This window comes from Gadus macrocephalus, chromosome 14 (assembly GCF_031168955.1).
Source record: "Gadus macrocephalus chromosome 14, ASM3116895v1".
Taxonomy (NCBI): domain Eukaryota; kingdom Metazoa; phylum Chordata; class Actinopteri; order Gadiformes; family Gadidae; genus Gadus; species Gadus macrocephalus.
Genome location: NC_082395.1, coordinates 24,038,773 through 24,181,616, shown reverse-complemented (window position 1 = coordinate 24,181,616; position 142,844 = coordinate 24,038,773). Strand labels below are relative to the sequence as shown.

The 142,844-nt window shown below is 48.0% G+C and overlaps 4 protein-coding genes and 3 long non-coding RNA genes across 15 annotated transcripts; 5 read left to right on the top strand and 2 right to left on the bottom strand.

Moving 5' to 3' along the window:
• Nucleotides 1-31,919: 31,919 nt before the first annotated feature.
• On the bottom strand, nt 31,920-33,749 carry phospho2 (phosphatase, orphan 2). The gene is made up of 4 exons (XM_060072298.1): nt 33,590-33,749; nt 33,404-33,482; nt 33,130-33,224; nt 31,920-32,793 (listed from the first exon to the last, which is right to left on the bottom strand). The coding sequence occupies exons 1-4, from the start codon at nt 33,591-33,593 to the stop codon at nt 32,225-32,227; spliced, it is 747 nt and encodes a 248-aa protein (XP_059928281.1). The 5' UTR covers nt 33,594-33,749; the 3' UTR covers nt 31,920-32,224.
• Nucleotides 33,750-35,589: 1,840 nt separating this feature from the next.
• Nucleotides 35,590-42,160, top strand: syap1 (synapse associated protein 1). The gene is made up of 9 exons (XM_060071056.1): nt 35,590-35,947; nt 36,124-36,242; nt 36,362-36,428; nt 36,727-36,800; nt 37,126-37,265; nt 37,521-37,666; nt 38,161-38,210; nt 39,275-39,458; nt 41,289-42,160. The coding sequence occupies exons 1-9, from the start codon at nt 35,692-35,694 to the stop codon at nt 41,411-41,413; spliced, it is 1,161 nt and encodes a 386-aa protein (XP_059927039.1). The 5' UTR covers nt 35,590-35,691; the 3' UTR covers nt 41,414-42,160.
• Nucleotides 39,470-41,083, top strand: LOC132471785 (uncharacterized). The gene is made up of 2 exons (XR_009528917.1): nt 39,470-39,505; nt 40,967-41,083. It is a non-coding gene; the product is annotated as an uncharacterized LOC132471785 (long non-coding RNA).
• Nucleotides 39,631-40,981, bottom strand: LOC132471784 (uncharacterized). The gene is made up of 3 exons (XR_009528916.1): nt 40,496-40,981; nt 40,058-40,289; nt 39,631-40,022 (listed from the first exon to the last, which is right to left on the bottom strand). It is a non-coding gene; the product is annotated as an uncharacterized LOC132471784 (long non-coding RNA).
• A 392-nt stretch (nt 42,161-42,552) lies between the features above and the next one.
• Nucleotides 42,553-74,110, top strand: zgc:123258 (uncharacterized protein LOC641502 homolog). 3 transcript variants are annotated; one of them, XM_060072283.1, is made up of 18 exons: nt 42,570-42,794; nt 62,184-62,235; nt 63,547-63,657; nt 63,954-64,148; nt 65,304-65,393; nt 66,054-66,190; nt 66,702-66,859; nt 67,340-67,436; nt 67,677-67,778; nt 67,901-67,982; nt 68,104-68,178; nt 69,235-69,291; nt 70,520-70,573; nt 70,836-70,935; nt 71,452-71,532; nt 71,760-71,920; nt 72,277-72,310; nt 73,624-74,110. In XM_060072283.1, exons 3-18 carry the CDS (start codon nt 63,547-63,549, stop codon nt 73,659-73,661), a joined length of 1,572 nt encoding a protein of 523 aa, XP_059928266.1. In that variant the 5' UTR covers nt 42,570-42,794; nt 62,184-62,235; the 3' UTR covers nt 73,662-74,110. The 3 variants fall into 3 exon arrangements, with proteins under 3 accessions (XP_059928265.1, XP_059928266.1, XP_059928264.1); XM_060072281.1 differs by lacking the exon at nt 62,184-62,235; XM_060072282.1 differs by lacking the exons at nt 62,184-62,235; nt 72,277-72,310 and having other exon boundaries at nt 42,553-42,794.
• Nucleotides 74,111-78,374: 4,264 nt separating this feature from the next.
• On the top strand, nt 78,375-117,134 carry trpm7 (transient receptor potential cation channel, subfamily M, member 7). Of its 7 annotated transcripts, none has more exons than XM_060072136.1 (40): nt 78,375-78,548; nt 84,335-84,414; nt 85,297-85,335; nt 85,691-85,898; nt 86,546-86,759; nt 87,720-87,844; nt 87,946-88,117; nt 90,160-90,334; nt 90,649-90,772; nt 91,164-91,236; nt 93,000-93,100; nt 93,398-93,532; nt 93,699-93,752; nt 93,843-93,983; nt 94,518-94,652; nt 94,832-95,109; nt 95,701-95,929; nt 96,317-96,472; nt 96,598-96,741; nt 98,901-99,029; nt 99,307-99,558; nt 99,854-100,028; nt 100,568-100,700; nt 101,248-101,429; nt 101,729-101,861; nt 102,194-103,404; nt 104,444-104,541; nt 105,208-105,304; nt 105,692-105,768; nt 107,496-107,542; nt 107,710-107,738; nt 110,799-110,852; nt 111,308-111,352; nt 111,685-111,750; nt 113,115-113,398; nt 113,744-113,826; nt 114,018-114,223; nt 115,125-115,176; nt 115,833-115,939; nt 116,164-117,134. In XM_060072136.1, exons 1-40 carry the CDS (start codon nt 78,546-78,548, stop codon nt 116,274-116,276), a joined length of 6,159 nt encoding a protein of 2,052 aa, XP_059928119.1. In that variant the 5' UTR covers nt 78,375-78,545; the 3' UTR covers nt 116,277-117,134. The 7 variants fall into 7 exon arrangements, 4 of the variants coding, with proteins under 4 accessions (XP_059928119.1, XP_059928118.1, XP_059928121.1 ...); XM_060072135.1 differs by lacking the exon at nt 78,375-78,548 and adding an exon at nt 82,046-83,826; XM_060072138.1 differs by lacking the exon at nt 78,375-78,548 and adding an exon at nt 82,055-83,826 and having other exon boundaries at nt 102,194-102,957; nt 105,692-105,762.
• Nucleotides 117,135-119,832: 2,698 nt separating this feature from the next.
• Nucleotides 119,833-123,181, top strand: LOC132472502 (uncharacterized). The gene is made up of 4 exons (XR_009529092.1): nt 119,833-119,994; nt 120,074-120,171; nt 120,309-120,385; nt 122,308-123,181. It is a non-coding gene; the product is annotated as an uncharacterized LOC132472502 (long non-coding RNA).
• The last annotated feature ends 19,663 nt before the right edge of the window (nt 123,182-142,844 follow it).

Sequence of the window (142,844 nt, the reverse complement as noted above, 5' to 3'; positions counted from 1 at the left end):
ACAAAAACGCTCACAACTACACACTATTTGATTGGTGATAGTGGATGTTTCTCTGTTTTTTCTCTAAATTACCCATGGTAATTAACCATTCATATATCATAAGTTATTCACACGTTTTTTATTAATGGTTAAACATGAACCTTCCTGTAAAAAGAGGGAGTATGTAACTAGACTAAATTTAAAACTATTTACAATTGACTGCTCTACTGTATAGGCATTGAATAATAATAAACTCATCTCATCTCATCTTCGTCCGCTTATCCGGGGTCGGGTCGCGGAGGGAGCAGCTCAAGCAGGGGGCCCCAGACTTCCCTTTCCCGGGCCACATTGACCAGCTCTGACGGGGGGATCCCGAGGCGTTCCAAGGCCAGTGTTGAGATATAATCTCTCCACCTAGTCCTGGGTCTTCCCCGAGGTCTCCTCCCCACTGGACGTGCCTGAAACACCTCCCAAGGGAGGCGCCCAGTGGGCATCCTTACCAGATGCCCGAACCACCTCAGCTGACTCCTTTCTAAGTAAAGGAGCAGCGGCTCTAATCCGAGTTCCTCAAGGATTGCTGAGCTTCTCACCCTATCCCTAAGGGAGAGGCCAGCCACCCTTCTGAGAAAACTCATCTCGGCCGCTTGTACCCGCGATCTCGTCCTTTCGGTCATCACCCAACCCTCATGACCATAGGTGAGGATAGGAACGAAGATCGACCGGTAGATCGAGAGCTTTGCCTTGCGGCTCAGCTCTCTTTTCGTTACAACGGTGCGGTAAAGCGAACGCAATACCGCCCCCGCTGCTCCGATTCTCCGGCCAATCTCACGCTCCATAGTACCCTCACTCGCGAACAAGACCCTGAGGTACTTGAACTCCTTCACTTGGGCTAAGGACTCATTTCCTACCCGGAGTAAGCAATCCACCGGTTTCCTGCTAAGAGTCATGGCCTCAGATTTAGCGGTGTTGATCCTCTTCCCAGCCGCTTCACACTCGGCCGCCAGCCGATCCAGTGAGTGCTGAAGGTCACAGGCCGATGATCCAATGAGGACCACATCATCTGCAAAAAGCAGTGACAAGTTCCTCAGACCACCGATCTGCAACCCCTCCCCACCACGACTACGCCTCGATATCCTGTCCATGTATATCACAAACAGGATTGGTGACAAGGCGCAGCCCTGGCGGAGACCAGCACCCACTGAGAACGTAACCGACTGGCTGCCGAGGACGCAAACACAGCTCTCGCTTTGGGAGTACAGAGATTGGATGGTCCTGAGGAGAGACCCCCCCGGTCATACGCCTTCTCCAGATCCACAAAACACATGTAGACCGGATGGGCATACTCCCAGGCCCCCTCCAGGATCCTTGCGAGAGTGAAGAGCTGGTCCGTTGTTCCACGTATGGGGCGAAAACCGCATTGTTCCTATTCAATCTGAGGTTTGACGATCGGCCGAACCCTCCTTTCCAGCACCTTGGAGTAGACTTTACCAGGGAGGCTGAGAAGTGTGATACCCCGGTAATTGGCACACACTCCCTGGTCCCCCTTTTTGAACAGGAGAACCACCACCCCGGTTTGCTGCTCCTTTGGCACTGTACCCGACTCCCAAGCGATGTTGAATAGGTCAACCATGACAGCCCCTCAACACCCAGAGCCTTTAGCATTTCTGTCTGGATCTCATCAATCCATGGGGCTTTGCCACTGCGGAGATGTTTGACTACCTCAGTGACCTCCACCAGGGAAATTGACGACGAAACACCATCAACCTTGAGCTCTGCCTCCAACATAGAGGGCGTGTTATTCGGATTCAGGAGTTCCTCAAAGTGTTCCTTCCAACGTCCGACGACCTCCTCAGTTGAGGTCAACAGAGTCCCATCCTTACTGTACACAGCTTGGATGGTTCCCTGTTTCCCCCTCCTGAGGTGCCGGATAGTCTTCCAGAAACACTTTGGTGCCGACCGAAAGTCCTTCTCCATGGCCTCTCCGAACTTCTTCCACACCCGCTGCTGAGCCTCCGACACGGCAGCAGCTGGTACCCTGCAACCGAGTCAGGAGTCCTCCAGGATATCATATCCCGGAAGGCCTCCTTCTTCAATCGGACGGCTTCCCTGACCACCGGTGCCCACCACGGTGTCCGAGGGTTACCGCCCCTTGAGGAGCCTAAGACCCTGAGGCCACAGCTAGCCACCGCAGCTTCAGCAATGGAGGCTTTGAACACCGCCCACTCCGGCTCAATGCCCCCAACCTCCACAGGAATGCCAGAAAAACTCAGCCGGAGGTGTGAGTTGAAGATACCTAGGGCGGGGGCCTCCTCCAGACGTTCCCAATTCACCCGCACTACTCGTTTGGGCTTACCAGGTCTATCCGGAAATTTCCCCCATTCCCTGATCCAACTCACCACCAGATGGTGGTCGGTTGACAGTTCCGCCCCTCTCTTAACCCGAGTGTCCAAAACATGCGGCCTCAGATCAGATGACACGATCACGAAATCGATCATCGATCTTCGGCCTAGGGTACTCTGGTACCAGGTACACTTATGAGCACCCTTATGTTCGAACATGATGTTCGTTATGGATAATCCATGACTAGCACAGAAGTCCAATAACAAACGACCGCTCGGGTTTAGATCAGGGAGGCCGTTCCTCCCAACCACGCCTCTCCAGGTGTCTCCATCGTTGCCCACGTGGGCGTTGAAGTCTCCCAGCAGAACTACGGAGTCCCCTACTGGAGCCCCATACAGGACTCCATTCAGGGTCTCCAAGAAGGCTGAGTACTCTGAACTGCTGTTTGGTGCATACGCACAAACAACAGTCAGAGTTTTCCCGCCTACAACCCTTAGGCGCAGGGAGGCGACCCTCTCGTCTACCGGGGTAAACTCCAACACCAAGGCGCTCAGCCGGGGATTTATGAGTATCCCCACACCCGCCCGGCGCCTCATGCCCTCGGCAACTCCGGAGAAGAATAGAGTCCAACCCCTATCCAGGAGTACGGTTCCAGAGCTGAGACTGTGCGTGGAGGTAAGCCCCACCAGATCTAACTGTTAGCGCTCCACCTCCCTCACAAGCTCCGGTTCCTTTCCCCAGAGCGAGGTGACGTTCCACGTCCCCAGAGCCAGCTTCTGCCGCCCGGGTCTGGTCCGTCGAGACCCCGGAACTTCGCTGCCACCCATGTGGCTGCGCACCCGACCCCAACGGGTCTTCCCACAGGTGGTGGGCCCATGGGATGAAGAGAGGGGGGGTGCCAGGTAGTTTGTTCGGGCTGAGCCCGACCGGGCTCCGTGGCAAACCCGGCAACCAGGCGCTCGCCATCGAGCCCTCCGTCTGGGCCTGGCTCCAGACGGGGGCCCCGGGCTTCCTCCGGGCCGGGTCACATCTCCTCTTCTTATGTTATTCATTGGAGTTTTTGAACCATTCTTAGTCTGGCCCCTCACCTGAGACCACTCTGCCATGAGAGACCCTACCAGGAGCACAAGGCTCCAGACAACACAGCCCTCAGGTTCACAGAGACACGCAAACCTCTCCACCACGGTAAGGTGACGGTTCCAGGAGAGGTATCGGTATAATAATAAACGATATTTTAAATAACCGAACAAACTTTTGGCTCTGTAGCCTCATGGTATAACTATTTTGAGACTATTTAAAACTGTTACAGGATAAACCAAGTTGATCATCTGGAATAGAAAGTGGAGGGCAGGATCACCGAAGCAGACCAAAGAGGACATTACCAGAGAGCAGAAAGCTGGAGCAACACATCCCTAGCTGCTGTTTGGATTCTTCACTGACGAATAATCGTCTTTTCTTGAGAGTTTCTCGTTTGGAGGCAGAAGACAGACTAATAGATTAGCATATTAGACTGACATTTAAAATGATTAACAAAATCTAGAAAGATAACATTGTCAAATACTCAGCCATGTGTGATTCAAGGTGAATCATTTCTTGTATGAATATTATTTCTACGCCGATAGTTCCATCAATACGCTGCTACGATACACTACTTTTGAGAAACACATCGGCCAGCCAAACATTTGATTTAATATTCTAGCATGATCATGGGAAAGTACAGGCAGAAAAGTTACCAAGGATGCATTCATTGAGACAATGGGTGAACAAGATTCTTATAGGGAAACGTTTGCATTGTGGGTAGGGCAATGCGCAGGTAACAAAGGTAAGTGGGAGTGACCATAGTGGAGAGTTTAGGATTGGCGGGAGAGGCCAAATTAACTGCAATACACTGCAAGTCTGCAAGCAAGGCTGCAAGAAGGTTAAAGGAATCTACAGAACATAGACGTCATTCGATTGGCCTGGCCTTAGTATAAGACATAGTGGCTCCAGTGGGAACGCAAATATGAACTATCTTAACCTCTCAGTTAGAGAGAGGAAGGGATGTATCTTAAGATACAGGGATAATTTATGCAGTTCCTTTTATTGTGAATAGTAATTATATAAACAAGGTTAATGTAATTTGTATATAACTATTATAGTTATGATTGATATTTCCACGACACTCAGACAGAGTCCCACAATTCATCCCATTGGCTGGGCACACAGGAGAGGAAAAACCATCATCAGTTTTCCCATCCATCCACAGCCACCGGCCAGCCAGCAAACGTAGAACGATCCACATCTCATCTGTCTGGGCCTCACAGACGATGCTCTGAGCAAAAGATGGCTCTTCTTTGGTGTGAAAACTAAGAATATCAAACATATGTCCATTTGTACCCCTTTGCCATTTGCGGGCTTGTAGAACCCTGCAGTGGTCAAGAGCTTCCTCCCATATCTAGCTCTCTCACTCAAATCAGGTTGTCCATCTGATAAACATATCTATGGGATCATGATGCACATTGCTCACCATACAACTTCTCCCATGATGCGGACAAATCTGTGTACTGTGTCAGGTTCTGGAGATGCCCAGTTCATTGTATCATATGTCTGGTTGTTCACCCACTTCCACACATTCAGGTCTGTGTCCTCCTTGTGCAGACCGATCCAGCAGGTAGGCTGGGTTGTATGGAAAGCCAAGAAGGCCACAATCCGGACCTAGATTGGCGCGGTAAAAGTGCAAAACCGTACGGTTTGGCAAGAATTCCGTACGGAATCCATACGGATTCCGTACGGTTTTGAATGACTAATAGCCGCGGCTATTAGTCATTCACTCCGGCTATTAGTTATTCACTCCGGCTATTAGGTATGCAGAACGAGCCCCTCCCCTTCTTTGCTTGACCACTAAGTTTGAAGGCTGTCTAACCAATCAGTGAAGAGAAAGACCAGACTAAAGTAACGCATTGTCGAAACTAGAGCTGCAGTGCCTCCATGTTTCGCCGTAACATAAGGCTGTGTTATCTTTACTAGTTTCACTACAATGTAATGACCACCACTAGCTAGTGGAAAATATATTTGTGTCTAGTACAGTGATATATTTGTATATGTTACGCTATATATTGAGATGGCAGTGTGCGAAATACCCGACAATATTCGGGGATGTCCTCATCCCCAGATTGTTCTCGATATGCAGTAGCCAGCTAGGCCATAACATTACATAACATGAACATGAACTGAATAAATGCCAGGTAGGCCTATATAGCATATCGGAGACGGGCACACAGTCAGTGCATTTGCAAATGAGAGCCTGCAGTATGACCGATCTTGTGACATGTGGTCGGAGAGAGTCGTGTGTGTGTGTGTGTGTGTGTGTGTGTGTGTGTGTGTGTGTGTGTGTGTGTGTGTGTGTGTGTGTGTGTGTGTGTGTGTGTGTGTGTGTGTGTGTGTGTGTGTGTGTGTGTGTGTGTGTGGAGCAAGTTGTTGAAGGAAGTGTTTCTACTTGACGTTACAATATTTCATGGATGCAAGCAAGCCAAGACAATCAATCTATATCTATAGCCAGCATGACAACACACACACACACACACACACACACACACACACACACACACACACACACACACACACACACGCACACACTTTAAACACACTGGTAAAGCAATAGGAGCCTGCATTGGCTAAAGTTGTTGCGATGCGCGTTATTTTATAACAGGGAGGGGCAAAGTTGTGCATTACATTGATCCTGAAAGCCTATGTCCTAGAATAATTTATTTGTATTCCGTTTTAGGCCATCTCACTAAAGGTCACTTAAATGTAGCATAATTAAGCTCACCAAGTCCAGTATTCAGAATGAAAAGCATTTATTCACAAATAGCCTACGTTCTATTTTTTTGAAAAGCAGAGCCGACAGTCATGAGCAAGTATGCAAATTAGCCATGTGCGCAAAACAGAAGATAGACGCAATGAACTGATTGTTGTGATAGGCTGTTTAGTTGTGGTTGTTTGTGGTCTTAGTTAAACAGTCTTGCCTTGGAGTTGGAGAAGTTGGAGTGATTGTGTGAATGTGCGAGAGAGAGAGCGCACCTGCCGTGGTGATGTTGGGCTTGTAATGGGCTTATATGTGATCAATGATGTATCTGTCTGATCGTATTAGCTGTAGATGGATGGTTAAATAATGTCACAAGATCGGTCATACTGCAGGCTCTCATTTGCAAATGCACTGATTGTGTGCCCGTTTCCGACATGCTATATACCTGGCATTTATTCAGTTCATGTTCATGTTATGTAGCCTAATCGAGAACAATCTGGGGATGAGGACATCCCCGAATATTGTCGGGTATTTCGCACACTGCCATCTCAATATATAGCCTAACATATACAAATATATCACTGTACTAGACACAAATATATTTTCCACTAGCTAGTGGTGGTCATTACATTGTAGTGAAACTAGTAAAGACAACACAGCCTTATGTTACGGCGAAACATGGAGGCACTGCAGCTCTAGTTTCGACAATGTGTTACTTTAGTCTGGTCTTTCTCTTCACTGATTGGTTAGACTGCCTTCAAACTTAGTGGTCAAGCAAAGAAGGGGAGGGGCTCGTTCTGCATACCTAATAGCCGGAGTGAATAACTAATAGCCGGAGTGAATGACTAATAGCCGCGGCTATTAGTCATTCAAAACCGTACGGAATCCGTACGGATTCCGTACGGAATTCTTGCCAAACCGTACGGAAACCGTACGGAATCCGTACGGTTTTGCACTTTTACCGCGCCAATCTAGGTCCGGATTGTGGCCTTCTTGGCTTTCCATAGGGTTGCATCGGGATTAGTTAATTCAGCACAAAGGTGTTGTACCATTTCAAGGTCATCTTGATTTCTCATGATGGCTGAGTCCCAATGGTTTGTAAACATTATCTACAGATCTGCAACTTCGCGAGGCTTCCTCCCAGGTCAACTGGTCAACTGACCTCCATTGACCCCATTTATAATGTTTATCTAGCAGAGAGGCGTCCATATGAGGCGGTTAGCTGATGGGAAGTGAGAGAATGAAGAGAATTGGGTAATAGGTAAATGGATTCTTTGTGATTTCTCTCTGGATTCAAAGGTGGAATGGTCTAATCTCCTCTGATGACGGCTTCTTCTCCTGACAAGGTCCACTGAAATGTTCACTATTAACTCCTATATTTAAATATAGTCTGAGAAGATTGAGGGAGGGAGGGGGAGAGAGAGGTTGTTAAAGTCATTGAATTTGAATGTATTTACCAGCAGGTAAAAATCACACACATTGAAACTTCTTTCACTTCTTTTCCAATCTATCCAAGCTATATGAAACAATTGTATGGACTTAATCCTAATATGACAATGACGTGTCATCAGGAATCCACTGAGATGATACTGATTCTTCCAGATCTAAAAGGCCTTGCCCTCTCTATAACACCGGCTCTGTGACCACGGCCACGCTGAAACACTAGTTCATCCTAGAGTTGCCATTTGAAAGACGGACAAAGGATGCCCCATGAGCTGATTTATAATTTGCAAACAGTAAATTAAATGCAAATTAAGAAATTAGCTGAAGACCTTATTTTAGGACTAGTGGTTGCATGCTGAAGTACACAATTTGACGCTGTCAAAATAGAATAATTGCGCTCGTCTCAAATATGTTGTGTGCTTGGCTCGTCGTGCGCTCTTGTGTTTCAGTGTCAACCTGACAGCCCGGAGGAGCAGTGGGTCTGAGGAGGACTTAATATTGGTGTCAATTAATTCATTATTATTCATATTGTACTGTTAATCGTGGGTATATTATGATATGTATGTTTTAAAGTTAGCAAGATATCAAATAGGACAGTATTCTCGCTCTTATATGATTGCTGTATTTAATATGATTTAGTTCTTAATAGTTTTCAACAGAGTACAGCTCGTATGAGGTCTTGGATTATGGCCGCACAGCGAAAGCCTCAGATGAGGTAACATCAGGTTTTAATCCAAGGCAATCATGGAATCATTAATCACATGATCTGTCAATCAGGTTCAATAAGGTATTCTTGGAATAGGGAAGTGGAATATTGATTGTGCTGTTTCCCAAATAACTAAAACAATTCCAATGATGTGTCTATTAATATCAAACAAAAGCTTTTGACCTTGAGAGTGACACCCACACACACAGATTATATAAAATGCAATATAAAACAAACGCACATCATTGTTTGACATTATTAGAATATCTCCATTTGGATACAAGGGCAGATTGAGAGAAACTAACAAACACAAGCTAAACCAACGTATGTAGTAAGATAGATAGAAAGCATGAGCCAACAGTGGTTCAACTCCAATAAATGGGTAAAAAGTAATGGTGCTGAAGATACTGGTTCACAATGTAAATGAGGTTATGTTTTGCTCTTCCTGAATTGTACAGAAAAAGGATGTGTGGATGAGGTGATGAGTCCCCCCCAGACTGCTGCCACCCTCTTCCTCTGCTGGATGGAGCCGAAGATGTTGTTGAAATGCTAAAAATGGTGTCAGATGTAATGGTGTAGAAGATAGTGGTTCTTAATGTCAATGTTCAGATGTTTATATATGTATTTGTCACACATTCAAAATAGAAAAGCTGGTAATCACCGAAATCATATCTCATTCTGCAAAACAAATTATATTAATTCCCATTCAAGTGTTAACACAGTGAAAATAACAAAGAAAAGACCACTAGGGGGGAGTTTGAAAGGAAAGTCTGGAATTCAATGCAAGCAACACTGACACTCAGAAGATCATTTTTATTAACATTACCAAACATAGGCAATCATAGGACACATGAATAGGACAAATATATGCATTACAAAAGAGAAAAATCCGAAACAAACAAAAAATGATTTTCTCATATGAATTAGAGGCTGTTTAGTCTTGACGTGTTGCTTTGATGACCACAGCCCTGGTTGGAGAGCAGTACTCTAAATGGTTTCCCCCATTCTGTTACAACATCTGTGAAGCTTTATTAGTCTATTTAGATAAACATCCTTTAACAGGCTACGTCAATATTTAAAACAAGCCAAAGTATATTTATAATGATTCAAATTTACCAACCGAACAAATATATAATAGTATCAAATAGATTTGCATGTTAAATCTAGAAAGATAACATTGTCAAAATACTCAGCTATGTTCAAGGTGGATCATTTCTTGTATGAATATTATTTCTACACTGATAGTCGGTTCCATCAATAAGCTGTTATTCAAAGCTCAGGTGCTGGCCTTTGGAAGCAGAAAAAGTTCCTCCTCTCAACACAGCTTCTAGCTTGCGAGCCTTTCTCAGACAGAGTCCCACAGTTCATCCCATTGGCTGGGCACACAGGAGAGGTGACACCATCATCGGTTTTCCCATCCATCCACAGCCACCGGCCAGCCAGCAAACGTAGACCGATCCACACCTCATCTGTCTTGGCCTCACGTACGATGCTCTGAGCATAGGATGACTCTACTTCGGTGTGAAAACTAAGGAGATCAAACATGTATCCATTTTCCCACCTTCTCCATTTGTACACTTGGAGAGCCCTGCAGTGGTCAAGAGCTTCCTCCCATGTCTTGTTCTCCTTCACTAATATCAGGTTGTCCAACTGACAAACATACCTAAAGGAACATGATGCACAATGCTCACCATACAACTTGTCTCCCATGATGCGGACAAACCTGTCGTCTGTGTCAGGTTCTTCAGAGGCCCAGTTCATCGTATCGTATGTCTGGTGGTTCACCCACTTCCACACATTCAGGTCCGTGTCCAGCTTATGCAGACCGATCCAGCAGGTCGCATTGGGATAAATTAATTCAGCACAAAGTTTTTCTACTCTTTTAAAGTCCTCTTGATTTCTCATGATGGCTAAGTTCCAATGGTAAGGTTTGTAATCATGATCTATAGATCTGCAACTTTGCCAGGCTTCCTCCCAGGTCAACTGTTTATTTGAAGTCCATTGACCCAAAGTATAATGTTGAACTAGCAGAGAGGCGTCCACAAGAGGCGGTTGGCTGATGGGAAGTGATAGAATGAAGAAGAGGATCAGGTCGTTTGTGAATGTATTCCTCATGATTCTTGTCCAGATTCAGAGGTGCAGTTGTTTGATGTTCTCAGATAAAGACAGACAAGACAAGGTCCACTGAATTAGTGGTTCACCATTCGTTCCTTTAAATAGTTTGAGAGAGGGAGGGAGATAGGACCATCCCTTATTCCACCTTGGTGACCTATTGGCATTTTGAGTTGTTAGACAGCATTTGCTTAACATTTAACACTATTTACAACTTTGGTTATTCATTTAGATGCCATACAAGTTAATTGTTGTTAGAATGTAAATGCAATCAAGCAAAAGTCAGCGTGACAGAGGGTCAAGAAGTATTTGATTATTGTTACTGGCTAGCAAGTTTATCAATGGTTCATTTGGACATTTTCTTCGTAAGCAACGAAGAAAGCAGCCGGTCAACAGGCTTAAGTTATAGAGTTTTACATCCTAATTTATGTTGTCAACGGATACATTGATGAGTAAAGACATTTACCATTATGTTCTTTGTATATGACAGTATTTCCTTCATTCATTTCAACATTATCATACATTAGGTTATGTAATCCAGGTATTTTCTTACTTAGTAGCTGGTGCATTAGGATATTCAATATCTAAACGTAGCAAGATGACCAATAGGCCAATCTATTCTGTATTACTGCTGTCTTTTATGATCACTGTGTTGATTAAGTTATTAAAGGTTTGCAGCTTGTGTAATGTCCGGGATTAAGACAGCATAGTTGGCAGTAGGCTTCCGATTCAGGGGACCAATAAGAGGGGACGTTGCAGAGTTGGGGTCCATTATCAACAATTTATCGCATGTTATTGTTCCTAGATAAAAGGGGGATACGTTACATTGTTCTATCATTGTTTCTATTACGACCGTGCTAAATTTAATGGTTTTCTTTGCTGTGTCTGATAGACACAAGACATATTACCAACTGTGGCTAATAGGGTATTGTCATTCTTGCAATAGGGAATTGGAAAATGAATATTGCTAATCTCCATCTAATAATCAAAATTCCTTTGATTTTAAGAATAACACACACACACACACACACACACACACACACACACACACACACACACACACACACACACATACACACACACACACACACACACATGCAAAATGAATGCTAAACTAAATAAACACACATCAATAGTTTAACATAATGACTGATTCAAATCACAGCATTTGGATTAAGGAGACAAACAAACAAACACAAACTAAAGAAATTAGCAGGAAGCAGCTCTGTTCCCCTATCACGAGCAATCCATGGATCATCATAACCAAGAACGTACCTCTGTACTCTTTAGTACAGAGGTACTATCTAACCATGACTCTGTTTGTTGCTGGGATTGGGACCGGGGGTCTGGAATACTCTTTCCTATATTGGTTTACAAATGTTTGTTTGTATTACTACTTTGTATATAAATGACGGCACCCATTGCACTCCTTACCATCCCTGGAAGGAGGGATCCCCAATATGGGGTCCTACTCAAGGTTTCTTCCTTGTTGTGAAAGAGTTTTGCCTTGCCCTTTGAGGGGCTAGGGTTAAGGGGGGTCATGTATGTAGGCCTGTGTGGCGGTGTGTGTCCTTTAGGCTACACAGCAGATGGTACCCTGGTGGTTCGGCACTATGGTGTTAGCAGTAACCACAGCGTTTCAGAATAAAAATACAACACTGCACCACACTAGCCTGAAGCGGTTAAGGCCAGTCTGAATTGTTCTACGACACGGGTCAAGTGGTCCTTGAAGCCTCAATCTGCCTGTAAAGGGCTCAGTAGCAGGCTGGTTATGAGGAACCAGCCTGTAAAGGGCTCAGTACCCTGCTGGTTATGAGGAACCAGCCTGTAAAGGGGTCAGTACCCTGCTGGTTACGAGGAACCGGCCTGCTGGTGGACTGGCTGACAGAGTGGGCTGGCTGGCCTTTCTGCCAATAACATTGCACTGAACTCAAAAAAAACTCTGCTTCAAGGTCATTCTGGCATTCACTTCATTTTGTTCATTCTTGAAGCTAGAATGGTATTGAGGATGGCGTTCTTCCTCTGTCAGCAGGAAGGGATCTCGGACAGCACCCCACAGCCGGCACAATGCTGGGGTCCACAGGGAGAGCCTCCTCTACATCAGTGGTCCCAGACTGACCACAGCTGGACCACTACATGGTCATCCTTCATGCCTTTAGAGGACCACAAGAATAGAAATGAACACAACTCAATGGAAACCTGATATTATGCAACGCATTCAAATCAGGTCCAAAGTAATCACATAGTTATCCCTTCGTGAGGTGACTTCACACCCATGCACCTCCGTTCCAACTTAAACCTACAAATATATTATGCAAATTGTTGATTTGCATTCTGACTGATTCAAATATAGAAAATTTGGGTACAGTGTCATATCAGATAAGGCAGAGTAAGGACCAACAAACTAACAACACTGAAACAAAACTAATAAACATAACAAACTCAAAGTATTGAAGAGGACACAAGCATGATACAATAGCATTTATATTGAAGTGAAGTGGGGGTGTACCACCATAGCCTCCGGCCAGTTAGTCAATATAAGCCACCCTAACATTCTTGGCATAAGCTTGATATTTTCAGTGCCAATTTAGGAGATTAAATGCTGGTGTGTCATACAAGGCCTTCCGTTGTTCCCCTGCTGATTCATACAAGACCAATCCAGGGTTAAAGTTCAACCTCGGCTGTGTTCCTTGCGAAGGCTAACTCTTATTTACTCCTATAGTTAAATAGTCGGATAGAGAGCAAGGGAGGAGGGAGAGAGGAACCTCTCCGGGAACCATCACCTTATTGTGGTGGAGAGGTTTGTGTGCCCCTATGAACCTAAGGGCTGTGTTGTCTGCAGCCTAGTGCTCCTGGTAAGGTCTCCCAAGGCCAAGTGGTCTTAGGTGAGGGGTCCGACTAAGAGTGGTTCATTGTACTTTAACAGCAAGTACAGTTTAGCTGTGAGGAGTTGTGCCCCACAGCCCTATATTATGGACATTGTAAAGTTCAACAGTGTAGAGAATCCAATCATCGCAAATCCTATACTTCTATAGCTACGGCATGGGGAGTCATGGAGGGTCATAAATGAGATGAGTGGGCGCAAGAGGTCGAAGGATGGACAGGCAGCAGGCTGCAGCCCAGACGACAGAGTGACAACCTGGTTCACCCACTTCCGTGATCTCCTCGACACCCACCCGAGAGTGGATGGAGCTGAGGAAGAAATATCGGCAGTCCTAAGAGATCTCAAAATTGACGATGGCCCCTTTACAATTAGCGAGCTTGCAGCAGTAAAATCCACCCTGAAGCAAGGGAAAAGTGCCAGACGGCATTCCCTCAGAGGTCCTTAAAAACTGCAAGCTCAACGACATCATCCTGGAGTTCTGCAACCTAGCACCGATGGAAAACATGAAGCCCGAGATGTGGTCTCTTTCAAACATCATCCCGGTGCCTAAATCTGGAGATCTCTTAAAGCCAGACAACTACAGAGGCATCAGTCTGACTTATATCATCGCAAAGATGTACAATCGTATGATACTGAATCGGATAGGGGGTGCCATCGACCCTCACCTGAGAGAGAACCAAAATTACTTTAGAGAGGCGAGAGCCACCGTATCCCAGATCCTAGCCTTAAGGAGGATCATCGAAGAGGTAGAAAAGAACAACCGGACAGCAGTCCTGTGTTTTATTGATTTCAAAAAAGCTTTTGACTCAATACACAGAGGAATGATGATGACCATTCTTAAGGCTTACGGTGTCCCTCCAAACCTACTTCGGGCAATAGGTACCATGTATGAGGGCAGAAGAGCAAGAGTGGTAACCCCAGATGGCAACAGTGAGGAGATGGACATACTAGCAGGGGTGTTACAAGGAGACACCCTCGCCCCCTTCCTCTTTATTATAGTGCTGGACTACGCACTGCTGGACTATCCACTGATGGCAAGCCATCAGTGGATGAGAGCTGGAACTCGGCTTCACCATTACACCGAGGAGGTATAGGAGATTCCCTGCCGTAGTCCTAACAGACCTGGGCTATACAGATGACATCAGCCTGATATCTGACCGTGTAGAGCACGTACAGGAGCTCTTGACCAGAGTGGAGACGGAATTTGCCAAGGTTGGTCTTAGGCTAAATGCCAAGAAAACCGAGGTAATCACCTACAACATCCTCCCGGACCATCCACCCCTAATTTCAACAGGGGGCATTGCTCTGAAGGTAGTCAATGACTTCAAGTACCTGGGCTCATGAGTGAACTCATCAGAGCAAGACCTGAAAGTGAGGAAGGCGCTCACTTGGAGGGCCCTGAATTGCATGGCCTGTGTATGGAAATCCAACCTCCCCAGAAACATCAAGCTTAGCTTCTTTTACGCGACCGCGGAGTCTGTTCCACTGTATGGCTGTGAAACCTTGACTCTGATGCCCACACTACAGAAGTCTCTGGATGGGTGCTACACCAGAATGCTCCGCACAGTACTTAACAACAGAACGTGCATGTTACCAACAAGCATCTGTATGGTGGGCTACCAGGGCTGAGCGAGAAGGTAGCAGCCAGGAGAATGAGACTGGCCGGTCATTGCCAGAGACACCGCAAGCTTCCAGCAAGCAGGCTGGTGCTATGGGAACCAACACACGGGCATCGATCAAGAGGACGTCCCACAACAACATACGTGGACATACTTCTGAAAGATGTTGGAGCAGAAAGCACTGGCGAAATAGCCAGATGCATGGAGGATCGAGAGGATTGGAAGCACCACTGGAGGACTCGTCCGAGGACGACCTAGAGAGAGGAGGGAGAAGGAGGGACACGATTCCACCAGGTCAGACATGGGCAGCATGTGAGAGACAGATAAAGAGAGACAGGTGGAGGGAGACAGGTGGAGAGGGAGACAGGTTGAGGAAGAGCCATAGAGGGAGAGACAGGTAGAGATAGACAGGTAAAGGGAGAGACAGGTAGAGGGAGAGACAGGTAGAGGGAGAGACATGTGGAATGAGGGACAGGTAGCGGGGAGAGACAGGTAGAGTGCGGGACAAGTAGAAAGAGACAGGTTGAAGGAGACAGGTTGACGACCGAACCGGGGTTACGGTCGTCACCTTAAGTTCTCTTTCTAGCAATCGTGAGGTATCTCACATATGGGATATGTTTACTCCTGTATTGCTGGACAAGCCAACCTCAACGATATGTGACCATTCCAATCAAGACAGAGCGTCCTGCACTCTCTATGAGTTCACACTCAAAACAGAATGAGCCAAGCGTTGCGCAGTAGCGTCAAAGTCTGTAAAACCTCATGAACGTAGTGGGTAGGGGTGTATGTATTTGTATTGAACCGTTTCGGTACGGGGTGCTCGGTTCGGTACGGAGGCGTGCCGAACGAGTTTCCATACGGACATATTAAAGGCCCACTATGCAACTTCGGGCATTTCTTCGCTGTTTTCTTGGTTTTGGCACGCACATTTCTCTACACAACGCCCCCTACAGCTTCGTAGTAGATATTTCACAACACTGTCGTAGCAACTCGTTGACGACCCTTCCCCATGCACTTCTACGCGAGCCATGTGCATTTGTTTTCAAAGAAGCCGGCGAATGCGTGGAGCCATGTCCGAAGTGGATGTTCATAAAGTGTAGGCAAGGTTATACATTTTTAAAAGGGTGTATTTGTATTGCAATAAACATAAATCCATCCTTTTTTATAGTTGATGGGGAGAATTTATATCCTAGATTATAATTGTTTTATCTTAGGTTGAACAGAACAATCAGTGTAAGAGGTTTGGCCAACATAATAATCTAAATAAACAAGAACCTGGATTCGGGGATTCAGTCTGTATCTGGGGGACGAGACAGACGAACAGCAAAACACCCATGGAAACAAAGGTGTTTATATGGTTGCAACCAAGCAAGCTCGAAACATACAGGGCTCACAACAAAACGGTCGAGAAAACAATTTTTACAGGGCTCACAACAAAATGGTTGAGCAAACACATTTGTACAGAGACTATCAACATCAAGAATACCACGAAGACAAAGGCCACCCAAGGGTACTTTCAATTTCAAAAGCAAAACGGCCGAGTCGGCGTCTGATTTGCAGTCTTCTTTTTCTTTCAGTTCACGCTATTCCTGAAAAGCTTGCCCAACGTTTACTCGTGTCTGGCCTCTCTGCCGGTCAGTCTCCCTTTTCTCTTCTTCTGTTCCTCCGACATTGGGTTTCTCTGTCTCTTTTTAGTCGGCTGATCTATGATGAATATAACAATCCCTTAGTGACTTGTGTTTATATCGAGCCGGTTCCGTGTTTGGGGGTCTGTGCCGTAAAGCAATTCGTTACTTTGCGAGACCCGAGACTCCCGCGAGAGTGGGCGGCGGGTCGCCGGCAGAAACATATTCCTTTTCTCCGCCAAGATGCGCAAGGGTGAGTCGAAACAACGAACAATCGAACAAAAATGTATAATAGAACCATCGCAATGACTCTTAGCCTGTTATATTAAGGTAAATCAAGCCAAAAAAGTTGCATAGTTCCCCTTTCACTCGTGTCTGATCTCTTTTCTGGTCCATTCTTCTTTTGTTCCACCGACGGTCGCCTCTTGGGTCCCTTATCAGTCGATTTATCCATGATGAATGCAACAATTGCCTCGCAACTGGCTGTTTATATCTAGCCGGTGCCATGTTTGGGTGTGTGTCTGTGCCGTAAAGCATTTTCGAAACTACAATCTGACTACATTTTCGAGGATATCCGCTGCGTCACATCCGGATTGTGTCGGTCCGAACAGAGCAAGTTGCATATGCGCTTTTTCACTGGAGAGGCGACATGGGTAAATGACACACCCACCAATCGACCCAGAAATGGACTCAGAACCATCAGCATAACTCTCAACCTGCATACTTAATGTAATTTTGGCTAAAAAAGTTGCATCGTGGGCCTTTAAGTAGAGGACCGCGTGTGGAACATGCTGCAGCCGCACATGCACAGTTGCGCACACCGTAGCTGTGTTCGAAATCGTTCCCTATTCACTCACTCACTATTCCCTATATAGTGTTCATGATATAGTGCACTATTTAGGGAATGAACAAATGAGAATTCAGACACTACGCTGAACATTTCTAAACGTCATTTGCGTCAGTAAATTCGCCGGGTATTTGTCTGAAGCAGACAGATGCGCCCACATCATGTAAACAAACCGGGCACTCACGAGGAAAGCTGGAGGTTGTATTGAGGTTGAATGTTACATTTCCTTGTTCAAGTTTTTTAAAATTAATTTTGAATGTTAAATATTCTATGTTAAATCCCAAATAAATTGTTGACATTTCTAAACGAAAGCCGGAGACTCTTCTTCTCCTCCGGAAAAACACGACCGCATTGCATTGTGGTATACGGGAGTAACATGTAGGGTACGTCGTATGTACACTTTGGGTATTTTAAGTGCACTATATAGTGCATGAGTAAAAGTTAATCTGAGCAACAACTTGAAACTGTTTAGTGTTGCAATTGTTCAATTTTGCCCATGGAGAAAATATATTTTTTAAAGAAACAGTCTAAGCCAATGTTATTTATTTTTATTTCTACATTTCAGAATCTTGTATTCATATTTTTTCGAGCAGAATTCTAGCTTTGTATTATCTAATGTTCCTATTGTTAAAAGCACAAAAGTGTAGCACATTTATATTTTGCATTTTGTTTTCTTACTGTACCGAAAATGAACCGAACCGTGACCTCAAAACCGAAGTACGTACCAAACCGAGATTTTTGGGTACCGTTGCACCCCTAGTAGTGGGTGAATCCCAAGAAGCGGATTCGCACACCTCCTGCAACAAAACCCCTTTAAACAAGGCCCACGACGTGGCAATGCCCCTTGTTGAATGCGCATGCAAACCAACAGGCGCCTCCAGCCCTTTTAGTGAATAAGCCAAAGTTATAGCCTCAACAACCCAGTGTGATAAACGCTGCTTTGTGATAGGCTTACCCTTGTAAGCAACGCCGTCTTAAGGGAAAGCGTTTTCGCGTCCACTTCTGACAATGGGAGGCCCCGATAAAGCCCCCAACACCAGTGGCAAATCCCACCCAGGTGATAGAGGTTTTGACACAGGGCGCCAACGACGTGCTCCCCGCACGAAACGACAGACCAAGGGATGCTGTCCCACTGTCTTACCGTTAATACCCATGTGACACGCTGATATGGCAGCGAGATACACTTTAAAAGTAGAAAAAGCTCTCCCCTTGTCAAGGAGAGACTGTAGAAATATCAACACAGTATCAACAGAACACTGGAAGGGGACTTCATCAGTAGAAGTACACCAATCCTCAAAGACACGCCACTTAGCCTCATACACAGTACGCGTCGAAGGCGCCCTCGCGCTTTGGATGGTCATTATAACATTCTGTGGCATGCCACATGACGTTAGAATCACCCTTTCACGGGCCAAGCCCAGAGAGCCAGACGTTCTGGGTGGGGATGACATTTTTTCCCCCGAGCCTGGGATAACAGATCCCTGCGCAGTGGGAGTCGCAGCGGCTGTGAATACAGCATTTGCGTTATCTCCGCCAACCACTGCTTCTGAGGCCAATTCGGCGCTAACAGAATAGCAATTAGACCCTTGTTCCTCACTCTGTCTAATGTGGGGGTTATCAGAGCCAACGGGGGAAATGCTGGCTTGCCTCCATGCTGATTCACTGGTGCAGCTGGTTTGTTGGCCCACGCAGCCCCAGCCTCAGTCTTAGGTTGAGCTGGAGGTCTGGGGTGCGAGCCAGGACGTCTTTGAATCCTGTAGTTCGGCGGAGGCGCGGTACTGCCTGTGCAAAGGATGGCCGGGAAGTCGGAGCGGGAGGAGGCTGTGTCTTCCTGGGCATGCAGGTCTGCAGAGCCTCACCCTCCCGTTTCTTTTCCTCACTGCGGCGTTGCATGGTGGTCATAGCGTGGCCGAACAAGCCCTTTGGATCCACCGCAACGTCGAGGAGCTGGACTTTCTTTGCGGTGAGAGAGGCTGGATAAATTGAGCCAATGTGCTCTCTCCTGCGTCACCATGGTGCCCATAGCCCTTCCTGAAGCCTGCACGGTGCACCGGTGAAGACGAAGGCATAAGTCGGTCACGACACACATCTCGTCCCAGAGTTTGCGGTCTATGTCTCCAAATCCTGACATCTCGTCCTGTAGCTCAGCCTGATACGCCATCAACATGGACGATGCATTGACAGCTCACACACAAAGAGCCACAGACTTTGCTTTGCTTTGTCGGTCATAGAAGCCTGGAAACCGTCCGTCTTCGGCGGGAAGCTCGGTGCGGACGATGTGGATAGGGCTTTCTGATCCGGGTGGAGATGTTGAGCAACCAGCGGCTTCACAAGTGGCAGCTTGAACAGTCCTCTTTCCTCCATGTCTACGCATTCCAGCGTGGCTCCCCCCTGGATCGGGCTCTTCGATGAGAACGGCTGCGACCAGGTGCGGGTAGCCTCTTCCACACACACAGGGAATAAGGGGAGAAGTTGTCTCTCCGCATTTTTCACCCGGGGTAAACGCTTGCCTTCGTACCGGGAACCAGTCTTTTCGGGCGGAGGGCTGGGCCATGGGATTTCCAGCATGGTGGCAGCGCGCCTGCACACATCATGTAGGCTTGTACCGATAGCCGGGGAACCGTCATCTTCGCCTCATGCACCCTCTGTGCTTAGGTCGAGCGGGGTTCTTCGCAATCCAGCCTCTTCGTCAGGTTGGAACGGGTCGGCGCTGTCCTCTTCAAACAGGACTGCTTCATCCGAGCCATTGATCGAGTCAAGCTCATCGCGGGTATCCCAGCCCTCCAGGCATTTGGACTCGGGCATCTGGCCCAGATGGCGGAACGGCAGGGCCAGCTCCAGCAGACCCAGAGCGAGGTGCTCACAGAGCTGGCCCAGTCCTTGGCGGCCGATCGGGCCGTCCTGTGGGAGCTCCTCGCCTCCGGGGGACGCGGCGAGGGACCCAGGGGAGCGGGACCCGTGGCCAACATCCACGTCCCAAAGATGGGGGAGGCGGACGATGCGGAGGCCTTCCTGGAGACTTTTCAGGGGGTGGCTGAGGTCTCCGGGTGGCCTCGTCAGGAGTGGGCTCACCGTCTCCTGCCGCTCCTGACGGGGGAGGCCCAGCCTGCGGCCCACAGTCTGCCGGCCGGGGCCCAGCGGGACTATGGGACCATCGCCAGGGCCATCCAGGACCGGCTTGGCCTCTACCCGGAAGAACATCGTCGCCGGTTCCAGACGCTGGCGTTCACCGAGGGGGACCGTCCCTTTGCCTTTGCCCAGCAGCTGTGGGACCAGGCGAGGAGGTGGCTGGTTCCGGACCAGAACTCGGCGGAGGACGTGGTGGAGCAGGTGGCCCTGGAGAGGTTCATTGAGGGGCTTCCGGCCAGGACCTCCGCCTGGGTCCGGTAACACCGGCCCGAGAGCCTCTCCGCTGCGGTCGACCTGGCGGAGAGCCACCTGCAGCCCCCACCGACGGCCCAGCAACCACCAACACCGGTCCCGCACACCGGTGCAGCTGCCCTACGGCGGGACAGGCCAAGCCCGGCGCCGAGGGAGAGAGTGGGGGTCCCCGTTCCGGAGCGGGCACATGAATCACCTCCCACCCCCACTCCGCAGACGGCAGGGGAGGGGTATTGGCGGTGCGGGCGGCCTGGTCACTTCCGGTGGGATTGCCCTCTGATGGAGGTGGGCCAGGTAGTCTGCGTCACCGGTGCCCCGTCTCCTCCCCACGGTCCCGGCGAGGTGTACTGTATCCCGTAGAGGATACAGCGGGGTACGTACCAGGCGCTTTTGGACTCGGGCTGCATGCAGACCATGATCCATCAGCGCCTGGTGCGGTCCGAGGCATTGGTGGAGGCGTCGAGCGTTTCGGTGAGGTGTATACACGGGGATGTGCACGAGTATCCTTTGGTCCCTATCGAAATTCGTTATGGGCGTAGAAAATATAGTGTCAAGGCGGCGGTTAGCTCAAGCCTCACGCATCCCCTGATTCTTGGGTTGGATTGGGCGGGGTTTCCACAGGCTGTTAGGGGGACTACGGGGATGCGGACACGACAGGTAGGGACATGTAAGTCGTGTGCTGTGTTCTGTGCTGAGGCGGGGGCGACCGACGCTGCTCAGCGACCGGGGGAGACGGGGGGTCCTCAACCCGAGGTCCCCCTCGAGCAGTCTCGTGACGCTACCCTAAGCTCAGCCTACGACCAGATGATAGTAATTGATGGGAGTCGGGTCCGGCCAGACGCAGAGCTGACTTCCCCACACTTTATAGTGGTTAGGGATAGGCTTTATCGGGTGAGTCGTGACACCCAGAGTGAGGAGGTTGTCACCCAGTTGCTGGTGCCCAGGAGCCGCCGGGAAATGGTTTTCCAGGCGGCGCATTATAACCCAATGGCGGGCCATTTGGGGTACGATAAACACTTAACCGGATAATGGCCCGGTTCTATTGGCCGGGGATTCGGGCGGAGGTGCGCAGGTGGTGCGCATCCTGCCCCGAGTGCCAGCTGGTGAATCCCCCGGCTGTCCCCAGGGCTCCCTTGCGGCCCCTTCCCCTTGTGGAAGCCCCCTTCGACCGCATTGGCATGGACATTATCGGGCCATTAGAACGTTCCGCACACGGGTATCGATTTGTGTTAGTCCTGATCGACTACGTAACCGGTACCTGGTGTTTTTTAATAAACACTGCTACTAGTATACAATCAATAATCAATATATGGGCTAGACTACCAGAAGATTCTAGGGTTCGTTAAGGAGAGATATGGTAACTGTCTGCACCAGAAATGACACACGGAAACAAGAGATATATATTTCAAAGGTAAGAGAATGTCTTTTTTTTTTCTTTTTTTTCAAAGCTGTTTTTCTCTCTTACCCTTTGGTTTTATTTATTTAAGTACTTATTTGCCATACTTTCCTCTTAAATGTCTATCACTTTTTTTGTCACTATTTAAAACGACAATATACAAGCCATGTATTTCTTTCTGATAAGTGACAACTATTCTACTGGGTTTTGATTAAATTCTGATTAAATTAAAAGGTGTTATGTAACCCTGGGTTACAAGGGCACCAATTTCATGTCACGCACGATTAACTTCCCGGGTTGTTGAAGGTCAAGGCCATCCGCACAAGCGTCTATCACCCAGCCACGGACGGCTTGTGTGAGAGGTTTAACCGGACGTTAAAGTCCATGATCCGTAAGTTCGCAAACGAGGATGCTCGAAATCGGCATCAATGGCTAGACCTTCTGTTGTTTGCAGTGCGGGAAGTGCCTCAGGCTTCCACGGGGTTTTCCCCATTTGAGTTACTCTATGGGCGCAAGCCCAGGGGGGTCCTGGACCTCATTAAAGAAAACTGGGAGGAGGGGTCCAGTGACATCAAAAAACGAAATCCAGTACGTCATGGACTTGCGTGCAAAGCTTCACTCACTAGGGGTATTGTCGCGTGAGCACTTGCACCGAGCCCAGGAGCCTGTACGACAGAGGGACTAGATTACACGATCTCACCCGGGGGATAAGGTCCTTGTACTGTTGCCCACCTGTGGCAAGGGCCCTTTGTGGTCACGCGGCGAGTCGGGGACGTGGATTACGAGGTAGCGCGGTCGGACAGGGGCGAAAACAAGCAGGTCTACCACATCAACCTCCTTAAGAGGTGGAACGATGCGGTCCCTGTCGCGTTTGCGTCAACGCTACCAGAGAGAGAGGAGTACGGACCGGAAGTCCCTGCTTCCGGTCCTGCCCTTCAACTTCCGGGTCGTGCACAGGCCTGGGGCGCAGATGGCCGTGGCGCACTTCCTCTCCCGTTCCGGGGGGGGGGAGTGAGTTGGCGGCCGGATGTGCCCCTGGCCTGTGTCGGGCGGTGGGGGTGTGTGGGGGGACGTGCGGCATCTTGCCTGCAGGGGGAGTATGGGCAGGTTGGGAGCGCACCGGATCGGCTGGGGGGATTGGGCCTGATTGCGGGCACCTGCTCGCAATCAGGCCAATCAGGGAGTGTGTATTTATGTGCCTGCTTTGTTTTGTGGTAAAAGGACCGGGAACAGAGAGAGGGAGGGAGAGATCCAACGCGATCCCCACAAGAGATCGCCGGTGGCGGAGCGCTGAACGCGAGGACTCTCCCGGACGTTGTTGATTTATAGTTTGAAGCCTCTGTTTTGTTTGGCTTTGGATTTAAATAAACAAGCTCCCAGTGAGGGACGACGCACTGTGGTCTTTGCGCGCTCTCTGACCTGCTACAGTATCTTTCTCAGATATATGGTTCCCGCAAACGCACACCTGTCCAAGCTTTCCGTCCTTCGTGTTATGTGGCAACCCGTCCCCAACCCCTCGGGCTGGAGGGCCCAGGGGAGAGGTGGTGGAGGGCGGTGATAAGGCTCACCCAACAAGCGGTGCGCGAGACTCCGACAGCCGCGCCGACCAGCCGCCTTACCAAGCTCGGGCCGGACGACGACGTGGAGGCGTACTTGGAGGTGTTCGAGAGGACGGCCCGACGGGAGAGTTGGCCGGAGGACCAGTGGGCGCACATCCTGTCTCCCTTCCTAACCGGACCAGCCCAACAGGCCAGCCAGGACATGACGCCGGAGCACGCCAGCCAATACCCGACCCTGAAGCAGGCCATCCTGGCCTATTATGGCCATAGCCTAGCTGCCAGAGCCCAGCGCTTCCACGACTGGCGATTCGACATGCGAGGCGCGGTGCGCGCACAGATCTCCCAGCACGGACGGCTGATCCGGAGGTGGCACACAACGGGAGAAGGACCCAGCATCCGGGGGACGACCAGGACCGTGTCTGCTAACCACCTGCTGGGCCCACCAGACATCCGGAGCCCCAACTATCCCGGTGAGGGTGGGGAATAAGGACACGGAGGCCCTGCTGGATACCGGCAGTGTGGTGACCCTCCTACGCCCAGACCTTGAGGGGGGACGGCGGGGCGAGCCCATAGAAGTCGCGTGCGTCCACGGGGACACCCGCACCTACGACACGTGCCACGTGGTCGTGAGGACCCCCCGAGGGGTGTATGTGACGCGGGCCGGGATCGTGCCCAACCTGCCCGTACCCCTGCTCATCGGCAGGGACTGCCCCATGCTCACCCGCCTGCTGAACCCCGTCCCGAGTTCCCGGCTCCGGCGAGATCCATCGCGTCGGGCCGGGCGGGCGGTCCGACCCGCTTACGGGGCTCGGCTGGTCCCCGCAACCCCAGCGGAGACGTCGGAGGAGGACGGCGGGACCGAGGGGGACGGACCCACCCCGCCAGGCACCCCAGCCCACTCGACGGGAGGACCCCACCGAGTGGAGACGGCGGGACCACCCTTGGACACGCCGGACACCCTGACGGCAACCGAGCAGTCCGGTCCACCGGGAGGCTCCGAGAGCTCCCTGCTCACCGAGTTCTCTGATTTTTTCCCGACCGGGGGGGGGGGGGGAGAACGCATCGACCCGGACAGTTCGCCAGCGCCCAGCTACAGGACGACGCCCTGAAGCACGCCTGGAGCCACGTCCTCGCCCATGAGGGACAAGCGAGGGATTCGGTGAGTCGCCTCCCACACCCTCACTTCAGCACCAGGGGGGGTTTGCTATATCGGGTCGTAGAGAAGGGGGGAGAAGTGGTAGAGCAGTTACTAGTTCCCCGGCCCTACATTAGTAAGGTGCTATTCATGGATAAAACCAGGGAAAGGGTTCTAGCTCGGCTTTACTGGCCCGGGGTGAAAGGGGATGTGGTCCGTTATTGTCAGTCCTGCCCGGAATGCCAGCGTACGGCCCCGAGACCCACAGTGCGAAACCCCCTGATTCCCATGCCAATCATTGAGGTCCCCTTTGAGCGGATAGCGCTGGATATTGTCGGCCCACTCCCGAAGACCAGCAGGGGACATAGATACAGTCATTGTGGATTACGCCACCAGATACCCCGAAGCCCTCCCCCTCCGCGCCGCCACCATTAAGGCAGTAGCCAGGGAGCTAATGCTGCTGTTTAGCAGGGTGGGGATAGCTAGTGAGGTATTAACGGACCAGGGGTCCTGCTTCATGTCCCGGGTCATGAAGCAACTGCTCAGTCTCCTCCAGGTCACCCAGCTCCGGACCTCGGTGTACCACCCCCAGACCGACGGGTTGGTAGAGCGCTTCAACAAGACGCTAAAGCAGATGCTGAAGAAGGTCATGGACGTTGACGGAAAAAACTGGGACCAGCTCCTGCCCCATGTACTCTTCGCAGTCCGCGAAGTACCCCAAGCCTCGACAGGGTTTTCCCCCTTCGAGCTGTTGTACGGGAGAAGACCCCGGGGGCTCCTCGACCTCGCCAAGGAGGCGTGGGAGAGTCGACCATCCCCCCATCGCACCCTGGTCGACCATGTGGAGCCGGTGAGGGACCGCATGGCCCAGGTCTGGCCCATCGTCCGGGACCACCTTCGGCAGGCCCAGCAGGCCCAGGCCCGGGTCTACAACAGAGGGGCCCAGCTACGCCTGTTCCGGCCCGGAGACCTGGTCATGGTGCTGATCCCGACGTCGGAATGCAAATTCTTGGCCAAGTGGCAGGGCCCGTACGAGGTCGTGGAACAGGTGGGGGCGGTGAACTACCGGGTGCGGCAGCCCGGGAGACGAAAACCCACCCAACTGTACCACGTCAATCTACTGAAGCAGTGGAGGGCGGACCCGGCCCCGCCGGCGCCGGCTTCCCTCGCCCTGGCCGCCCGGCGCGACATACCAGCAGTCCCCATGGGGGAAGATCTCAGTCCCGCCCAGAAGCAGGACCTTGAAGAGGTCATCCTCCAGCACCAGGATGTCTTCTCCGAGCTGCCCGGGAGAACCACAATAACACAACACGACATCAAAACGGCGCCCGGCATCACGGTGCGCGTTCCCCCCTACCGGGTCCCAGAAGCCCGGCGGAACGCCATCCGGGAGGAAGTCACCCGAATGCTCAGACTCCGCGTCATCGAGGAGTCTCGCAGCGCCTGGTCCAGTCCGGTCGTCCTGGTCCCCAAACCCGACGGCACTTTCCGGTTCTGCAACGACTTCCGGAAACTCAACGAGGTGTCCGAATCCGACACCTACCCCATGCCCAGGGTGGATGAGCTGATCGAGCGGCTTGGACCGGCCCGCTACCTCACCACCCTGGACCTCACTAAAGGGTACTGGCAGGTGCCACTCACCCGGACCGCCAGGGAAAAAACGGCGTTTGCAACCCCGGGGGGATTGTATCAGTACACGGTCCTGCCGTTCGGTGTCCATGGCGCCCCGGCGACCTTCCAGCGGTTGATGGACCAGATCCTTCGGCCTCATCAGGCGTATGCGGCCGCATACATCGATGACATTATCATTCACAGCGCAAGCTGGGACACACACATCCGACAGCTGAGGGCGGTCCTGGCGGAGCTGAGGAGGGCCGGACTCACCGCCAACCCCACCAAGTGCCGCCTGGGGCTGGAGGAAACGGCGTACCTAGGTTACCGGGTGGGACGGGGGAACGTCCGGCCTCAGGAAAGCAAAGTCGCCGCCATCCGGGACTGGCCCCGGCCCACCACCAAGAAGCAGGTGAAGTCGTTCCTGGGTCTGGTACGGTACTACCAGAGGTTTATCCCCGGCTTCGCCACTATGGCGAGCCCCCTGAACGAGCTGACCCGGAAGGCTTTACCTGACCGGGTGAAATGGTCGGAGGCAGCAGAGGGTGCCTTCGAAACCCTGAGGAGCGCCCTCTGCTCCGAACCCGTCCTAATAACCCCTGACTTCTCTCTACCCCTTATAGTCCACACAGACGCGTCCGAGGTGGGGCTAGGAGCGGTACTCTCCCAGGTACGGGCGAGAGAAGAACACCCGGTGACGTACATCAGCCGGAAGCTCCTCCCCAACGAGAGGAACTACTCCACCGTGGAGAAGGAGGCCCTGGCCATCAAGTGGGCCCTGGACAAACTGCGTTATTACCTCCTGGGACGGGAGTTCACGCTGGTGACCGACCACGCACCACTGAAGTGGATGGCCGGCGCGAAGGACACGAACGCACGGGTGACGAGGTGGTTCCTGGCACTCCAGGACTACAGGTTCCAGGTGGACCACAGGCCGGGCAGGGAACATGCCAACGCTGACGCCCTATCCCGCCGAGACATGTGCCTAGGGGCGGTCGGAGACGACCAGGGGTGCGAAGCAGCGGTGGAGGAGTGTGGCAACCCGTCCCCAACCCCTCGGGCTGGAGGGCCCAGGGGAGAGGTGGTGGAGGGCGTGTACCGGCTGTATCCAACAGATGGAGCCAGAGGGCGGCACTCCCGGCGCTCTAATCAGGGGGATGGGAAACACCTGGGGCGGGGAGTGAGACACCATGTTAAACTGCGCTTTCCCCGGTTCCCAAGGAGAGTTGGAGCGAGAAGCCGGTGGAGTAACCCGACCCACGGACGAGCCGATGGGAGGTGAACCGCGCCGTTCCCGGACCGAGCAAGCCCGATAGAGAAAGCTAAATCCTTGTTTCATTGTTTCCCCTGGCTCACGGAGCTAGCGTATGTTTTTCATTGCCCTACGGGGTGAACTCTGTTCTACCGAATAAATGCCCTCCGGGCTTTGAACCAGCCGAGAAGTGTGGTGATTCCCTGCCTTACCAAGACATTCCCGGGCCCGGGTTGCCACAGTTAGGAGGGGGAGAAGCCATGGTTTAACTTCAGTTTGGAGACTTTGTATTATTACAGTTGTATTATTTTATTGAAGGTTTGCAGCCAATTCGGTTTAGCTTCCCAGCAAAACGTGTCAGCTTTCCAGCTAGATGATTTAGTTAGCTTTGCAGCTAGATGTTCCCGGTGACTAATGTTTGGATTAGAGCTGTCAGTTAAACGCGTTATTAACGACGTTAACGCAAACCAATTTTAACGGCGTTAAAAAAATTATCGCGCGATTAACGCAAATGTTATATTTACAAAAAAAAAAAAAACGTGTTTTTTTTCTTTGGCTCAAAACAAAGAAGCAGTAGCCTGACTGCTATGTTCAAATGACATTTGTTCAAAGCAGTCGTTTAATTGCACTATAGGCTCTTTTTTTGTATCGTCCTGTTTTGATCAGTATATGCCAATGTTGTTATCAATAAAAAATCATTTGCACAAGACAAGCCGATGCACTTCACCATGTTGATAAGAGAATTAAAATGAGAAGAATTATGGGACAAAAAAATCAAGGGATATTTAGCATAGAAAAAGAATTTGCGATTAATCGCGAGTTAACTATGACATTAATGCGATTAATCACGATTAAATATTTTAATCGCTTGACAGCTCTAGTTTGGATACAAGCTAGTCACTGTAGAAGCGAGTAACCGCTGTTTGGAAACAGGCTGGTTAAAGATAGTTGTTTGGTGACAAGTAGACTTGCCAACCGTCCCGTAAAAAACGGAATCGTCCCTTATTTGGAAACTAAAAGACGTGTTCCGTAATGAACTGATACGGGACGCACTTTGTCCCGTATTTCGGGTCGTGGAAGAATGAGAGCAATTCTTCTCTTCCGTCACTCACTGTGGTGTGGCTAGACTTGTCAACCATCCCGTACAAAACGGAATCGGCTGTCATGAGTACCGACCAATGGCAGCAGATTTGTGTGGTTGCTAGGACACATTATTCACAGTGATTGGCTCTGCTGCTGCCTGAAGAGGCCTCGCCCGGCTTCAGGTAAAAAGTGTACTAAAAACACCAACAAGAATGGCTCCCCACGCCAAAACGATAAAAAGGAAAAAGAAAAGAAAAATACAGAAAAGAGTGGGAAAGGGACTTTAAATGGATAGAATTATAGTATTCGAGAATGCAAAGCCACGGTGGTCTGACAGACGTAAAACAACATGCTTCCGGTGAAGCACACAAGAAGAACGAGACCCAGAGGAGAAGTCAGGGAGCTCTGACACAGTTCCTTGTACGACAAGCAACTCCGGAGGCTAACATGGTATGTCAAATAACTAAGCATTTTTGTTGTATGCTAGTAGTAGCCCAGACGAGTGGATAGGCCTACGAGTGTGAGAACAGTCAGCATCTGCGTGAGCAGAAGAAGACTCACTACTGTATGGCTTTGTAAAATGGAAATGGTATGAAATGAGGTCAAGGAGAAGTATAGGCTATATGATTTGAACATTTGACATTTAAGGCTTAATAAAGGGGATAGCAACATTTTAGCTCTGCACAGATCCAAGTAATGTATACTTTACATTTCAGACTATTTATCAAATCATACCTTTATTCACACTTTGTGTTGTCAATTCATGCTGCTAAATGTTCAATATATTTTCTTTTTTAATAAGACCAACTGAATCATATTGTGTAATGCAAGTAGATATCATATAATTAATAATCTAAAAAAATATTGCATACTGTCTGTTTACAACTTTTACACACCTCAAACAGCTCATGCATGTATAACAGTGGTTCTCAACCACTTTGACACTCTGTGAAAATCAACTCCATCACGGGGTAGCTTGTCACAGTGTATGGTTGTCCCTATAGTTAATCTATAACCAACCCCTCAGCAGGAAATGTGTTAAAAAAACCTTTTGTAACTTTCTTGTTTTTTAAGCTAGAGAGTAGAGACAAAAAATAAGTTTTAAATTGACTATAAATACAATCTCTAATATCCAAGGCCATTTATATTAGTTTTAAACCATTTAATATAAACCATGATTAACTTAACATGTGTCAACCAACCCCCAAAAAAGTAACTTAACGGTCCAACCCCCAAAAAGTGATCTATACCTAGAATGGAGCATACTTTTGCTGGCTACATAGGTGTTGTCATGGCTTTGGAGGCACAGCAAGTTTTTTTTTTTACAGTTTGTGATATTTCTTTTGCACTAAGTGCTAGTTTACATTTCATGTTTTTGTTCCAATTTGTGATATTTTTTGCACTGTTTTTGTTTACAGTTAATTTAAGTGCTTACAGATTGTGATAAATGTTGCACTATGTTTTTATACTTTTGTTAGGCCTAAGTGGCCAAATGTTTGCACTACTACTGTTACATTAAGAAACACAATACTACTGTACCATTAACCCATTCAGGCCTGAGAAGGGATTCTATAGCTAAAGCACTAAAATAAGGGTTACAAAAATGCGTTCCAGTCCTTAAAGAGTTAAGAAAATGTTATTTTGCACAAAATAAATTCTTCAATGTTAAACTGTTACTTGTGTAGTCTGTATATACTGCAAATACAAAACTGAAGTTAAGGTATGTGTCTTGAGTACATGCTTATTATAGATGCGGTTGAAGATTTTTTTTTTTTTCTTTTTTACTTGTGACTTGTGATGGTATGAATTATTAAATGGATAGGACTTGCTACAGTAAGTCTAGCACAGTAGTAACACAGTGGTAGTAGTAACACAGTAGTAGCAAATGCATGCGTGTACACATGTGCGCGCGCTTCGTGCGCGTGCATGTGTCCCTTATTTACATTTCTGATAGTTGGCCCCAACCCTAGTGACAAGCCTATCTGTCGACAACCGCTTAGTAGGCACTAGCGCCCGGTGAGTGAGTGGTAAGCTCACTCTGTGGACAGTAGCATAGAGCCTTGGCACTTAGTAATATCGTTGGTCGTTACTTCTGAGCGAGAAGAGGTAATTGAATGACGCCTAGGGCTGCAGGATATATCGGCTATGTAAGATATATCGATATAATTTTGCATTTGTTCAAAGCTAATTTGTAGTCACCCACTTCACACCAGTGCACAGTACTGTTCACGGTAGCCTGTGTGATCCGTAGTGAGGACGGCTTTCAGTCCGTGCAGTAGATCGTTCCTGGATGCTCTCCTGCTGCCTGTCCATCTGTCCTCCTCCTGCCCTTCATGGACTTCACCACCTGTTCTCAGCAGCCTTATAGTGAAGTGCAGGCGTGGAGCGCCCCCTTGTGTTGACGAAGCGCCCTGCAGCGGAGCAGAGGAATGTCCTGATCTCAGCAGAACGCTGAGGCCTTCCTCTGGGGTGATGACCAGCCTAGATCCACTCGAGGTAGGGTCTGCTCTGATGCATATTGAAGAACCAGGAATGTACTCCGCAAACAAAATGAGATGAACAGGAAGAAAAATGCACAGATCTACAGTTGATTGCTCTGATCCCAGAGGAAGCCATGCAGGGCTGTGAACCGGACAACTGGGCCTCACGGATGATGCTCTGAGATTGAGCGGACTCATCTTCGGTATATTATCAACATGGAAAACAGCTCTAAGTGTGCTCCTGCACCTTTCCAGGCTATTGTTCCAGGTCAGGGCAATTTGAGTGTTCAAATATTCCCTCTCTATCAGAGAGGCGTCCACATGAGGCGGTCGACTGATGGAAAGTGAGATTGAAGAACAGGATCAGAAACTTTGTAAACGTATTCCTCAAGTTACCGCGGCCCCCGGGAGCCAGCCAGGCCCCTCTTTAGGTAACAAACTATAGTAGGGGGCCAGTGGTCCTCGTTTTGACCACTTCTATGTGAATTTATCTCTAGTAAAATGGTATGATTGAAGGCTTTAAACCAACCGGAAGTGACCACATTGGTTGGTGATCTAGGGGTTGGGTACACTTGGGAATGAGCTTAAGACAGGGGGTCTTTTATATGAACGAGGGCCGAAAGAACGGTCAACATGATCCATTTGTTGGTTCCTGCCCAAGACGAAGTGATTTTAAGAAAGTCAATAATTCTTCTCATTTATTTTAAGAAAACAAAACAAAAATTACCTGAGTCATTGCACGCATTACATACCCTTATGTCCTTATGTAAAACCATGTCACAAAATATGATCACCAATATAAATAGGACTTTCTAAAAACAATAACATAAAAGTAAAAAACGAAGTCCCAGTGGACAGCTGTGATGTGACAGACACAGTCCTGGCTCTCTTTGATCCCGTTGACCCTGAGGGAGGACCCCCTCCTCCACTCCCTGCTCTGCTTCCTGCTCCGCTCCCTGCTCCGCTCGCTGCCGTCAGGGTGTGCCCGTCAGGGTGTGGCCGGCAGCATGTGGGACCTCAGTTCATCCAGGACCTCCGTGCCGCTGGTCCAGGGAACCACGCGGGCCTTGAGGGAGGAACCCCGGCTCTGCAGCTTGGAGAGCAGCCCCTCCAGGGTGAAGCCCCTCCTGGGCATCACCACGTCACCCCCCCGCAGGCAGGACGAGGGGCACAGGTCGTTGCCGCCGTCGCCCACGTAGATCATCCTGTGGTAGTCCACGCCCCCCTCCTCGCACTCCGTCAGGTACGCTTGCAGCGCCGCCCGCTTGCACAGGTTGACGGGGCAGCGGGCGCAATCGTGGGCGTGGTGCCGCCGCACCGTGAGGTAACCCCGATCGTCGAAGCGGGCGGGGTTGGTGAGCACACGGTCCACGGCCGAGCGCAGCCCGGCCGCGCCCAGGATCCAGTCGATGAACACGGCGTTGGAGTCCGAGATCACCACGCAGTCCACCGCGCTCTTGTGCGCCGAGATGAAGGCCAGCAGGTCCGCCATGCCCTGCGTGAACGGGATGGTCTCCATGACGACGCGAATGCCGTCAGGGCTCACCGCCTGGTCACCTGATTCGACAGGATGAGGCTGGGGTTAGGAGGATGCACAAATACCGAGCCGAATACCAGGTTCACACGCTGAACTCCAACGCTGGCCTACCAGGGACCATGTGGAATACTTCCATTTGAAAACTTACTTTTAAGTTACTTTTAAGTGCATTCCACTTGAAACATACACGATTCAAGATCAGATGATCCGATCACTCAATTTGACAACTATCCATATATTTATATAGATGTTAATAATATAAGAAGAACCTCGGCCCAGACTTGCATTGTTGTTACTCTTCAGCACTGACATCATCATGACCCTACACATAAACACAACTGGACGCACACACCCACCGATGTAGGCCATGACTCTGCCCATGTAGTCGGTCCACTGGCCCTTCTGGTAAGAGTCCTTCAGTGCATTGGGGAGGGTTCGGTCTGGGAGACACCTGCACATGAGCACCTGAGGTGTTAGTTTAGGTGGGAACTTCAATGCAGGATTTGATAAACCGCTTAATACTTTCAGACCGAGAGAGTAAACACTGAATCCAGGGGTTAGACAGTCCAAGCTGAAGACATGATTAAGAGAGGCACACTGTCTGTCTGGAGGCGCATGCGTGCTGTATACCTGATGACCCACGTGTCACTGTTGTCATCCACCACCGTGTGGTCGAAGTCGAAAACCATCAGGGTCTTCATGGTCTCATCTGGAAGGAGATCAGTCTTCAATGGGTTATGAGATCAGAACAGGCAGATTAACGCTACTTTAAAGTGCGACAAAGAAAACGGTGTATTATCATTGTGTTTGTCTTACCCATTTCCTTATTTAGCAGACTGAATAACGAGCAGATGAGGAACTAAACGAACGACAAAGAGTGAGACGAAATCAAATGCTTAGAAGTCGGACTATTGCAGCAGAACAAGCGATCTCCTCTACCTTCTTCGTTTCCTTTTCCGCGGTAAACCAAAGCCTTAATGTGCGTTACTGCCCCCTGTGGTTGACCCAGAGAATACACGTTCCCATGGTAGCCAATGTACAGTATGTCGCGGTTAATGTGTAACGTGAAGTTGAATGTCTCACAACACACAGCTCCATTTCCATGCCCTAGTAATAACACTTATACAATTTCTTAATTTCGTATTGCCGTGTTCAATTTTTACTATATGTTGTCCTATAGGAAATTAAAATAAGGCAAGTCAAATGAAAACGTCTACCTTAATTTCAGGATGTCACCTGTCAATCAAAATAACCACAATGCATCTATGACTACACAAAGGTCTGTAAAATATATGACTTCTCAAAAAAAATTGGGTGTAAATCTGGGGGTCTGGGGGTAAATTGACCAATTGACTTTTTAAAGTTGAATATCTTTTCCTTTTCCGAATAATATTTGCTTAAAGGTAACTGAACATATAAAACCTTATAAAACTCACCCACCGGTAGGGATGCCCTATAGAGTGGCGAAGTCACGCCCCTTCCGGTAGGGCTCATGGGACCTATGAGATCGAAAAATATGAATGGGTGTCAATGGAGAGAAAATAATTATTTTCTGGTCCCAGTCTTTATATGCCCTGGATTACACATATGTTGTTTGTGGATTTAAATGATAATTTGTCATGCAAAGAAAACTAAAAATGTTTGTGAAGAAGTTTGATAATTTTAGGTTTTATGTGAGGCCGCTTTGTGAACTACAGCTCTTCGCTGCTCTCGACGCATATGAGATACGTCACCACACCCGCCCTTGGAACTCGGCACAGAGATGGCGATCTCTCTGCCCCACTTCACCGCTTTTTCCAAGGGGAGGATAAAAGCATCGAAAGAGGTGAAAACCATTATAAGTCGGGGCACGTGCAGAGTTTCAGTTATGCCGATGGGAAGATTGTCGGTCTTCTCCACGCCAGTCGCAGGGAGCGTGACGTCACATACGAGCCGTGTAGTCTTTCTCGTTGTGTTTTCACTACAGCCTTTATCTGAACAATTGCACAATAAACGGTCGAACTCTTTGCATGAAAAATTATCCTTTAAATCCACAAACAACATATGTGTAATCCAGGGCATATAAAGACCGGGACCAGAAAATAATTATTTTCTCTCCATTGACACCCATTCATATTTTTCGATCTCATAGGTCCCATGAGCCCTACCGGAAGGGGCGTGACTTCGCCAGAGTGGCGAAGTCAGAGTTCGACCGTTTATTGTGCAATTGTTCAGATAAAGGCTGTAGAGAAAACACAACGAGAAAGACTACACGGCTCGTATGTGACGTCACGCTCCCTGCGACTGGCGTGGAGAAGACCGACAATCTTCCCATCGGCATAACTGAAACTCTGCACGTGCCCCGACTTATAATGGTTTTCACCTCTTTCGATGCTTTTATCCTCCCCTTGGAAAAAGCGGTGAAGTGGGGCAAAGAGATCGCCATCTCTGTGCCGAGTTCCAAGGGCGGGTGTGGTGACGTATATCATATGCGTCGAGAGCAGCGAAGAGCTGTAGTTCACAAAGCGGCCTCACATAAAACCTAAAATTATCAAACTTCTTCACAAACATTTTTAGTTTTCTTTGCATGAAAAATTATCATTTAAATCCACAAACAACATATGTGTAATCCAGGGCATATAAAGACCGGGACCAGAAAATAATAATTTTCTCTCCATTGACACCCATTCATATTTTTCGATCTCATAGGTCCCATGAGCCCTACCGGAAGGGGCGTGACTTCGCCACTCTATTACCTGCCGCTAGGGCGTGCTGTTACGGCTGTTACCCGCCGATAGGGGATTGTACCGCCCGCCGGTAGTGGGCGACACCGTACACTATTATAACAACAGCCACGAAGAAGCAGCGGTGGTCCAGTTCCTGGTTCGGCTGTCTCCCCTCTCTTGTTTATCGATCATCGCTCTCCACATCCCGTCAACATGTTTAAGGGGCTCGGGACGTGGCTCGGTCTGGAGCGGGCGGAGGATCCCCCAAGGAGCGGCGACCGTGACCTGTCCAGCCCGGAAGAACGGATTGTGCAACAACAGAACGAAGTCAACAAACAGCGAACTGAGGAAGACCCGACCGGGACCCAGGAGACCTCCCCGACCGGGACCCAGGAGACCTCCCCGACCGGGACCCAGGAGATCTCCCCGACCCGGAGCCGGGAGTCCCAGCGGGATCAGGGACTCGGTGGTTAGAACCCGTTCTCTGCTTTAACTTCTGTGTTGTCATGTCAACATGTTTATACCCATGTTCCTCTATAGACTAAACTACGGTTCTCCCTCCCATGTTCCTTTACAGACTAAACTACGGTTCTCCCTCCCTTCATTTACAGACTAAACTACGGTTCTCCCTCCCTTCTTTTACAGACTACATCTTCAGCTTTGCCACCAGTGCCACCAAGAAGATCTCCGAGTCGGTGTCGGGGACGGCGCAGAGTCTGAAGAGGAGCGTGGAGGACGGCAGCATCGACGGCATCCTTGACAAGGTGGGCTGGAGTCCTGAGCCGCTGCAGGGGATCCATCATGCATGTGTTCAGCATGTATGTGTTCATCATGCATGTGTTCATCATGTATGTGTTCATCATAACGTCACTCTGCCTTTCAGACGTTTCTGAGAGAGTTCCAGAAGGAGCAGGAGAAGTTTGTCCAAGAAAACAAAGCCAAAAGATCTGGTAGGCCGTCAATCACATTTTATAAATTGATGTTTACATTACATTAGGGTGTGATAGCCTTATTTATCCTTGTCAGAAGCATTACATTGACAGAAATACATAACATGTAACATGAGTCGTATTTGTGTTGCAATGACAATACATTCTTAGGAGATTGCACTGGTAGGACTGCTTATTTGTGAAGAACTCGACACGGTATTGGTTTTAGTGAGCATGCAAGCAATGTTGTAAAACAGTAACTGTCACGTGCAGCCTGAGTATCGGGCCCTTAAAGCTGCTCCTGTTGGGTTTGGATCAGACGCAGCCGTGCCTCCTTGGGTGGGCTACAATGAAGAGGAGACCATCCAGCAGCAGATCCTGGCTCTATCAGCGGTAAGTCAGAGGGAGACGTTTATAAAGAGCGCAAATAAATTGTTGTTCAAAATTTCGTGTACAAAATATACCATAAGCTTCATTGTCACAATATAATTGGGCCGTAAGTATTTTAATGTATTTAAAAAACAGTGACATTGATTTTCAGTGTCCCTGTTTAAGTCATGTCGTGTTGATCCCATAAAACTTAAAAGGCTTCCTACTCACCAGTACTCATCACCGGTTAGTCCTCTAGGGGCTCAGCAGATCTGAAGGGTTTGTTCTCTCACCTCAGTCAGTCCTCTAGGGGCTCAGCAGATCTGAAGGGTTTGTTCTCTCACCTCAGGACCGGAGGAATTTCCTGCGGGACCCTCCGGCTGGCGTCCAGTTCACCTTCGACATGGAGCTCATGTCCCCGCTGGCCTGCGTGATGCTGGAGGAGGACCAGCTGCTCAACCGCATGCGCTTCGACCTGGTGCCCAAGCAGTGAGTTAGTGTGTGTGTGTGGGTCTGTGTCTGTCTGTGTCTGCGTGTGTGTGTGTGTGTCATGTTAAAACAACTCTACATATAATAAAACAATTCAAGTACAATGTTAAAATGATGAATCCCTTTGTCTTTAGCCGGGTCCTGGTGTTCATCAGAATAGATAATTCACTGGGGCTCTATCCTGAGTGGATGCAGTGTAGTCTGGTGCTGTGGTCCCACAGCCCCGGTGGTTCCTAAGCCTCTGTTGTGTTCCAGTGTGAAGGAGGATGTGTTCTGGAGGAACTACTTCTACCGAGTGTCTCTGGTGAAGCAGGCGGCCCAGCTCACCGCCCTGGCGGCCCAGCAGCAGGGAGATGGGGAGAGGGCAGCCGGCCTCTCCCCCCAGGAGGGCCTCTCCACAGGTGAGCTAGCTCTATAGGGATGGAAGGAGTCTCACAAGTGACCTTTCATCACGGAATTCCCAAAAGAGAAACTCCAAGTTTAGATAACGTTGTTGGTGTTTAAGCCTGAATCCCTCCAGGTGAAGGGTGTCAATCAATACGTTTGATTTGGTACGGCTTCTGGATGCTTGAAACAACAAACTTTGTTACGAGTTGATTATGGCCTTTTTCCGCGTTTAGGGCTGATGATGAGAACTCTGTGGTGACAGACAAACACAGACCTTGTATGCCACCTTTGTCAGTTCCCAGTGTGCACAGCAGTAATGGTGCTTCTTACTAAACAGTTTTGACCCAATTCAATGCTGGATGGATAACCGGTCGACCCGTGTGTTTCTGAGAAGACAATGGCCCTCCCTAGTGCTGCATCGACACCAGCCCGGGGCTCTGAGGGCCACAGCCTCTCCGGGGCCCACAGGAACATCCGGCTCACAGCTTTCTGTTTTCTCCTGTTTCAGAAAATCTGCAAGCCAAGAGCCCCCCTGCCTCCATCGGAGAGGAGCGGAAGGTGCGAGAACGGGTGTGATGAGTTGAATAGGAGAAAAGGCCCTTCTGCAAGAAATGACATCTTGCCTGCTTTTATAGGGTTACCAGGAGTGGGGCAGGAGGGGAGGGCTCTGAATCGGTAGTGTGTGGTGATCAGGAATGAGCCAGGAGGGGGGGGGGCACTGATTGTGTGGTCGGTTTTGGTGACTTGGCTGAGGTGGTAAAGTGTAGGTCACCCTCTGGAACACAACAAAACCACACTGTATGTCAGTTAAGTTAAGGCAGTGTGCTGTATGTCAGTTAAGTTAAGGCAGTGTTTCTGGGAAAATCAACAATGTGGTTGAGCTTGGAGTTGGCAGCTGGTTTGTAACAGGATCCCTCTCTGCCTCTCAGGACATTCACCAGAGCATAGAGCGAATAAACACCTGAATCAAATGATTTCCCCACAGCTGTGACCACACAGCGATCAGCTGTTTACACAATGCTCTGGAAGTGTCCTACTGTGTGTAGAAGTGCCCTACTGTGTACAGAAGTATCCTACTGTGTGTAGAAGTGCCCTACTGTGTAGAAGTGCCCTACTGTGTACAGAAGTATCCTACTGTGTGTAAAAGTGTCCTCCTGTGTGTAAAAGTGTACTACTGTGTACAGTAGTGTCCTACTGTGTCTAGAAGTGTCCTGTGTGTAGAAGTGTCCTACTGTGTGTAGAAGTGTCCTACTGTGTACTGTAATGTCCTACTGTGTGTAGAACTGTCCTGTGTACAGAAGTTTCCTTCTGTGGGTAGTGGTGTCCAACTGTGTGTTAAAGTGTCCTGTGTACAGAAGGTTCATGTATTGTCCCTCAATATGGATAGAAAACTGATAATTGGGTTAAAGTGTATTGTGTGGTGTATTGTACGCACCCAGAACAAGGACGGCCCACACAGATGAGCTAAAACACACAGACTCAGGGTGTCAACAGGATTCACGTCTTTGAGACATGGCTGAAATAAATCGTACTAAGGAATACAAACGGGTTCATCTGGATGATTAGGAACCTAACCTATCACTAACTCCTGGTCTCCCTGCTCGTGTGTCCTGTGGGGCCAGGCCCCGGCGAGGGAGGAGGAGGAGCAGCAGGAGGAGGAGGAGGAGGAGGAGGAGGGCCGCAGCAGTCCCGGCGTGTCAGAGTTTGTGAGCGATGCGTATGACGGAGCGGCGCTCGACCAGGAGGACCTCAGGAAGGAGATAAAGCAGCTGGTGCTGGAGCCCGCCAAGACCCCCTCGCCCGACGGTGAGCTGGGTTCACCAGTCAACCGCTCACCAGTCACCCGTTCACCAGTCACCTGCTCACCAGTCACCCCCTCACCAGTCACCCACTTGCCAGTCACCCCCTTACCAGTCACTCATTGACCAGTCACCCCCTCACCAGTCACCTCCTCACCCGTTCACCAGTCACCCACTCACCCGTTCACCAGTCACCCACTTACCAGTAATGTTGTTTTTGGCGGCCTGTTTTAATTTTAGTTTTAGTCTAGTGTTTGTGTCAAGCTGTCATTTTAGTTTTTATTAGTTTTATTCACGTTCATACTCTTTTCAGTCTACTCAAGTTTCAGACGACTAAAAGAGCATTTAAGTCTTATTTTAGTCAGAATTATCCATGACTATTTTAGGCTAGTTTTAGTCAAAGCAAATTGTATTAGTAACTTTTTTGTTATGCAATTCTATTTAACTCAGTCAATATAGTATAAGTAGGCTACCTAGTAGTATTGACAAAACCAACATTTTATTTTTGCCAAACCCATTTCACAATTCAAACAAGGTAATCTTATTATTATATTATTGTTACCTTATTAGACTCAATAATACATTAATACAATAATATAATAATACAATAATACATAATCCATTCCAGACAAGGAAGACACTCTGATATGAATTTACAACGTATTTATTTTACCAACCAAACATGTTCTGTCCACATTAGAACGCCGAATTCCGACACTGATAACGATGCTTTTCAAAAACGAGCGCTGAGGTGGATAAATATGAACACGCTACGATTGCATTGTAGTGTGGACAGGGTAGAGGCTTTCAGATACGATGGCGTTCGGTTGCCATGACACTGCCATGACAATAATAATAATAATAATACATTTAATTTAGAGGCGCCTTTCAAGACACCCAAGGTCACCTTACAGAGCATATAGTCATTCAAAACTATGTAAAACAGACTAGGAATAAAAGGAAAACAGAGGTTAAACATGAAGAATAATAATAATTAATAACACTCAAAGACGCCTAAAGTGAAGGGGGGACCTCACTAGTAACCACCACCAATAATGCCACAAGCTTGCGCTCATCAAAAAAAAAAAAGGCAGGTGAAATGGAAATTATGATTTATCTGTGCAATGTACTATGTATCTTCAGTTACAAGTTGTACGTTTTTATATTTACCCGGATTAGTGTGGAGAGGGCCTTAAGTTTTAATTAACGCTACCACCACAGTTGCGTCTTGTGAATCGCGACGAGAGGGGATTCAGGAAGTAACGTAACCTGATACAGCCCCAGAAATAAAAAATAAAATAAATAAAACTCAACTAGTTTTGGTCATCGAAAATGAAGAGTATTATTTTGTAAAACACATTTAGTCTCATTTTTATTCGTCAACAATACTGCATTATGTATTTAATTATAGTTATCGTCACATGAACAGCATTTACGTTGCGTCTCGTCTCGTTTTCCTCACGTGATAAAGGGTCGTTGACAACGATATTTAGTCATCATTTTCGTTAACGAAAGCAAAACTACTTACCAGTCATCCGCTCACCAGTCACCCACTCACCAGTCACCCGCTTAACCTTTCACTCGCTCACATCGGGGTTGGGATAGGCCGAGTTGCACGATTTTTACACATTGCTAACTAAAATGGCAAGGGAGAGAAAGAGTCCCTGCATTTCACATGATGTGGTATGAAGGTAATAACTCACTTAGTTCACTTAGTGAGTTCTTATGAGTCATTAATACCTTATAATAACTAAGTTCCTCTGGTTAAATCCCACATTACCAGTACTCCCATCAGTCGTATCAATGCTCCCTCTCACCCCCTCTCCTCCTCCCTCAGAGGAGCCGGCGGACTGGGAGAAGGAGCTGCAGCAGGAGCTGCAGGAGTACGAAGTGGTCCCCGAGTCAGACAACAAGGACGACCAGTGGGACCAGGAGATCGAGAAGATGCTGCAGGACAGCTAGACTCTGGAGCCAGGACCTCCTCCTCTGGGATCCTGGAACTCCTCCTCTGGGCTCCTGGACCTCCTCCTCTGGGCTCCTGGTCCTCCTCCTCTGGTCCTCCTCCTCTGGTCCTCCTCCTCTGGGGCCCCTCGGAGGAGGACGGAATACCCAAACACCAAACTGCAGTTTGGGAGTCTCTCTCTCTCTCTGGCTCTCTCTCAGGGGGGGGTTCCACCTGCTCATCATGAAGGCCTTGTGGCTCTCTTCTTTATGAGTGCATTTTAACGCTTTTCAGCAATCTCTTCTTTTCGTGAAGATCAATGTAATGATGAGGTGGAACAGCTAGGGGGCGCTGTGGAGATGATAGCAGCCGTGTTCTGGTAGAGGATTCTGCTGTGTCGAGTTCCAGGCTATTTTAGATCCATCGCTGATTCTGTTGCACACTGAAGGGCTGCGGTTCATTCCAGCATAGTGTTTATAGTTCCATAACTTCAGATAATCAAGAGTCTGTCCCCGAACCGCTTCAGGACACAGTGTTGTTCTGGATCTGGTTGGCTATCTGGTCTGTTCCTGTTTCTTGTTAGTTTTCCTCCAACCCGTTTCCAACGTCTACACTAGATATTAAACCCAAAGGGTCTATTTCCTAATTCCTTTGTTATGCTACACAAATTATACTTAGGTTAAGCTATCAATGTATGAAATATGGGATTTTGCTTAATAAGTCTGAAAGTTGATATGAAAAACTCTAATAATAAACATTAGTATACATCCAGCCTACATGTGTCTTTAGTACAAAGCAAACCATTCACGTTTTTGCTACTTTGCATGAATGTTTTTGCCATATAATCAAATGCAGTTTTATGATGCTTTTTTTGGTTTCCGATTTATATTTTATTCTTCTCATTCACTGCATTTATTTAGCTAAACATCTCGGCACTAGGTGGAGGTACACCGTTGGACTCCACTAGGGGGCGGTAGTGCTGTTGCCCATGCAGAGTGATACATATAACAGAGTGGCGACACTTCCATTGGACACCGTTGTAGCGTTTTTTGTTTTTTGCCGCCTACTTCCGTGGTATGGAGCCTTGCATAGTTCTCTCTCTGCTCGGGTCCGTCCTTTATTATGTCCATGGGTCCGTCTCAGCCAGCCAACAGGTCACGTGTCACGAGCGAACCAATACAGGAAGTGAAGTCATTCGGTCGCTCGTAGACGGAACAGTAATGAAGACATAAGTCAGATGGTCCACCGAAATATATATTAATATATAGATGCACACAGATACATACATATATATTTATATATAAAGGGTTTAATGTGGGCGCTGGTGTGGTGCTTCAGAACTACGAGATGGCGACTCTTGGATTTATACTTTTATCAACAATTCTGCTGGCAGCCGAGAAGGTAAGAGCAGAATAAACCGAGAATCATGACAACTAGAAACATGACAACAGAGAAATAACATGAAAATATAAAGAAACATGACAACATGTAAAGAAACAAAAATACAACAGGGAAATAACATGACCACATGGACATGTAAAGAAACAAAGACAGAAATAACCTGAGACATCTATGGCCTTTTAATTTATTGGACTGTGAGACCTCTGACTCTTATGAACTCGTGTGTGTGTGTGTGTGTGTGTGTGTGTGTGTGTGTGTGTGTGTGTGTGTGTGTGTGTGTGTGTGTGTGTGTGTGTGTGTGTGTGTGTGTGTGTGGACTCTTGGACTCTTAAATAAATGTTATGTAAATGTTTGGATGTGCTGTTTTAACTTATTTTAATGGAGGAGGATTGAAGAGATGTGTAATGCAAGACACATTTCTGTGTGAACGGACAGTACAAAGCGCACCATTAACATTAAAGTTGATCTAATTTAATATAGAAAAACATGATAACAAACATCAAGAAACATGACAGGTTAAAAACATGACAACAATAGAAACATGACAACATAAAGTAACAGAAAGATAACAGAGAAACAACATGACAAGAAACATGGACAACATAAAGAAACATGACATGGGGGGTATTCCATCAACCAAGCTAAAGGCAAAGCCGGGGTTATTTCGCTTATCCTCGCTACTTTAAGCTAGAGTAGCGTTCCATCAACGTGACTTAATGGAATCTCCGCTAAGTAACCATGGCCATTTATCCGACCAAATTAACCTGGGCCTCGTTTCCCAAAAGCGTTGTTAGCCTAAGTGGATCGTGAAGTGCGTCGTAAGGGCATCGTAGAGTTTTCACCGCGTTTCCCGAAATCATCGTTGGTAACGAACGTCGTGAAAACGCTCGTAACTAACGAGTACTCCAGGGGTACTCGTAGGTACTCGTAGGACGCCTCGTTTCCACATACGTATATTCTCGTATGCGATCCAACCGTCTCCGACCGAAAGTCCATTCATTCCTACGTGATTCTCCGTAATGTCCGTTTTTCCTCCGAGACTCCTCCCCTCCGTAAAATTTCTGTCCGGTATGTCCGTAATATACGTTCAAAAAATTTAACTTTCGCCGTCGTTTTACGGAGATACCGTATGGAAGTTTTTATGTTTTTCACGAAACATGTAAGTACCTGGCAGGCCAAACTCCTCGCCGATCTCTTTCCAAGCCTGGTTGGTTTTGTTTTTATCTCTGTTTATGTCGATCCTCATGTTCCAAAGTACCGTTCTCCTAAAAACGGCCATTATCATACGCTCCCCCATCTTTTGTCCGTAAATAAATTCATGTCCGTACGTAGGGTTAACCCTACGCCTCGTTTCCACATATGTTTTTCGTATCCGTGCTTCCGTAAATTTACGGAAGGAGTCGCTAGTGTTTTACGTACGGGCATGAATTTATTTACGGACAAAAGATGTTAGGAGGAAACCGATGGATTGCTTACTCCGGGTAGAAAATGAGTCCTTAGCCCAAGTGAAGGAGTTCAAGTAGGCTACCTCGGGGTCTTGTTCGCGAGTGAGGGTACTATGGAGCGTGAGATTGGCCGGAGAATCGGAGCAGCGGGGGCGGTATTGCGTTCGCTTTACCGCACCGTTGTAACGAAACGAGAGCTGAGCCGCAAGGCAAAGCTCTCGATCTACCGGTCGATCTTCGTTCCTATCCTCACCTATGGTCATGAGGGCTGGGTGATGACCGAAAGGACGAGATCGCGGGTACAAGCGGCCGAGATGAGTTTTCTCAGAAGGGTGGCTGGCGTCTCCCTTAGGGATAGGGTGAGAAGCTCAGCCATCCGTGAGGAACTCGGATTAGAGCCGCTGCTCCTTTACTTAGAAAGGAGTCAGCTGAGGTGGTTCGGGCATCTGGTAAGGATGCCCACTGGGCGCCTTCCTTGGGAGGTGTTTCAGGCACGTCCAGTGGGGAGGAGACCTCGGGGAAGACCCAGGACTAGGTGGAGAGATTATATCTCAACACTGGCATGGGAACGCCTCGGGATCCCCCCGTCAGAGTTGGTCAATGTGGCCCGGGAAAGGGAAGTCTGGGGCCCCCTGCTTGAGCTGCTCCCCCCGCGACCCGACCCCGGATAAGCGGACGAAAATGAGATGAGACAAAAGATGTGGGAGCGTATGATGGTATCTCCGTAAAACGACGGCGAAAGTTAAATTTTTTTAACGTATATTACGGACATACCGGACAGAAATTGTACGGAGGGGAGGAGTCTCGGAGGAAAAACTGACATTACGGAGAATCACATAGGAATGAATGGACTTTCGGTCGGAGACGGTTGGATCGCATACGAGAATGTACGTATGTGGAAACGAGGCGTAACCCTAACCCTTTACGGACAAAAGATGGGGGAGCGTATGATAATGGCCGTTTTTAGGAGACCGGTACTTTGGAACATGAGGATCGACAGATAAAAACAAAACCAACCAGGCTTGGAAAGAGATCGGCGAGGAGTTTGGCCTGCCAGGTACTTACATGTTTTGTGAAAAACATAAAAACTTTCATACGGTATCTCCGTAAAACGACGGCGAAAGTTAAATTTTTTGAACGTATATTACGGACATACCGGACAGAAATTTTACGGAGGGGAGGAGTCTCGGAGGAAAAACGGACATTACGGAGAATCACATAGGAATGAATGGACTTTCGGTCGGAGACGGTTGGATCGCATACGAGAATGTACGTATGTGGAAACGAGGCGTAAGAGCATCGTTAGCCTACTATAGCCTCAGTGGCGTCACCATCGGACATTCCGTGTATTGGATGCGTTTTATTAAAACGCATTGCGCCTTTATGTTCTTAGTTTGGTGATTAATAAAGATTATTTATTAATTTATTAATAAAGATGTTAAAATGGCCAAAATAAAACGGGACAGTCCAGAAAATGTTTGCGCAGGCAGGGCACTCAAAATGTGTCAGAGAAAGTGGGGGGATTTGTGCAGACTGTGACATAGGCTACTCATAAAACATAGTCTAAAATAACCCCAAAAATTAAAAATTAAACAAAATAATGAATGAAAGAAATGAAAGAAAAAAAATAATGAATGAAAGAAATGAAAAAAAAATTAAAGGCAAAAGGAGCAGTAAGTGGAAAAACGGTCTGTCTAGTTATATTATATATGTATGTAACTTTTATAGTTATTATATATATATATATATATATATATAAAAAAAAAAAAAAGACAGAATCAATTCGTGGCGCTCGATGTTGATTCTGTGGCGCATTGCGCCTTTATGTTCTTAGTTTGGTGATTAATAAAGATTATTTATTAATTTATTAATAAAGATGTTAAAATGGCCAAAATAAAACGGGACAGTCCAGAAAATGTTTGCGCAGGCAGGGCACTCAAAATGTGTCAGAGAAAGTGGGGGGATTTGTGCAGACTGTGACATAGGCTACTCATAAAACATAGTCTAAAATAACCCCAAAAATTAAAAATTAAACAAAATAATGAATGAAAGAAATGAATGAAAAAAAATAATGAATGAAAGAAATGAAAAAAAAATTAAAGGCAAAAGGAGCAGTAAGTGGAAAAACGGTCTGTCTAGTTATATTATATATGTATGTAACTTTTATAGTTATTATATATATATATATATATATATATATATATATATATAAAAAAAAAAAAAAAAAAAAAAGACAGAATCAATTCGTGGCGCTCGATGTTGATTCTGTGGCGCCACGCCACACAATGGTCTATGTATGGGAAACACTGAGATGAAATGAGACGGAGAGGTAATAAAGTCTGTCGGCACGAGGACCTTGGATTTATTAAGTAAAGTGGCAACGGTTATACAGAGTCATAAAGCGTGAGAGATCAAATATGTCTAAGTCCCTAATCAGCGCTGATGGTTCGTCCAGAGCTTCACCTCCGTGGAAGGTCTGCTTCAGAAGAAGATCAAGAGTCCCAGTGTGATACAGTCTTATGCTGTATCCTCCTCTCGATGAGGTGTGTGCGTTTGAGGTGTGTGTGGTTCTGTGTGTTTTTGCTTGACCTTGGCTCTCAGGCCCTAGTATATCCATGTGTATCTCTTGTGTTCCTCCTAACGGGGGAGAGCTCCTTTGTGTCACCTGTGTGATAAATTAATGTGGCTCTCCCGTTCTTGAGGATGACTGGTGCATTATCTGAGTGTCTACCATTTGCCTGCTTGGGAAATGGGGCCTTGGCTCTGGCCTTGACCTGACTATATTATCATGTTTGTGTTATGTGTTAAAAGTTGACTATATTGTAATGTGACTGCCATGTGATGTGCTCATCAGGCTAGGGTAGGAGTTAGCTATATTTGTAATGTACATGTGATGTACTCAGCAGGTTATTTTTCCCAACAGCAGGCAAAAGGCTGGGATATGGTGGCAGTGTTTCCCGCAGGATTCTTTTTTCAGCAGCGGTGGTGTGCTCCCCGATCCCTCTAGGGGGGTCCGGGGGCATGCACCCCCGGCCGAAATGTTTTTGTACCCTTTACATTGGAATGCATGAATCTGGTGCACTTTGAGAGGAGAATATGCACTTAAATCCTATTCAAACAGTCCTGTGTATTACTGTAGATGGGATTATTGGTGTTGTAACTTCGCCTTTTGTGTCTTCATTTACAGATTTTTATATTTTTGTATAGTAATATTTAAACAAAAAATGCCACAACGCAAATATAATTTGCACAATTTATTTACAGATTTTTGCCTAATGCTTAAACACTAAACATGGTTGCTATGCCCAAAGCATAACTGTTTTTTACATAAGACACTTTGTTCAAAAATGAAATCTCCTGCAACAATGGGCAAAACACATCTTTTTAAATTATAAACCTAACAAAAATTTGAAAAGAACACAGACTCACACACATGAAAAAAAATAAATAAAGCTAATTGAATACCAATCAGTGTGAGCCTTAGCACTACAAATAGACCTCAGGTGAGCTCAGCTCCTTTGTGAGACAGTGAGAGTCAGGGGAAGAGGACAAGAGAGCCATGATAAGCTTGTTATTGCTTAAAACACTTCTTCTTAGTCTTGGGAGTCAAAAAGTGATGAGAAAATTATAAAATAAATATAAGTTATACATAATAGAAACTATTCATGATCTTTTAAGAAGTCCTTAGGTTTTTTTCCTGCATTTATGCTAATGACCACATGCTTACAGGCGATTAGCATAAATCCCTAACTAAAATACGCGATGAAAACGGATTTTATATGGCAATAAAGAACAACATCGGATCTAACAGTATGGATTCATTTTTCAAAGTTCCCGAAAATACCTAGGCTATAAATTCCTGACTGGATATATTAAGCTCCTGTAAAGGCTATGAGTGATCCCAAAAAGAGCGACAACACGCACACACACACATAGGCCTACACACACACACACATAGGCCTACACACACACACACACACACACTCTTGGGCTCTTGTCAGGTAAGTAAGGCGGTCGTATAATCAGTATTGGAGCCGGTATGATTGAAGGAGGGCCGGCCCTCGCACGCCGAAATGTGGACCGGTAAATAAAATGATTGGGCTTAGAGGGTTTTTAACACTGGTGGTCATGTAGCGACACATTTTAGCAACTCTCTCTCTCTCTCTCTCTCTCTGTCTCTCTGTCTCTCTGTCTCTCTGTCTGTCTGTCTGTCTGTCTGTCTGTCTGTCTGTCTGTCTGTCTGTCTGTCTGTCTGTCTGTCTGTCTGTCTGTCTGTCTGTCTGTCTGTCTGTCTCTTTCCTTCTTTCTTCGATCTTCCGCTTCACTCGCTACTGCTAGAATCAATGTAACTTTGCAACCGTGTAGGGTAGCCTACTGCCAACAACTGCCACACTCGCTGTGTATTTTTCTTCTTTAATGTTGGTTACGTGACGATGTGCCGCGTGCTGCGCAATTGACGTTACGCGCTGTACATTTTCTAAAAGGAGCTACGTAAAAAAATATATAATAAATTAGGAGAAGGATTTTTATTGCAGCGGCGGAGAAAATTCAGCAGCGGCGGGGAAACACTGGGTGGGGTTTGGTCACGTTGACGGGGATGGGGGGGGGGGGGGGGGGGGGGGTTAAAAAAACCGCGATCACTCTTCGGCGTGATTCCAAACCAGCAGCGTAATCCGGGTGGCGGTCCCAAAACGGATCTTCCTCGTCCTCGTCCTCGTCCGGTTCACCCAACGCCACCCGAGCCTTGGCTGCAATGTTGTGCAACATTGCTGTCACGCAGATCACAGCGCACGACTTGGCTGGCGCAAACTGGAGCCCTCCGCCGGACTTGTGGAGGCATCGGAAGCGCAACTTCCACCTGCCGATCGTGCGCTCGACAATGCACCGGGCCAGACGGTGGGCTTCGTTGTACTGTTCCTCGTGGACGTCTCCCGGGTTAGCCACTGGGGTGAACAGGTGTGGCCTAAGCGGATAGCCACTGTCTCCGAGGAGCCGCCACTCTCCCCTGGAGGCTGCAGCCAGCCGTCCGATGGAGGACTCGCGGAACACGAAGGAGTCGTGAGTGCTTCCAGGCCATCTCGCTACGACATCCAGGATGATGCCCTGATGGTCGCACACCACCTGGCAGTTGACAGCGGCATATCCCTTCCGACAGATGTAGACGTGGCCATCAACGTGGGGCGTGAGAATTGGAATCAAAGTTCCATCCACGACTCCGGCCACTTGTGGGATGACCGAAACGACCGAAAAATTTTCTCTTGGGTCGCACCCATCTCGTCTCTGCTGTGGAAAAGGACGTGTCGCGGTACGAGACGAAGGAGGCTGTATGTCACTGCCTGGACCGATCTGCACACTGACGCCTTGCACAGGCCCTGGCCATCTCCTACCACCTGCAGGAAGCTCCCTGTGGCGTAGAATCGGAGGGCGGCCAAGAGCTGCACTTGCGGTGTGAGCGCAAAGCTCCTCCTTGTAGCACGTCTGAGGTCTTGCCTGATCGCCCCAAGCAGCTGTCTGATGGCCTCCTTGGGCAGCCTGTAGTGCTGTATGACTGCCGCGTCAGTGTAGACCTCGAGGGGGTCAAAGTTGTCCCGGATTCGGGCATTGATCGCAACAAGGCGACTCCGGGGACGTCTCTCTCTCTCTCTCTCTCTCTCTCTCTCTCTCTCTCTCTCTCTCTCTCTCTCTCTTGCGCACGGAGCACTAGCACACGCTGTCTCCTAGCCACTATTTGCTTCATAAATCAGCCCATTAAGATAAATGTAGCTGTCACACAAGCTATTTTAATTTTTTTGTCATATGGAATTATTTCAGGGGGGAAAATGCCGTGAAAGGATTCAGGATTAGGACTGATATATGTTGGCTTAAGCCTAATCAATTGTGTTTTAAAGGTCCCATGACATGCTATTTTATGTATTCTTTAATATAGGTATTAGTGGGCAACTAACACAGTATTCAAAGACGTTCCCTAAATTCAGCCGTGGTGCAGAGTTACAGCCACTCCGAGCCAGTCGCACATTGAGCTTCCCCCAAATGCGCTGTTTCGGTGGGCGTGTCAAGGAGGAGGGTGGGGGTGTGGCCCTGAGCAGCTTGCAGCCACCATGCGCTCTGTTTACAGTGGATGTATCGCATTGGCGAGCCGCACACAGCCTTTAGCCGTGTTCTGTAAATATTCTAGAACACACGGGAGTCCTGGAGCTCTATATCTAAATATTATCATATAGCCTACACAGATATCTATATCATATAATATATATTATCATGGCCAAAAGCTGTGTTAGCCGATATTATGAATCTCAAACGACCGCGTTGGGTTCTCCGACGTTCCTGGTTCTTCAACGTCCACATCAATGTGAATACACACACTGTAACGCAAGTGTTTCTTGTCGGTTCTTTGACGTGTCTTGTATTTCCACAACGAGACTGTCGTGGGGGTTATCTGAGCCATGGTTGAGAAGGAATTGGGGGAAAGGAACTTTGATTTGACTCGCTGAAGTACATGAACTGCGACATGCCGCCGGTTGCCGCGAGGCACCATCGCCCGGCAGCGGGCAGCGGGCAGCCGGCAGCAGGCAGCGCGCGGTTCAGTCGACTTCAGGTTGATGTGAAAGTGGAAGAACCAGAGACGTCGCAGAACCCGACAAAGTCGTTTGTGATTCATAATATCGTCTGGAGGCGCACACAATATGTTATATGATATAGATATCTATGTATATGATATTATTTAGATATAGAGCTCCAGGACTGTAACGCAAGTGTTGTACACTTCCTTGTTATTTGGATAACCGTTCTGCTGTTGGTGTGATGGCGCATAACACGTCGGACTCTCGTATCTGGTATTTCTACAACAAGACTCGTATTGGGGGTTATCTCAGCCAAGGTTGAGAATGAATTGGGGGGAAGGAACTTTGGCTTTGACTCCCTCAAGAACATGAACCACGACATGGAGGAGAAAGGGATTGTTGGTGGCGAATGTCTCCCGCTTGAGCCCCGCTGAGGGACCACCGCCGGAGGCGGAGGTGCATAAGCGCTGCCCGGCAAAGATCCCTTTCTCCTCCTTGTCGTGGTTCATGTTCTTGAGGGAGTCAAAGCCAAAGTTCCTTCCCCCCAATTCATTCTCAACCTTGGCTGAGATAACCCCCAATACGAGTCTCGTTGTAGAAATACCAGATACGAGAGTCCGACGCGTTATGCGCCATCACACCAACAGCAGAACGGTTATCCAAATAACAAGGAAGTGTACAACACTTGCGTTACAGTCCTGGAGCTCTATATCTAAATAATATCATATAATACATAGATATCTATATCATATAACATATTGTGTGCGCCTCCAGACGATATTATGAATCACAAACGACTTTGTCGGGTTCTGCGACGTCTCTGGTTCTTCCACTTTCACATCAACCTGAAGTCGACTGAACCGCGCGCTGCCTGCGGCCGGCTGCCCGCTGCCGGGCGATGGTGCCTCGCGGCAACTGGCGGCATGTCGCAGTTCATGTACTTCAGCGAGTCAAACCAAAGTTCCTTTCCCCCAATTCCTTCTCAACCATGGCTTAGATAACCCCCACGACAGTTTTTAATATTTGTTAAATATTGTTCATCTACTTGTTCTTACTTGTTCTACTTTTTTACTATTTGTTAAATATTGTTTTTTATATTGAAGTTCAATAAATGTTCCTTTAAAAAAAAAATATATATATATATATATATATCGGCTCAAGAAAATCGGTATCGGCGTATCGGCTAAGGCTGATGAAAAAATATTGGTATCGTATCGGCCCTAAAAAATCGGTATCGGTCGATCCCTAATTTACGCCATTGATTAATAATATCTTGACCATTAAATAAATGCCTTAAATAAATGCCGAATCTGTATCTCTCATAAAGAATATCGTCAGACAATGCCAAGGGATCGGTTCTGTCCCGAAAAACCCTCTGTCTCCGGAGAGACGCCTGTACGATAAGTGCGCCGAGGTCCATGGGAACACCCACAAATGGTGACGCCATTTTTGGAGGAGGGGCTAGGAAGCTGCGCACGCCGATATAAGTAGCCGATCTCCGGGTAGACTCGCTGAAAAGCTGCTCCCGACCAAGTTTGGTTGCGAGCGTAAGTCACCATGGTGATACAGCGACGCTTAAAGAGATCGACTTTCATGCTACAGCTAACCCAGGCTTTCAGCTCAACATACCTCGCTAACCCTCTAATCGAGCTTCGTAGTACAGGCCCCTGGATTGGGCTTCGCGGGTTTGTTTACCGGCGTTGCTATTGTTACCGGTCTTGCGTGTTCCAACGGTTTATTAGGTGTCTAATAAATCACTGTCTAATCAATACTTCATTCACTGCATCTTCCGTGGTTATTACAATATTATGAATAGACTGCTCTGTAAAAAAATAAATAATAATAATTATACCAGATACATTTTCAGTCGCACCGGTGCGCCCAAATAAAATATTTGGTCGCACTACCCCGAATTCTAGGCGCATGTGCGCCCAAATTAGGCGCACTCTGGAGCCCTGGGGCGTTGCTATGGTTTCCGGTCTTTTGTGTTCCAACGGTTTATTAGGTAGGACCATCTAATAAATCTCTGTCTAATCAATACTTCATTTTGTTTATGTCAGTTGAATTTTGTTACAAGATGAATGCAATTGAGCACGGTTAGTATTGCAAAAGGCACAAGCTCTTACTTGACTGTTTTCAGTCTGTGTTTTTAGTTTTATGGCACATAATGATGGCATTTGGGCTTAAAAAGCCAAACATATTTTTTTTCTAGACCAATTGTTTCTTTCCATGGTGCAGCTTGTACAATGGCAGCTTGCACACGGCTCTTCAAGACTCGATTAAATCTTTCTACAGCTCCATTAGACGCTGGGTGATACACAGACACGTTGATCTGTCTTATGTTGCGGTCTTTGAAGAATGTGGAAAGAGCAGTGGAAATCAGTTGAGGCCCATTGTCAGTCACTACACATTCAGGGTATAACGACTGAAGATGTTAGTGAGGAATCCAATCATGACCTCACTGGTAATTGATGCTGTAAAAGCCACTTCAGGCCATTTGGAATAGTAGTCAGTAAGAGCAATGGCATACCTACAGTTGAGTGGTGGTTAGTGAGGTCCCCCCTTCACTTTAGGCGTCTTTGAGTGTTATTAATTATTATTATTCTTCATGTTTAACCTCTGTTTTCCTTTTATTCCTAGTCTGTTTTACATAGTTTTGAATGATGACTATATGCTCTGTAAGGTGACCTTGGGTGTCTTGAAAGGCGCCTCTAAATTAAATGTATTATTATTATTATTATTATTATTACAGTTCCATGGAGCTGTCTCGAACGGTCCTATTATGTCCAGACCTATCTTGGTCCATGGTGCTTCAGGCAAAGGTACTGGCTGTAGTGGTGCGGCGAAAGTCTTTGCCGTGCGGTCCAGGCTTTGGCATAGCGTGCAGGCTGAGATGTTAGACTGAGCAAGGGCATCCAATCCAGGGAACCAATACAACTCGAGCAGGCGTTGTTTAGTTCGTACTATGCCCTGGTGGTTCTCATGTGCCAGCACAACTAATGTCTGCGTGAAGACGGCGCCTACGCCATAGTCAGAGGCGTCCGTAGAAACGATGCTTGGCAGGGCAGGGTCATACAAGGCCAATGATGGGCTGTCCACCAACAGCTGTTTCAACTCCCTGAAACACTTGTCAGCCGCATCAGTCCATTTGAAGTCTGAGTCACTGCGATGGATGGCACGCAGTGGCTCAATCACAGTTGCATAGTTGGTTATGAATTTGTTGTACCATGAAAGCATGCCCAGAAATGAATGTAAGGTGCCCAGAGCTGTAGCGATGCGTCGATGACGTCGACGCGTCAACGTCAAAAATTCGTCGACGTCAAATTTCTCCGTCGACGATTTTCGACGGAGAAATGGACGAAAGTCACAATAAAGGAAAATGTCCGCGCACGAAATCATCAAAGGTATGGAAATACTTCAAGTTAAGTCCTAAACGGAAAGGTGTTGTGATTTGCACTCTTTGCCAAATGGAGTTGGCATATCACAAGAGCACGACAGCAATGTTGGAGCATCTCAAACGAGAAAGTATCTCGTGCGCATGAGAAAGTATCTCGTGCGCACGAGAAAGTATCTCATGAGCATGGGGAAACATCGTGCGCATATCACTGGCTGTGTGTGTGTGTGTGTGTGTGTGTGTGTGTGTGTGTGTGTGTGTGTGTGTGTGTGTGTGTGTGTGTGTGTGTGTGTGTGTGTGTGTGTGTGTGTGTGTGTGTGTGTGTGTGTGTTGTCAGCGAGTAGGTGGACGAGCGAGCGTGTCAGTCTAGTGAAGTCATGAACGAGTCCGGTTGTGTGTAACGCCCCGTGCCCACTACCTCCGTCAGTTGTCCGTTGCCCATTGACTTTGAATGGGGACGGTCGCGCAATGCATTGTGGATCCGTCCGTTGACTTGGAGCATTCGCCACCGTCAAAAAGTTGAAAAATGTTCAACTTTTTCGGCCACGACGGATCCGTCATCCAATCAGATCGCGTATGCAAATGTAAGCACTGTGACGCGACTCGGGCTCTGACGATACTGGAAAGCGGGAAAGCGGGTAATCTTGCCTCGCAACAAGCAGGAAGAAGCGGGAAGAACCCGGCGAACCGATTTAATTGGCTGACGGATGCATCTGCAAAGACTACTCCCCCATCCGTCAGCCACGCCTTCCCACGTCCGTTGACTGACGGTGCAGTGGGCACGAGGCGTAACGCCCCGTGCCCACTACCTCCGTCAGTTGTCCGTTGCCCATTGACTTTGAATGGGGACGGTCGCGCAATGCATTGTGGATCCGTCCGTTGACTTGGAGCGTTCGCCACCGTCAAAAAGTTGAAAAATGTTCAACTTTTTCGGCCGCGACGGATCCGTCATCCAATCAGATCGCGTATGCAAATTTAAGCACTGTGACGCGACTCGGGCTCTGACGATACTGGAAAGCGGGAAAGCGGGTCATCTTGCCTCGCAACAAGCAGGAAGAAGCGGGAAGAACCCGGCGAAGCGATTTGATTGGCTGACGGTTGCCTCTGCAAAGACTACTCCCCCATCCGTCAGCCACGCCTTCCCATGTCCGTTGACTGATGGTGCAGTGGGCACGAGGCATAAGAATAAAATACCCAGCCTGTCAAGAATCGGTGTCCGCTTCATTCCATCATATTCCGACCTATAACACCCCGTGCCCACTGCCTCCGTCAGTTGTCCGTTGCCCATTGACTTTGCATGGGGACGGACGCGCAATGCATTGTGGATCCGTCCGTTCAGTTGGAGCGTTCGCCACCGTCAGAAAGTTGAAAAATGTTCAACTTTTTCGGCAGCGACGGTTCCGTCATCCAATCAGATCGCGTATGCAAATTTAAGCACTGTGACGCGACTCGGGCTCTGACGATACTGGAAAGCGGGAAAGCGGGTAATCTTGCCTCGCAACAAGCAGGAAGAAGCGGGAAGAACCCGGCGAAGCGATTTGATTGGCTGACGGATGTCTCTGCAAAGACTACTCCCCCATCCGTCAGCCACGCCTTCCCACGTCCGTTGACTGACGGTGCAGTGGGCACGAGGCGTAAGCAGACTCACTGTCGGTCAAAGTGAAGGGTCATGCCCCCGAGAGCGCATCGGACCTGGAGGGAACGTATCACCTGTGCTCCTCGGTCTGGGAGCCGACAGCAGGAAAGATGTAACTAACCATCTCGTAGTTGGAGGCGGAGCGCAAGAGAGTATGCGCACACATTTTTTTCATGTCCCTTTACGGGTTCCGTATTAAATAAAGTATATTATTAAGAATTTTTTGGTATTTATTTGAGATACATTATGGTTTTTATTAATCGAGCAACAGAAAAAAAAAAAAAAACGTCCAATTGGTCATTAGTTTAGTCGACTAATCGATAAAATAATCGCCCGATTAATCGTTTGATAAATAATCGTTTACCCCCAGCCTGCATCGTGTGGTGGAGTTGCCTGTGCAATTGCTTTAACATGTTCTGTATCCGGCTCGATGCCTTGTGTGGACACTAAATGACAGAAAAAGCGCAGACTGGACTGTCTGAACTGGCACTTTTTTTAGGGTTGATCCGTATGGATCACGGGTAACCCGTGAACCGTTGCACCACTAGTTATAAATGCAGTCAAATCCCTACTATCGGGATGCAGAGGAAGTTGATGATAGGCTCTTTCAAGGTCAATTGTTGAAAACATGATTGATCCGGCAAGAGTAGAAAGCAGTTCATCCATATGTGGTAGAGGATGACTGTCCACCACTATGGCTTTATTTGGTTCTCTGAGGTCAACACACATTCTTATGCCACCTGTTTTCTTCTGTATCTCGACGATGGGTGAAACTCAGGGTGATGCGTCAATCCGTTCAATCACCCCAGCAGAGGACAATCTGTTCAATTCATCAGACACATCAGATCCGACAGCAAAGGCAAGGCAAGGCAAGGCACTTTTATTTATATAGCACATTTCATGCCAATGGCAACCCAAAGTGCTTTACACAAGCAAAGGGCAGACGTCGTAGCTTTTGGCGAACAGTTATGGCAGACTCAGAGACCATGACTGACTGCATGACTGGGCTGGAAGCAGGAGCGTTACAGGCAGGTGAGGCAGAAAGCACCTTGTCACCTTCAATATGCTGCTGAAGTGCAGTTATCAAATCCATGCTCATTAGTGGAGTCCCAGTCTCTGTTACATAAAAGTTCACCTTACAGTACTCACTGTTCTGTAGCAGGCATGCACCCCAGCACTTTGATTGGAGTTTGGGAGTATGTCACAAGACAAGCTGCAGGCGGCTGTAGAGGCACTCCCTCAAAGTATTCCTCCACTATGCAATTTGGCAAAACTGACACTGAGGCTCCCGTATCCACTGTAAGTTGAACTGTCTTTTGCAATGTCCCAGCATGAATGTCCACAGTGCATTGTAGTTTTGCTGGTGACACTGACTGTTGCAGCAATAGCAGAGTGTATTCCGGTATTTCCACTTGACGCACGCTATGAGTCTGTGTAGCAGACCTACACACGCGCGCAAAATATCCCTTCTTGTTGCAGGTTTTACACGTGACTGTAATCGCAGGGCATTCCGGTGCATTAGCCAAATGCTTGTCGGATCAACAACGAAAACATGGGCGGTGTAACTGGCTCATGTTTTGGCTCATTCTACCGCCAGTGTAACTGGCGGTAAAATGACTTGCAGATGAGCCTGAACGTGCATTCCTGTATGGCTGTCTACTAGGGATGGGCACGAGTAGTAAATTCCAAACTCGAGTGATCGAAGGAATTCCTCGAGGATCAATCGAGTACTCGTTTAATCTAATCTATTTTTAGAATGCAACGCATCTGCAGCAGGAATAGGCCTGATGATGAACGGCAATATTACCAACCAAACATGTAATGCTTATTCTCCATCAAAACAGTCAGTTATCAGAGTATTCATTATTTATTTTTGCAAATGTTCAAAACACTTTTTCCTTACAAAAATAAATATGCGTCTCACAATTTAAATCACGTCGAACCAAGGCCTGTAACAGTTTTAAAAAAAAAAACGAAACAAGTAGCCTAACCATTGCATATAATTTAAAGCTGCAAATAAAACGGCAGCAAATGGACTATGGAAATACTCAGCGTTGTGATCTTCTCTACACGGCCGGGATTAAAGCTGCGTCTTGCGGCGGTGAAAATAGCCGACACACTTGGTTGCTGCGGGTCTGCTTTCCCGAACTCACCGTTGTGTTTCAGGAGCATATGTTGCCGTATAGTACTTTCTGGTAGCTCGATTGGCATATTTTACATTTCACCTTATGATCTCCTATTTCTTTAAAGTATTTCAATTCTGCGCTTTGCTTTAACCGCCATCTCTTAACTTTTTGAATTCTGACGTGCCTGCACACGGCACGGAACGCACCACACAGAAATGGATACATTTCATTTGCTTTGTGCCAACGGCATGCGTTAGTGACGCCGACAGAAAATGTATACATTTGCTTCAGAAAACTTTGTTTGTGTGTGTATATGCAAACTCGAGTTTGCCTGTCCACCAACCGAGTTCATTTGTAACGAGGAGTACTCGAGTAATCGATTCCTCACGCCCATCCCTACTGTCTACTCTTCCCTTTTCCTTGAACTTGGACTGCATGTACAGGAAAGCTACTTTTAACACTGGTCAGACTCCATCTGACTAGCAATAGTGGTAGCCTGCTCCAGTGTTAACCTTTCTTTTAGCAATAGTCTTTCTCGGATACGTGGATTTGCAACATGTTCCACTAGCTGGTCACGTATCATGTCATCACAGCTAGCAAATTCACAAGTAGCAACTAACCTTCGCAAAGCAGTCACGTACTGAATGATTGATTCATCCGCTAGCTGGACTCGTTTTCTAAATATGTGTCGTTCGACGACATCGTTTACCTTTGGCGTGAAGTAGCCATGCAGGACAGCTATCGCAGTTGCCAGTCTCCGGCAATGTGTAAAATATTCTTTGTCCCTCTGTTCCTAAGCAGTCAAGCAAAAGGGCACTCAGTCCAGTTTAGTCCATCCACATCAGGGATGGGCAACTTTCATGATAAAGAGGGCCACATTTTTCATCATAACCATCGGAGGGCCACATGACTGCACACTTCAACTAAACGTGAGCTGAGAGAAGCTACACAATTTTGAATTTGGTAGATATGATTTCCTGTATTCTGGTGCATTTTGGGGATGGCCACTACCTAAAAAATCATCCAGAATCATAACCTATGTACGGTATGTTAATTGAACCAACATACATTCATTTCATGTTTTCCATGCTCAAACAGCCACATGAATGGTCAGTATTTTTATCAGTGCAAAGGGCTCACATACATCATCATTCAATGAAGTCAAAAAACTGAAAAACAGTGGCCCAACATTAAGTGCAACAACTCAATGAACTCAAACCCAACAAGCAGTTGTAGTAGTTGTAGTGGCGACTTAAGTGGATATCTTTAATGACTGATATCGCTTCTAAGCAAACTAGACGCATGGGTTTGCCTTCGAATTCTATGAATTCTTCTCATCTTTCTTGACCGAGTTTTCTGTAACTCGATCAAAAACGCGTTTGGGGATATGTCTCCCACACCGAACCTCCCACAGTCAAAACCTTCATATCCACAGGTTCACGGTAGCGTTTTGAACACATGCTCCGCGTTGTGCCGGCGAAATGCACATTTCTTGGACCCCTGCATAACTGCTTGCAGTTCTAGTTATTATTCTTTTTTTTATTTATTTTTTTATTTTTTTATTATGTGCGGGCCTGACTGAGTGAGGATGCGGGCCGCACTGAGTGAGGAGGCGGGCCGCATGCGGCCCGTGGGCCGCCAGTTGCCCATCCCTGATCCACATCGATGACCAAGCAGTAGTTCTTGAACATTTGTTCCCAAACCTTGAATGGAACGGCGGGCTCCCCCGGCGCAGGCAGAAAAAAATCCAGGAAAGGCGCTGTAGCAGTCATATTGAAACAATAAAATGCATCAAAAAAAATCTGTAGTGCAAAAGTAACGTGAGTAAGTTCCTCGTTGCCAATTTGTTATGTTGCAAGTAGTAATAAGCACAGGAGACGACATACGTTCAAGTGTAATTATATTGAAGGTAAGCACGTAGCACAGTACTGTAGGTCTAACTCCCTAGCCTATCTCTACATGTGTTTTCTACTTCTTCTCTAGTACCACAACACACTACATAACAGTAGAGCCACCTAGTGATGTAGTGTATCAGGTAGTGGACACAACAGCGAGTGCTTTATGTTTTATTTTTTTCTACATCACAATTGCTGCTTTAATGAACTATTGTTTTTACCTATCATTACGAGTCTTGTTTCGTCTCTTAGGGAACTTTCACAATGGTGCTGCTGCTGCTTGTTTATGGCTGGTTCACTTCAGACTACACAATTTCAGCCCGATTTTGCCCCGATTCGTTCGTCGCAGACAAATTAGAAATAAAAAATAATTAAATAATAACTAGGTTAATTTATTGACAAGACAAGCGGGAAACTCACAAAATATATTTTTAGCCAGCCGACAGGCTTTTTGTCAGGACGCGGAACATGCAACTCAAAATTGGGATGACATTATAGCTATTCCGCGCATCTCTACTAACTAGACTTCACTGCACTACGCTGAGGACTGCCATCATAATGCCTAGTATAGGAACTCGGAATCCATTATTTACACTTTGTTGCTGCGTTGATGCTGCATTAAACACGACCAAAGTTCTACAGTCAAATCCAAAAGTCATCTATAATGATGATTGCGATGATGATTAGGATATGACGATGATGACAATGAAGAAGGTTTTATGATGATTCAGTGTTAACTTTGCAGTGACGACGCAATATTTGGATCACAACGGTGCTGCAGCGCGCCACTTCCTATTGGTGCGAGGCGCGGCAATTTACGCGCGTGAAATGCGCACACCGGCGCGTGGCCGGCTTGATGATGAGGTGTCACGCGCTGATGAAGTGTCACATAGGTGTTCGACACATGCATGCGCATTAGCCTCCCCCTCACCACTGGAATCATTCCTGTGTAACACCTGTTCCACCGAATTCTGCGAACCACCGAAAAGTGTGACCCCAGGGGGCGCTGTTGCAGACTTTGAAGCGTAGACAGGCATGTCAAAAACATGGGTGTAACGATACATCGATGTAGATCGATACATCGATTGATTGGCGAACGATCCAACTGCATCGATGCAACGGCCAAAAATCGATGCATATCGCAGTATTACACCCTTTTATTATTATATATCTCCTTTCGCGGGTGTTTGTGAAACTATTTCTGCGCAAAGCGCCAAGCCGCTCGTATCCATTCACCGGTTAAACGAGTCAACAGCGAGCACATGTGTGAGCGCGAGGATGTCTAGTTTCGGTTTGTGTTGCCAGATTGGGCATATGTCCCGTTTCTCCAGCCTAACGTGATTAAAAGTAGCCAAATCGGGCTGGAAAATGTGCCCAATCTGGCAACACGGACGGCTTATCTTAACAGCCAAGATGATTCCGAGGGATGTTTTGTTTTTAGAAGAAAACTATCCGATTCCACACAGATAGGTTGGGAATGGTCTACGTTCAAAATGAAAGATCATTACAGGCTCTTTAATTTAAGCCATAAAAAACCTTTGGCACTTAAATGCAATTATGTGGCACTTTATTATTTGTATTAAAAATGGATTTTTTTGTTTTAAATATCCGGAAGAGCAAAGAAATAAAATGATGAAATTATAATTAAGTTGATGTGAGTTGATGTGATTGTAAGAGGTTGTGTTAAATGGGCATATGATATAGTCTCATATCGATCGCATGCCCCTGAATCGAAATCGTATCGCGGCAGACTTTTGATATCGGCAAATATCGTATCGTTGTCCAATGAATCGATATAATATCGTATCGTGATGAAACCAGAGATTTACACCCCTAAAAACATAAGATCTCCCCCCAACCAATTACCTTATTATTAAAGGTGCTTAATAAATACATTTGATTGATCTGGTTAGCATTTTACAGACCCATACAATGGATAGGGCGTTTAGTACGGTCCTTCACCGTTGCTTCTTTACCCATAAAAAGCTACAGCAGTGTTAAATTACGATGATTACCCTTGTTGCATACCTAACAACCAATTTTTTTTTCATATTGTTGATGCATGATTGTGGACTATATGGAAATAGTACAATTCCAAGTCTTCTGGAAATGTTTTTGGTTGCTGTGTCATAATTCAACTTAATTTTTAATATATTGTTGCTTAAGGCACACTCATTGACGAGAAAATGTCAAACTGGCAATGCATGTTGAAAAGGTTGCTGACCCCTGATCAAGACCAAGCTCTCCGCAATAGCCGTGTGTCAATGCCCAGCCTCTGCGTTTGAATGATACTGAATTAATGGAATGTTGCATTTTTTATGTTTACACCACAGATTCTAGAGAAGAGAGTGCGCGCCAATCAGTAGTCACGTTTCCATCTAAAAGGTGATGCGAATCTTTAGAAAGTCTGCAAAAAGGAAATTCGAATTAGGTGCGTTTCCATCAAGTGGTTGGAGCGAAAAACTACACACATTCCAGGGCTTGTAATATCTATGGCCCGACCGATTTATCGGCCTGCCGATTTTATCGGCCTGCCGATTTAATCGGCCGATTATAGCCTTTTTGAAAATAATCGGCATCGGCCAAAAAGACGCCGATTACAACAGATTATTATTTTTAATTTTTTTTTTTTTTTTATAAATGGTATTGCGATTAGTATCCTGCAGATTGCGCTCCTACTCGCCTTGCTAACTAACAACTTTAGCTGGAGTAAAAAAGAGGAGATTGAATTTTACCGTACAACATGAAAGCACACTCGCTCAGGCAGCTGCGCGCTCACCTCACCAATGTACACAAGACGCGTTGTTTGAGCATGTTGTGCCTGTTTTTCTTTAGGTCCCAGGCCATGTTAATTTCTTATACTGTAGACTCTAACGGTGAGACCATACTGCTCAGCACGCACGTGTTAGTCACTGCTCACGAGCGCAGCACATTGGGAGTTAGTTATTTATTTTACATTGCACTCATTTTTGACTGTAAATGTATTCTAAAACACTCAAAGATTCTGCATTCAATTCACATATTCGTCAAAAGTGTTTAAAGTATATTCAAGGTATCAAAAACTACGTTTTATATGTTTTTTTTTTTTTTTTTTTTTAATCGGCCGATTAAATCGTAATCGTAATTTTTCTCTGAAAATAATCGGCATCGGCACTCAAAAATCAATATCGGTCGGGCCCTAGTAATATCCTTTCGATAACATCCTCTCCGTTGATGGAACGGCTTTAGCCTCAAGTGGAAGTTGGCGTTAGTTCTAACCGGGCTTAATCAACTAAGCGCCGCCTTCGTTAACGACTTTGATGGAATGCCCCTATGTTAAAAACATGACAACAATGTAACATGACAACAGTAGAAACATGAGAGGAAACATGACAACATGAGCGGAAACATGACAACATGAGAGGAAACATGACAACAGGTTCACCTCAAAGTGAAAGTAACTGTAGATTTACCCCTCACTGGTTCAGTAGTTAAACTACGGGTTCTTAAACAAGGTGTCTCTCTACGGTTCAGTAGTGAACCGAGGGTCTAATAGAGAACAACACCCTACTGGCTCTATTCTACTTTCACTTCAGTTTGCCACTCAACTCCGCTGCTATGCGGAGCACCACAGACATGAAATCGATTGAAATGGCTATTTATAATTATATAAAGCATTGACTTCTCAATAATGACTGCACGTATTTATCCTCATAGATGAACTGTCAGGAGGCGATCTTGCACCTTTCCTATGGAGGCGTTCAGAAGGAGTACTGCCTGGTGTACAATCAGAGCTGGACGCCTCTGGCCAGAAGTCTGGACCAAGCTGTGAGTAGAACCTCAACGTGACTCTTAGTACTAACCGGTGTTCATAACCTCTCTTAGTACTGACCCGTGTTCATAACCTCTCTTAGTACTGACCCGTGTTCATAACCTCTCTTAGTACTGACCCGTGTTCATAACCTCTCTTAGTACTGACCCGTGTTCATATCCATTCTTACTACTGACCCGTGTTCATAACCACTCTCTGATCCGTGTTCATAACCACTCTCTGACCCGTGTTCATTACCACTCTTAGTACTGACCCGTGTTCATAACTACCACTCCCCCTGCTCTCTGGTCAGATTCTGTTCCCGCTGCTGAACCTGAGCACCACCACGCTGTGTGACCCGTCCTCCGTCCCCCCGGGGACCAGCCCCGCCCTGTTGAACGGGAGTGCTCTGGTGGTGCGGAGCGGAGAGTGTAACATCAGCCGTAAAGCCTTGGTGGCCCAGCGCCTGGGGGCTGGGGCCCTGCTGGTGGCCAGCCGCAGCTACCTGGTAGGATGGGATCATTGGATCAGAGGTGTAGATTGGGATGCCTGGATTACAGACCGTGAACCACTTGTTATCCGTAGAAACTGCATTGGAACCTGTATTGGTAGAAGTACACACACCTCATAAGGCAAAGGGGAAAGTCCCCTCGATGATGGAAGCTTACTTCCAGACCTTTCACCTTAAAATGTGTGTAGAACATGGAGACATTTTTATATAAATAAGAACATTAGGGAGGAGGATTGCTGGATGATACTTTCTGTACCTCCAGGCCCATGTGAAAGTCTTAACCAACTCATCCTCTGCGTTCCCCTTCAGAGCCGACTAGGGGTGTAACGATACACGTATTTGTACCGAACCGTCACGGTACAGGCACTTACGTGTGTGGTTACAGAGGTGGACCGCGGTTCGTGAATGCGGTGTCCATAGCGTTAATATGGTGAATGTAAAGGCTTGTTTTGCGATGCAGAATTTAAAACTTGTGGTCGGAGTTCCCCCCGGACCGTTTAGCCAAAGTATACTACTCCGACCCAGTAATCCGACTCCGTAAATACGGAGACCCCTCGAGCATTCGCAATGCGCCGCCCGAACGATCTTATATGTTGACTACAAACCATGTAAGCAGTGTTGTAAATAAACTCCCAAAGCTTTTCAAATCTTATTTGGTGTTTTATTGGTCCTTAATGTTCAAAGTAAACAATGTACAAAGTAAATAAGATGCAAAGTTAAACCGGAGAAGTGATTCCGGAAATGATTTTGTTAAAGGACCAATCACAGCCCTTGCTGTCTCCGTTGCGTCGATGGATAGTTAAAAAATATTGGATGTGCACGAAAGCTACGCAGAGGGGCTACGGAGAGCGCATTCCGTGTCTACGTACAGCACTTTAACATGTGACCCAGCTCACGACACTATTTCAACAGCACATGTCTGTGAATTCATAAATGCAAATGCCACAACCAAGTTTATTGGTGTTTTCATTGCTGATGATGTACGGCCATTCTCCGTTGTTGACAAACAAGCAGTTTCTAAAAAAAATTGCCCTTAACTATGAACCGTACCGTCCTGTACCGTGAATTCAAAACCGAGGTACGTACCGAACCATGACTTTTGTGTACCGTCACACCCCTAGTGCCGACTGTAGTGTTCATGATTTTCCTCAGGTCACTCCATCAGCCAACGAGTCGGAATACGCCAAGGTCCACATTCCTCTGGCCCTCATGAGGTACATAGACCTCCTGGACACCAAGCAGGTCAGCCTCTTCCAGCCTCACCTCTGCTGCCTCACAGAACCAGGCCAGAGCCTTTAGAGGCCCAGTACCAGGACAGAGCCTTTAGAGGCCCAGTACCAGGACAGAGCCTTTAGAGTCCCAGTACCAGGCCAGAGCCTTTAGGTAGAGTCCCAGTACCAGGCCAGAGCCTTTAGGTAGAGGCCCAGTACCAGGACAGAGCCTTTAGGTAGAGTCCCAGTACCAGGCCAGAGCCTTTAGAGGCCCAGTACCAGGACAGAGCCGCTAGAGGCCCAGTACCAGGACAGAGCCTTTAGGTAGAGTCCCAGTATCAGGCCAGAGCCTTTAGAGGCCCAGTACCAGGACAGAGCCGCTAGAGGCCCAGTACCAGGACAGAGCCTTTAGGTAGAGGCCCAGTACCAGGACAGAGCCTTTAGGTAGAGGCCCAGTACCAGGACAGAGCCTTTAGGTAGAGGCCCAGTACCAGGACGGAGCCTTTAGGTAGAGGCCCAGTACCAGGACAGAGCTGCTAGTGTTTTAAAAAGGACCAGGCCTTACTTTGTAAACCCCTTTGAGGAAGTGGTTCCTCTGGTCTGATGCTGGAGCTGTGTATGTCCAGGCCTTCTTCCTTTGTAAACCCCTTGAGGAGGAGGTACCCCTGACGCTGGGGCTGTATGTGTCCAGGTGTTTGGCGAGGGGCAGGTGCAGGCCCAGATGTTCTCCCCGCCCCAGGCCGCGCTGGACCCCAACATGGCCGTCATGCTGCTGATCGCCGTCTGCACCGTGGCCCTGGGGGGGTACTGGAGCGGCGCCTGTGAGAGGTGGGGCGCCGCTCGTTTACATATGGTGTCATCTCATTTACATACTGGATCATCTCATTTGCATAATGAATCACAGCAGCAGGGAAACCACTGGCCAGAGCGTCAGAAGTGACAGCAGAATCTGATCACAAATGATCCCTACAGTTATCTGGAATGTAATCCAATATAACTGGTGACGACTGTGGCCGTCACCACAGTCGTCCCTTTAATTATCTGAGGGTTTTTCCAGCCTTCCTCCTCAGGACAAACCAAATGGCGCTGTAGGATGGGGTTGCGGGCGGAGGGGTCGTGGGCTCTGAACCTCGGTGCTAAATGGTGAAGAACCAGGGAAGGGCGGTTCCTGAGCCCAGAGGACGTTCTGAACCTGGAGCAGATAAAGGCGAGGTCCTGGAGGCTGAGCTGGGGCCTCTCTGCTCAGACAGAGGCTGAGCTAGGGCCTCTCTGCTCAGACAGAGGCTGAGCTGTGGCCTCTCTGTTCAGACAGAGGCTGAGCTGTGGCCTCTATGTTCAGACAGAGGCTGACGGGCGCTGGGGCCGACGGCGGCGGCGGGGAGGAGAAGGCGGCGGACAGCGGGGATGTGTTCCTGTACTCCCCCCTGAAGGTGGTGGCCTTCGTGGGCATGATGTGCCTGATGCTGGTCCTCATGTACTTCTTCTACACTGTTCTGGGTGAGTGGCCCGTGGTCTGGCTACAGAGGCTGTTGATATGAGCAGTTATTGACGGTCCTCAGAGTGAACTCTGACTAGCAGCATTCAGCGAGCTGCCTCATAGTCTCACAGTCTCAGGGTCTCATTGTCTCATAGTCTCTGCTCCTGTGCAGCCAGAAGCAGAAGGGTTTCATTCATTAGATTGAAGGTGGAACTGAGCCGACCCTCAATTAAAGTGTTACCGGCGTCTTGCTATGTGTTCCCTCTCTCCAGTGTATGTGATACCATTCTTCTCTCCAGTGTATGTGATATGGTTCTTCTCTCTCTAGCGCATGTGATACCGTTCTTCTCGCTCTATTGTATGTGATACGGTTCTTCTCTCTCCAGTGTATGTGATATGGTTCTTCTCTCTCCAGTGAATGTGATATGGTTCTTCTCTCTCCAGTGTATGTGATATGGTTCCTCTCTCCAGTGTATGTGATACCGTTCTTCTCTCTCCAGTGTATGTGTTCATTTCCATCTTCTTCCTTGCCTCGGTCACGGCTTTGTTCAGCTGCTTCGACGCCATCCTAGAGCTTCTGGGCGTCAGCACGGTCAGGTACGGTCTCTCTCAGCTCTCCTCTCTCTCAGTGTCTCTCTCGCTACATGTTTCAATTGTACAGTTCTGTTTAGCGTTAAAGAAATATTTGATCATGGTAATACACAACAAATGTTTTCAGGTTAAGAATTCAATATGAAAACTAGTTTGAGGATGATAGTTTGCTCAAAGGCCTGCTACTCAAGTGATTTCCTGTGTGTGTGTGGGTGTGTGTGCGTGTGTGTGGTTTTGGTTCTCTAGATTTTCGGTTCGCCGCTGGGAGTTCTCCGTGAGGTCTCTCATCTTGGCTGCAGTTTGCATCAGCATTGCTGTGGTCTGGGTTGTCTACAGGAACGAAGACAGGTGCTGTCACACTTCCTCATCATGTCTCTCACACACACACAGATAAAATGACCTCCTATACCTGCTAATCGCGGACCCCCCTGCCCTGGTCCTCCTTATGATGCGGTCTTCTGCTCCTGCAGGTGGATCTGGATCCTTCAGGACCTCCTGGGAATCGCCTTCTGCCTCAACTTCATGAAGACTATCTCACTGTCCAACTTCAAGGTGCCTATCCTGTTCTGAGGCTGATGTACCTGTTGGCTGCCCTCCCACTAGCTTAAAGCTTAATCTCGGTCTCTCTCTCACTCTCTCTTTATCTCTTTCCCATTCGCTCTTAAACCTTCAGATCTGTGTGATTCTGCTGAGCCTCCTCCTCATCTATGACGTCTTCTTCGTCTTCATCACACCCTACCTCACCAAGGTATGTTCCATGTCTGGACCATGAAGGGGACTGGACCATGAAGGGGACTGGGGGAGGACAAAGGAAGGTCTGGACCATGAAGGGGACTGTGGAGGACTATGGAAGGTCTGGCCCATGTGTGGACCATGAAGGGGACTCGGGGGGACTATGGAAGGTCTGGACCATGTGTGGACCATGAAGGGGACAGGGTCAGTCATGACCCTACTGGAGTATTCTTTGCATTCACAAGAGACCATCCGAGCCGTTCAATCTCACAGCTCGAGGCCTGCGGTCTCTTCTGTTTGCTCCACCTCTGGTTCTTCAGTAGAGATTATTCTCGATCTGATTGTGACGTAAAACCACTTCCTCCTGCAGTGTGACCGGTATTGTCTGACTTCATGGTAAAAGGCATGATAGTTGTTTCCTGACTTCGTACTGTGCTCTGTCCTCTTCCAGTCTCCAGGGTCATGAAGTATCGACACATCATACGTTCCCATTCATTCTCTGCTTTGTGATTCTTTGTTGATACGTTTATCAGGGCTTATAAAGAGAGAAGAAAGTCTCTGGTACCTTCTCATTATCCGAGGTGCTACCACTGTGTGTTTGTAGGGGTGTTCATGGGTAAACGTACCATTTTTAGGGGGGGGGGGGAGTTTTGGTAAATACTTTAAATATGTAGCATTACATGGTGAGCTCTGAATTTGTTTATTAAAGACAATTTACATGAGTTTAAGTATAATGTTCTTAGGTTAAGCATTTTATATTTTTCCTGATTTTAACTTGCGGCTAGATTTTGATCAGTAAGCTCCCTGCTGTTTCCTAATGCTGGATTTAATTGATTTCGGATTCTTTAATGGGATTATTTAAATTATTCAATGTCAGCAGCAGAATGTTGCGTTCATAATTCAAAGTGCTCTCATCAGTCAAAGGCACCGAATGGTTCCAAACTAAAGTATGGTGGCGCAACCATGTGGACGCCATGTTTGGACCACTGTGGTCCGTGAGCACGTTTTCCTCTTCTCCTCAAACGAGGAGCATCATGTGTGGTTCTTCACCACAATCTCCCCTTCTCCACAGAACGGGGTCAGCATCATGGTGCAGGTCGCACTCGGACCGGACGCCGCAGGAGAGAAGGTAGGTGAAACGCACCCACCCAACTACATCCAATCAGGCGGTGCAGAGAAAGACAACAGTTAATAATAATAATAATTTTTTTATTTTGATTGGCGCTTTTCAATGACCCAAAGGCGCTTACAGTGAAGGGGGGGACCTCACTAACCACCACCAGTGTGTAGCACCCACTTGGGTGATGCACGGCAGCCAATCTGCACCAGAACGCTCGCCTAGCCTACTAATCATGTGTCATAAGCAGTGTTGCCATAGTTACCTTGAAAAAGTAATCTGATTACTAGTTACTCCTTAAAATAGTAACTTAGTTACTTTACTGATTACTTGATTTTAAAAGTAACTAAATTAGATTACAAGTTACTTTATTAGTTACATTCAGCTGCGACAACACCCCCTGTTAAAAAATAAAAAATTACAACCAATGCCAATACTAACTTACTGTCTTATGACCAGTGATGCCAGTAACGCGTTACCATCACTGGTCATAAGACACATTTCTCTGACAGGACTTTGGATTTAGAGATAGCTGCTGGAATAATTTTTACTGCATTAATTGACAGAAATATGGCCTACTGGTCCTTTAACATCTAATAAAATTTCCGGTGTGTGTGTGTGTATAATGGATTAAAAACAGAAACATAAGTCTGTCCTGGTTATGTAATAGGATGAATGGATGAATGAGGAGGCAGAGGTGCTCAGATGACCAGAGTGGATGAGTGGAGTCTCAGGGAGAGCAGGTTTAGGATGATGTTAAAAACGACCTGTGCTCTCTCTATCGGTCAGTATGCAGGGGAACTAAACCCGTTCAACCAGAAGTTGTTGCAGACTGGGACGTTGTTTTCATGGCTTTGTGAACATGGATAGATGAGCAACGTTTACTTCAGTCCACTTGGTAGGCTGGTAGACTGATCTATCCAGCACAGATCTAGGTGGACACGCGTGATGGAGATTTTCGAAACGGCTTGTAAGGCTAATCACACTCACACCTGGTGGTATAATATTTCTACTTTAAGGTCTTTAAGGAGGGGCATGGCTCCCTTAAGCCCTTCTTTAAACAGCAATGTATTTGTGAAGAACAAACATTAATTGATTAGAGCCCTGGTCGGGTGGGATTCCCTTGGGAATGACTGGAACGGCCTTCCAGTTGAGCTGAGAGGCCCTGATGTTGTTGTTGTTGTTGTTTGGCTCCCTGAGGGGAGGCTCACTAACCGTGTGTTGGGTGCCTCCGACATAGGCACAAGGCAACGTGGTGACGATCCCTGCTGTGCCCCAGCCGCCCTCAGAGAAGGTAAGGCCCTAATACACACACACACACACACACACACACACACACACACACACACACACACACACACACACACACACACACACACACACAATCAACTTGCATAGCCTTCCACCGATCTCTCTCTTATCTTCAGCTAAAGAATAACTTTAAGTCTGTAAGAGTGGAAACACTCTGAAGGGTGGAGGAGAAATGGAACATATTTGTCCATCCCTGTGTTTCCTTTTCTGTCTCCCTGAACCCAAACGTCTCCGTCTCCCCCCAGCTCCCAGTGGTAATGCGACTTCCCCGCTTCAGTGCGGTGGCCCAGAACCTGTGCAGGATGCAGTTCTCCATCCTCGGATACGGAGACATCATCATCCCAGGTACCCCTCCCAGGACCTCGTGGTGGGGACTGTTTCGGTTATGTTTGGGTAGGATTCAAGCCCCAGTCAAACTGTAAAGAACGACCTTCTGCTCAGTAACTCTACGTGGAGATGAGGCGGACATGTGGCCGTCTGGTGGGTTCTGAATGGTTTGAGCGTTCTCCATGTTTCTAATAATTGGTTCCTCACTGTCACTCATTAACAAGGGGGTTAGTCCACATGCTGGTGGGTTAATTATTCATCACTCAGCGTGTGACGTGAGTGAACAGGCCACAACAGCCACAGTAAATGTTCATTCTTCAGAGCATTTGATATGTTGCTCACAGTCGGAAGAGAACACTGCTTCTCACATTGCCGCCCCATGCTTCAGTTCTGACTGCATTGAGGTCAACAGCAGCAAGAAACACTCCACATAGAAACGTGAAGCTCTGTGTGTTCCAGACATCGGGTCTAGACCCTATAGGACGAGTAGAAGGTGCCTGCATGTGTTCTGAGCTCCAGATCCTTGTGCGATAGGTCTGCTGGTGGCCTACTGCAGCCGCTTTGATGTGTGGGTCAACAGCTCCAGGAAGATCTACCTGGTCAGCTGCTGCATAGGTAATACACCAAATCACAGAATTACCCTAACCCCAACCTCAGATCCTCAAACCCTGCTGAACTATGGGGATAAACAATGGATAGGAATAACCAAGAGACCATCCCTCCACTCTGTGTGTGTGTGTGTGTGTGTGTGTGTGTGTGTGTGTGTGTGTGTGTGTGTGTGTGTGTGTGTGTGTGTGTGTGTGTGTGTGTGTGTGTGTGTGTGTGTGTGTGTGTGTGTGTAGCCTACACGCTGGGCATGGTGGTGACGTTCGTGGTGATGCTGCTGATGGAGTCGGGGCAGCCGGCGCTCCTCTACCTGGTGCCATTCACCCTGCTCTCCTCCGCCACCGTGGCTGCCCGCCGCGGGGAGATGAAGCACTTCTGGACAGGAAGCGTGTACCAGGTGAGGCCTGGAGGGCAGGGGCATCCCGGGGTCAGGGGCGTCTGGAGGTCAGGGGTCAGGACAGGGTACAAGGAGAGGGGTCAGACCTCCTCCTCCTCCTCCTACACTCTCCCCCCAGCCCCCCCCCCCCGTCCCCGTCGCAGAGTGCCTGGAGTATCTGCAGGGTGTGAACTCGTCTGATACGTCTCATCTTCATCTTGCGGGTTGTGTGTGTGAAAGGAGAACTAGTGATGTTGTTGGTCGTGGTTTCTCCGGGGTCACCCTGTGCATGTGTGGACGGCCTGTCAGACAAGCTAGGCACGATGTCTCCATGTGTGTGAGAGAGATGAACTCTGACCCCACTTCATCTCCAATAGGTGTTGGACTCATCCAGGGAGCCTTTGCTGCCAGGTGTGCTATCTCCTAGCTGTTAGCTCCTAGCTCTGCTCCCATCCTCTCCTCTGAGTTTAACCCTTTGATTTGATGTTTGCTTCTTTTCCTCTGTCCTCTTTTGTTAACAAACGTTTTGTTAACCAACCGAATCCCAGGGCCTGTTCCCAAAAAAACGACACATTAATATTTTAATTCAATCTAAACTAAATGCAATGTTCATTATTTTCCTTAATTCCTAATGCACCACCGTCATTCTCTCTGCATGGCATTAATTGACCACTAGGTGTCGTCAGATCATTGAAAATATTGAGACGCTAGTTATTAATAAATCTACTTGGGTATGGGATTTGCGAAACGCTAGCAGATTTTGAAAATACACAACTCAAATGGTCCTACCCCCTCTCCTTCAACGCTGACTCTGACTCCACCCATTCCAAGTACATGGACGGCAATCATGCACAAGCGAACACAGAAGCGCGAGAGCGAGCCATTAGCTAGTTAGCTAGCTCCAGTAGCTACCGTAGGCATGACCGAAGGACAACAAACAGAAGCTTGCTCTGGGTCACGAGCTTTGAGTACGTGCACGAAGGGGTCGCGCGGGGGAGGGCGAGTGCAGTACGACCGTTTGATTGACGTACTTACTGTCCAATGCCACTCGGTGGGTCAGGAAATCATTGGCTGGAGTTTTTCGAGCCCTGCCCGTTCCACAGATGATTGACTTGTTTAATTTTCATGTCAGTACTTCTAACTCAGTGGCTGTAAGTGGGTTATGATAAGGATTTTAAGTAATTTTGCAAAAATGGCCAAAAAATAGAATTCCATACCCAACCTTTAACTTTATTCGGCTCAATTAATTGCGAATACATAATACATTTTGATGACCAAAATGACAATCCACACGTATCACTATAACGCTTTAATAAATGCTTTTTGAATGTAACTTAAAACAGACTACTGTCAATGCAAGTTTGCTTTTAAAGCCAAGTGGACTTCGGAGCACCTACCCCGGATGAGCACCAGGGAACTTAACCTCTCATTGTGTGCAGTCTCTGAATCTCCCTCTTGTGGCCCGTACCCTCCCGTCTCTCATGTTTCTTTCTAACCATAACGTGCCCTGCCTCTCCGTTGTGGTCTGCTGTAACCTCTGGCATGCCTCTGCTTGAAGCTGTCCTGGGTGACAGTCGTGGAATGGACTTTGCATCCGTGTCTAAGTGTACTGTCGTGTGGTAGACCTGTAAGGCTGCATGGCGTTATAAAGGCAGATCCTCTGTGTCGTTACATGTCCACTGAGCGGTAGAGTGAACGTTCTTCTGCTCTGTTCTGCTCCTCAGAGGGAAGACCTTGGCGCTCCGTAGGAGACGCATGCTGATGTCCCTGACGGCGCCACCCTCCAAGGGCTCAACTGCTATTTTTGTCCCGATTTTTTTTTAAGATCCGTAATTTTTATAAATCATAACAGAAATTGTCTATTCCAGGGGGAGATGCTTTCACGCACAGTTTGACTTTTGTTGAGGAGTCTTGGTTGCTTTAATCCTAGCGGATCCAAAGAGCGATGCTGATTATGTCGATTATACAGAACAATGTCTATAATGTTGGGAGTACGAGGGTTTCTGGATGCTGCCAAGGGGACAGTCCATAATGGGAAGCACCTTATCCGATCCGTGCTGAAGGACGGTGGCCTGCGTGGGACAGGGGGGTAACGGGGAGCCAGAGGATGATCAACTTTAGTGTAATTTTTGTGTAATTTTGTTAAGCTACCCCACAGGTGGATTTTTTTTTCTTTGCCTTATTTGAAATAAAGTGTTTATATTTCACAAACCGCAGTCCTTCATTCTTTACCAAAACACTGCTGTCGACATTGCAGTGCTTATGCAGGATCAGCTCCAGCAGGCCCAGTCTCCTCCCCAGGCTCTGAGGCCTTGTGTCGTTGATTCTCGTCCCAAAGCCGAGGCAGAGGGCCGCCCCCAGCTGGTCGGCCTACTGGGGCCGACCAGCCCCAGTAGGCCGAGAGGTCCCTTCGGTGGAAATAATGAAGGACAATGGAACAAAACACTTGAGAAAAAGCCAGCTTTCTGCAAGTGGGACGATGTACCAACGGACCTTGTTGCCCTCAGCCCCTCTCGTGATAAGATAAGATAAGATACAACTTTATTAATCCCCCGTAGGAGAAATTTGTTTGTTGCAGAACAGCCCAGCAGCAGTGGAAGGACACAGGATGAAATAACAATGTAATAAATACAATAAATACAAGGTGCTAATGCATAAGTAGACGCTTAAAGTTAAAATAGGGACAAAAACAAGACAAACAGAACCAACATCAAGATGGGTGATACATGATACACAAAGCAGGTTGTACTTCCTGAGGAGATTGCGGTCATTCAACATCTGCAGCAAATTGCTGTGGATGTTTTATCAGTCTGTGGTTGCCAGCGTCCTCTTCTACACTGTGGTGTGCTGGGGAGGCAGCATGAACAAGAGGGACGCCTCCAGACTGAATAAACTGATCAGGCGGGCTGGCTCTGCGGTCGGCATGAAGCTGGAACCACTGGTGACGGTGGCAGAGAGGAGGACACTGGACAAACTGCTGGACATTATTGACAATGCCAGCCACCCCTTGCACACTGTCATCAGCAACCAGAGGAGCCTGTTCAGTGGAAGGCTGCTCCTTCCCAAAGTTAGGACCAACAGACTAAAGAACTCCTTTGTCCCTCATGCCATCACACTTTACAACTCCTCACTCGGAGGGAAGTAGGAGGAAATAGAATAGAAGTAATAGAAGTAATAGAAGTAATAGAAGTGATAGAGTAAAGAGGAGAGATATAACCTATTCCACTGCTTAATTTGAACTGCTAATTTATTTTATTTTATTTAACTGTCAGCCACCCCTTGCTCACCGTCATTTCATATATGATATGATATTTATTCACAATGCCGTATGTGTGTATGTATGTATGTATGTATATATATATGTGTATGTATATGTATATATGTGTGCATATGTATATGTGTGTGCATGTGTATATGTATATATATATATATGTTTATTTATGTTTACATTTATTTATTTATTTATTTATTTATATTAATCCTCTATACAGTTCTCTACATTTATCTTTTATTTTACTTGAATCCTGTTTTATTATTATCTCTACTTTCTATATAAGCTAAGAGTTTACTGTTTACTGTTTTTTTTGTTTACTTGTTATAGTTAGTTAGTTTATTGTTTATCTTATATTATATTATAATTATTGTTTACTGTTTACTTTTTATTTTTATAGTTATCTAAGAGTGTATTGTTTATCTTATATTGTATTTAATTTAATATTGTGTTGTGTTTCTTTCTGTAAACTACTGGACAATCAATTTCCTTGAGGGAGTCATCCCAAAAGGATCAATAAAGCCTAATCTAATCTAATCTAATCTACATATACACATATATACGCAATTACGCATACCTAAACACACACACATGCATATGCAAAAACATAGACATACACAAACACAATCATCATCAGGCAATGTTGAACAGCCTAATGGCTGCCGGCACAAAGGAGCACCTGAAGCGCTCCGTCTTGCACCTGGGGAACCGTCTTGCAACCTGTGGCTGAAGGTGCTCCCCATCAGCCACAGCTCAGCATGGAGGGGATGGGAGGGGTTACCCATGATGGACTTGAATTTGTCCCTCATCCTCCTCTCCACCACCACCTCCAGACTGTCCAGCTCAAGTCCCACAACAGAGCTGGCTTTCCTAACCAGCTTGTTGAGTCTGTTTGACTCCCCAGCCTTGATGCCTCCTCCCCAGCACGCCCCAGCAAAGAACAGCGTGCTGGCTACCACAGACAGATAAAATGTCCTTAGCAGCCTGCCACACACGTCAAACGACCTGAGCCTCCTGAGGAAGAAGAGTCTGCTCTGACTCTTCCGATAGAGGGCCTCTGTGTTGTCAGACCAGTCCAGTTTATTGTTGATGTGTACTCCAAGGAACTTATACGAATCCACCGTCTCAATTTCAACCCCCTGGATGGTAATAAGGGTTGGGGGCTTCCTCTTCCGGCGGAAGTCCACCACCAGCTCCTTGGTCTTGCCGATGTTGAGTTGGAGGTGGTTCTCCTCAGACCATCTGACAAAGTCCTCCACCACACCTCTGTACTCGTCCTCCCTGTCCTCACTGATGCAGCCCACGATGGAGGAGTCATCTGAGAATTTCTGGAGATGGCAGGTTCCAGAGTTGAAGCTGAAGTCAGAGGTGTAGATGGTAAAGAGGAAGGGTGAAAGTACTGTTCCTTGGGGTGCTCCAGTGTTGCTCATCACCACATCTGACAGGCTGCTCTGCAGCCGCACATACTGTGGCCTGCTGAAAAGGTAGTCACCAATCCAGGCCACCATGTCGGGGTGTACCTGCATTGCTGAGAGTTTCTTCTCAAGCAGGGGAGGCTGGATGGTATTAAACGCACTGGAGAAGTTGAAGAACATAGGAATAAGGCAATGGGTCCGGACAACATCAATCCCAAAGTGCTTAAAGCGTGTGCCGGACAGCTTGCTGGAGTGTTCCAACACCTCTTCAACCTCTCCCTGAGGCTAAAGAAGGTGCCCCAGTTGTGGAAGACCTCCTGCATTGTTCCGGTGCCTAAGATAGCTCGTCCTAGCTCTCCCAACGACTACAGGCCAGTGGTGCTGATCTCGCACATCATGAAGACCTTCGAAAGACTGGTTCTACAGCACCTCAGGCCCCAGGTGTGTGACTCCATGGACCCACTACAGTTCGCGTACCAGGCCCAACTCAGCGTGGACGACGCCATAATTTACCTGCTGCACAGGGCTTACTCACACCTGGAGAAGCCGGGGAGCTCAGTGAGAGTCATGTTCTTCAACTTCTCCAGTGCGTTTAATACCATCCAGCCTCCTCCTCTTTACCATCTACACCTCAGACTTCAGCTTCAACTCTGGAACCTGCCATCTCCAGAAATTCTCAGATGACTCCAGGGGCCGGTTGCACCAACTGGGCGTAACTAAGCCTGGTCGTAACTGCTAAATAGGTCTTAGTTACGACCTGGCGTTAGAATGGAACTAACGCCGGTTGCACCAACGGGACTTACGACTGGTCTTAACTACGCCCGGTCTTAGCCATGCGCGGCCATGTGAATGTTCCATGTAATGCGCATATCACCGCGTTGCTAGGATACCTCGTGACAACAGCTGTTTACTATTTTACTTGACATGCTGTTGGACACCGAAATAAATAATTCATTCGTTCACTCATTGTCATTCATCAATTGTGTTAATGCCTAACAATAAAACACTGCAAATTAATATATTTAAAATATGTATTTGTAATGTCTGGTTTACGACGAGCAGGCATTTAGACGGGAATGGCAGTCGATCTGTGAACACTGATCATATCGCCGGCTGTGCTTTGAAATGCAGTTTAGTGAAGCGTACTGAGCAGTTGCATTGGATTGGATGTAATTGCTATAGAAACAGCCTGGAATTTCAACTCTACGCCTGCCCCTGACCAGGCGTAGGATTTACGCCTTAGTGAAAATAACGCTAAGCCCAGTTGGTGCAACCGGCGTAACGGTTAGGTTGGACTTAGAACGCCAAGTTACGACCAGGCGTAGTTACGACCAGGCTTACGCCCAGTTGGTGCAACCGGCCCCTGGAGCTTAGATAGCTCCCGCCTCACCTGGCCTGATGTAATGAAAAGACGGGTAGCAAGGGGGAGTGGAGGGGGACAGGGAGGGGGGGAGAGAGGGAAGGTGACAGGGTTGGGGGTAGAGTTGGTGGAGGAGAGGGGCACAGACTGACTTGCTGAGCTCACTGGGGCAGGGGTTGAGTCGAACTTATTGAAGATTAGGTTCAGCTCATTAGCGAATCAAGATGGATTCTTCATTCTGTATTCTAGGGATACAGTTCATAACCCCAGACCTGCATCACGGGGTGTTTTCATCTGTTACAAACTAGCAACAGGTGAGGTACCTGAGCTCCACCTGCACCACGTGAACGGCTCCGGCCGACTCAGGCAGACTGTGAGGCTGCGTGACGTCACGTGGCGTGTCGTCACGCGGATCCGCGTCACGACGCGTCAGTCCGGAGTCGCACAATTATGAAGCAGCAGCCTCTCATCGGAGCGGCAGCCCAGGCGGATTCCTCCAGCGTTGTTCACCGGGCTTTCCTTCCAGGGCTCACGGAGACCCGCGCCACTAGATGGGTCAGAGCCGCGGCGCAGCGCACCTGAGTCTCACCGGAGGAGAGGATGGTAGGTTGCGGAGTCGGTCTGAAATGTGGTGCTTTAACGGCTCAGGACGGCGATGACCGCCGGTTGGAGTGGCGGGTCGACCTGCGTGCTGACAGCGGCGGAGTCCGTTCCGTGGTCCGGGACACGGAGCGGCTCCGCGGTCCGGGACCCGAGCCATGGGAGGCCTCTTGTCCGCGGGTTATGCCTCCAGGGTCGGCGTGCTGTGTGTCGCATGTCGGGGAGCCTCGGCTCCGGGTCCGTGGACCAGAGCTGACTGTGGTAACGGGGCTAGCTGGTAGCGAGCTAACCGCTAATGCTAAGATCTCCACTACTGCCGCTCACAGCCACGCTGGGCTGGTAGGCTGGTAGGCTATTCTACTACTATAGTAACAGTGCTATATAACACTATGACCCTACGTACTGTTATAGTGTTGTGGTAGGCTATTACATTATGACCCTACGTACTGTTATAATGTTGTTGTAGGCTATTGCACTGTCCCTACCTACTGTTATAGTGATGTGTTGTTAGGCTATTCCACTATGACCCTACATTATGATATAGTGTTGTGTTGGTAGGCTATTACGCTTTGTCCCTACATACTGTTATAGTGTTGTGGTAGGCTATTACGCTATGTCCCTACATACTGTTATAGTGGTGTGGAAGGCTATTCCACTATGTCCCTGTATACTGTAAGTTATAGTGTTGTGGAAGGCTATTCCACTATGACCCTACTTACTGTTATAGTGTTGTGGAAGGCTATTCCACTATGTCCCTACGTACTGTTATATTGTGGTGTTTGTAGGCTAGATGATGTGTTGGTAGGCTATTCCACAGACCTGTCCACCTTCCTTGAAATGAGCTTATTCTATTGAAATGTGTGTTTTCAGTGGTATGAAAAGCCTAGTGTTAGATATCACTATATATCACCTTATTGTGTGTGTGTGTGTGTGTGTGTGTGTGTGTGTGTGTGTGTGTGTGTGTGTGTGTGTGGGGACTTGCAGAGTATTGGTTCAAATCCAATGCATAACGGCACGTGTGTTTGGTGTTTGAAATTGTTTCACCATGTTCTCAAACCTTTCCACCTCTGTGTCAATGTGTGTTCAGTTGTACCTCTCAGAACGAGTGTTATTGTGTAGAGTGCTTTTGAAGTCTTGAGGACCTGTGTTCTCCTCTGCTCGTGTGATGTGAAGTGTTGTGTACACTCACACGACTTATGACGACCTGCGTGGTGATGAACCACGCTCACACGCTGTGTTCCGGGAACACGGTATGTGCCTTATCCAGCTGACCCTCTCAATGGGCCCCGGGCCTCAGTAGGAAGCAGGCCTACTTCCCCCGGTCTGAACCAGTCACATGCCCTGGCTTTAGCTTACCCTGCGTAACGGGGGTTGGTTCAGGCCCTCGGCGGCACAGAGCTCCTGGGGCAGATAGAGGGATATCTACACAGGTTACGTAACCGGAGCTTTTATTAGTACCTGGAAGAGGTTGACTTGGTTTGTCATTGTGTACTACTGTGTATATGACGCTAGTGAATTACAGCATGTTGTTCTGTCCCATGAAAGTGTTTATTTTGCTAGCTGGTTGGGTTATTACATGGTTATTTCCCGTGTCTCTCGGAGTGTAGGTGGACATGTTGTGACCTTGTGGTCCGGTCTAGACGGGCTACCTTACTCACCATGCGGGTCTGTGGAAAATGTTTCTGGTGTTTAGATTTCTCTCCTCTGCTCCCATTGATAGACATCACTGTGGAGTCAGAATGGTTCACTCTCTTAAAATGAACTGGAAAGTGAACTAGAATAAAAGTAGGAATATTCTTGAATATCAATCATTTATACCCTTAGCTCTTTGCAAGGTGTTCCCATCAACATGTGGACTGGTTTTAGGTCTCCACCCCTCCACATTTCACAAAGTGTCCTGGTGGAGTCCTCATGATGTGGTCTGGTCCGGTCCGGTTTGACAGGGGAGAGAGTCTCGGTCTGTTGACTTTATGAATGGAGCGTTGGTGTAGTCCTGTAGGTCCATCAGGGGAAAACCCACCCAGCCAGACCCCCTGCAGTGCCCCCTGTGGACGCAGGAGAGAGCGTGGGACAGCACACTACTCTTATCTTCCGGACCAAGTGTTACGGAGGCGGATTGACGCCCCGCCCTCATGGGTAAAATCCTCAGTTACAATCCTCAGTTGCTAATGATCATGTGTTTGCCCCGCGTGTGAGTGGCTGTGAATTATGTTAATTTGAATGTGCCTTATCCCGGACGAGCCCCCATTTATGTTACGTCCCCCGCTAGGGGAAGGGGTGGCAACATAAAACCAGATGTAGTTGGTTTAACTGAAAGCGTTAAAGGTTCACTGGTCATTTTTAAATGTTAGCAGTTTTTTGCTATCTAGTTGAACCTTTTTGAAAGCAATATTAAGGCGGCAGGTTCACTGCCCCCCCTCTCACATCTTCTCCGTAGGCGTAGCCTTGCCTCTCACATCTTCTCCTGCTCTTTAGGGGTAGCCTTCCCTCTCACATCTTCTCCTGCTCTTTAGGGGTTGGTCCAGACCCTCCTCCCTGTGACTAGCAGATGCTGAAGGCATCATTGTTTCCTGCAGTCTAGAGGACTGGGTTCTGAAGACCCTGGGGTTATAGGACCTGAGGCCAGGACCACCGTCACATGTCTGTACATCAGTGCAGGCGGACTGGGAACACGTCAGCCCCGTGACGAGCCTGCCTCCCGTCGGCCTCAGGGCCTCAGCAGACCTCTACTGTCTGGGCCTCATGCTGAGACACAGTGACCTGTTTGAACTAGGATGAATGGAGGAGCAATGGGCAATGGCACTCTGTTGTCGTTTCATAGCAGTCATTACTGAGATATCTTTAATATGAGTTGCTCAACATGCGAGGGGTATGGATGGTCATTCATAGGATTTTTATAGCAACGGTTGGTTCTCATCCGCTGTATTGAGAACATTTAATGGTTGATTTATTCTGGGCATTAATTTAAGGAAGCACGTGACGGATCAACATAAGTCACCTGCTCTTTAGATCAGTCCTGAGATCTTCTGCCGCTCTCTTCCTACAGTACAAGAGGCTCTTTATACCTTTGTGTTGGGGGGATACTCCAACCCAGAGTCCTTTCAGAGCCAGCCCTGATACCTGGTTCAAGTATCACTCCCAGGTCCTGCTAGGTGCATTCCTAGCAAAGACACCAAATACAGGCATTCCAGAATAACTTTCTATTCGTCCGTTTTTACAAACCTACATCCCCACATAACTGGCTGGGCAGACCTGCATGGCTTCTCTCTCCTAGGCCTGCTGCATGCTGGGCGCATAGCACTATAGTACAATCGTACTATAGCGCTATAGTGCCCACGTCCACCATTTAAATACGTCTTGAAATGGTAATAATAAAACCATTAAAAGTACATTTTACTATTAAGAAATATCTGAATTAATAAATTCATAATTATTAATATTAATTGATATGTAAATATTTTTGGGTTGTTTGCATTCTAAAAGCTAGAGTATAAATCCGATTTTGAGGTTGGTTTCAACATTGTGTTTTGACTGAAATGATACTTGATTTCATGACTAATACGTTTGTTAACTTTGTGATATTCCGCACAAGGTGCTAGTCGTGGAGTAGGGAGTGAGTGGAGGGCTCTTTTTGTTCAACACAAACCACACCAACGCTCTTACTCCATCACCTTCACTTCATCTCCGCTGTCCTGTCACATCGGCCACTCCGTCACACGGAGGTCAACACACCTGACTTCAATGTTGTCTTATTATTAATGTGAATCGACTTTTGGAACTTTCAACCCTTTGTGCCGTTCACAATGTCAACATGCCTTAAACATTTAATTATTAACGTTGTCGTTGAGTAGCAGATTAAAGTCTATAGGACTCTTGTACATCAGAGGGAATCATGGGATGTTTGGTTTCTGAGAGGACTCAAGAGAGTTGTCGAACTGTGGTCCTGAAACCTCGTATATCCAGCGAGACACTGAAGCAGCAGACAAAAGACCCACGTCAAACACAAGACCAATGTCAGCTGTGGAAAGTTTTGAGGAGAAAAGGAAGTGTGTGTGTGTGTGTGTGTGTGTGTGTGTGTGTGTGTGTGTGTGTGTGTGTGTGTGTGTGTGTGTGTGTGTGTGTGTGTGTGTGTGTGTGTGTGTGTGTGTGTGTGTGTGTGTGTGTGTGTGTGTGGGGACACCCCAGAGACGGCGTGGTCAGGCTCCTGGGACCCTCGGGCCGAGGCGTGCAGCAGTGCACTGGGCCGTAAACAATGAGGGTCAATCAGGGAAGCGTTCTCCAGGAGAGGTGTGCGGCTGACTTCCTACAGGAACCCTCCGCTCATAAAGCCTTTCCAGGCGGGAATTGGGGAGGGAAGTGAGAAGGGAGGAAGGGAGAGTGAACATGTGAGTGTGTGTGTTTTTGGCTGGAGTTCTAAAGTCCTTAACTCTATTGTTGCCTGACATTCTCAGGTACCATGGTTACTGCTGAGCACAGCCCCAGTGTAAAAGGCCTGTGTGAAGCTCCACTTTGACCCAGTGTTGTACTGGAGGAGCCCTGATCCGAGCTGCAGTAACGTGGGCTCCTGTTGGGCCAAGCAGTTAGTTCGCTGAAACCGAGAAAGACTTCCATAGTGAAGCTTTATTATCAGCTTGATGGAGGAGTGTGTTTGTGACCACAGTAACAAGGGGTGTGTGTGTGTGTGTGTGTGTGTGTGTGTGTGTGTGTGTGTGTGTGTGTGTGTGTGTGTGTGTGTGTGTGTGTGTGTGTGTGTGTGTGTGTGTGTGTGTGGTATATATCATTGAGGTCTCTGCCCTTCCACTAATCCTCTACCCGCCCTACCCCCCTCTGTTTTTGTTCCTGAATCCAGTATAATATCCAGGTTGTCCCAGACACATTCATCAGGCCCCTCGGTAGCTTCTTACAGATTAACAGCCAGGGAGTCAGGAGCCGACACGCTAACCTCGCACTCATCGCTCAGCCTCTAACTAAAGCCGCTTCTGAACCCAGCCGCTGCGGAGCTCACTCTGAGACCTGCGCTGAAGCTGTTCAGGAGGACCTACAATCGCAGCGGGACCCAGCAGGCAGAGAACACTAGTGGTGTAGCGGCGGGGTGTAACGACGGGGTCTTGTCGTGAAGAGCCAGCGTGTCGGAGGCTGTGGTGACGGTGGTCTTGTTGGGTAGATCTAACGTGACGCTGAGGCTGTGGTGACGGTGGTTTTGTCCAGGCACTGCTGGCCGGTCCCGGTTATGTTCCTGTACAAAGCCCTTAAACACAGAGATGAAGAGGAGGACGCCGAGGTAACTGGAGGCTGGCCCTCGCTGAGGGGCCGCGGTCATGCGGTCGCCGTCCTAACGCCGTCTTGACCGGCCCGCAGCGCGACTGCGCTCAGACGCTCCGTGGGCCTTCGGCAGGCTTAGCCGAGTTGTGTACGGAGGTATTTGCAGCAGGAGGGGGACTTGCTGTTCTAAACGGCAGATTTCTTCCATCGCGCTGCGGTGGAACTAAGCCCCTCCTAGCGGAGTTTTCCTGGAGAACTGGGTCGCGGTTCTCTCCAGTTGCCTAGCTGGAGGGGTGCCTTTAGGAGTTATGGGACTAGTTGATTAGGCGGTGGTTTTGTGCAGGATAAGCTGCTCTGCTCTCAGCAGGGACATGGTTTCTGGGTAGTTGTGCTATGTATGGTTTTTATGCATGACGTTAAATGATTGTCACCAAGATCTTTGTTTAAACAAATGTCTCAGAATTTTTTTTTTTGTTCTATTAGGTTTCATCACCCGTTGATGTATTTCCTCTCTTCTCCCTCTGCAGTCCCAGAAACCCTGGATAGAAAGCACTTTCACCAAGAGGGAATGTGTGTACATCCTGCCAGTGTCCAAAGACCCCCACAGGTGTGTGTTCTGTGCCCCCAGGGCGGCCCACCGAGGCTGAGCCTGTAATTGTACGGTGTGTGCGGAGGTAAGCCGGGCCTAACCACAGCTCTGCAAGGGGTGGTTGAGGCAGGCCCTCATGAGCTCCCTGTTTATGGCTCCACTGTCATTAATGACTCTGCTGAATCACTCTCCTCTCCAGTACCTTCTGCTTCATGTCGCTTATCTTTGTTTCAAACACTAAGATGTATCATTATTTTCTATTCAGCCATTTTTCCATCACCACAAACACCCTTGTGCTTTAGTCCCTGTTTATAGAAGTTCCCTATGTGGAAAATAATAGTGTGTGTATTTCTGTAAAGAGAAGTACGGCCCACTCAACATGTCATCATGTTACCCATATGTCAACAAGATGCTGTTGGACAGGAGTGCTCTTGTTGTGCAAGATTCCTGAATTCCCAGAGGACCTAAGATGATTAAAGTGTCCAGATCCTGCGAAAGATTGTCGCTCTGCAATTGGTTACGTTTTCACCAATGCCCCGGCCCCACTTCCTCTCGCCAACGGTCTGCTGTTGGCCCTTTTGTTTTTTTTCTGATCAATAATTTGCCGGCGCGGTTTACTGCATCAGCTATTGGCAGCTCCCGGTAGATGATCCAGAGGGGATGGGGAAGGCTACGTCTGTCCGTAGGACGACAGCGGGACCATGCTGGTCACTGCAGCCAGCAGCCTGACCTCTGGCCCCCCAGAATACAGATAACCTCCCCCAAAGCATCTAACCAGTCACCGTTCCCCCCGGCATTGAAGCATTAGCCCATCCATGTTGGCGTTGGGTCTGTCAAACATTGACCGCATCTGTGATTGAACCACAGCTAAAGCTGCTGCTGTCTCCTCTGTCCCTCCAGATGCCTGCCAGGATGCAAGATCTGCCAGCAGCTGGTGCGGTGAGTGTAGCTGCTCCGCCGGACTCCTGCAGACACCAGTCAGACACTTGGTAGCCTGACGACCAGTTGATCAGGGGCCCGGAAGGTCCTTCATCAGGGTACCCTGTCGGAGGACAGGGTACCCTGATGGAGGACAGGGCACCCTGATTGAGGAGAGGGTACCCCTCAGGCTTCCATCGGAGGTCCGAGAGTCCACCAGACTTTTTTTTTTTTTTGTATTAGTTTTCACAGCTGTACCTTAGTTTATAAACTTTATTATATTACATTGTTACACATCTGTGCTCTCCTCAGGAGGTCCGGTGTGTGTCTGTAGTCTCCTCAGGAGGTGCTGTGTGTTAACGTGTGCTCTCCTCAGGTGCTGCTGCGGCCGCCTGGTCCGGCAGCATACCGGCTTCCCCGCCAGCCTGGCCGTCCGCTACTCGGACGGGCGGCTGGGTGACGACCCAGACCGCAGCGCGGGGGAGCCCCAGGAGTGGGCGGTGGACCGGCACACAGAGGAGAGCCCAACCGACGCCTACGGGGTCGTCAACTTCCAGGGGGGCTCCCACTCCTACAGGGCCAAGGTGAGGGGCTGGTCCTGGGGTTCAGAGCTCAGAGGGGCTGTACCGGCCAACACGGTGAAGAGGCAGAGTTGTACTGCAGGCTTACCAGGTAGCATGGGCATATCCACCATGAGGACATGAAGCTGACTGGAAGCACCTAGTCCTCCATCAGGGAGATCCAGACCTTGTTTGGAAATGGAGGGGACTCAGAATACACTTTCTTTTATTATTTTTAAGAAGTGGCTTTTAGTATGAATTGTATGAAGATACTGATGGCTAATGTTAATGTTGTTGGTCAATGTTAGAAACCTACTTCAGTACATGCTGTTGTTGTGGTTCAATGTTAAAAACCTACTTCAGTACATGTTGTTGTTGTGGTTCAATGTTAAGAACCTACTTCAGTACATGTTGTTGTTGTTGTTCAATGTTAGAAACCTACTTCAGTACATGACGTTTGTGTTGTTGTTAAATGTTAGAAACCTACTTCGGTACCTGTTGTTGTTGTTGTTGTTAAAAACCTACTTCAGTACATGTTGTTGTTGTTGTTGCTGTTAGAAACCTACTTCAGTACATGTTGTTGTTGCTGTTGGAAACCTACTTCAGTACATTTTGCGTTGTTGTTGTTACCATGTGCCCTATATCCTGCTGACGTCCGTGTGTCCCCCCAGTACGTGCGTCTGTCCCACGACTCGCCCCCGGAGCACGTCCTGCGCCTCATGCTGAGGGAGTGGCAGATGGAGCTGCCCAAGATCCTCATCTCGGTCCACGGGGGCATCCAGAACTTCGAGCTGCACCCGCGCATCAAGCAGGTGGTGGGGAAGGGGCTGATCAAGGCGGCCGTCACCACCGGGGCCTGGATCCTAACCGGGGGGGTCAACACTGGTAGGAACAAACGGCTGTCCCACATCCTTCTGCTGCTGCTGCCTAGGTTAACCCCTAGACAGCCCCGCTAAGCTTACCTGCTAGGCTAACCGCTAGGCTATCACGCTAGGCTAACCCCTAGATAGCACCGCTAGGCTAACCCCCGGACAGCCCTGCTAGGCTAACCGCTAGGCTGACCCCCAGACAGCACCGCTAGGCTAACCCCCAGACAGATCACTGTGTGCTGTACGGTGTGGACAATAAAGGTTGTGTTTTCAAACGGCGCCACGCCAGCGCCCTGCTGACGGAGGCAGGTGAAGAGTTAGAGGTTCGCGGAGGGGTGTGTCCCGTCCAGGCGTGTCTGATGCGGCCCGGCCAACACGGCTCCTCGATCATAGTGTTTAAATCATTACGCACACGCCCCATTACCTAGAGCCGGATTACTGCTGAGGCCCGCTGCCTCTCCCTCCACCGGGGATGGCTCAGATCAGAGAGGACACAGCAACATGCTGCGCTCATCTGATGGCTTCTAAACTATCGTATCCCTCAAGGCACGCCTTCAAAGTAAAAGTACCAGAGGGTTGAGGCAGAACTCTATGAGAACATAACGTATAGCAGATGTTAACAATAACCATGGTATCAGATTGTTTGGGTCTTTCATCAGAACATATGAAGAACTTATTAGAGCATAATACCTGTCCAGTTATAGTCCGTTCATGACAGCGGGTCCAGTTGTAGTCCATTCATAAGAATCATAACACCGGGTCCAGTTGTAGTCCATTCTTAAGAATCATAACACCGGGTCTAGTTGTAGCCCATTCATAACACCGGGTCCAGTTGTAGTCCATTCATAATACTGGTCCAGTTGTAGTCCATTCATAAAACCGGGTCCAGTTGTAGACATTCATAATAATGGTCCAATTGTAGTGCATTCATAACACCAGGTCCATATGTAGTCCATAACATAGCTCCTCCATCTAGGTGTGGCGAAACACGTTGGCGATGCGCTGAAGGACCACTCCACCAGGTCCTCCAAGAAGATCTGCACTATCGGCATCGCTCCCTGGGGGGTGATCGAGAACCGGAACGACCTCATTGGAAGAGACGTAAGCAGTGGTGCCTTGGGACTGGTTCTGTGTGTGTTAATGTATGGTCAACAAGGATTAAGATGTGAGCTTCTAAAATCCTATGTGTTCTCTCCTCCCAGGTGATCGCTCCGTACCAGACGCTGCTGAACCCCCTCAGTAAGCTCAACGTCCTCAACAACTCCCACTCCCACTTCCTGCTGGTGGATGACGGGACGGTGGGGCGCTACGGGGCGGAGGTACAGCTCCGCCGGCAGCTGGAGAAACACATCAACCTGCAGAGGATCCACGCCCGTGAGTCTGGCTGGCTGTCAGTCTGCCTGTCTGTCTGTCTGTCTGTCTGTCTGTATCTGAGATGCTCTATCGGTCTCTTTATCTCCCTCTGTTTGTCTGTGAGTCTCTCCCTCTGTTTGTCTGTGAGTCTCTCCTTCTGTCTGTGAGTCTCTCCCTCTGTTTGTCTGTGAGTCTCTCCCTCTGTTTGTCTGTGAGTCTCTCCTTCGGTCTCTCTGTCTGTGAGTCTCTCCTTATCTTCCTCGTCCTTCTGACCCTGGACCTATGAGCAGGGCCGTCGATAAGGGGTGAAAGGTGATGACGATTCTAGGGGCCCACAGCCCAGGGGGGGCCCACAAAAAAAAAAAAAAAATTCCTTTAAATTATTATTTTATCACCAGCCCATATTACTACCATAGTACCCCCCCCCCCCCCCCGTCAACAATTGCTCCTTCCACCCCCCCCCCCCCGTCAACAATTCAGCGCAGGGGGGCCCATCAGTAAATCTTGTCTAGGGGCCCAGGAATTGTAGCAACGGCCCTGCCTATGAGCCATGTCGTCATGGCCATGCATACATTTCCACCGTGGATTCTGAGGGGTGGAAAATAGTTGTAACAGGGTAGTCTCTGTCAGTCAGGTTTCATAACAAATGCCCTAATGTAGCTGATTGCAGATGAGCGTTCTGTGAGCTAACTAACAACTTTAGCTGGAGTAAAAAAGAGGAGATTGAATTTTACCGTACAACATGAAAGCACGCTCGCTCAGGCAGCTGCGCGCTCACCTCACCAATGTACACAAGACGCGTTGTTTGAGCATGTTGTGCCTGTTTTTCTTTAGGTCCCAGGCCATGTTAATTTGTTATACTGTAGACTCTTAACGGTGAGACTATACTGCTCAGCACGCACGTGTTAGTCACTGCTCACGAGCGCAGCACATTGGGAGTTAGTTATTTATTTTTACACTAATTTTTACACTAAATTACACTCATTTTTGACTTTAAATGTATTCTAAAACACTCAAAGGTTCTGCATTCAATTCACATATTCGTCAAAAGTGTTTAAAGTGTATTTAAGGTATCAAAAACTACGTTTTATATGCTTTTTTATTTTATTTTTTTTGGGCCGATTAAATCGTAATCGTAATTTTTCTCTGAAAATAATCGGCATCGGCACTCAAAAATCGATATCGGTCGGGCCCTAGTTCACACCACTCCTAACACAGGGACTCTGGCTGTTCACACCACTCCTAACACAGGGACTCTGGCTGTTCACACCACTCCTCACAGGGACTCTGGCTTTTCACACCACCCCTAACACAGGGACTCTGGCTGTTCACACCACTCCTAACACAGGGACTCTGGCTGTCCACACCACTCCTAACACAGGGACTCTGGCTGTTCACACCACTCCTAACACAGGGACTCTGGCTGTTCACACCACTCATAACACAGGGACTCTGGCTGTTCACACCACTCCTAACACAGGGACTCTGGCTGTTCACACCACTCATAACACAGGGACTCTGGCTGTTCACACCACTCATAACACAGGGACTCTGGCTGTTCACACCACTCATAACACAGGGACTCTGGCTGTTCACACCACTCCTAACACAGGGACTCTGGCTGGAATACATTTCCCAAAGTCAAACATTTAAGAGCGTGTGCCTGAGGCAGCAGTTGAATCTCGTTAATGATTAAAGCAAATACTCCTTTAATGTGCTAACAGGAATGTAAACATGTGGGCCTTTCACTTTGAGCAGGACCAGGATATCACGTAGTGAATAGTCTATTAAGATAACTTAACTAATACCTGTGGACCAATGGACACAACTTATTGGGAAATTAAATTGAAAGAACAATAGCAACTGCCCGCCCTGGGGAAGCTGTTGTGATAACCTGAATCTTGTGTTGCTGGTTGTGGCGCTCATTGTGTCTCTGTTGCTGGCAGCCAGTGATAAGAGGAGACGGGGGGTATCACGGAGGGCTTCTGCCCCACCGTTAGTCAGTGGGTGGGTGGGACCAGTAGATTAATGCGTGTGTGTGTGTGTGTGTGTGCGCGCGCCAGGCATTGGGCAGGGGGTCCCGGTGGTGGCCCTGATCCTGGAGGGGGGCCCCAACGTGATCCTGACGGTGCTGGACTACCTGCAGGAGAGCCCCGCCGTGCCCGTGGTGGTGTGCGAGGGGACGGGCCGCGCCGCCGACATCCTGGCCTACATCCACAAGCAGACGGAGGAGGGAGGGTGAGATGTGGAGCGATGGAGGTCACGATCTCCCAGGCCCTCAGAGGGGCTCGACCCCCGGAGCATGAGTCTCTGAAAGGGATCTAATCCAACCTCAATCTAAAGGCCTCAGTCTAACCAGAGGCTAACAAGGAATCTGGTGGAGATTTTTTAACAACCACATGCAGAATATGAGTCGTTGAACTAGGTTGGGGAACCCCCATCACGTCCTGAGATGGGGACCCCAGAGTACCAAAGTTTGGGGGGCAGTAGCATCCCCTGTGCGGTGAAATTAAACATATTCTTTCTATTGTTTATCATTATTTGTCATGCAGAGGCCTTCCTGATGGTGTGGAGGCTGACATCATCGCCACCATCAAGAAAACCTTCAACTTCAGCCACAGCGACGCCATCCACCTCTTCCAGACGCTCATGGAGTGCATGAAGAGCAAAGAGCTGGTGAGCCGCTCCACCTCCTCGTCGTTTCTTCAGCTGCTCTTTGTAATGATCTATAGACTATTAGCGTGGTTTTCCCCATTAACCTTTCACAATCACAATCACAATCAAATGAAGGGTAGGCGAGGCCAATGAGAGATGAGCCCTGTTTACTGCCATTGCCCTGAAGCAGAACATGTTCTCGCATGTTTCAGATAACAGGGTACTAAAGTAATAAGGAAATGAGATAGGCATGTGCTAATAACACTAATCAAATGGAGAATGTGGCTGATCATAATGCTGCTCTGACTAGCAGTCTTAGGATGCTTCTCTTTCAAGTCTCCTTACTGAAGTCTCCTTACTGAAGTCTCCTAACTGCCTGTCTCCTAACTGCCTGTCTGCTCTTTCCCTGCAGATCACTGTTTTCCACCTCAGCTCTGAGGACCACCAGGACATTGACGTGGCCATCCTCAGAGCGCTGCTCAAAGGTGGGTTCACGGCCGGCACCTCCTGCTGCGTCTCCTCCTCCTCCTGCTGCCCCAATACAGGCCCCCTACTGCCCAGGAGCTTACCCCGACCAGGGGAAGGGACCGGGCCTGGTACCGCTAGGCCCTTGGACCCCATGCTAAGGCCCCTGGACCACATGCTAGGGCCCGTTGACCCCATGCTAGGCCCCAGGCCCCCATGCTAGGCTCTAACCTGTTGGCCCTTGACGGAGAGAGGGCCTCTGTGTTTTCATTCTGGTATTGAGCTGTTTGGAGACCCGAACGCCCTTCCTCCCCTGTGCTCCTCTCAATGTGGACAGAGATCAGATGGAGCCTGTTTTTCACCTCGGGTCTTTTGCTTGTTTTACTTTTGGTTGAGAGTCAGAAAGAGAGGGGGAGAGAGCATGCTCATGTTGTCCACCTTAGGTGCAAATAAGATGCTTTTCTTCGATCTGTGCTACAAAAATAGAACATGTTTTTTTTTATGTCCTCTTCTAGTTATTTTTATTCAGTGACTGATGACATTTGAGTGGTTTCTGGGGTCACGAAGAGAATGAAACCAAAAGGCTGGATCTGGTGGAGGAACTGGTCAATCAGGAGTTTTTCCCAGAGGATAGAATCGGCCACGCCCCTACAGAACCACATATTTCACATGGAGATCTGATCTTGGTCAAACAAAAACCCACCCACTGCTGAACCCCCAAAGAGCCACGGAGGTTTCAGTGCCAAACCGTCTCCATTTCAAAAGCCAAACACGGCTCTAAACTGAAGTGCTGTCTTATTGGAGTACTACCACCCTAGAAGCTGCTATGGATTCTGTTAGCAGGCATGTTGACAAGAGGATCATCATAGGCCATACCTTAATGAAAAATGTTTTGTCAATGATTTAAATAAAATGTTTGCTATAGTTGTCGTTTTGAAGTGGCGGCCTTTAAAGAGGGATGATGGTTATGGGGAATGAGATAGTAAACCAATGGGGCCAGGTGCTACCACACTTGCTTTGTGGCAAGTTGAACCTTACTGTCTGTCAAGCCAAAAGCCAAGCAATACCGCGTGCTGAATGAATTTGGGGAAAGAAGAGTTGCGCTTGTATTCCGAAGTTTGCGCAGACTTCGAAACGCAAGCGCAACTTTTCTTTCCACAAATTTATTCTCAGCCAAGGCAGAGATAACCACCAGTGTGAGTCTTAACTTGTTGTAGAAGTACCAGACCTTCGGAGATCCCAACGCCATCATTTTGTGTTAATAATATAATTTGGAGGCGCGTTTGCATACAGCTTTCGGCTGTGATAATATCTATATCTATATATATATAGATATATATATATAAGATATATATATTAACGCGGCCAAAAGCTGTAAAGCTGTATTATAGAGCTCCGGGAGTCCACAAACATCAACAATCAATTGTTCGTACATGTTGCGGATCATTCTCACTTCAGGGAATAAACGCTGGTTGGCTGTCACGACCAATTATCAAGCGGTATCTGCAGGAAAGTTAGAAATTTTATGTTTGCGCAAAGTGTTCCCGCGAGTAGAATCACGCAAAATCCAGGTTGTTTGCGCCATTCATTTATTCATTCATTCAACCATCCGCAGCCCAGATTTTGCCAGCGGACAATGTGCGTCTTTGCATTGAGTGTATGTATTGACACCACGCCTCCTCATTGGTGTGAACCCACCTTACCTCTCAAAGCGGAGGACTGTGGCCAGGCTGAACAACGGCTCCTGGTGGTTAACGCTCAGAATGTGTGTCTTCTCCTCCAGGAACAAACGCCCTGGCCTTCGATCAGCTGGTCCTGACGCTGGCCTGGGACCGCGTGGACATCGCCAAGAACCACGTCTTTGTGTACGGGCAGCAGCTCCTGGTACGTGTGGCTGGGTGTGCGTTCGTCTCAGGGGTTTGTTGACCCAGCTCCGCTCCACAGCCTTTAGCAGCGGGACCAAGCGTCAGGTGGACGAGGCAGACCTGGCCGGCCGCCACACAGCGGCTTGTGTGTTCCCTCATCAGGAGGTTCTGGAGCCCCTCAGGGCCCCGTTGGCTCTCTATCATACAGCCATGCGACTCAAGATCCCTTTGGTTTGTCATTGTCTGAAATCGTATTGTACTTCATATTCATGAATTCAGTTATTTTGATTAGACTATTGTGTGTGTGTGTGTGTAGGTTGGTTCTCTGGAGCAGGCCATGCTGGACGCCCTGGTGATGGACAGGGTGGACTTTGTGAAGCTGCTCATCGAGAACGGGGTCAGCCTCCACCGCTTCCTCACCATCCAACGGCTGGAGGAGCTCTACAACACGGTAACTCACTCTTTACTCATTTATTAATTTACTCATACAGACATTCACTCATTAATTTACCCACAGTGACTCTCTCATTTACACACTCACTCATTTACCCATTTACCCACTCACCCACTGGGCTTTCCATAACATGTGTGTTGTTTGGTCCTCTTTGTCGCTATAGAAACAGCCTTCGAACAACCCCACCCTGCTCCATCTGGTCAGGGATGTCAAACAGGTAGGTGGGCATGTCAAGCGTTCAGGCCCTGGTTCAGCAGCGTTGCGTTGTGGCTCATTGTGGTTTGTGGCTGTCATCCATTTCTTCCAGGGTAATCTGCCCCCAAACTATAAGATCACCTTGATTGACGTGGGCCTGGTAATTGAGTTCCTCATGGGCGGGACTTACAGGTGCAACTACACCAGGAAACGGTTCCGGACCATATACAACAGCCTGCACGGCAGCAACCGGGTAGGTGGACTCTGAGTAAAGTCCTGGGAACCCCCTTACAACCCTGTTGATTTTGGTATGTGATGTTGATAAGGTTTTAATTATGTTGATCCCATTCAAATGCGAATGGTTGTTTTTGTTGAGTGAGAATGAGCCTTTGTATCTTCATATATACCCTTTCACGGAGCGGCCATGTTTCTACTGTAGCCCAGAACAGCCGCACTACATAGGGCGCGACCTCCATATGTGACATAATATTACCTGCAAACTATGACCTATAGTTTTACAGAATCAATAACTACATGTAATAATAAACAGATCAAGGGAGCGCATTCCTTGCCGCTTGATGCTGGTGTAGATAATGATAAAGACATGATGTGGTTTGGAGGGGGCGGGGGTGTTTAGGGGGTTGGCTAGATGCCACTAAATACTACACACTGCACCTCTTTAGGATGATAACAAGCGCCTGAACCTTTGAGACTTAGTGTTGTTTCACATGCTGTACCACAACCGTGTGTGTGTGTGTGTGTGTGTTCGTCCCCGTTGGTCCCTCAGAGATCGGGGCGCCACATGGCGGGCTCCGGTTCTCACCTGAGGAACAGCCACGAGACCTTCAGCATCCAGGCGGACAAGAAGGAGAAGACCAGACACAGCCACTTCATTAAGACCGCCCAGCCATACAAGCCCAAGGTAGGCCCCTACAAGCTAGGCTAGGTGCTCATAACCCAGGGTAGGTCCTCATAGCCCAGAGTAGGTCCTCATAACCCAGAGTAGGTCCTCATAACCTCTAGGTGATTGAGGATCTCGGTGATTGAGGATCAATGTGATTAGGATCTACGTCAGGTATCTGATGACCCTCCTCCTTGCAGCCAGAAGTTTCCACAGAGCAGAACAAGAAGAGGAGCAAGGAGGAGATGGTGGACATCGACGACCCCGAGACGCGGCGCTTCCCCTACCCCTTCAACGAGCTGCTGGTGTGGGCCGTTCTGATGAAGAGGCAGAAGATGGCGCTGTTCTTCTGGCAGCACGGGGAGGAGAACATGGCCAAGGCGCTGGTGGCCTGCAAGCTCTGCCGCTCCATGTGCTTCGAGGCCAAAAAGAGCGACCTGGTGGACGACACTTCTGAGGAGCTGAAGGAGTACTCCAAGTAGGCTCCTGGTTCTCCTGCTTTAGCGCATCGTCAGGCTGTGGACTAACCACTAGGCAGAGTAAAGTCTGGAGTTGTTCCCATACCATTATGTCCTTCCCCATTCCTGAACTTGAGTATCATCCGATACCAAGTATATATCGATACAGCATCTATCTCTCACTACTAATAACACTTGTTCTTATTGAAGGGTTCTCTTACGATGACGGCAATGTAAAGTCGGTTCACCTACTGTCTAAATATTTTTTTTCTGAACTAGATCTACACCTATAATTATAATATTACTTTTGTATTCTTGTAGTTAAGCTATGTTCTCTGCCTGTTTAGTAAATTGGATATTATCAGATCGGCGCATAGACTTCGGTACTCGCCGATACCCGATACTGCATTTTAGGCAGTATCTGAGGAATGTCTGATACGGGTATCGGTATCGGAACAACTCTAGCACAGTCCGCTCCGTTGATGGGAATAACATTTGTGTAGATGGGGAGGGGTTGTCAAAAGGAACGGGACTTGACGAATGCTTTTGTCGAAGCTCATTGAAGCATCAGTCAACTAACGGTCCGTCATGGTCCTTGGGTCTGTCTGCAGTGAGTTTGGCACGCTGGCCGTGGACCTGCTGGAGGAGTCTTTCCGCCAGGACGAGACCATGGCCATGAAGCTGCTCACCTACGAGCTGAAGAACTGGAGCAACTCCACCTGCCTGAAGCTGGCTGTGTCCTCCCACCTGCGGCCCTTCGTGGCTCACACCTGCACCCAGATGCTTCTGTCGGACATGTGGATGGGAAGGCTCAACATGCGCAAGAACTCCTGGTACAAGGTAGCTGCAGCTCTCAGAGGGATGGCTCCAGGGTTAACATCACAGTACACACTCACACCTTCAGAGGGGTTGACTCCAGGGTTAACACCACAGTAAACATTCACTCCTTCAGAAGGGTGAGCTACAGGATTAACACCACGGTACACACTCACACCTGTACCTGTACGTGACCCCTGCTGGGGTCATCAGGGTTCAATGGATTCAGACCTGCAGCTGTCAAGTGTTGATCAACTTCTCTATGACTCCCTTTTACTGCCTGGTCTGACCTCTGCATGACACGTCTGACCCATCAGAAGTTAAGCTCAACTGGGACATGGCCTTTGAGTATTTGAATTGACGTTCAACATTTGTGTGCGTGTGTCTGTGTGTTTGTATGTGGTTCCCTAGGTGATCCTGAGTATGCTGGTTCCTCCTGCCATCCTGCTGTTAGAGTACAAGTCCAAGGCAGAGATGGCCCACATCCCTCAGAGCCAGGATGACCACCAGATGACCATGGAGGACAGCGAGCACAACTTCCACCATATGGCCGACGACATCCAGATGGTGGGCGGTCTCCCTTCTCCTCTACCAGCTGTTATTTTTTTAATACTCATCTTGTTATTTTTATAGTCCATATAGTGTCCCGTTCTCCTCCTAACGTTCTCCCCCCCCCCCCCCCCCCCGTTCAGGACGTGTTTAAAGAAGCCAGGTCACATGACACCACAGAGGTGAAGAATGACACTGAGACCCACCCCCGCTCCAGGAAGCTGCCCCTGACCAGGAAGATCTACGCCTTCTACCATGCCCCCATCGTCAAGTTCTGGTCCAACACGGTAGGCTGGCTGCTCCCTGCTCCCTGCTCCCTGCTCCCTGCTCCCTGCTCCCTGCTCCCTGCTCCCTCCTCCCTGCTCCCTGCTCCCTGCTGCCTGCTGCCTGCTCCCTGCTCCCTCCTCCCTCCTCCCTGCTCCCTGCTGCCTGCTCCCTCCTCACTGCTCCCTGCTTGCTGCTACCAACACAACTAGGAGAAACCAGGAGATAATTTTTCTCATTGAGATTTCGACATTTCTCGCATCCCTGATGCAAATGATTTGCTAACCATACTGTACTGTTACGACACAAGCTGCCTTCTCTGCGGGGAAAAGCAGCAACCATCTGTGGTCCTGCACTGATGTCTGACTGGAGCGCCTGATGTTTGACTGAGTGTTCACCTAGAATGGGGCTCAGATGGTCTGCTGTCAGTGTTGGCCAGACAGAAGGAGGGAGACGGGGCAACGAGGGTCTGAGCCAATCAATGCGCTGTGAGCAGCTCTTCGTCTGAATACCGTTTTTAATATCACAGAAAAGAGAGGTCAATATGTTGTTGATATTATGGAGGGCACAAAAGGTCAGGGTAAAACTGAAGCATTTTCATTTCTGCAGATATGAGCAGAAGATGTCGGTACATGTCCTGTGTTTCTACCTGATGTGTGACACTGAGCCACCAGCCTGATCCTGAATGTGTTTAAACGCGCCGCTCCACAAGCGCTCCCACGGTCCATGGGACTCTTCCCCGTGCCACACATGAGCAAATACTCACGCCCCGGGCTGGTTCCACGCATCGCTGAGAGGAAATGGGCGGCCTTTCCGTCCAGGGTCGTGCTAAGATGTGCTGATAGCGCTGCTGAAACTGCCAAGTGCCATTAAAGTGCAGATCAGAAGGGCTATCTTGAACCACCGTACCTGAGCCCTGATCTTAACACTGATGATGTCGCTTCAGGCAGCGTTTAAAGGCGACTCGCTGGTGAGATGTGGCTGTGAAGACCGCTCCGTTCCCAGTGGTCGGGCCGTGTTAGTCAGGGTCCACTGACTCTGAGTCTGAGTCTCGCTGTGCTTCTGACGCGATGAAGGCCTCTGGATCAGCCAAGCGTTCGAACACTAAGCGCTGTAGGGTTCTCTGTAGAGCCAGATTCACAGCCCTGAAGAGCTCTGACTGAGGTTCAGAAGGGTGTGTGGTGCTAGGCAAATTAACCAAGCATTTTGTACCGTTTTTAGTTTTTCTCAGATTCTTGCATTGATGTTGATGGAAGTGGACTGAAGTGTATTTTGTTGTTTCCATATCGCACGGCGTGCAAGTAGTTTTAGTTGTCCACCAGGTCACCGTCCCGGCTGCAAACAAGACGCTATTGTTTCTGATAAACGCCATTCATACCACTCTTGCTGTTGTTCAGGAGATGAATGCAAAATCACACGGACGGCCTTCTCCAAGAATATAAAAAATCGTCTATAACTTTATGGGTGAAATCGATCCACAACATTCTCTCTATTCTCGCCCATACAATTCTCCCCCACAAGCATTTAGTTTGTATTGTGTGGATCTTTCTGTGAAGAAGCCAAGTAGCGGCCTGTAGCCTGTAGCCTGTTTCCTGTCTCTGTCTCCCTGCTGGAGCCCCACTGCTCTCAGTGGAGGTCAGGTCAGCGCTGACCTCCACAGTGAGGACTGCTATCCCGCGGGTCGCCTTCTCTAAACACTCCCCAGCGAGGCCTCCCTGTGGAGGGCAGCACTAGTCTGTAGGCAGCCCTCCTTCTGGAGGTGTTGAAACTCGGTGTAGTCCAGCTGCTCTGTCACAGAGAAGGAACATGGATTTACACAACAAGGAAGGTTGCTCTGGATTGTATCTCCATTCCAGACCCCTAACCGTAGCTGGTGGTCTCTGTGTTGTAGGTGTGTCTTCTGTGGTCATCCTGTTGTGTGTCGTGGAAGGTCTGAGGGCCTTGGTCAGTCATGGTTCACTGTGTGGCCAGCATGAACCGCTTACAGATGCTTCACAGGGCAGCGGACTAGGCCTGCGGGGACGCCACAGTAGGCCGTGCTGGCTTACTGGGCGCGATGGTGCTTGAATGGCTGGCTTAAGAATACGTTTTCCTCATCAAGTCACTGCTTCACAACAGGAATTATTTAAGGGCCCTGAAATGGCTGCATAAAATAAAACGTGTGTGTCTGCGTGTCCTCCAGCTCTTCTACCTGGCCTTCCTGATGTTCTACTCCTACGTGGTGCTGGTGAAGATGCCCGAGTGGCCGTCTCCCCAGGAGTGGGTGGTCATCCTCTACATCTTCACCTCCGCCGTGGAGAAGATCCGCGAGGTACGGTTCTGTAAAACACAGAAATATTAAACGGCCCCTAGATGATGGTCTTAATAATACACCATGTTCGAAACATCAGCCTTTTACCTGCGTCCTATTGGTTCATATACCAAACGGCAGCGTCCTATTGGTTCATATAGCAAACGTTAATGCTTTACCTGCGTCCTATTGGTTCATATACCAAACATCATCGCCTATTGGTTCATATATTAAACGGTAGCGTCCTATTGGTTCATATACCAAACGCCAGTGTTTTACCTGGTCATTATCTGTGCAGATGTTCATGTCGGAGGCGGGTAAGATCAGCCAGAAGATCAAGGTGTGGTTCAGCGACTACTTCAACGTGTCCGACTTCCTGGCCATCGTCACGTTCTTCGCGGGCTTCGGGCTGCGGCTGGCGGGGGGCGAGGCCTTCGTCCCGGGCCGGACGGTGTACTGCCTCAACATCGTCTTCTGGTACGTCCGCCTGCTGGACATCCTGGCCGTCAACCAGCAGGCAGGGCCCTACGTCATGATGATCGCCAAGATGGTGAGTCTCCCTGAGGAGGTGTCCTGCTGAGCACGCCCAGTCCACCACCGCCAGGGTGGACTGGTGGCTGTTATTGATTAGGATTTGGACTACGCGCATGTATGTTGGGATGTAGGTGGATGTCGACCCAAACAAATAAAAAAAAGATTTCTAACATAAAACATATCTTTTGAGTCTACCAAGAGCCTACAATCTCTCTGTGTGTGTGTGTGTGTGTGTGTGTGTGTGTCTGTGTCTGTGTGTGTGTGTGTGTGTGTCTGTGTGTGTGTGTGTGTGTGTGTGTGTGTGTTCCCAGGTGGCCAACATGTTCTACATCGTGGTGATCATGGCCATCGTTCTCCTGAGTTACGGCGTTCCCAGGAAAGCCATCCTGTACCCGGATGAGGATCCCAGCTGGACGCTGGCCAAAGACGTGGTGTTCCAGCCGTACTGGATGATGTATGGTGAAGTATACGCGTACGAAATCGATGGTAAGGACGATGCGGACATTATGGCCGACTACGCTGGTAAGAACATTTCATTAACCCCTTCCTCACAGCATGGCGCTGATTTGTCATCTCAGACGAGCACCGGTGCAAATCAAACCATCAAACCACCAAGACCTTAATCATCGTCTCACCTCTCCAGTAGAGCCTCTCTCTCCCCCACGCCTCCCCCATCACAGCCCCATGCGGGCCTCTGGGAGGGCAGGGCTCTGGTTTCCACCGCCGCGCCCTGGTTTCCACCGCCGCGCCCTGACCTCTGAACCCCCCCCGGTCACATGACCCGGGCCTCAGAGCTGATTGGTGGAGGTGCAGCAGTGGCAACTAAGGCCCGGCTCCGCCCCTAGGCCTGCGTGGTCCTACTCAGGGTTTCCTGCACTGTTGTAATTAACTGAGTGTTTTTATCACGGTAATGTGTAGAGGTCATTGTGGACCATAGTGTCATGTTTGTATGTGAAGCTGCACTGTTATGTCGTTTGTGTGTGTGTGTGTGTGTATGTTCCTAAAGAGACGCTCTTCCTCCACAGTGTGCGCCAACAACAGCGACCCCTCGGTCAAGAAGCTATGCACCACCAGCGTGTGGCTCACCCCCCTGCTGCAAGCCGTCTACCTCTTCGTCCAGTACATCCTGATGGTCAACCTCCTCATCGCCTTCTTCAAGTGAGTCTCCGTCATACCTCATTAGACACCGGGGGCCACTTTACGCGTACTGTAATTTTGGGACAATAAGCCACGCCTTTTTTCCAATTTTTCGATTCTGCGGCTAATATAACGGTGCGGCTAATCTATGGATTTTTACAGCTAACGGCCACTAGGGGACCTCCTAGTCTATGGATTTTACAGGTTACAGTCCACCAACTTTAACTCTATGGGCTCTATGACCGGTCCGCGCCCCCCCACCTTTAAGCGGCGGGCTCCTATGCGGCTTATATATGTAAACATCATTCAATTTAGCTGCTGCGGCTTATACTCCGGTGCGCCTTATAGTGTGGAAAATACGGTACTTGTTTAGACGATGCTTTACCCAGCATGCCCATCTATGGAAAATAACCTTTCAATCACAGTCAAATTTAGACTTAAACTTCAATTCACATAATTTTCAACGACCCACAAAACTGCTCCGTTTGATTTCCTAAAGACGAGTTGAGTTGGGCCTGTGACTAGGTGAGCCTCCCCAACACGTCTCTGTGTGTCCTCCGTCCTGCAGCAACATCTACCTGCAGGTGAAGTCCATCTCCAACCTGGTGTGGAAGTACCAGCGCTACCACTTCATCATGGCCTACCATGAGAAGCCCGTCCTGCCGCCGCCCTTCATCCTGCTCTGCCACGTCTTCTCCCTCTTCTACTGCATGTGTCGCAAGAGGAAGAAGGAGAGCACCTACGGCCCCAGTAAGACTGCCCTGCCGCCCAGGAACAGGAAGTCAGAGAGAGCACACTACGTGCCGTTGCTAACGATGTGGTTACCGTGCCGCTCTGTACTGTTACGATGCAAGAAAGTTACCATGGTTACCATACTGTAGTTACAGTACAATATAGTTAACATTCTGTCCTGGATCAATACAATATAGTTACCATACCATACAAAACAATATAGTTAGATGGACCCTTCTGTCCTCTGATGTTGACCCTTCTGTGATGTTGACCTTTCCGTCTGTGACGTTGACCCTTCTGTCTGTGATGTCTCACAGAGCTGTTCCTCACCGAGGAGGACCAGAAGAAGCTGCATGACTTCGAGACGCAGTGTCTGGAGACCTACTTCCACGAGAAGGACGACGAGTTCCACTCGGGGAGCGAGGAGCGAATACGAATCACCTCGGACCGGTGAGCGGCGTCTGGGTTCTCCGTTGGACTCTGTTGGATCTTGGGGGTTTATTAGATGTGGTCTAGAATGTGTTGCTTGTGATGTCCACAATGTTCTCGGTGGGGCTGTCCCTCTGGTTTGATTTCCCAGTGGGTTGACTCATTACATTTATATTACGGGCGTTTAGCAGACGCATTAATCCAAAGCGAAGTACATTTGTCAGAAGAAAAATAAACAACAATAAATCGATGTCGGTACAGTTAGGATTCATAGAACCAAGTACCAAGCACTAACAATTGTTAGGACTCAGGTTTTCAAAGTGCCAGCACTGACTCTGACTCTGGCCCTGCAGCGTGGAGACCATGGGCATCCAGCTAAAGGAGGTGGGCAACAAGGTGAACTTCATCAAGCGCTCGCTGCACACGCTGGACTCCCAGATCGGCCACCTCCAGGACCTGTCGGCGCTGACCGTGGACACGCTGAAGGCCCTGACCGCCCAGCGCGCCTCGGAGGCCAGCAAGGTGCATAACCAGATCAGCCGGGAGCTCAGCCTCTCCAAGAACGTGGGCCCCGGGGACGCGGGCCCCCAGTCCAAGCCCTCCGCACTGGCCAAGCGCAGCGTGGGGGCCTTCTTCGGCTCCCCTTTCGGCTCCTCCTTCCCGCAGGCCGGGGGCAACCTGGCCGACTCCCTGTTCGGCCTGGGGGCGGGGGGGGGCGGGGTGCCGGACGCCGGCCGCAGGGCGGGGCTGGGCCACGGGCCGGACCCCGGCGCCCCCCTGGGGGCCGAGCGGAGGGGCTGGATGGGGCTGGGGAACCTGGCGGGCGTTGAGGCGGGCGTGTCCGGGGGCTTCCCGCCCCGGGCCCCGGCAGCGTCCCCCCCCGAGCTGCGGCACCGGGGGAACTCCTTCACCCAGAGGCAGCTGGGCCGTCCACAGGAGCCCGGCATCTCCGACTCCTCCGCCAGCCTGCCCAACGTTCCCTCCCCGGGGGCCCGCTTCTACGTCAGCAGCACCCCCTCCCAGCCCAGTGGCTCCAGCCACCCGGAACTCACCCTGACCGGGCCCTACCGCCCCCCCCCCACCGACAGCACCGTGGTGGAGTTCGGGGCGTTCGTCGGTAAGTACGGCCAGGGGGAGGTGGAGAGGAAGGAGGACGACTGTGTGTGTGTGTACCCTACCGTTGTCGTGGTTTCCAAGGATTCAAACTCTGGCCGAGCCGGGCGCTTGCCCACCTACTCTGAGTCGGAGGGGGGGTTCGGGGGCGGGGGGAGGGCGGGGGGCGGGGGCTTCGTGAACGAGGCGTTCTGCGACGACGACGGCCGTTCACTAAGAGCCGGCCCGTCTAGCCCGCGGGTTAGAGTGGCTGACGCCCACGTGGTCGACATGGCGACCGACGAAAACACCCCCGCGTCCTCGTACAGCGACGCTCGAGAAACGGCGCCCCCCGCGGCTCTTGCCCCTGCAGGGGAGCCCAGAAGACCCCAGAAGAAGAAGAGCAGAGAAGGGCGCGAGGCCCCCAGAAGGCACCAGAGCGTCCCTCCCGGACCGGCCCCCAGCAGCAGAGGTTTGGTTTGGAGGAGGTTCTGCCGTAGGAGCCCTTTCTGCGTCTGTCCGTCCGTCCCTCGCCCATCTGAGGCGAGCTGGTTCTGTCGGGGTCTTGGTTCTGTGCATGACGTGACTTTGAGAATGAGGGATTGGTCGGCTGTAGCTTACGGCCTTCAGTGATTGGTTGAGGATTGTGTTGAATGACAGGTGGAGGTGATGTACGTTTCCTAATGATTGAGATGAACTGTGGCCATCGTCCGCTACAACATTCAGAGAATCCGTCTTTTCTGATTGCTGACGTCGCTAATTAAGTGTTCTACAGCATTCCACCTGCTCACCGGCAGAGAGTGGCCGATGAACCCCCCTCCCACCATGGTGTTCCTCTAGAGCTGATGAACCCTCACCATGGTGGTCCTCTAGAGCTGATGAACCCCCCCATGGTGCTTCTCTAGAGCTGAGCCTCGAGCAGCAGCAACGCAGGGTCTCAAGGAGTCCCGCATGTGTCCGTTTCCTCGCCTTGCTGGCGCTCGAGGCAGATCAGCCACTCTGACGGTTGACCAGTGAGAAATGTTTTAGGTTTGGTTTGGTTCTTCCTGATTTCGTTGGGATGACGGCAATAAAATAAATAATAAAATCGGCGTCTCCCTGGAACGCGACGTTTGTGGAGCAAATTCTGGAACAATCAACCGTCCTCCAGTTTGGTGCTTGATGTGAAATGTACCGAGTGAGGGCGGGCAGCATGATGAGCGCCTCTACAGGGAGTAATGAGTACTGCAGCGTCCAAACGCCACAAGGACATTCTGACCCATCCCTAACCTACTGTGATTAGGACAGGGTTCAGTGTTGGACCGACACTCCATTGGGTCTGCACACGATATCTATGAGGATAATTATAGGAGAATAAGGAGAAGTTTAGATGAGTTCCATGTCGGGGTCCTGGTAGATCTTGACTACCTTCAGGTAGTGAAGACTATGGTGGATCTGTCAGGCTGGAGGGGCCTGTCCTGGGGGCCCTTTGGGGTGTAACGGCCATGCTGACTCGTGTTGTGCTCCTGCAGGACACAAGGACGCCGTGGAGCTTCAGTCCTCCTCCCCCAAAGACAGGCTGCCAGCGCCCAGCAGACAGCCCAGCCCGGGCGCCCGCAGCCGGCCGCAGGTGGGCCTTCACACCAGACACCACTTAACTTCATATGATCGAATTGGCTCTTCTCATCACCTGGCCATTGTTTACCTGAAATGACTACTTCTAAGTTGAATCACTAAATATGTACTGCTAAAGTTCCTTCTATGTTCAAGACCAACCATTGACTATTTGACCAAACATCCTAGAGTTACGCATAGCGACTGCCATCTCTACAACGAGGCTGTTGGCGTCTCATAACGAGCATGTCTCCTAACAAGCCTTATGGTGTCTCCTAACGAGGCTGTTGGTGTCTCCTAACGAGGCTGTTGTTGTCTCCTAACGAGGCTGTTGGTGTCTCCTAACAAGGCTGTTGGTGCCTCCTAACGAGGCTCTTAATGTCTCCTAGCGAGGCTGTTGGTGTCTCCTAACGAGGCTGTTGGTGTCTCCTAACTACCCTGTTGCTTTCTCCTTAAGAGGCTGTTGGTGTCTCCTAACGAGCCTGTCTCAGAACGAGCCTGTTGGTGTCTCCTAACGAGCCTGTCTCAGAACGAGCCTGTTGGTGTCTCCTAACGAGCCTGTCTCCTAACGAGCCTGTTGGTGTCTCCTAACGAGCCTGTCTCCGAACGAGCCTGTTTGTGTCTCCTAACGAGCCTGTTGGTGTCTCCTAACGAGCCTGTGTTTCCTCTCTCCGGGGTACAGGCTCCTTCTGAAGTCCGGCCCCACATGAGGACGGTCAACTCGTACGCTGGCTTCACGGAGTTCGACCAGGGGCCTCCGTTCCTCCACCCGGACTCCTGTAAGGCTCCCTGCTTCAGACTGGACTCACCCTTTTCTCCTTAAGAACATGAGAAACAGATACTATATATTCATTAGACTCAGTGGTGCACTGCTGTAAGGCATTCATTTTATGTCTAATATATATGAATTGATTTCTAATAATTTATTTCTCTTGTTTAAGTATTTTTCTTGCATGTAAAATACCTCATCACACTCATTCCACTAAAGTGTGCCAAATTACTCAATTCAACCCCAAGTTAATCAGTGACATGTTCCTGATGGAGGGCGCTGACACCCATCTTCCACTGGCTCAGACCAAGCCGAGCAGATGTGTAGTTTAGAGTGCTGCGCCCCTGGATGTGATCGGGTTCTGATCAGTGCTCCTGGTTCTGTGGTCTGTCTTCAGCTCTCAGTAAGACGGAGAGGAGCAGAGTTTCAGCAGAAGACATCCTCCTCTACGATGATCCTTGCGCCACGGTCACGGTGAGAGGGGGGGGAAGGGGACCCTACAGGTCTAGGTCTCCATGGGGACCCTACAGGTCTAGGTCTCCATGGGGACCCTACATGTCTAGGTCTCGGTGGGGACCCTACAAGGTCTAGGTCTCACATAACCACATCTAGATATGCTCCCTCCCATGGTGTATCTGGGCGGGCCTCAGCTGGTTACTTTATGATCGTTCAGAAGTGTCACAGAGAGGGAGGGCCGTGATAGCGGTCGTCAACACGGCAGTGTTTATTATGGATCACGAGCCGAGCTGATGGTACAACAACCCTCCCTCTCCTGTGATACCGGCCACCATACGACACTTCAACAAGCATATTGGTTTCGCAGTCATAAGCGCCAACAGATTAGGACTGGGTTGATTTCTTAATCTCTTATATGGCTCAACAAACATTAGTAGTTCTGGGACTGGACTGTTGCCAACAGCATATAAACGTGTTCCTGCCAACAGCTTCTACTTTGTCATGGTCTACGACGTATCGTGTACATTTGTTGCTATGTTGTATCGTGTACGTTTATCGGTACGTTTTCATTTATTGGTGGTATGAGTATGACGCTGTGGACATTGCTTTATTAGCGAGTGTGATGGCCATGAGTTAACAGCTTGATAATACAGCCCAGTTAAAGTGCCAGTGCTGTGATACTCTAGATCAGTGCTCATGGGAGGCCTCTGGTCCAATCATCAGTCCTGCATAGGCCTGTGTCACGATAATAAATTTTTCTGGGCGATTAATTGCCCCAGAAATTATTGCGATAAGCGTTACTATTGCCGTTTTTCAACTAATAGAATGATAATGGCATAATAATGCAGGTACACCCTTTCGAAGATCAATAAACTTTTATTTTTAAAGAACACTGGAACTGGAGGTCTGGAAGACATTTCAAATATCAAGAATAAATTAACAAAACAACCAAAAACAATAAATAAAATGGACTCAGTCTATTTCAACAAAAAATGCTCGAGGGGGTTTTCTCGTTGTGCCCTGTAATTATGAGCCCGAGCCCGATTTCATCCCGACATTTGTTACTTAGGCCTACTGTGCTAAATAAATATAATTGACATAAATATATATAATGTATAGAACGCCGGTCATTATCGGGGAAATAAGCCCCGACTGGGCGAACAGGACACCAACGCGCAGCGGAGATGTCTTGCTTCGCCCTGAAGGGGCTTATTTTCGATAATGACCGGCGACGTTCTATCCATTATCCCGCTTATTACACGGCAACTTGCCAAAACGAAAAAAGAACTTCACATGGTGTGTCTTTTTACAATTTATTCGTTAGCAGCTTTCGTAGTGTTGATCAGCAGAGAAATCGTCCGCCAAAGACGTTGACGTTGCTTAGCAACCGAAGACGCTGGGGTTGACAAGTTACCGGACTACTATCTATGCAAGTGAACGGAGCGTTCCACGGCATTTAGAAGACCTGTGTAATAAAGGCCTATAATATTTCTGTTTATGGCATGGATTTCTTCTCAGATTAGGCCAATAAAGCAATGAATTAAAAAAAAAAAAGAGTACGAATGTAAATTATTGCGGCCGGCAAAAAATGATCGTTCATTTTAATTTATCAATCAATGAATTGATTTATTGCTTATCGCGACAGGCCTAGTCCTGCTGTAATGACCGCAATGCATTATACTTTAAAGCATACTACCTGGAGGTCCTGAGCATCCATTAATAAGCCCTTGTTTCCCTGTCTGCAGCTGCACCAGGAGAGTCTGCAGGTGAAGTCCGCCCAGGCCAGCAGTCTGTAAGTATCAGATCAATACTTCACACCTATTTACCATCTCTATTATAATAACTGATATTTCTATACCGTGAATGTTTGAGTAAAACATTCAGCAAATGGTGTTCAGTGGTTGGTTGTTGGTCTCAGAGTCTCAGCTGATCTTCTGTTCTGCTCTTTGTCCTCTCCAGACGGGCCGGGGGCGAGGATGTACTGAACGGTAAAGACTCTCGTCTCTCTCGTCTCCTTCGTCAGGCTTTCTCTGGTCCATCTGTCTGTCTCTAGTCTGTAGGCAGCCCTCTCACTCTCCCTGTGTCACTAGTCTGTAGGTCCTCTCACTCTCCCTGTGTGTCACTAGTCTGTAGGTCCTCTCACTCTCCCTGGGTCACTAGTCTGTAGGTCCTCTCACTCTCCCTGTGTCACTAGTCTGTAGGTCCTCTCACTCTCCCTGGGTCACTAGTCTGTTGGTCCTCTCACTTTCCCTGTGTGTCACTAGTCTGTAGGTCCTCTCACTCTCCCTGTGTCACTAGTCTGTAGGTCCTCTCACTCTCCCTGGGTCACTAGTCTGGAGGCAGACCTCTCACTCTCCCTGTGTCACTAGTCTGTAGGTCCTCTCACTCTCCCTGGGTCACTAGTCTGGAGGCAGACCTCTCACTCTCCCTGTGTCACTAGTCTGTAGGTCCTCTCACTCTCCCTGTGTCACTAGTCTGTAGGTCCTCACACTCTCCCTGTGTCACTAGTCTGTAGGTCCTCTCCAGGGGCGTTGCTAGACCTAGAGTTTTACTGGGGCACAGGCCCCCAACTGCCAACATTTTTTTTTACGTGTGCACAATATGAAATATATGGATACAGAAGGGTATGTACGAGCTTCAAAATTGTTGTCACTGTCATACTGTAGGCTATATTAAAGCACTGGTAAAGGTAAAGACGCAAAGATGGATTCATGAGTACCGTACAATTATATTTATTTAAACACATACACATCTCAAAGATTTACAAATAAGGTAACTGACAAATAAACAAAAAGTCTCTTTATGACCTTCACCTCTTTATCAGGAGAAGTCTACACATCTATATTTATTTAGAAGCTGTGTGGAAACAGCATAATTTTGCCAGAACGACATGTACTAAAAAGGCAAGAAACAAGGTTTAAAACTAATAGAATTTCTGACTTGAGGTGAGGTGGCTCATTGCCACCAATCAACCTGGAAAATGTTATAGAACCATCAAAGCTCTTAAATTAAACTAAATAAGGCCATACACTACTGCATAGAGCCTTTTTAAATGATTATTTTTTCACTATTAAGCTGTATCGCCGTGCCTTCATGGTGGCAAAGCGGTCAATAACGTGGCTTTGACTCACTTTGCATAGTTGCTCCTTTTCAATGGACAAAAGAGAAAGTTGGTGAAGCCTTCCTTGCCCCATGGTTGACCTAAGCCAGGTGTGGAGCCTTCTCGACACACTGAAAGATCGCTCACAACTACAACTGTTTACAGGAATTGTGAGTGCAATAATCTGAATTATCTGTGTCAATGTTGGGATCATTGTTGGATCCAGTATGTTAAAAACACCCTGTATATCCATGATTTCCTTTTTTGTGTTAAGGAAGTTTTTGTCTAAAACTTCCTCAAGTTTTGAAGACAGACAATTTTTCATTCATTATTCATTTTCTGTGTGTGTGTGTGTGTGTGTGTGTGTGTGTGTGTGTGTGTGTGTGTGTGTGTGTGTGTGTGTGTGTGTGTGTGTGTGTGTGTGTGTGTGTGTGTGTGTGTGTGTGTGTGTGTGCTATAAAACTACAGGCTACAGACGCTCAGTATTGAAAACTGGTGCTAATTATGTGGGCAACATTCTTTAACAGCAATCAAGTTGTCATTGTTTGTGTCAAACAAGTTGTGAATTTGTTGTAACGTTAAAAAAGGAGATGAGTTACTCTGGGCTTTTTCCAGCTCCCGTGGTTTCCAACGAAACATGATCAACAAAAAAACAAGGAATTGAAAGCTACTTACAATATGCCTAGGTTACATTCATTTCCCCTGATGGCAGCAATGTTCCACTTTCAGCTGGAATTCACGGTACATCAAAACCACGTGTCTTCTTTAGATTTCAGTTCCCTTTATTTATTCACACAGTTCAGCAGCGGCATTTATTCAGAATCAGAGCCCAAATTAAAGCTGCATTTAGGGCGACTATCACTACCCAGCAGAAAAATAGATGCACTATAAATGGTTTTGTATAGCAGTCACGAACATGAGCATAGTTGTGGAAATGCTGGTGTTAGAAAACATAGTTGACGGGAATTAAAGTGCTGCACATCGACTGTACAAATGTAGATTATTCATCACAAGAATTTTAATTCAGAAATCGAATAGGCTAATAAACTCTGAATTGTGAGATAAAATTCAGCATTCTGAATAAAGTCAGAATACTTGGATAAAATCCGAATTCTGATAATTAAATCCAGCATTAAAGGTTAATTTAAGAAGGTTCTCACCAGTCATTTGTCGCCTGGTCACAGTGTCAAGTTTTTTTTTTAAAGTAGTTCACTAGTCGTAGCGTGCAAATAAATTGCAGTGTCAGAATTCTGAGAATTTTGTCAGCATTCAGATTTCCCAGAATTCTCTTACACTGCAAATTAAAGCACTACTACTAGCAAACTAGTTTCAGCGTGACTGGAGAGAACTTCCTTAAATGAACCTTTAATGCTAGATTTGCATCAACGCTATTGTGTGAATTGGTATGGTTCTCTTTCATGGAAGCCGGAAGTGGGAGATTCCTTATTTTTTTTACCATTATTGTTTTATTAACAAATTTCTCCTACAGGGGATTGATAAAGTTCTATCTAGACTATTGAACAGAAAGAAACACTTGGTCATACTTTACACACTTTCAGAAGAGTCACGTGGACGAATCCGTAAATAACTGATTTTTTTCATTGGTTGTTGCGTTAAATCTTACCCAGATACAATAGGGCTATTTTCTGATTGGCTTTTATGTAGCCCCTTTCGTTTTTTGATTGGCTGGTAAGAGGCAGGCTCGACTGAAGACTCCCGAGGCAGCAGGAGATGCACTTGATGAATCCTGCCGATTCCATAGCGAGAGCGGCGCTTCTGCAGATGAATTTAATAATGATCAATGGAATTTTACTGGGGCACTGGAGACTTTTACTGGGGCACGTGCCCCAGTAAAAAGGGGCTGACGACGCCTCTGGTCCTCTCACTCTCCCTGTGTCACTAGTCTATAGGTCCCCTCACTCTTCCTGTTCCCTGCTTGTGCTTCCAGCGGCGGCTTGTCTCTACACCTCCAGACATGCCCACCTGGGCCCCAGGAAGGACTGTAAGTACCTCCAGAGCGGGCGTTGTCAGGCCCACCTCACGGTCCAACTCAGACCGCATCCGAGGTCCGCCTCGCCTGACTTCCACGCACACACTTTTCCCGCTATTCACTCGGGGCCACCAGGGGGTAGTAATGCACCATATGCACTACCTTTGGCTCAAAGCCATAATAATGAAGATTTAGAAGTCTGCGCGTTAGTAAAGAAAATGGCATTTTCATATTTTCCAACTCAAACTCAAGGTTTTGTATATTGGTCCACCGTAATTTATTTGCACTTAGAGTCCTCTATTGGTCCACTGTTCTTAATATGAAGTTATAGGAAGCTACTGGTAGACATCGTTCAAGTGAACAACTTTATATTTAACGTCTTTCAGTCACACTGATAAGCAGGGTTGTTGTGAAAGTTAAGTAAAATGAAATAACTAAACTGATTATTTGTGATATGGATTTTGCAGCGATCAGCTCCCCCTTCAAGCCCATGGAGAGCTACCAGTACTCAGGTGAGCCTTCGGTCGCCTGAGCTGTGATGGAGACCTCTGGTTTGATTCTAATCTTAACAAGCTGCCATCGTATAATGTTGGAGATATGAATAAAACTTCTCACAATTTCCATTTGAAATTTAAAACATCCAATAATGAATGTATCGGTTCTCATTACTTAAGTCCTTATTTTGGTACTGTGTGTTGTGCGTGTTGACCTGTGTGTTGTGCGTGTTGGCCTGCGTGTTGTGTGTGTTGACCTGTGTGTTGGCCTGTGTGTTGACCTGTGTGTTGTGTGTGTTGGCCTGCTTGTTGTGTGTGTTGACCTGTGTGTTGTGTGTGTGTCTCCACAGCCGTGGAGCGGAACAACCTGATGAGGCTGTCGCAGAGTATTCCCTTCACCCCGGTGCCCCCTAGAGGTAAGAGCTGGTACTGGGAGTGTATTCCCTTCACCCCGGTGCCCCCCAGGTTCATTCAGCCTTTGGACCACATAAAGTAACAGCATGTTTCACCGCCGCTTAAGTGCATTTCTGTTTTAATTGTATGGGATAAAGTGACCTTTTTATATTTTTCATTGACCACTTAATTTTTGTTCTCATGTTCCCCAAAGCCGGTATTTTGAAACTTGTGTGTTGCTACTCATTGACCTCACTATAGCCTACTTTATCCTGTTTGTGGATTTTACAGTGAGGCATTTCTTTGTGCAGACAGGGATATCGTTCTTTCATATGGTATTATATGCTATTTTGTATAGATTTATACAATAAACACTAAGTGATGATAGGGCTATGATCAGGGGTGCACATAACTGGTACGCAAGGACGCATGCGCGGCCATAACTGGGGATGCCGCTCCGTGGTCGAGCTGCTGCAGTTTGATAAAAAAAAAAAAGTGACGCAAAAAACCTCTGTGAAACTGGCTACGTTTCATAAGATCCGATGTTACGTGTGGAGCTACGTCTGGGTTGCGTACCAAACACCATCTCCTGGTAACTGAGTAACTCTATCAAGAAGTTATGTGCACCCCTGGCTATGATGTTTGTCCATGTATCTACAGTAAATTAAGAAACGGGAAAGTAAAGTAATAAGTAGTGAAGTTACTTTTCAAATGCAGTAACTAGTAAATTAATCTCATTACAATTTACAGAAGTAACTAGTAATAAGTAACCAACACTGACTTGGAGGTACTGCGGTACTAGTACCAGCACCTTGTCATCTGGGTGTTGCTGTAGTTAGACGCCTGCCTCTTTTATCTTAGTGTGGTTGTGGGATGGTGTCCCGGGGCGATGCGCTGAATAACACAGAGGTTCAGGGAGGGCGGGGGGGGGGGGTAGGAGAACAATCTGTAGAACCACAGTGAGTCGCACCCTGTAGTAACAGGTTCAGTGACTGGTTCACAGACACACCCTTATCCAACCAGTCAGACCAGTCCTGAAGAACTTCCTGCTAACTCATCTTATCGCTAACCTTCCTGCTCTGGGTTACCCCCCGGTGACTAATTGTTATCTTACAAGGGAAGGAATCATCAATAGTATTCTTTCACTTTTGATAACTTTTCTTTTTATTTATCTTTATTTCCAAGTACAGAATGATACATCAAACATTAGCTTTGTTTTTTTTTCATCTCTTTACATGAATAAATCTTGAAATAGCCAATATATGAAAGGTTGCTGATACCGGCCCTCTGCAGTGTGTCCCCTCAGGGTCAGGGTTAGGGTTAGCTAACCCTGAACCTGAGCCATCAGGGTCGTGGTGGTGCTGACAGCAGCGGTGTGTGTCCCCAGGGGAGCCGGTGACGGTGTACCGGCTGGAGGAGAGCTCCCCCAACACCATCAACAACAGCATGTCCTCCTGGGCGCAGCGCGGCCTCTGTGCCAAGATTGAGTTCCTGAGCAAGGAGGAGATGGGCGGCGGCCTGCGGAGGGCGCTCAAGGTGCTGTGCACCTGGTCCGAGTACGACCTCCTCAAGCCCGGACACCTGTACATCGTCAAGTCCTTCCTGCCCGAGGTGGTGCAGACCTGGCAGAGCATCTACAAGGAGGAGACGGTGCTGCACCTCTGTCTCAGGGTAGGACACTCTCACTTCTCTCTCTCACGCAATCTCTATCTCGCAATATCTCTCTCTCTCTCTCGCAATCTCTCTCTCCCGCAATCTCACTCACTCAGTCACACTTCATAAACCAAACTTCATGTACCTGCAGCCAACGTTTTCAAGCAGCCCAGTGGGTCACCGTGCAGTTCTAGAGACGTAGCTTTGAATCCCAGTTCCTGTCCTGTATGTATTTGCATCCGCTCCACTGGTTCCCATTCAGGGACCCATTGGCAGCCCTGCATCATAAAGGGGCCATCATAGGATCAGGTGGACATGTTAATCCTGCAGGGCGTGCTGACCCTTATCTTTCTTCCGCTGCAGGAGATCCAGCAGCAGCGAGCCGCTCAGAAGCTGACATTTGCCTTTAACCAAATCAGGCCGAAGACTATCCCGTACTCTCCCAGGTAGGGCCTCACTGGGCGCCTCACGCAGCTCAGGAGCTGACATGGTTCACACTGAGGCCTTCTCGCTGCCTGGGCCCTCATGTTATGAAGAGGCTGGGTGGTTGGACCACAACATATTTGATGTATTATATTTATTATTATTGGGATAAGCCACAGAAATGTCCCTCATGTCCCCCTCCCTCCCACCTCAGGTTCCTGGAGGTGTTCCTGCTCTACTGCCACTCTGCGGGCCAGTGGTTCGCCATCGAGGAGTGCATCACCGGCGAGTTCCGCAAGTTCAACAACAACAACGGAGACGAGATCGTCCCCACCAATCTGCTGGAGGAGACCATGCTGGCCTTCAGCCACTGGACCTACGAGTACACCCGCGGAGACCTGCTGGTCCTGGACCTGCAAGGTAACCCTAACCCCCCCCCAGCCACACACCTGTCCACCGCCAAAGACCAATGGAGTTGGCGCCACACATTGGCTGGAGACAGGAGCTAGAGAGCTGCGTGTTTCCAAGCGCCTCATCGCATATTTAGAAGTCTAATTAAGGGTTGACAACAGAACCTGTAGTTGGAATGTTATTGACGTCTCCACAGACAAGTTGATGCAATCTCCAGCCTTTGTCTCGGTCAGGGGGAATCTGCAGAATGCCCACTTCTTGTTCCTGTAGGAACTCGCTCATGCATGGCTCATCTGGGCGTCAATCGCTCTGGATAATTTTTTCTGCTAAATATAAATGGATCCTAAATCAGCTGACGCAGTGACCGCAGTGGGATGCAAAACGTGATGAGATGCTCATCCTCAACCCGCAGCTCCTTAACCAGCGCCCCGGTTCTCTGTCGGCCCCTTAACCTCCGGTTCTCTGCGTCACCTTAACCTCCGGTTCTCTGTCAACCCCTTAACCTCCGGTTCTCTGTCGGCCCCTTAACCCCCGGTTCTCTGTCGGCCCCTTAACCTCCGGTTCTCTGTCGGCCCCTTAACCTCCAGTTCTCTGTCAACCCCTTAACCTCCTGTTCTCTGTTGTCACCTTAACCTCCGGTTCTCTGTCGTCACCTTAATCTCCGGTTCTCTGTCGGCCCCTTAACCTCCGGTTCTCTGTCGGCCCCTTAACCTCCGGTTCTCTGTCAACCCCTTAACCTCCGGTTCTCTGTCAACCCCTTAACCTCCGGTTCTCTGTCGGCCCCTTAACCTCCGGTCCTCTGTCGGCCCCTTAACCTCCTGTTCTCTGTCGTCACCTTAACCTCCTGTTCTCTGTCGTCACCTTAACCTCCGGTTCTCCTCAGCACCTTAACCTCCTGTTCTGTCTGCAGGTGTCGGGGAGATCCTGACGGACCCGTCTGTGATCAAGAGTGGGGAGAAGGGGTAGGTGTCCCACCCTGCACACTGCTCCCAGCCTCAGCACCCAGCCTCAGCACCCAGCCTCAGCACCCAGCCTCAGCACCCAGCCACAGCACCCAGCCTCTGCACCCAGCCACAGCACCCAGCACCCAGCCTCTGCACCCAGCCACAGCACCTAGCACCCAGCCACAGCACCCAGCCACAGCACCCAGCACCCAGCCACAGCACCCAGCACCCAGCCACAGCACCCAGCCACAGCACCCAGCCTCTGCACCCAGCCTCTGCACCCAGCCACAGCACCCAGCCACAGCACCCAGCCACAGCACCCAGCCACAGCACCCAGCCACAGCACCCAGCCACAGCACCCAGCCACAGCACCCAGCCACAGCACCCAGCCACAGCACCCAGCCACAGCACCCAGCCACAGCACCCAGCCACAGCACCCAGCCACAGCACCCAGCCACAGCACCCAGCCACAGCACCCAGCCTCAGCACCCAGCCTCAGCACCCAGCCTCAGCACCCAGCCTCAGCACCCAGCCTCAGCACCCAGCCTCAGCACCCAGCCTCAGCACCCAGCCACAGCACCCAGCCACAGCACCCAGCCACAGCACCCAGCCACAGCCCCCTGCAGAGCAGAGACAGGCCTTCTCTGGATCCTAACGTGCTTCTGTGTCTCCAGGTCTTATGATATGATCTTCGGCCCGGCCAACCTGGGGGACGATGCCATCAGGAACTTCCGGGCCAAACACCACTGCAACTCCTGCTGCCGCAAGCTCAAACTTCCTGGTAACCCCGGCTCTGAGCCGCTTATTGAGCCGCTTATTAGGCTGCTTATTATCCTGCTTAGTAAGCTTTTTATTAAGCCATTTATCTCATCCATCACGTTGCCAATTGGTAGGGGTGTAGTTTTATTAAAGGGGTGTGGTTTTATTAAAGTGGTGTCGTTTTATTAAAGGGGTGTAGTTTTGTTAAAGGGTGTAGTTTTATTAAAGTTTTTTTCTTTTCTCCAGACTTAAAGCGGAATGACTACACTCCCGACAAGGTGACCTTCCCCCAGGAGGACTCAAGCGACCCGGGGGGCGGGCCTAAGGACTCCCGCCAATCAATCAAACTCATTCTGTGATTAGTTCAGAGGGAGGTTGCCCTGAGTGACGGTAGAGAGATTAACTGGACGTCGTGGCTTTGCTTCCTCTAAGAGACAAACGCATGCAGAAGCTGTATTCTGGTAGACCTGTTAAAATGTTCAGACACTTAACGACCACGAACATTTGAAGAAGAAGAACAACAAACTATGTAAATGGGGAAGGGAGAGGTTTTTAAGATATTTTTTACACATTTTTATGTTTTGACTATATATATATATATATATATATATAAATGAAATTGCTTTTGTGTCAAAATATATATCTATATGTATGTATATATTTCTATACATCTATATATAGATATATCTATATATAAATATGTAGATGTATAGATATAAATGAAATAGCTTTGTGTCACTGCAGAGGGTCAAGTATTTATTCCGAATCATTGTTGTTTCAAAGCCACAAACGGGAGGAGGTGTTTGTGAGTCTGTTACCGCCCTGCCGCCACCAGGCCTTCTGCAGAACACCTCCATCTCGAGGAACACAGATCATAGCTTAATTCAAAGATTTCATTTTAATTTGAAAAATCGTGTAAAATATGGGCAGATTGCAATGCAACTTTTACAGTTCCATGTAATGTATTTAATTTTATTTTGTTGAACTCTTGATGTGTCCACCAAAAATGAGTGAAAGTTTTTATTGTTTAAAAGGTACTATTGCTTTATCTTGGTCATCAACTATTGTATGAGCCAATTGGAATCGAGTGTATCTTATAGATACTGTTATTGACATGAAGGGAGCAGATGAAATATTTTATGCAGGGGCAATATGAAACATGGGTGTAACTGTATGTTTTGTACTGTATCATTGAACTATTAAAACACATGAAAGTGCTTTCAGTAAGGAAACGTTTATCATGTAGCCTTCAGCGATGATTCAGCTTACTGGACTCTAATGGGAATCTGCCCCCGCAGCCGCTTACTGGAAGTCCTGCACTGTTTACTTTAATAACTGGTTTCACGATAGCTGCTGGATATTTTCCAATGCGGATTGTTCCATTTCCTCCTCGCTTTGCCTATTCCTCCACATTAGGTGCAGGCTCTTTGTTGAGTGTTTGAACTGTTGGTCAGCTGTTAACCTAACTGGTAGGCCTACCGCTTGGACCCAGAGCAGGCAGGCCTACCCCCTACCTTCTGGGACCCGGAGCAGGCAGGCCTACCCCCTACCTTCTGGGGCCCAGAGCAGGCCTACCTTCTGGGGCCAAGAGCAGGCCCACCCCCTACCTTCTGGGGCCAAGAGCAGGCCTACCCGCTATCTTCTGGGACCCAGAGCAGGCCTACCCCCTACCTTCTGGGACCCAGAGCAGGCCTTCCCCCTACCTTCTGGGACCAAGAGCAGGCCTACCCGCTACCTTCTGGGACCAAGAGCAGGCCTACCCGCTACCTTCTGTGGCCCAGAGCAGGCCCACCCCCTACCTTCTGGGGCCAAGAGCAGGCCTCCCGCTGTCCACAGCGCCGTAGGTCCGCCACTAGGGGGGGACGGCCAGCGGGTGCAGGATCACTTTCCCAGTGGTTGTTTGTTTAATGTCTGCACACTTTGAACAGGGAAGATAAGACTGGGAGGGCTGACCAGCAGACAGGAACAGAGCGGGACTGTTCCAGCAGGACGCAGTGGAGGGACCAGTAGGGTGCTAGAGGGACCAGTAGGACGTAGTGGATGGACCAGAAGAACCCAGTGTAGGGACCAGTAGTGCGCAGTGACAGGACCAGTAGGGTGCTGTGTAGGGACCAGAAGGGTGTTGTGTAGGGTTGCCAACTTTCAGAAATTAAAATAAGGGACGCCCACCACGGGCCCGACTCCTGGGGGGCGGGGCGCCCGCAGCAGTGGTATGTTTTATTTTGTGCTGGTGTTTTTAGTAAAGGGTTGATCAAGAAAGGAATTAGTCATACTTAAATCTTGAAATGCTTTATTACCACATAACATTCTCTTATAAAGTGCAGTCAATTAAATCTTGAATGAAATCTCTTTGTGTGGCGTGTGCAGCAATGAACTTTTAAAATATAAACTAAATAAACGGAATGGCCCACTCCATTTGTTGGCCATTCTGGAGAAGATCCTTTCCACACATCCAGTGGATGCTGGGATGCTCAGGATATGTCTGGTGATAGACAGCATGTTTGGCAGGTCAGCTACTCGAAAGAGAGCCACCCACCTGGCAGCCACACCTTTGGACTTCCATTCATATTCAGCATCTTCTTTGAGCCTCTTCAGAATGGGTTTTGCTGTGGAGCATTCATCATAAAGTTCATCCATGTTGACTTTATGGATGAGGTTGAGCTTGGTGGTCACCCTCTCAATGTCAGTAAAGGTCATGGTGCCATGGTGCAGAGAGAGAGGTTGCAGTGAGAACAACCAGTAGTCTTCAGAAAAGTTGAACCATTTCTCAACATATGAGAGTGCTGTGTTGAGGAATGCAGTAAAATCTGCCCTTGCCATGTCAGCATCAAGTGGACGGAGACGCTGCAGCTTCAATTTAGTTAAGTAGCCATAGAACTGTTAATCTCGTCTCTGTGTGAGCTTTTGCTTGAAGTTTTCCATGATGGAATATAACTCAACACAGGTGGTTTCATCACTCTCCAGCTTCTTTACAACTTCCTCAAAGAGAGAGAGGATATTATTGCAGAGAAGAAGGTTGCATGCTGTCCAGTTGCATGCTGTCTGATGTCAGACAGCCCACCGTGCGCCACTGAAAACACTCGCCGACATATTTTACAACTTGCCTTGTAAACATCTCCACTGACGCTGTCCAGCCAAGGATGTGCGTCTTCCCACTCACGTCCGTACTTCTGCAAGCGTTTACGCTTTTGAGGACGTGGTGGAGTATCGGGTGTAGCGGACATTTTTAAAAGGCGCAGGTTTTGTGAGCAGCGCCGGTGTGTGGTGTCTGTCGCTAGGCAACCGTGACCACCACACGCATGCGCAGACACACAGATGACCGGAGCCGGTCTTGCGTAGATCCCGCCGCGACAATTTTGCTGACCGTAGTATTCCCTGTGTTTTGTTTTGATCATTATTGTTAGATTTAGAATTTGTGTGTGTGACAGACATGTGTATTGGACATTTATGGAAATACGGAACAAATTGCGTCCCGTATTGCTTCAATACGGGACGCAACATTTAATTGCCAAATAAGGGACGATTCCGTATTTTACGGGACGGTTGGCAACCCTAGTGTTGTGTAGGGACTATTGGGGACTGGAACAGGACATGGACTGTCGTCGTTGTAATTCCTATTTGTGGGTGTAATCTAATCTGAAACACGTTGCTGTGTGTTTTGTCCACTGCATCGCAACACCACCACATTGTGATCAGTTGACATTATAAAGACATCAATAAGCTAATATCAATATGGTTGTGCAAACAGGCAGTCTGGCATGCTCTCTCCGTGCAGTGTGCACACGTTTTATTTTGAAGCAGGCTTCGTTCTGACCTGTTGTTCAACATCTCATAGATAATGAGCGGACTGCGCCCTGCTCTCAGGAGCCAAAACACACAAAGAGCAGAATCCGGGCCTGCGGGTTTAACCTCCCCGTTGGGTGCGGCTTCAGGTTCCTATAAAGACAGTGACTCAGCGCTTTGAGTCCGGAAATCAGTGAGGAAAAAATTAGCAGAAGAGACGCTTTGCAGAGTCGACCCTCTGCAACAACCCAACCACCAGAGCACTATGGCGATGAAGGTTCACGTTGAATACTGGTGAGTAACGTTCACAGTGCGACTCGTTGAATCCGTTTCACAGAGAACAGTCTTTATTAACAGTTCTGATCTTTTCCAGCGGAGGATGAGGCTTCAGAAGCCGCTTCACGCGGCTAGAAGCGGCCATCAAGAAGGCCATCCCCGACGCGGAGGTGACGGGGTCCGTGGGTCGTGCCCGTAAGTCCGCTGACTTTACGCACAACAGCTCTTGTTTTGGACACTTTACTTTCGGATGGGACTAGAACTGCGCATGTGTTCTTTACGGCCTATAAACTTCTAAATATTTTTTATCTATTTTGTTTTCTCCATTTCAGAGAGTTTTGAGGTGACAGTTAACGGACAACTGGTGCACTCCAAACTGCAGACCGGGAGTTTCCCTGACGATACCAAGGTAAGAGAACCGTCCTGTTGGCACCGCGCACCTCGCTCCGCGCAGACACAAAAGATGCATCACATTAGCGCACCTCAACCTTAACGGCCTCCAAGTTTGTTTTACCCCAGCTGACCCCTAACTGAGGAGGTAGGGCTACGAGGAGCGCACCACGCACGAGTCGCTCTCGACACGGCCCTACGAGCAGACTCTACTTCAGAAGGTTAAACCAGTCCATCCCTGATCAGACAGCCCAGTTCAGGCGTAGGCTTCCATACACTATAAGCTGAGCAGGGACTGCGCGGAAAATTATGCAAAACGAGCAATAGTGTCTCTCTGCCTGACAGGTCTTTGTATTGCCTCTGCTCAAACCTCCCTGAGGAAGTGAGTCTACTCTTAAGATGTTATTAACTTAGTCCTGGTCTACTCTTAACAGTTATTAACTTAGACCTGGTCTACTCTTAGATGTTATTAACTTACTCTTTGATATGAATATTTTGGCACCTTCCGGTAATCCTTTTTCATATTTTAGGCTTCCTTTACGTGTAAAACCTTTACGTTGAGGTAAAAAACGATCATGTTAGTGAGGTCCCCCCTTCACTTTAGGCGTCTTTGAGTGTTATTAATTATTATTATTCTTCATGTTTAACCTCTGTTTTCCTTTTATTCCTAGTCTGTTTTACATAGTTTTGAATGATGACTATATGCTCTGTAAGGTGACCTTGGGTGTCTTGAAAGGCGCCTCTAAATTAAATGTATTATTATTATTATTATTATTATGTTCTCACGTGTTTATGTTCTGGAAGGGAAATGTACATTTTAAGACAATCCTTGTCCAAACTCGTCTTAAACTTGTCAGAAGATATCTTGCAATGATTCATTAATGTAACTAATAACAACTGCACAAGTAGCCCTTCACGCAAGGGCGTCAGTTTGTTTTTAGAAATGGTGGGGACAATAACCATAAGCTTGAGTGTGGTTTGAAAAGTGCTGGGTACTAGGGTTGCCGCGGTATACGGTATTACCGGTAACACCGAGTTATTATTTTTTTTTTTTCCAGTAATAAAAAAAAATATCGGCAAAAGTTAATAATATAATTAAGAAAATACACATTTGTAAAATAGGCCATAGTTCTGCTCTGTGTGGAAGAGAATTGGCGCGCTTCCTTACAGGACCGGTAACTATAGCAACGCCGGTAAACAAACACGCGAAACCCAATCCCTACGAGAGCCCCCCCCTACGGCCATCCGGAGGCGCACAGAGCTTTTTGCCGTGATATTATCTATAAAATTATATTATACTATTATATATAGAACGTTATAAGACGCTGAGAATTGGCGCGCTGTCACCGAGTGTGAGAGGAGAGTTGACAGAGAAGATGGCGGTTGACCTAGTTTCAAAGTTTATACCGTTTATACTTTGTAATACCGGTTTTGACACAAGTGTATTACTTGGTGTGAAAATGTCCACACCGCGACAACCCTACTGGGTACCCTTATATAAGCTAATCATCCATTCAACGCTGCACTACAAGTGTATTGTCAGGTGTTGAAAATCCTATTCGAACAATAAAAGTTGAAAGACACAGTTTGTGTTTTGGCTTGTTTTGCAAAACAGCGTTGGAAACACCAGGGTATTGGCTCGGGATATGTACATCATAAGCAAATTGCCCGCAAATAAAATAAATAAAATGTCGTATTTTAAATAGTGGTGGGGACATGTCCCCCCCGTAATCTACGCCTATGCCTTCACGTCAGACCTAGAACAGTAGACATTAGACTGTAATTGAGCCTGTTAATACGTCCATGGAGTTCCACTCGTTTGACCAATATGAAGGCTTACATTCAACTGGCATTAATATAAATCAGTTTCCAGTATTCTTGGTAGTTGAATAGTTGAGTGTATTCTTCAAACGTCTTTATTCCTGTGTGTTTCCTGACCAGGTGGTGAGGCAGCTGATGGCGATGATGGCGATGAAGACCCCCCAGGCCTACCAGCGGCCCCCCCAGACCGCCCATAGGGGGGGGTGACGTTAAAGAACATTTCCTTACTGGAAATGTTAAGGCTGTTTCCTATCAGAAGAGAACATCTGTTTTTATTGTCCATTGATCCGTTTGTTTTCTCGTTCGACCATAAACCAGGAAGAGAGAGTGGTGAGTTCAAAGTCAATCAGGTTTTAATCTCGTTCGGAGGCCTGTGGTCCTGAAGGATGAGCAGGCCTCCTGAACAACGATATGAAAACAGAACTTCCTCCTCTCTAGCCACAGTCATGTTATCCATCGTTTAAACTGACTGAGTAGTATTCCCTTTAAGTTGGCCCCTCATGTTATCCAAGGGCTCCAACGCTGAGATTCAAATGTTCCTTCAATATCAAAGGAACAGATTTTGTGTTCTGTGATGAGTTCAGCCGCCCCCCCGACCCAGCAGCTCCTTAGTGGGCCACTGAGCCGCCTGTTAATGACTGATCACACTTAAAAACTACGTTTGGTGTGACCATGATGCTTCAGGTAGTCTTTGTGAACACCCCCTAAGGGAGCCCGCTGTGTCTCCTGTCTCTCTAACTCTCTCTCACTTCTAACTCGCTCCAACTCTTTATGACGTACACATCGCTACTTTCCTTTCTGCTTCTGATTAGACACCAAACATGGAACATGGGATGACCATGCATTCATTAAACAAGCACTGTTTGTATGTATAATTATATGATGTCTACATACAGTTTTAATTTCCTTAAAAGCATAAGTAAGACTATACTTTCTGTATTAGCCTATTGTGAAAGCACTAAGCTTTTGACAGCATCAATAAAGCAATTCAAATCAAACATAACCCCTGTTCGTCCATTCACTCCTCACGGTATTTAACCCAGAGACGACTGCATCATGTGTCTGTGGAGAGAGCAGCAGTCTTCTGGCATCATTATTAGTCTGTTCATAACTGTCATGCTAGTTCTAGGCTCCTGAAATAAAATGATCAAATTCGGAAGAGAAATCGTATGAAAAGGCTTGTAGTACCATCTCGTATCTCTAGGAGGCGCAGCGGTAAAGGGAATACTTCGACAGCCTCATCGTTTATGAGTTCTGAGTTTAATCTCAATAATGTCAGAATTCTGAGATTCTAAATTCTGACTTAATTCTCAGAGTGCTTTCTTTATTCTTGCCTACCAGGTTGGTTAATATAAAAACAAAACATGCAGCCCTAATTCAGTTCAGTAAAAATACGTCGGCCTAATATATCCATTATTTAATTGATGCTCTAATGGTGGTTTTACTGCCCAATAGTGACTGCAAACGGGGAATTATTTTTTGTAACGAATCATGGTTTATTGGATTACATGTGACATTGTTACTGTGTCAATCAGTAGGATTGCACTACAAATTTCCATAAATTATATCCTGTTTAATAATATGATCTGCTTAAACTAAATACAACACAATGACTAGTTTTAACAAAGGACCTGTTTCTGTCCTTGAGGTTTCAGAAACAATGCAATTTATCATACGTGTCAGTGGGTGTCCGAGTGGAATTCGTGTTAAATTATTTTGTTATTGTATTTGTGTGTATATATATATATATTTTTTTTTTCTTTTTTTTTTCGTTACAACCAAGTCACATTTTATGTTTAAATTCCTTCTGTTTCGAGGTTATGTGGTCTTGTATCACTATGAATCATATTTCTATTCCATATATTATCCAGAATGTGGCTGTGGCTGGCCTTCTCCACAGGTGAGCAGCGAGGCGGTGTGACGGTGTGAACCGACACCCGGCTATTGATCCCTCTTCCCTGGTGGCGCTCTCCGCACGCACTGTGACATCACACCGGGCTCACACGCCAGGGTGCCCGGACCTGGTCGTGTTCGAACTTGTTATTGATCCGACATCGGTCCTAAAGCGAGGAACGTCCGAGTCATTGGTCCTCTACCTGATGTTTTACCCTCCTCTTCTTCCTCGGCTCATGAATCAGGCATCATGGCAGCACAGCCTCTCCGTGTTAACAGGAGCCTCTCTGTGTTAACCGCCACGAGCGAGGAAGGCTTTGTTTTGTTTCCATTAGCTACCTGGCAGGAATATTACTATAGGCCTACTCAAATACTACTATTACTACTGCTAGTACAACTGCTACTACTACCAGTTGAGGCTTCTCCAGTGAAGAGAGGGAGGAAGATCCTCCTTAAATTGTTGAGAATAAAAAATGTAGATTGTCCAGACTACTTTAATGAATTAATGCCCTTAAATAGGACTACTTTAATGCCTTTATCTGACCATTGAAAATCCACTTCCACCAATGTGGAAGTGGATTAACCAAGTTCAGGCATAAGAAAATATTAAAAATATTTATAACATAAAAACCAGGCTATACGTACAGCATATCATACATTTGGTTATAGGCCAAATTCGGTTTAAATGGCATGCCTCTACTGGCCAACAACTAGATCGTCACGTCCCTAGCAACCTGACGTCGTTGAAACATGCTGGTGAGACCATAAAACCGTCCTAATAACATCAAACTAAAGATCAGACACATTCACTGACTGAAGATTATGCAAGTAAAAAGTATATTTCTCGCTAGAAATGTTATTAGAAACACGTTTAATGGTGAATCTGTCCTAAAACATTGCAATTCTCATTCAGATAATAAAGATTAATATGCTACGGAACCATTTCCCCAAATGCTGGGAGAACATCTCGCCCCCTGTCGGTGCTATTCCTCCATTCGTTTAGATCGGCGGAAGAAAGCGTGTACCCTTCACGAGCAGGGTACGTTTTATTACTCTGTTTTCTGGGAATAATTGACGCAAGCAGAAACCAGAAAACAAGCCGTTTTTTCGTTTTGACAAGAAAACGAAAATCTAAATTTCAGTTTGTTTATTCGTTTTTTGGTTCTTACTGAGCGAAACGATAGTTACGTATGTAACTACGGTTCTATGAATTCCGGATGACCGCCAGAGGCGGTGCTTTAGCACTGGATGTTCCATCTCGCGCATGCGCAGGTCGAGTAATTATACCAAAAAAGTCACCTGTGACACCTGGGTGACCCGAGAAAGTCTATATATTCCGGAGTCACCCGAGGTTCTGTTCCAACTGGATCTTCTCGCGGAATCTGAGAAGTCTGAGTGACAGAGAACTCTGGCGGTCATCCGGAATTCATAGAACCGTAGTTACATACGTAACTATCGTTCTATTTCATTCCTACTGACCGCCAGAGGCGGTGCTTTAGCACTGGATGACCAAAAAGGTCACGAAGAGTGCTCACTTCAATCAAGGGCTCGAAGCCGTCGACAAGACAGCCGTCACCACAGGATGAGGAGCAGCGACATTAACCCTGTAGTATCGGGCAAACGTACATGATGAGGACCATGTAGCCGTGGAGCAAATGTCCGGAAGTGGAACCCCCTTCAAGGCAGCCCATGATGTAGCCATACTCCTGGTAGAGTGGCACTTAACGGCCAAGGGCACAGGGAGCCCCTGTGCCCTATAGGCATTCAAGACCACATCCACAACCCAGTGGGAGAGTCTCTGTTTCGACAGGGCAGCCCCCTTCCTGCAGCCCCCGTAACAGACAAAGAGGTTATCTGTCTTACGCAAGCTGGTTGTCGCTTCAACATATGCCCTAAGCGCCCGCACCGGGCACAACAGGTCTGACACTCTTTCTGCACCCCCTGGAGAGCCTGGGGGATTGAAAGCAGCCAACTCGATTGATTGGTTTACATGATGGGGAGACAATCGTTTGGGTAGGAAGGATGGGTTCGGCCAGAGCACCACTCCTGACCCATCTGCGTGCCAGCGCAAACACCCCTGGCTCACTGACAAGGCATGGAGTTCACCGACCCGTTTTGCAGTCGCGATGGCAAGGAGAAATGCCGTCTTCATGGACAGCCGCGTCAGGTCTGCCTGACTTAGTGGCTCAAATGGGGGTAGACATAAGGACCTCAGAGCTACTTGCAGGTCCCATGATGGTGCCCTCAGGGATCGCGGTGGTTGAAGCCTCTGGGCCCCCTTCAGAAACTGCCTGATCAGGTAGTGGGACCCTACCGTCTGGTTATCCACCCTTGCGTGTGTGGCCGAGATCGCGGCCATATAAACGCGCAGGGTAGACGCAGCTCTTCTGTTGTCCAACACAGACTGCAGAAAGTGTAGTATCACTACCACTGAGCAAGTCTCCGGGACTTCGCCCCGCGCCACGCACCACTGGGAAAACAACTTCCACCTGTTTGCATAGAGCAACCTAGTGGAGGGTGCCCTTGAACTAAAAATAGTACGGACCACTGACTGGTCGCAAGACGTCAGCAGCGGGTCCCGTCTCTCAGGGGCCACACGCACAGCCGCAGGCGGCCCGGATTCGTGTGCCATATGCGTCCGCCTACCTGAGACAGAAGGTCCTGTCTCTCTGGGATGCACCAAGGCTCTCCGTAAAGGAGTTTCAATAATGGTGGGAACCATGGCCTTCCTGGCCAATGTGGAGCCACCAGAAGTAGGCTGTAACAGCCACGCTGGACCCTGTCCAGCGCTGCCAGTAGAAGGGGAATTGGGGGAAATGCATAAAGCAGGCTGTCTGGCCAAGCATGAGCCAGAGCGTCCTGCCCTAGGGGACTGGTCCTCTCCGTCAAGGAGAACCAAAGGGGACAGTGGGTGGTCTCTTCGGAAGCAAAGAGATCCGCCACTGCCCTGCCATACCTGTCCCAAATCATCCCCACCACCTCCGGATGGAGTCTCCACTCTCCGGGGGGTGGCCCTTGGCGAGAGAGAAGGTCTGCCGCTGTGTTCCGGACACCTGGAACATGGACAGCCCTCAGGCTTAGAAAATGGGGGAACGCCCACGGAAGGAGCCTTTGCGTGACCCGCAGGCTCTGCCTCGATCTGGTGCCCCCCTGATGGTTGACGTGGTAGACTGTGGAGGTGTTGTCTGTCCGGACAAGAACATGTCGGTCCCTCAGAACTGGAAGGAAGTGCCTGAGAGCTAAGAACACTGCAAGGAGTTCCAGCACATTTATATGCTCCAGTCTCTGCTGGGCATCCCACTGGCCTCTGACAGTCCTGCACTGCCATACTGCACCCCAGCCGGAAAGGGAGGTGTCCGTCTCCACAACCTCCCGCCGGGAAGCTATCCTCCCTAAGGGCGACCCCGCAATCAGGTATGCCCTCTCTCTCCAGGGTCTGAGGGCCCGAAGGCACCGCCCAGACACCCTGACCATCTTGTGTCTCTGCCACTTGGGGTCCAAGTGGAGACCATTCACCCAGATCTGAAGGGGACGCAATTCCAGAAGGCCTAGTGGGACCACCATGGATGCTGAGGTCAGTCGAAGGAAAAGGCTGTATTCCAGCAACTTCCCCCGCCTGAAGCGCTGTAGCAGCTGCAAAATGGTAGCTACGCACTTTGGAGAGAGGCAGGCTCGCATGGCCACCGAGTCGAGCACCAGCCCCAGATAGCTCACAACCCGACATGGTGTAAGGTTGCTCTTGGTAAAGTTGACCATAAGGCCAAGCCGGTCCACATGGCTGAGGAGCATGGCTGTGTCCCTGACCGCCTGCTCTCGAGTTGGGGAAATGACCAACCAGTCGTCCAGGTATGTCAGTATCGCCATACCTGTGGCCTGTAATGGTGACAGAGCTGCTGCTACACACCGTGTAAACATACGCGGGGCCAGAGACAGCCCGAACGGAAGAACCCTGAACTGGTACACCTTGCCCAGAAAAGCAAAGCGGAGGAACCGCCTGTGACGTTGGGTAATAGGGACGTGAAAGTAAGCGTCTTTCAGGTCTATTAATACGAACCAGTCCCCCTGAGCGATAGCCTGGAGGACGTCCGCAACATGCAGCATGTGGAAGGGAAGAACCTTGAGGAACTGTTTCAGCCCTCTCAAGTCCAGAATGCATTGCGTTGGATTGTTGGATTGTTGGATTGTTTCCCATGATGGCGCCAGTGTGTCAGGCTCGCCGTCAGGTGCTCTACCTGTTGTGTTTGTTTTTGCTGCTTTTAACGCTTGTACATAACATCAACGCTCTTCTGGTCTATGATCGCCAAACGTTGCTAGATCTGAGAAACGCTGCTATAAATTTTAAAAAATCAGACTATTGTGAAGGGGGGACACCTTTCCCACCGGATCTCCCGGCCGACCACCGCCGCACGCTTGCTCCATTACCTCGGAGAAGAAGGTACCGGCGACGGGGGAAACGTAGCGGGTATCTCGTGAAGCTGAGGTTGGGGTTGGCACGTCCTGATCGATATGGTGCTGCCCCTCGCCTGTGTGTCTCTCAGCGCTTCCTGGATCCTGTTGCTTCCTCTCTGGTGAAGGTGACGGGCTGCGATGAGGCTTTCCAGCCCCACCGTCCCTGCTCCCCTTGTTTACCCTGGCGTGGAGCAAATCTGGAGTATCTTCGGCCCCTGGCTCGCGCCCCATCGTCAGCTGGTTGTCCGCCGGCTCCTGCTAGATTTGGCTTGGTTAACGCCAGATCACTTGGAAATAAAGCTTTTATCCTCAAGGACTTCTTCGTTACGCGGGAGCTGGACTTTCTTTTTATCTCCGAGACCTGGCTAAGTGCGGGTGAGTCCGGAGTCTTTTCTGATCTTCTACCTGACGAGTGCTCCTATTTCAATTCTCCCCGGTCGTCTGGTCGAGGACGAGGAGGAGGAATTGCGACTGTTTATAAGAGTGACTTTAAATGCAAACAAATATCGTGGCCATCCCCCGCGAGCTTCGAACTGAGCTTATTTGAGCTGGGTCATCCCCACACTGTGTTGTGTGCTGTGATTTATCGTCCTCCCAAATATAACAAAGACTTTTTGATGGACTTCTCGGTATTCCTGTCGGATATTATGCCGAATTATGACCGGGTCCTCATCGTGGGGGATTTTAACATTCACGTCTGTTGTCCTGAAAATAACTCATTGGCGAGAGACTTTTTAAATATCATTGACTCGTTTGACATTGTCCAAGCTGTACTTGGGCCGACACATGAACGCGGTCATACACTTGACCTCGTCTTATCCTATGGTTTGCCCGTTTGCAATCTGGAGATCTGTGATGCCTTTTTCTCTGATCATATGCCTGTTCTGTTTGAAGCCGCTGTGAACCGTTTGACAGCTAAACCTTGCGCAGTCGCTCGCAAATGTCGGGTTATGAACCCCTCCACTGCCGCACGTTTTTCCACTGTTTTCAACCAGAACTGTGTTATTCCTGAAAATGTGTCATATGATACTGAGTCACTGAACTGTTGGTTTCCCAACTGCTGTCAAACTGCCTTAGACATTGTGGCTCCACATAAAATCAGACGGCAAAAAACTAAATCGGAGGCTGAACCCTGGTTGAATGAAACCACCAGGGCTTCTAGACAGGAGTGTAGAAGAGCTGAGAGAAAGTGGAAAAAGGACAAACTACAAGTGTCTTTCCAAATTATGCGAGATTGCTGGCGCCACTACCAGTCGTCTGTGAGAGAGGCCAAAAGAAAATATTTTTCTGAGATCATTTTGTTAAATTCTCACAAACCTCGTGTATTGTTTAAGGTAATTAACTGCTCTGAATGCACCACAGGCGTTGCAAATTGAGGGGTCTCCTGCTGTGTGTGAAGACTTTCTCAGGTTTTTCATTGACAAAGTGACATCTGCTAGAGCACTTATTTCTCCACCTGCTATTGATCCCTCAGTCTCAGCTCCATGCTCTGTGTTCTTAGAGATGTTTGAGCCTGTAACCTTGTCCTTTGTGGAGGAGATTGTTGGCCACCTGAAGCCCTCAGGTTCTCCAGCTGATATTGTTCCTCCTCGACTTTTTAAGGAGATTTTTCCATCTATTGGACCTTCTTTTACTGCTGTCATTAACAGTAGCCTATCATCGGGAGTCGTGCCGGCTCAATTTAAACATGCTGTTGTGCAACCCTTGTTAAAAAAACCTGGACTTGATCCTACTGCTTTGTCTAATTTCAGACCTATCTCCAAACTGTCTTTTCTGTCAAAAGTCCTGGAAAAGATTGTTCACTGTCAACTCATGGACTTTATAAATGGACAGAACATTATAGAGATTTTCCAATCTGGTTTTAAAACATTACACAGCACCGAATCAGCGCTGCTTAGAGTTTTTAATGATATATTTTTAGCTACTGACTCTGGCCATAGTGTTGTCCTTGTGCTCCTAGATTTGACTGCAGCCTTCGACACAGTAGACCATGACATCCTCATTGCTCGTCTGGAGCAGTGGGTGGGTGTCAGAGGCACAGCACTAAAATGGTTCAGGTCTTATTTAACCCAGCGGTCTTTCTGTGTTAGCCTTGCTGAGCATGTGTCCTCCACTGTCCCGCTATTACATGGGGTTCCGCAGGGTTCGGTGCTTGGCCCCCTTTTATTTTCCCTTTATTTACTCCCACTTGGCTCAATTCTTAGGAAGCATGGTATTTCTTTTCATTGCTATGCTGATGACAGCCAGATTTATATTCCTCTTAGAAAGGCAGAAGCATACAGTATTAAGCCTTTGTTAGACTGCCTGCAAGACATTAAAGCTTGGATGTCCCTAAACTTCTTAAATTTTAATGAAAAAAAGACAGAGGTTATGGTTTTCAGTGGCTCTGGTGTGTCCCCCCTGGTTGACCTAGGCTACCTGGAACAGTTCCGTAGGCCAATCTTAAATAACCTGGGGGTTAAGGTGGACACTGACCTCAAATTTGACACCCAGGTAAAAGCTGTGGTGAAGTCCAGCTTCTTCCAGCTAAGGCAGCTGGCAAAAATTAAACCAATGCTTCAGAGACAGCATCTTGAAACAGTAATCCATGCGTTTGTGACCACCCGGCTGGACTACTGTAATGCACTTTACATGGGGATTAGTGAGGCCTCCATTGCCCGCCTCCAATTAGTTCAAAATGCCGCAGCTCGTCTCTTGACCAACACTAGAAAGTACGACCACATTACACCTATTCTGGCTTCATTGCACTGGCTACCTGTACGTTTTAGGATTCATTTTAAAATACTTTTATTTGCGTTTAAAGCCTTAAATGGCCTTGCCCCACCATACCTCTCCGAGCTGCTAAAACCCTACACTCCTAGCCGTTCTCTTAGGTCAGCTGACCAGCTGTTTTTGGCCACGCCCCGTACCAGGCTAAAACACAGAGGAGAACGTGCCTTTGCGGTAGCAGCCCCAAAATTGTGGAACACTTTGCCACTCCATATTAGACAAACTACATCCCTGTGTCTCTTTAAAACCTTGGTAAAAACGCACCTTTTTTATTTGGCCTTTGGACACTAGATGGCGTGTTGATGTGATGTAGAAGTGTTGGGTGGGTCATGTGTTTTTACTTATTTTATCTCTTTTTCTGTGTGCAGCACTTTGGAAACCTATGTGTTTGTTTAAACTGTGCTATATAAATAAAGTGGATTGGATTGGATTGAATGGGGCGAAACCCGCCATCCTTCTTCGGTACCAGAAAGTAGGTTGAGTAGAACCCATCGAGCTGTTCTTGTGGTTCTACTACTTCGATAGCACCCTTCCCAAGGAGGGTGGCTACTTCCTGTCTCAGGACCAGGGATCTGTCGGGATTGGTAACCACGGTAACCTTGATCCCGCTGAAAGTTGGGGGCCGGCGTCGGAATTGGAGTGTGTACCCGTTGGATAGCGTGGACACTATCCAAGGGTCTGTGGTCTGCTCTTGCCAGTAGCTCAGGTGCTGCTGAGAAAAGCGTCCGACGACTGGCCCTTGGACTTTAGTACCTACCTGGGGGGGGGCGGCGGCTGGGCGCCGAACCTCTTGGTGCCTGAAATGCCACCCATGGCGCAGAGCTACGGCGCTGGTCAGCCCGTGCTGAGAAGTGCTGGCCCCTCGATTGTCCACCTGAACGTGGTTGAGAGCTATTGGCACGGGGTACCGCAGAGGCCACCGGCCTAGAATGAAGCAGAGGTGCACGCCGTAAGCTAGCAAACTGCTGGCTAGCCTGCCCAACCTGTACACTTCGCTCCAGGGCCTGAAGAGCAGCTGGCCCAAACGTCTGGCCTGGGACCACTGGAAGAGAACGGAGGGTCCGTTGACACACCTCCGACAGGGGTGACTGCGCCAGCCAAACCTGGCGGCGCGCCAACGTAACAGTTGACATTAACCTGCCTAGCTCCCTAGTCATGTACGCAAAAGTTTGCAGTGAAGCATCACTGAGGGTCTGTGCTGAAGGATCAGCACCTGACCCCCGTATAGTCTGAGACAGCGCCAGAACGATGTGAGAAAGCGAATTCCCAAGACGTCCCACACGGGCAGCAATGTTGTAACTCCTGGTAAGGAGGTCATCTGTAATCCGGCACTGGGGCCGAGGGCAGCGCGCATCGGTTCTCAGAGCCTCGTCCAGGGAGACAACCAGGGACGCTATAGCAGGCTCAATCGGAGCTAACCGGTCCAAGCCATAAGAATCAGCATTGGCCATAGTTGCCAGACCTCTGCTATCACTAGTGTGCTGGGAGAGAGCCCTTGAATCTGGCCAGCATCTATGAAGCTCTGCGATGTACGGCTCAGAGGGGGGCAAAGAGAAAACGAAAGGTTGAGCGGCCTGTGGAAAAAAGGTGCAGATGAAACAGGAGCTTCATCCAACCCCAGCCTTGCCAGGGCCATTCGCACGGCTGGTCTAACAGTGTCGCGGCCGGACACTGACCCTCTAGCCGAGCAGCCCAGAGACCCTTGAGAGAACGCCTGAGAGGCAAGGGACGCTTGCTCTTCCTCCTCTGCAAAGAGGCTACAGGACGCAGCTGTAGACAGCATGTCATCCTCTGTATAAGTGGGTTGCGCAGCCGCAGGGGCCGCGGCTGGTACACCCTGAGCTGGTTGGAGGTTCTGTAGGAGGGCTTTAATCTGACCAAGACCCGAAGGGGGCAACCCTGGTCTGCCCTCCACCACAGCCAACCTAGCTAGCCTCAGTGCATGAGGCATGAAACTACAGTTCATGCACGGGTTATCTGACACTGCTTCCCTGAGGTGTTCAACCCCGAGACACGCAGGGCACTGGTCATGGCCATCCTCCGCCTGCAGGGAGGCCATGCAGGCGACACAACTATGGGCGCTTAGCATGTCGGCAAATTAATTGCAAGCATATTAATCAGTAGGCTAGGCAATCGAGCTTTAGGCGAGAGCACCCGAGCAACGACGCGACACCCCGACAATAACAGTGACGGCAAGCTACAGGCGAGAGCACCCGAGCGACGCGACACCCCGACAATAACAGTGACGGCAAGCCTTGAAAACCCAAGCAGCCCACTGGAGAGAAAATTAACACAGGCTAGGCAATCGAGTTTTAGGCAAGAGCACCCAAGCAACGACGCGACAGCCCGACAATAACAGTGACGGCGAGCTACAGGCGAGAGCACCCGAGCGACGCGACACTCCGACAATAACAGTGACGGCGAGCCTTGGAAACCCAAGCAGCCCACTGGAGAGCAAATTAACACAGGCTAGGCAATCGAGCTTTAGGCGAGAGCACCCGAGCAACGACGCGACGCGACACCCCGGCAACAACACAGTGACGGCGAGCCTTGGTAATCCAAGCAGCCCACCGGAGAGCAATCAGTGCAGGCTAGGCAATCAAGCTACAGGCGAGTGCACCCGAGCAATAATGCGCCCGACAATAGAGTGACGGCGCCAGGAAAATACAGTGACGGCTTTTGGAAACCCAAGCCACTCACTGGCGATTAATCAAAGAGCGCAACTGGCTAAATAAATACAGTGACGGCGGCTTGGACCCCAAGCCGCGCACTGGCGCATACAAATGAGCAACCGGTCTTAGGCGAACGCACCCGAGAAACGGTGCGAGACCGAAAGAATAACACAGCGACTGAAAACTAGCCGCCAATTAATGCTCTAAGCAAATTAAAGCAAAGGGTAGAAAGGTGAAATCAGCTGCCGCGCTAGCCGACGGATAGTCGACTACGCGAAGCCTACACACTTTACTCACCCCTGCCGAATCAAACAAATTGCAAATCGCAGCCCTTGGTGGACGAGGCTACTTGCGACAAGCTAATATGGTATCTCTTACAACAAACAATGTTTGTGTGTCCTGCTAGTACGCTACCGCGAGAAAATAGAAGGAACAGAACCTCGGGTGACTCCGGAATATATAGACTTTCTCGGGTCACCCAGGTGTCACAGGTGACTTTTTTGGTATAATTACTCGACCTGCGCATGCGCGAGATGGAACATCCAGTGCTAAAGCACCGCCTCTGGCGGTCAGTAGGAATGAAATAGAACGAATTTACCACTCAATATCTGGTTTCCGCCGGTGGGCGGGTCCTCTTATTGGCTAGCGTGCTTCATTGCCCTGTGCTCTTCATAATAAAAGTTCTTCCGTTTGATAATGTTGACAAAAATATTACTGTATTATAGACACTAGCAGACACAGAGGACCACACCACCCACAGTCAAGACTGACACGGCTTCAAATAACAATAATAGTATTCATAATAATTTGAAAATGAGAACTTATGAAGTTATGATGACTTCAGTGCAGTTGATGTTTAGCCACAGTTAATACATGCAGAGCAGACCTGCGATCGCGGGCTGCTGATTTCCTCACAGCCTGAGAGCTATGAGGAATACAAGTGATCACAACCCATTTCTGACAGCTGAAAATTGCGCATTTGTTGACCTTTATCCATTTAAAGTAAACAAATTATTTTTTCTTGTTGAAAGTTATATTGTTTTCATATTATTATTTACTGATGGTGTTTACAGAATGCGAGTGCGTGTTATATTGAAAGCGAGGCTGGGTGTGCCTATGAATATAGGCTACAGTGAGGTGAAAGTAAGGTGCTGTACAAGCAAATCATATTGTCTACTCTGTACAGTGACAGGGAGTGTAAATTAAGTAACCTACTTCATTCAATATCGAATAGGCTACTGTAGCCTACACTATGTACAAATGGTTTGCTCATGGCAGTTGTGACAGTCATTTTAACGTGTCAGCAGGCAAGCTTCACTCATTCCAGGATGCATTATGCGTTGTCCTATAGCCTACTTGGAACATGTTTTGGAATGGATCTATAGTAGCGTATAGAAATTTGCTCATAACAGGCCAGCTGGAATACAAAGCAAACTCTTTGTATTCCAGCTGTTTTTTTTTTTATGTTTTATGATGTTTCAATGTTGCGTTGGTAATGTGTTAGACAGCTTAGATGTTCTTAGATGTTTTGTTAACCTGATTCCTATCCCACTCTGTTTAAGTAAAAGTGTGCTACTGCTGCAAAATCTCTTTGCTTTTGTTTTTTTCTTTTCTTTAATGTGTTTGGAAATGACTTTTAATGATGTTAACTAGATCTCATAACTGGCCTAAACACATAAAAATTTGTATATACCCTATACCGTTTGACTATGAGACCTCTATAAGAATCTCTATTCATGTAGTCAGTCAATGATCAAACTAGTAGCATGAATATGAATTAAAGTCCAAGCGGGTAAGGCAAGGCAAGGCAATTTTATTTTTATAGCCTTTTTTTACAAACAGTTTGTTTCAAAGGGCTTTACATAGCATGAGCATCATAACAACATCCTCTTCCCTTAAACCCTCACATCGACTGAGTAAAAACTACCAGGAAAACCAAGGGGAAAAATTGCAGTTGGTTCAGACTGGGGGTGGAGCTGTGGAGAATATATGGAAACACAGAGAGACTGCGAGACGCCAAGGCCAAACTACAAGGTGCGAAGGTGAGGGGGGGGGGGTCTGCCTCTCTGACCCATGGGGAGAGCTGGTTCCACAGTAAAGGAGCCCAGTAACTGAATGCTCTACTTCCCAGTCTGTTTTTAGAGATACTGGGAGTCACTAACAGACCTGCATTCTGGGAGCCAATAAAAATCTTTGATAAGTCATAATAAAAATATTGACTCATTATTGTGCATTTAAAGATGTATATTATTACATTGCAGCATTATTTGGGGATGACAATACAAGACTTCCATGAATGTGCATTTGAAGGAGAGTTTGCTTTGTATTCCAGCTGGCAAATTTATATAGGCTACTATATATCCATTTCAAAACACGTTCCAAGTAGGCTATAGGACAAAGCATAATGCATCCTGGAATGAGTGAAGCTTGCCTGCTGACATGTTAAAATGACTGCCACAACTGCCATGAGCAAAGAGCAAAACCATTTGTACATAGTGTAGGCTCCAAGCCTATTCGATATTGAATGAAGTAGGTTACTTTACACTCGCTGTCACTGTACAGAGTAGACGATATGATTTGCTTGTACAGCACCTTAAAAAACTCACTGTAGCCTATATTCTACAGGGGGGGGGATATATTAATATGTGACTGCAATATGTGTCCACAGACATGGTGACTAATGTATGATAGTAGGTATTATTGGCCCTTAACACTAATAATCAGAAACAACACTGCCTCAAAAGGTTGGCCTAAGCAACACCAGTAGAGGCATATACTTTTCCCTGAACTTTTAAACGTTGCAAACGTGCAAAACATATATTATATTTATGTGGCATTCAGTCCAATGCTTAAAAATATATCTGTGGCATTCAGTAGGCCAATGCTGTGGTAAAGTGTGCAAAGTATGAGTATGAATATTTGATGGAGTATGAGCAAGTGTTTCCTTCTGTTACATAGATAGAACTTTATCAATCCCCTGCAGGAGAAATGTGTTAATGTTTGTCCCTATCAAACAATACGTTCCGATGACGTCATAATGCGAAAGGTCAAACATAAATAAATAACGTTCTCGATAGGGTGTTGCACTTGGTTATTTATATGCCTAGTAATCATGTGATAAAGGCTATAATGAGATGTCATCACAACCAACCTGTATTAGACCAGAGGTTTTAGAAATACACCATAAGGCCAACTTGTGAATGTGCTTCATTGAAATGCAAGTATTTCTCAGAATATGTCTTTAATTAAGACCTCAAATATTTAATTACACGCACAAGGTACTGATATTATGCATTAGACAGTGTTATGAACAAGTAACATAGCCTAGATGAGGCTAACTGATTTGATAGTTTTAACAAACTTAACGTTAAAGGTTGGGTATGGAATTCGCTTTTTTGGCCATTTTTGCAAAATTACTTGAAATCCTTATCATAACCCGCTTACAGCCACTGAGTTAGAAGTACTGACATGAAAATTAAACAAGTCAATCATCTGTGGAACGGGCAGGGCTCGAAAAACTCCAGCCAATCATTTCCATTGCCACCGAGTTGCATTGGACAGTAAGTACGTCAATCAAACGGTCGTACTGCACTCCCCCTCCCCCGCGCCCCGCGCGCGACCCCTTCTTGCAGTACTCGTGACCCAGAGCTCGTGACCCAGAGCAAGCTCCTGTTTGTTGTTATCCTGCGGTAGCTACTGGAACTAGTTAATCCACATTTGGACCTAGCAGTAGAAGACAATTTCCATGGCAGACAAGACGCCACCTTCCCCACCACCACCACCAGCAAAGAGAAGGAAAACTCTTTTTCAGAGAGTAATTGATAATAAAAACGCTGAAAGAGAAAAACCGAAATCAAGAATAATCCTAGGCGCTGCTTTCGAACGTTGGCGGCAACTGAAGGACGAGAAGGGTCTAAAAACCGATGCTTGTGTGGCGGTTGACCTAGTTTCAAAGTTTATTCCGTTTATACTCGGTAATACCGGTGTTGAGACGAGTGTATTACTCGTTGTGAAAATGTCCACACCGCGGCAACCCTAGTGAAAACCAGGACTTCCAATACAATTATATGAAACATACATTTTCTAAAAAATAGTAATGATTTATGTGACCGTTTAATGTTTATAACATCTGGTGCAACCATAGCCGCGAGAACGTATTCTCAGCAGGGGGTGCTGGAAAAAGAAAACTCAGCCTGCACTAGACTCGCAACTCGTTACATTGATAAAAAAGATAGCAGCGCAGCTCAATTACACCAGTGCATGCGCGCACAGTTGAAAATAGATCGTTGCGTTCACTTCCTTCACACCATGGTTCACATCCAGCTGCTCACAGAACAAGTTTAGCGCACCACCGCTACCCTCACACTTTTTCAGATAACCCTTTTTCAGCACTAGGTCATATGAGCATTAAATAAATGCTGCGTCTCAAAATGCCTTGGACAGCAGCGAGGATGACTCGCTTTGCCACGGGCCGAAACAGTTCGGAGCGACCACAGCCAGAGCGAACACAGCGGGGCAGAGGAGTGTCAGGAATAGTCTTTGGTGTACACATCAGTACGGCCTATTTGCACTACTGTTTAGTGGCAATGCAGTGTTTTATTCTATGCCTTTTTATTTTCGTATATTATTTCAATGAATACAATTTATTTATTCATAAAAACAAGATCTGGGCTGCATCCGAATACCTAGTACATACTATTTCTGTCTAGTGTCTACTACTTGACCATACTACACTTGACTGTGTAGTACGGTCTACAGACATGCGTAGAACGCCTCCGAACGCTTCCGCACACCGCCGAAACTCCACCGGATGTTTGGAGATGACGTATCTCCCCCCAGATGGCGGCAAAATTGACCTGTTTTCCGTCTCATTATCGTTGCTATTGAATAAAAAAAATGTCTCTTTCTACGCGAATGGCTCTTGAAATGGATATCTCTGCTAGAAGGCGTCGTCGTCGGTCATCTCGTAGAGCGACTTACCGGCAGGTTATGTTGTATATGTGGACATTTGGTACGTCATTTTTTTTGGAATAATAATACGTTTACAGTTATTTGTTACTCCGTGAAAAAGACGATTGAAGTTCATTTTTCCTTTTTTATTGAACACACACACAAATAATGTTTCGAAATTTGCGGGAGCCGCTGTTGGTGGCGTCGGGTCAGCCATCTCTTCTTCGTTTGTTACCAGACTCCGGTTGCATTGTGGGATAGCGTAGTGTGGTCCGTGGTTCACTTTGGCGGTAGTATGCATTCGGAAATGACTTCCGTACTACAGAATGCATACTACAGTATTCGGACGCGCTAGATTTTTCGCATACTACAAAATGCATACTATATAGTATGCAAGTACGAGTATTCGGATGCAGCCCTGGTCTTCAAATATTTTTTCCAAGTATAGGTCGTCTTACAATGGGGTTTGTGTTTATATTCGGACCAATACGGTACAGCGGGCGCTCACATGACGTTAAGCATTTCCTGGTGCATAATGTGACGCTTCAGAACCTAAAATCCCGTTTCTCCCCGTTGACACCACAACACATAACCGGCGTTTTCAGAAATCTCCACTTTGGCCGGAGTTTTTAGAAATGATCGTTTTCTGTAATAAGACAGGGCCTCGGACAGGGGGTGTTGCAGCACCCCAGCACCCCTACTTCCCGCGGTACTGGGTGCAACTTACAGCTGAATGTAGTGCCATGTTGTTAAACGAAAACCTACGCTAGCCTGGCTCGCTCTCGCGCATCTCTGTTCGCGCTCGTGCATGATTGCGCGTCCAGGTACTTGGAATGGGTGGAGTCAGAGTCAGCGTTGAAGGAGAGGGGGTAGGACCATTTGAGTTGTGTATTTTCAAAATCTGCTGGCGTTTCGCAAATCGCATACCCAACCTTTAAGAAAAGAAACTCCTTCCTCCGAAGCAAACGCACGCATGCAAGCACGCACACAGTGGTGAACTACAAACCATCCTCCTATTGCGACCTGCCTTGAAAGATCTGGAGAAGTTTTCATTAGCAAAACGCCTGGCTGGGAACGAAAAATCTTTTGGCTGAAAAGGCTCCTCACTCAGACTGTAGCTAGTGCTAGCTTCCCCGCTAGTAGCAGCAACAGAATCCACCGACGGCGCCGCAGCAGTTAGCATCGCCGGCTCATCCAAGCTCTCCTCCTCCGGTCTGATTGGGGGGTGATCCTTTGATGGTAATGCTGGTAAAGACACTTGAATACTGACACATTCTACATTCGTAGTGTTTTGCCTTTTGGTGGAACCATGACCCACAGGATCTTTGAAAAAATCCGAAATTCTTTTCTGACTCATACTTTTTAGCTCTGTTTTTAGCTCTGTTCAAAATGCTAGTGCTAGCCTAGTTGATGACGTCCAGAGTAGAACACTTTAAACGGTCGTTATGCTGTGTTTGTGGTACTACATTTTGTGAATCAAATCATGCTTGTGACATTTATAGTCAAATATGTTGTTTGAGTTATGTAAATAAAATGACAATATAGTCTAATAGTATAATAATAGTCTGATATATTTATTTATTTATGTATTTATTTATTTATTTATTTATTTATTTATTTATTTATTTCCACGGGGGTTTTTGCATTTCACATTCAGCCTCTCGCCACCAGGGGGGGCTGCAGCCCCCCCAGCCCCCCCCCCACTTCCAGCGTCCATGTTTACTTAACCACTCCCCCTACTCACTTCCACCAATGCAAAGCGAACAGAACTGAGTAGGGGAGGGCGTAGCCCAACTAGTTTGTGACAGACCCAGAGGAACGCAACGCAAATTAAATGTGAACATGTATTGAGGCTTTAATAAATCCCGGACGATTTTGAAATTTCACCCGGACGCATTTGATTCCTACCCTTCCACTGTTAAATACCGGCGCAAGTTGTGTGGCGTGTGACGGTGTGAGCGTGTGCATGGGTTGAATTGCGTGCGTCTCGCGGAGAGCCCTGCGCAATGTTCAGCTGTCAGAAATGTGTTGTAATCACTTGTATTCCTCATAGCTCTCAGGCTGTGAGGAAATCAGCAGCCCGCGATCGCAGCTCCTCTGATGTGAACGCATCAGAGGAGAATCAGAGGAGACCGGACAATCATGTCGTAGTAAAGCCCTCAGGTCTACTCTGCATGTATTAACTGTGGCTAAACATCAACTGCACTGAAGTCATCATAACTTCAGAAGTTCTCATTTTCAAATGATTATGAATACTATTATTGTTATTTGAAGCCGTGTCAGTCTTGACTGTGGGTGGTGTGGTCCTCTGTGTCTGCTAGTGTCTATAATACAGTAATATTTTTGTCGACATTATCAAACGGAAGAACTTTTATTATGTAGAGCACAGGTCAACGAAGCACGCTAGCCAATAAGAGGACCCGCCTGTCATGTACTGATGACGTCAGCACGTCAACGTTGTAACGGTCATTCTTGACGGAGACACCATGAAGTAAAGTACGGTAAAACTTGGCTCTCAGTGTGTGTGTGATTCAATTCAGTTTCTATGCATACGTGCCATCAGAAGTGTAACATTGGCGACGAGGATAACCAATCTCGGTGCTAGTTAAATCTGAAGTGAGTTTAGTTTGTTCGAGATGGAGAACAATAATTCTAACGTGCCGAAGTTTGAGTGCTACAATGAGCCTGCTACGCTAGGACCTCGCTGGACACGGTGGCTAACAGCGTTTGAGCTGTTTGCAGACGGCAAAGGATTGTTTATGGCGGAAAATGTGAGCGATAACACTAAAATTCGGAGAAGGGCATTACTCTTGCATCACGCTGGGACAGATGTGCAGGATGTCTTTTCCACTCTTGAGGACACGGGAGGTTCAGAGGACTATGTCAAGGCAGTGGATGCTCTGAACAAATACTTTGTGCCTCAGGTGAATACCGCGTTCGCGCGCCAATCTTTCTATCAAATATCACAGAACAATGGGGAGACTGTACAGCAGTTTGTAACGCGTTTGCGGCAGACAGCCAAAGACTGTGCTTTTGGGGCTGACATGGCTAACCAGCTAAGGGATGCTGTACTGAGTAGATGCACTTCGGAATATGTGCGGAGAAAGTTGCTCGAGGAGGGCTCGGCATTGACTCTGGCAAGAGCGCTGGAGATCGCTGCACAATGTGAACGTGTTGAACAGCAAACGGCGGCCATGCGTGTGAGTAGCACGGAGGCTAAAGGCACTGAGACTGTAAACCAGATAGCCAAAGGAAAATGGGCGAATAAGAGCCGAAAACGTGATGGGGAGGAAAAAGGGAAAGAGAAAGTGTGCTTTAAATGTGGGCACGGAGACCACTTTGCAAAAGATGAGAAATGCCCAGCACGTGGACAAACCTGCAGAAAATGCAATGGTAAAGACCACTACGCCAAAGTGGTCAGTGAAATATGTAGACTCAAGAAAGGAAGAAAAGCAGGATAATGATTTTGCATTTGTAGTACGTGACAACAGCTGCATTGACAGACTAACATTTAATGTGGGAGGTGTAGACCTAGTGATGTTAATTGACTCAGGGGCTACGACCAACATAGTAGATGAAAATACATGGGAAGGATTAAAGAAAGAAAAGATACAGTGTAAGTCATTCAAGTCAGATAAAAAACTATACACATACTCATCAAATGAACCACTACCAGTGAAGGGAATATTCACATGTGAAGTGAGGATAGGGAAAAGGGAAACAAAAGCAGAATTTACAGTAATAGCAGTCAGGGAGTCAGGGAGTACCGCTATTAGGCCGAGAGACAGCTACAAAGCTAGGTGTGCTAAAGGTGGGTGTAGATGTAGCAGCGGTTACTGATGTAAAGGCAGAGGTTAGAGGGAAGTACCCAAAGCTCTTCACAGGGGTGGGTAAACTCAATACCAAGCAAATCAGGCTGCACAT

Excerpts from the sequence above, each read along its gene's own strand:
- phospho2 (XM_060072298.1), bottom strand. Across the intron at positions 33,225-33,403 it reads AGTGACACGTGGGTCATCAG|GTGTCTCCCAGACCGAACCC; the intron begins GTATACAGCACG and ends GCTCATGTGCAG. Across the intron at positions 32,794-33,129 it reads CAGAGTCATGGCCTACATCG|GTGACCAGGCGGTGAGCCCT; the intron begins GTGGGTGTGTGC and ends CTGTCGAATCAG.
- syap1 (XM_060071056.1), top strand. The coding sequence starts at position 35,692 with ATGTTTAAGGGGCTCGGGACGTGGCTCGGTCTGGAGCGGGCGGAGGAT. Across the intron at positions 36,429-36,726 it reads AAACAAAGCCAAAAGATCTG|ACGCAGCCGTGCCTCCTTGG; the intron begins GTAGGCCGTCAA and ends GGTTTGGATCAG. Across the intron at positions 36,801-37,125 it reads AGATCCTGGCTCTATCAGCG|GACCGGAGGAATTTCCTGCG; the intron begins GTAAGTCAGAGG and ends CTCTCACCTCAG.
- zgc:123258 (XM_060072281.1), top strand. The coding sequence starts at position 42,741 with ATGGCGACTCTTGGATTTATACTTTTATCAACAATTCTGCTGGCAGCC. Across the intron at positions 71,533-71,759 it reads CCTGGTCAGCTGCTGCATAG|CCTACACGCTGGGCATGGTG; the intron begins GTAATACACCAA and ends GTGTGTGTGTAG. Across the intron at positions 71,921-72,276 it reads GGACAGGAAGCGTGTACCAG|GTGTTGGACTCATCCAGGGA; the intron begins GTGAGGCCTGGA and ends CATCTCCAATAG.
- trpm7 (XM_060072135.1), top strand. The coding sequence starts at position 83,776 with ATGTTCCTGTACAAAGCCCTTAAACACAGAGATGAAGAGGAGGACGCC. Across the intron at positions 86,760-87,719 it reads AACCGGGGGGGTCAACACTG|GTGTGGCGAAACACGTTGGC; the intron begins GTAGGAACAAAC and ends TCCTCCATCTAG. Across the intron at positions 107,543-107,709 it reads TCCGCCCAGGCCAGCAGTCT|ACGGGCCGGGGGCGAGGATG; the intron begins GTAAGTATCAGA and ends TGTCCTCTCCAG.